The 105742-nt window shown below is 38.9% G+C and overlaps 4 protein-coding genes across 5 annotated transcripts; 2 read left to right on the forward strand and 2 right to left on the reverse strand.

Moving 5' to 3' along the window:
* The first annotated feature begins 2136 nt into the window (after window positions 1-2136).
* On the forward strand, window positions 2137-29798 carry APPL1 (adaptor protein, phosphotyrosine interacting with PH domain and leucine zipper 1). Of its 2 annotated transcripts, XR_011697335.1 has the most exons (23): window positions 2137-2281; window positions 6692-6790; window positions 7304-7363; window positions 8043-8114; window positions 8895-8982; window positions 10483-10524; window positions 11311-11369; window positions 11829-11975; window positions 13032-13114; window positions 13213-13371; window positions 14650-14838; window positions 15325-15367; window positions 15914-15970; window positions 17353-17444; window positions 17977-18159; window positions 20342-20391; window positions 20738-20912; window positions 21016-21052; window positions 22442-22588; window positions 22828-22878; window positions 23224-23313; window positions 24037-29452; window positions 29498-29798. XR_011697335.1 is itself a non-coding variant. In XM_071550796.1 (22 exons), the coding sequence occupies exons 1-22, from the start codon at window positions 2228-2230 to the stop codon at window positions 24184-24186; spliced, it is 2127 nt and encodes a 708-aa protein (XP_071406897.1). In that variant the 5' UTR covers window positions 2137-2227; the 3' UTR covers window positions 24187-29798. The 2 variants fall into 2 exon arrangements, 1 of the variants encoding a protein (XP_071406897.1); XM_071550796.1 differs by having other exon boundaries at window positions 24037-29798.
* A 704-nt stretch (window positions 29799-30502) lies between these two features.
* ASB14 (ankyrin repeat and SOCS box containing 14) lies at window positions 30503-37948 on the reverse strand. Its single transcript, XM_071549736.1, has 9 exons — window positions 37821-37948; window positions 37248-37300; window positions 36756-36890; window positions 36501-36659; window positions 34607-34852; window positions 33228-33399; window positions 31765-32308; window positions 30786-30939; window positions 30503-30696 (listed from the first exon to the last, which is right to left on the reverse strand). Exons 1-9 carry the CDS (start codon window positions 37946-37948, stop codon window positions 30503-30505), a joined length of 1785 nt encoding a protein of 594 aa, XP_071405837.1.
* A 2494-nt stretch (window positions 37949-40442) lies between these two features.
* Window positions 40443-96806, reverse strand: DNAH12 (dynein axonemal heavy chain 12). The gene is made up of 73 exons (XM_071550030.1): window positions 96643-96806; window positions 96324-96414; window positions 96014-96040; window positions 94873-95062; window positions 94120-94192; window positions 93138-93296; window positions 92243-92438; window positions 91685-91873; window positions 90849-90999; window positions 90658-90749; window positions 90213-90391; window positions 88799-88934; window positions 87899-88024; window positions 86957-87091; window positions 85902-86095; window positions 84651-84885; window positions 83901-84086; window positions 83307-83507; window positions 82545-82739; window positions 82200-82321; window positions 81787-82069; window positions 81089-81208; window positions 80555-80711; window positions 80158-80330; window positions 78711-78863; window positions 78064-78303; window positions 76837-77082; window positions 76453-76572; window positions 75869-75978; window positions 74913-75096; window positions 74060-74200; window positions 73092-73175; window positions 72820-73008; window positions 72062-72181; window positions 71110-71298; window positions 70620-70771; window positions 69776-69914; window positions 69524-69690; window positions 68147-68402; window positions 67001-67300; window positions 66230-66408; window positions 64502-64694; window positions 64249-64410; window positions 63284-63478; window positions 62351-62484; window positions 61949-62111; window positions 61445-61525; window positions 61030-61206; window positions 60136-60267; window positions 59618-59707; window positions 58097-58237; window positions 57736-57977; window positions 57251-57398; window positions 56638-56783; window positions 55429-55643; window positions 54547-54739; window positions 53548-53740; window positions 52425-52597; window positions 51767-51907; window positions 50545-50703; window positions 49426-49570; window positions 49044-49194; window positions 48517-48770; window positions 47829-47969; window positions 46785-46922; window positions 45712-45945; window positions 45127-45312; window positions 44515-44618; window positions 43184-43388; window positions 42848-42985; window positions 42182-42273; window positions 41893-41960; window positions 40443-40812 (listed from the first exon to the last, which is right to left on the reverse strand). The coding sequence occupies exons 1-73, from the start codon at window positions 96804-96806 to the stop codon at window positions 40622-40624; spliced, it is 11868 nt and encodes a 3955-aa protein (XP_071406131.1). The 3' UTR covers window positions 40443-40621.
* A 1456-nt stretch (window positions 96807-98262) lies between these two features.
* Window positions 98263-103653, forward strand: PDE12 (phosphodiesterase 12). Its single transcript, XM_071550797.1, has 3 exons — window positions 98263-99545; window positions 100531-100609; window positions 101290-103653. The coding sequence occupies exons 1-3, from the start codon at window positions 98295-98297 to the stop codon at window positions 101730-101732; spliced, it is 1773 nt and encodes a 590-aa protein (XP_071406898.1). The 5' UTR covers window positions 98263-98294; the 3' UTR covers window positions 101733-103653.
* The last annotated feature ends 2089 nt before the right edge of the window (window positions 103654-105742 follow it).

Below are 105742 nucleotides of genomic sequence, written 5' to 3' on the forward strand. Positions count from 1 at the left end.
TTTAAAGATATTACCTTCCTTTATTCTACTAGGGAAATGCATCTTACAAGACAAAACAGAGTAATTTCTTACAGGAGACTGCTGTAAAACTTAGGCACAAATTAACTGGTATCAACTGCAGAAAGAAGGTTATGAATCAGTGCTAGTGTTCTGTTACATAATTACAGATACAAGACTTAGTCTTTACAATACCTTGTGAGATAATTCTCAATTATTACAAGCAAAGAGAGAAGTGCTGTGACTTGCTCTAGTCAGGTGAGTCACCAGCTGAGCTGGTAAATGGATTGACTGAACAGAACAGTAACTTGGAAGTTTCTTCACCCCTCCCTACAGGAAAAAACAAAACAAAACAAAATAGTACCCACCAAAAAACCCCAAACCAACACAAAAACAAAAACCTTACCTCAAAAATCTTTAGTTGTTTGTAATTTAACACCAGATTTTTCCTTCATCTGCTTTCAATCATAAACCATAATGTGCTACAACATAAAGAAAGGTCTCCATAGCAAGGCTGCACAATTGTTAATCATTTGCTCTGCTGGACCTTCATGCACTTTCTAATCCAGTCTTACACTAAGTTCACCTGATCCCAAAGAGGCAAAACCATCAAGGGACCAGTCCCTTTCCCCCCCCCCCTGCCCCCCCAGCTGTAATAATAAATACAAAATATATATAAAAAGCATCATCAAGTCTATCAAGTCTTGCTCTCTACTACTGTTATGGGTTATGGGCTTATCTCAAACCAAGACAGTTACCTGAAAGGAAGGTTGTAGCCAAGTGTGAGTTGGGCTCCTCTCCCAAGCAGCAAAACAAGAGGCCAAAAGGAAATGGCCTCAAATTGTGCAGGGGAGGTATAGATTGTATATTGGGGAAAATTTCTTCTTGAAAAGGGTGGTCAGGCATTGGCACAGGCTTGCCAGGGAAGTGGTGCCATCCCCACCCCTGGAAGTGTTCAAAAGGTGTGTGGGTGTGGCAGCTGGGCCCTGGTTTGGTGGTGACAGCAGTGCTGGGGCAGCAGCTGGGCTTGGTCTTACAGGTGTTTTCAAGCCTTAGGAATCTATGATTCTAAGTAATTTCAGAGTTTAACCAGTTTGTAAGTCCAGCCAATGATCTGCTTCAATTCTAGTGAGTCCTCAATATAGTTTTTAAGCATTTAAAATTGGCCACCAACCTCCAGCACCAAACTTATCCACTCTAAGACATCAGGGAGCCCACTGGAACTGAACTCTTGTTTCTAAAGGGGAAAATCTGTGGTCAGCAATGGTTTGGGGTTTCTTTTAAGACACAATCAGGAACTCCAGGTCCTCAGCAGAAGCCACCACTTTGTAACAAAAAGTACGATGCTCACAGGAATAGAAATACTTCTCAATGAAAGTGCAGAGAGACAGAATAATCAAATCAAGGTCAGAGGAGCACCTTAAGAACTTTAAGGTCACCCAATCCAACAGCCAGCCCAGCACCAACAAAGTGAATTTTTTTTTCTAATATCCAATCTGAATCTCCCCTGCCTGTGCTTAAGGCCCTTTCCTCTGGTCCTCTCACGGTAGAGATCGGCCCCGCCTGGGACCCACCCACAGAGCAGGGCAAGAGACTTCCCAAAAGGGCTGCTCCAGGTAACATGGGAAGGGTACCAAGGATGCTCCATCCCGGCAGGGGCACAACCGAAGGCGGTGGTCGGTGAGGGCAGGACTGTCGGAGGAGACCCAACTGCAGCCCCCGGAGCACAGGCAGGCCGGGGAGGGCATTTCGCCTGACAGACACCCTGACCCGCAGCGCGGGGCAGCCACTTCAGCGGGGACACGGCCCCGGCAGCCTCCGCTCCACTCCCTGCAGCGGGACCGCTCCCGGGACACCGCGGTCCCTGTCACTCCCGACGGGATCGAGCAGATAACTGGGCAGGGGATCGGACAGGAAATTGGGCAGGCGATGGGGCAGGGAATTGGGCAGGGGGATCTGGCACGGTACATCCCGACATGGCCCGGCCCCGCCCCGCCGTCCCGAGGTGTCGCTCCCGCCCTCAGCGCCGCGCGCGTGCGGGCGGACAGACGGACGCGCCCGTCAATCAGGAGCCGGGCGGGCCGGCGGAGAGACCAATGGGAAGGCGCGACGGGCGGAGGGCGGGACGTCCGGCGCGGGGGCGAAGGTGCCGGTGCCGTGGCGGGTCCGGCAGCGCCGCGGGGGAAGCGGAGCCGCCTCTGCGGGAGCAGAGTCCGGCCCGGCCGCCGCCATGCCCGGCATCGACAAACTGCCCATCGAGGAGACGCTGGAGGACAGCCCGCAGGTGAGACGGGCGCGGCGGGGCAAGGAGCGGGCCCAGCCCCTGCTCGCCGGGCCCAGCGCTGCTTCCACCGCCGCTCGCGGCCCCTGCAGAGCCCCGGGACGGCCGGATGGGCGGACGCGGTGGACGCTCCCGGCGGCGCGGCAGGAGCGCTGCCTGCACAGCCGCTGCTGCCCGTGCCCTCGCCCCGCGCAGGGGTCGCGGTCTCGGCTCGTCCTGCCCGGCCCGGCCGTGCCCCGGGGCGAGCGGCGGGCCAGGGCCGGGCCGGGCCCCGCATGTGCCTCACAGCCCGGCCGGACAGCGCCCGCCCCCGCCGCCTTCGCGCACGACGCTGGTGTTGGATTCCTCCTGAGGACAGAACCTGTCTTCGCGTCCTAAAACGATTTTTCTTGTCTTTGTTACTAAAACCGCGTTAAGGTTTCGTGGGTGCATGGGAGAGCAGGTGCAGGGTGAGGTCGCGGCCGTGGGTGGTGCGGGCGGGTAGCACGGGGAGCCCCAAGGCCTTTCCTTGCCCGGCCCCGAGTGCCGCCCGTGCCGGGGCTGCCCCGCACTCGGTGCCGTGGCTCTGAACAATAGCGGCTTGGTTCCATTGCGCTGGTTTGTCTCGCTGGCAGCAACACCAGCAAGGACTTGTGCTGCTCTTCTTGGAGATGGGGAAAAAATTTTACAATGTATTATAGTTTACTGCAGCCTTTTGAGTTAAGATCCTTGTTCTGATGCACAGTTTACATAGTGGGCAAGAGGTCCTGTATTGTAATAGCATCTGTATTGGTAGTTCCTTGATCCTAAGAAGAACTGTGTTGGTAGTTTTAATTCCTTGGTTATAGGAAGAAAGACTTTCACTTGCTTAATAGGGAATTTTAAACCCTTAAAATGATGGTCACTTTAACAATTTTACATCAAGGGGAGGGATGACTTAGAATAGGCATTAGAAGGCCATGCAGAAAGGGAATTGTTGCTTTCCCAAGCACAGTGCCCCAAATAGCTCAAATACTCCCTGTGAGATGTGAGCTGGTCTGTAGTGTGTCCTCTGGCCCAGGGGCTAAACCTGGTGTTATCTTAAGAAGAGGAAAAATTTTTGAAAGGGTTATAAGAATAATGATTTAAAAAAATTATCTCCTGTAGCTCTGTTCTCAGTAAGGAAGTCAGGACTATTCGTATTTATAGGAAATGTCAAATGTAAGATAAACTTAGGATCATCTGAGGACAATCGTTTTGCACATGCAAAAAGGTTACTTACTGGAACGTAATTGTAAATTCTAGAATCCTTTGAGGTTATTTGTGATACAGACTAGAAAGCCTAATTCAGCCCAATGAGTTCGATGTGCTTAAACAATTAGTTTTGCCAATATAGTCTTCTATTTTAGGTAGAAAATTTTACATCTTTCAGTCAACCTAACATTTTGGCAACCACCTCTCAGGGGAACATAGCAAGGATTCTGTAGCTTTCTGTTACATTAGTCCATTTCTGTTACATTACTTGATTTCTATTACTTTGAAATCAGTGCAGTGGAAATGGCACCAAATGTTGCTTGAAGAAAGCAGAACCCTCCTCTTGAGGAGTTGCCATGACTGGTGCATTCATGCTGTAATACTGAAAAAGCTCATCAGCCTGGGCCAGTGTTTGCTGATGAACTATGGCCCAGAGTGCAGACGTGTTCCAGACACAAACTGCAAGTATGTAAACATCATATCAAACTTACTCTGTGTCTGAGGGAAGGAAAGGCTTTTCTAAAATTTCAAACCCCATTCATTTCCTGTTGTCACAGGATAAAAATCTAACCACTGTGTTGTCAGGCCTAAACCAAATGCCAAGTTTACAGAGTCTTTTGCTATGCAAAGCAGAGCAATTTAAGTATTAACTTAAGACATATATTACACACATACTCAGTGTATGTTTAGAGAGGGTTTCTGCTCAGACTGATTTGCATTCCCAAAGCATTGCACAACAAAAAACCCAAGACTGTAGCACAGGCTCTTGCAGCATTACTTGTCAGTATATATGATGGTATAGAAGCCTTAACAGTACACTGACTTCTGACAAAGTGGTTTCTTTGTGCAGCCTCTCACTGCTATTTTCCTGTTGACCTGCTCATATACATGGGTTGAAAGAATCCTAAAGAACATGCAAAATATGCAAAGTTTTACTAGAAACAGGAGTGAACAGTTCCTCTAATTTTCTGCTAAGCAATAGTCCGCCATAAGGGGTTTATAGTTTCAGTATCCTACAGTGTCACTTTAAGGCTGAACATCAATAACTGACTTTTTAACATAAAAAACATAGAAATGCTTTTTTTCTTCAGTGTTTGGTTTTAAAGAGTAAGTATAATCCAGAAACCTTACATGATACTTCTTTAAAATACAAGTTTAGGTTTATTTACGTTCAGGTTTAAAGGTTGTGAGTATATAATTCAGTGGTTATAGTACCATGTAATTGTTTCTGTTGCATTTTCCTGTCTGTCTCCTTTAATGGGAGGGTCACAGCTATTAGGGTGACACATGTTGCCACACCTGGCAGAGATTTGAGTTCTCCACCTTTTTGCTCATCTATCCCCCTTTCCACTTGTTTTCTAAGCTAGAACCAGCATTAAAGTTATCTATTGTGTTATGTTGTTTGATTATACTTTTAATATTTAAATATCCTGTAGGTATTATATAGCATGATGACATTTGTGAGACAGCCAGGCATCTAATTCAAGTTAAATAAAAGAACTTCCTGTCAAAATAATGGTCAGATAATATTCTTTGTACTCCTTGATTATCATTAAAAGCAGAAAGTCAGAGAAGTAGCTGAAAAAGCCCTTCATCCTTCAAGGGGAGATGGATTAAAGGCTTCAGTAATTTCAAGACAAGTCTTTGACATAGCCAGAATTCCCAATAACAACCTCTTCCCCCAACTCCTATGCAGTATGATCCATGCTTTTTGCTAATCTCACCAGAGAGGTTGTCCTGGTGTCAAGACTTCCTATGTCAGTCTTTTCCTCTTCCCAGGCCCCATTAGTTCCTTCCCTTCCTCTTTGAGGAAACTACAGTTATTCAGCCTGGGGCACATTAAGAGTATTTCCAATTTCAAGTGTTTAACAATCATAATTTGGGAAAACAAGAACCCAATTATGTACTTACAATTCTTTCCATTCCCTGTCTAGACATCAGTTTGGTGTAAACCTAAAACCAAAGCACAGTCCTTTTGCTAAAACATTACTGAAGTGTTTCTGCTGTGGCTCTTGCAGGAGATACCCCTGTTTCTCCATCCAAGCATCCCAACCAATGTTTTAGGTTAGGAAAAGCCAGCGGAGCCTGTGCAGAGTTAGAGGTACATCCTCTGCTCTTCCCCACTGGAGTTTCTGTCTTGGTGGAAGGAAACCATTCGATATCCTCCTGCTGAGGAGTGACCTTGCTTCCAAGTGCGAAAAGGATGAACACAGAGAGAACAGAGTCAGCATCTCATTTAAGCTTAGGGGCAAATTATACCTTAGCAACCTGATTGCCTTTTCATCCTGAGCCACTCATTTCAGCACAGGGAGAGCAGGGAATCATCACCTTGGCTTACACAAGAATTCAGACATGGTCTGTAGTAACATTCTTCTGGCCAAAAGGGAGACGTTCAGACTGACCTGAGTGGAAAAACTGGCTGAGTAGGTGGGGTTACAGATAGAGATCAGTGTTTGGAAGTCTAGTAGGTGGACAATGAGGTTTGATGTCTGAGGTGGATGCTGTTGAACACCTTCCTCAGTGATGTGGGCAGTGCAATAAGGGACAGTGATCAGGCACAAACTGGGGGTGACAGCAGCTAAAGACAGACTGACAAGCCAGGGTAAGGACAAAAGGACAGATCTTTTCACTTCCTTTCTCTGGTGAAAACATGTGTCTTGAGGGCAAACAGATGTAGGATGTGTTGTTTGCTTTGGTGTTAAGTTCCTCAACCTTTTGATACAGAATTGGTGGTTATTGCACAGGTGAATTACAGGCCCAAGCACACCCAACAACTCTGTTCATGCAGGTTGGGCAGTGTGGGAAAGCCACAGCCGTTACTTGGATCTCAGTGCAGAACCAACGTGTATTCCTGGTATGCTATTTAATATCAGTCATCTGTACCCTTTTCCTTAGGGATGTACCATAGTGGGTCCGGTGGTTTCCCACAGTTTCAACTTTTGTCCATGTCCCTTAGTCCTTTCCATTCTGAAAATGTATTACCCTGGAGAGAGACTGACAGTAGGAGTGAGGCTGAGCTTGGGTATCTCTAAGATTCTTTGGCATGCAACAGGTATCGTCCCTGTGAGCAGTGTTGGAGCATTTATAAACTTTCCATTAATGAGACCTGAAACAATCATATTTAACTCTGAAATTCCATTACATTTAAATGCTGCTTTTCTAACTCTCTGTGTTGGTGTTTTGGCTGTTTGATTGTTACAGACCCGCTCTTTGCTGGGAGTCTTTGAAGAAGATGCTGCTGCAATATCCAACTACATCAATCAGTTATTTCAAGCCATGCACAGAATATATGATGCACAGGTAGTGCCCATTTAATTCTTGAATGCATTAGAAAGCTTTTGAGCCACATTTCATGTCTCTTGCTTTTTTTTGAAATTATTATAAGAAATATTTTTTTTTCAGTTTCCACACTCTTTAGAAGTGAAAGAAAATAAGAATTAATGATTTTTTTTCTGTAAGGGAGTGGTAAAGACAATTCTTGTGATTTCTTTTTGCAACAGAATTTCCTATGACAAGTAAAAAGGTTTTCTGAGCAAGTAGTTCTATTGTGTTTCCCAAGTATTTCTAAAATATTATACACATTAAATGATCTTTGTGTATATAGTAGTATGTACCAAGTGGGAGATTGTTTTTTACCCACATTATATTCATGTTTCAATCATCATCTATAAATAATTACCCTTTTATACCAAAACCAATCTATTTTGTGTGTTTTTCTGAACAGTTGACTTTATGGCTATGTTTTTAATTTGTATATACTTGAACTGCTTGACTTTTTTACTGATTTTACTTTTTTGTCTTTTTTTTCATCAGAATGAATTAAGTGCAGCAACTCATCTGACTTCAAAGCTTCTGAAGGAATATGAGAAACAGGTACTGTGTAAATCATTGTTGTCTTTGTGTGGTCAGCACTGTGTATGTTTGTAGTCTTTTGTCTCCCAGAGCACAGCATAGGTTGTATTTAGGTTTGGTCCATGTAAAATGAACTACTGCGGTTGGTGGTTCAAACCTTTACCAAAAGAATCTACCATGTTTATATTAGTTCTTCCATGTAAACCAGAATGAATTCCTCTTACCATGAAGAGTATTAATGAGTTCTGAAACACTTTACTTTTGGAGCAGTGTTTTGGGACTTGCTTAGAGTGGTTCTCTTTTGTTTTTATTTTATAAACCTGTTCACCTTTAAGTGCTCTAATTTTACTAGTCACAGAATAGATTGCATAGCAATCTGCAACTAACAAACATAATCTGCTCTGGGAGAATAATTCCATCTCTGGAAGCAAAGACTCCTCAGGAGCCTGTACTATGAAGGGTTCCTTATTTGTAGCTTTGCTGCTGGACCCCCTTTTCTGAGATGCACATTAAAAACAAACATTTGCAGCTTTTAGGAGGCTGCTGCTCCCTCTCCTCTTTCTCTACCTAATGTCATTGTGTCTTAGCTGTAGTATGTTTTAAAATAATGGAATACCTAATATATTCATAGGCATGATTAATATGGTTTTGTGAATGGCAGAAAACACTGCAAACAACTTAACTCTGTATCTTCTCTCAGCGTTTTCCACTTGGGGGAGATGATGAAGTCATGACTTCCACTCTGCAGCAGTTCGCAAAAGTGATTGATGAGGCAAGTGCTTCTATTTGCTTTGCTTATGTTGTCATTTATAGACTCTAATTTGCTTCATTGTTGCAGCCTTTTTTAAGACAGGAGGTAAAGAAATGGCCTTCATTTGGTCGACAAGGTAACACTGAATTGTGTATGGCAGCATCTATTTAAAGTTAGGTAACCTGAAGATAAAGAATGAGGATGCATTGTTGGGAAAGAGTGTAGTTCAACTTACTGCAGATACAGCCTGGAACATTCCACAGTGGCAGCAGGTGACTGTTTCCATGAGGGTGTTTGTATCGCCTGATTTTTGAGGTACCTGACTGACAAAGGAGCCTCCTGCTGTCTGTGTCTCACTCTTAGGAGACAACTGAGCAGCATTAAGAGCTGAATCAGGATTTTTGCTGTGATCCCATTCCTCACTTTTAGTGCTACTTAAATAGTCTTTTGGGAGGAGGAACACATTTTGTCCTTAAACTGTGAAAAATCGACTGTGAGGTAGCTGGAGGGAGACTGGAGAAATAAACTGACTGCTCATCAGAATGTATGAGGCCACCTTTGGACATGACCCAGTAACTTGTAATAAAGCTCAAAAAGTCTGGGCAAAAACTGAACTCTAAAGGTCTGTAAATAGTTAGTGGTGAGATCTGGAACCTGGAAAAAATAGCTGCAAAAAAAGGAATGTGCAAAATTTAAGTTGTACACCTCATCTTTGAGTGAAATTATTGCCAACCTATCATGATTGAATTTGGTCTGAGCAGTGTTTTCCTAAGATTTCCTTCTTTTTCTTGTCTTTTTCAGCTCAGCTCTTGCCATGCTGTACTTTCAACTCAGCTTGCAGATGCAATGATGTTTCCTATTACCCAGTTTAAAGAAAGGGATCTAAAAGGTAGAGGACTTGACCAAACATTGCTTTTTATCAACAGTAGCAATAATAAAAATGCAGCATTTAATCTCCATAGCTCTTGTTTCACTAAATAAAATATGCCACTTGTGTTTTAGCTCTCAAAGCATGCATCTCCCCATTAAAAAAAGTAAGTTATTTCTATTCATGAGAGTATTACAGTTGAAGAACTTAATGTTATTTTTGTTTCAACAAAGATATTACTTACATTATGGAAGCACTTCTGTTAAAGATGAACACTTTGCAGCTACTGAAAAACATTAGGAAAGAATAATTTTCAGGCAATTTGCATTTTCAGGGAATACTTGTATATATTATAATACCATGACATCAGTGTGATTGCTGGACTAAACTCAAAGTGCCAATGTTGTGGTACTTACTATATTAAGAGTTGGTGACATGATTCTTCAACCCTGCAGGTAGTACAGGTCATTTCTTATGTGCAGGCATAAGGTGCTTCCAGCTTCTTATTTTTATAACAGTTGTCTTGTTCTGGCTGGTTTAAAATCATAAAGATGCTGGAGTTAATGGACTGGTGTGGCAAATAGATTTTAAATACAAATGGTAAGAGTTAAAAGCAAAATAACTTCAATATCTCTATTGTGAACATTATAGAGTGGGTATACCTAACACATGAATGTTTTAAGTCTAAATTGAAATAAAATTGTGAGTCTTCTGTAAGTCTTCTAACTCTATGATTTCTTGGAAAGTACTTCTTTGGCAATAGTTTGCTGCAAAAATATGGATTACATAGATTATGCTTTTTGAGCAAGGGATTGTGAATAGCCAAAATCTAATTTTACTTCTCAGAACCTGAAAAAATCTCCTGTTAGTACTTACTGAAGCAGCATCCCTGAGGCAATAATCATAAAATAAGTTTTCCCACTGGACGTTTTTCGCCGCCAGCTGGTGGAGTATGGAATGACACTGTACTTCTTTCTGGACTTCATTGGCATTTCCTGTACAGCTTTTCCATTTGTTGTATGTGCTCTGCCATAAAGCTGTTGTAATATGACACAAACCACCGTTGGGATCAGAACAGGTGTAAGGTGTTGTGCTGCTTTGGTTCCTGTCACAGTGAGACTAAATAACCATCTAGAACATGATTCATGTCAGGGAGGGGGAATCACAGTGGGGGTTTGGGGTTTGATACTTCCTGTCTCCTGTGCTTCCACTTCCCCAGCTCAGACCAGAACTTGGGCTGGTGACACATTTGTATTGATGACATCTTTCACAGACTTTTGAAAAGAAGTTCCTCCTTACATTCTCACAGTGCTGTATTTTTTTGGAACCAGCCACAGAAATGGTATCCAGGCCCCAGCTCAGAGCAGACTTGCCTGGCCCTGTAGTACCTGTGCTGGTAACTCAGTATGGTACAAGGTGTTAACTACAACTGCTCAGAAGTTCAGCATTACATGAGAAGCCTTAATACATGACTGTTATGTTAATAACAACTTATTTAAATTGTGATTTGTTGTTTTGTAGAGATACTGACTCTAAAAGAAGTTTTCCAAATTGCAAGCAATGGTGAGTGTAAAATACTTCATCTTACAGATATTACAAGACAATGGTATTATTGTAGATTGTTTATTCAGAAACCTAGTGGAGTTAAGCCTGTAGGCCTTAAGGTGACTGATTAAGGTGTGATTTTTTTCAGTGATATTTAGGCACTCAGCTTTCCTTGGTTCACTTGTAAATCCCTGCTTTGTGAACTGAACTGTCAAGGCACATTGACAGTTTGTTTTACAATACTTAAAAGGTATATATGATTATTAAATAATGTGGGATTATGCTACCAAAAATACTAAGAATAGTAAGGTGCTAGCTCACTTACTGAAGTCAGGACTGGATGAATAATCAAATTTTACCTCCCTGAAATGAGTCTGATATTTCTGTTCCCTAATGTCAGAAGTTATTTTTTTAGCTCTACTACATCCTTGTAGAGAACTTACTATTTATAAGATTCTACTTGTTTGAGTGTAAATTGCTTCATTACTTTAGCAGCAAAAAAGATTAGATACAGGTTTTTATAATGTATTGTCTCTACTTACAGAACGTTTTTGAAGAATAATACTTGTTTAGGGGAATTTATAACAATTTGGCAACATTTGCCTCTGGTTGGAATCTTTCTTCAGCCCAAGTATTTGTAGCAGTGAAATGATTATAAATAGACAAGAACAATTCCTGAAGGTGTTAATATGACAGAACTTTGCGTTTGTTTATCTGTGCAACATAGTGATATAAAAGGTTTTCTTCTCTGTTTCATAAGTCATTAATTTATGAAAATGATCGTAAGTTCTCTCTTGATTGCAGACCATGATGCTGCCATTACCAGATACAGTCGGTTGTCAAAGAGGAGGGAAAATGAAAAGGTTTGTAAAACAAAATACTTCATGTAAAGATTTTTAAAGGAGATAAGAAACAATTTTCATCTTATATGTATGATGCAAGATCTTGTGGCAGATTCTATGTGACATTTGATAGTTTGTTTTAGCAGCCTAGACAGAAAAGCAGGTTCCCCAATACTTGCCTATCTTGTAACACTGATAATGCTTTAGGATTAATATTATGATGCCATCTTCAATTTGGTTTTGTAAAGAAATAACCATGCTTTCCATGGAGAAAAGAATGCTGTGTTCGTTTTTCATGTATCTCACGTATAAATCAGAGAAGCAGAATTGCAGAGTAAAATCTGCAGTTGCTGGTGATAGAGGGCAGAACGTGACTGTGTTGTTTTTTCCATGCTGTCTATAAAGCTGTCCAGAAGGCATGTGACCAATGCCAAGTCTCAGACATTCATTTTTTCCCCTCTCCTGTCTGTGTCTGTTCAGATCAAGGCTGAAGTTACAGAAGATGTATATACCTCCAGGAAAAAGCAGCATCAGACTATGATGCATTATTTCTGTGCATTAAATACTCTCCAGTACAAAAAGAAAATTTCTCTGCTGGAACCCTTGCTAGGATACATGCAAGCTCAGGTAATTTCAGATTCTGAAAGCTGTAGGTGTAAAAGTAGATGTAAAAGCACTTCATGAAGGTTGATGTACTGAAATTCATTGCAAGATCTTCTGCAGTCCAAGGAAGGAAAAAGAAAAGATGACGTACCTGAGACATTCCCTGTAGCTGCCACAGCTGCTGCCATGAAGAGCACTGGTCATTGCACACTCACTGCATGAATCTCATCATCATGATATGCCCTCACTCCCATCAGAGAGTCTTTCAGGAAGGTCTGGTGACAAATATAAAGGTTAATCCTAGCCCAAAACCAAGATGGCTCAATCTGATACACTGCCTAAATTTTCATTGCTGTGTACTTGATTCTCCTGATGGGAAGAGCTGATTGGAGCTTTCATGCAGGCAAGTCCCCATGGAAATGCACCTTCTCAGTTACCCTCATTCCTATGGCAGCTCTTCTGAAATGATTAATCACTAAAAATCACACCACTACTGCTTTCAATCAAGAGCGTGGAAAGACTGGAATGCTGAAAAACATTCTGGCTTGTTTTTGCTTAATATAAATAAGGCCATGATTGGTTTGAGGACAGGTAAAACAGAAAACACAACTATGATCAAGTTCTTTCAGAGGATTAATAGGTGTTTTCAGAAGTACATCATCAAGTATGGAGGGTTTTCTTAACAAGTCAGACTTTACAGCATCTGGCACTGCCACAGTGACCCAAGTAAAAATTCACTTCTGCACAGTCTGAAAGCTTTCCAAAGACAAGAACTCTTGCTGCTTTTTGAAACTTTGCAGCTTGTATTTGAGAACCAAAGTCTGCATGTTTTGTGGCACAAAGTAGATGGTGCAGCCTGTTGTTCAGGTGCAGCTTTTTGCTGGATCTGAGAATATAAGGGCAGGGCCGTCCCCTGTGACTTTCTGTTCTGAGATTTCTGATGGCTAAACTCGATTTAGCTTTGTTGGGAATGAGAGATGAACCAGATTTCTCTGAGAAACTTAAACTTCCTATGACTTCAATTGTTAATGTAGTTTTATTAATGATTAAATTCTCCATTCTCTTTTTCTTTTTTTAAAGATAAGCTTTTTTAAAATGGGTTCAGAAAATCTAACTGAGCAACTGGAAGAATTTTTGACCAATATTGGCACAAGTGTACAAAAGTAAGTGGTTTTTGTTGAATTTTGAACTTAAGACTGTTATTTTCTGTGTTCTACTTATTCATAAATGACCTGTGTTAATAACACATTATTTATCTAAGTGTTCGCAGGGAAATGGATTGTGAAGTAGAAAACATGCAACAAACCATAGAGGACCTGGAAGTAGCAAGTGATCCACTGTATTTACCTGATCCTGATCCTACAAAGTTTCCTGTGCACAGAAATCTGACACGGAAAGCTGGCTATCTCAATGCAAGGAAGTAAGACTAACTTGGCACTTAGAAGTTCCAGAATATTTAATTTTGGGAAAGGAAAGTTGAAAAAAGCTGAAATACTTTTTATTGACAACTACCTATGCTGATTTTACATTCTTGGCTGAATAAGTCACATAGGAGCTATTCTATTTCTGTCTTTGGACTTCACCTAATTAGTATTAAATTCATTGTTACACTAACAAGGTGTCATTTGGATGCAAAGCATAGTTATCCTCATTTTTGTCTAATCTTGCCTGAATTTTCACATCAAAAAATAAAAGTTCATGAGAGTGTAATTTCCCTGCATAATAACAGGAAAGTAACAAGATTCCACTTAATCAGGATTGTTCTGTAAATATCTGTTAAAACTTTGGGATTCAAGTTATTAATACAAGATCATAAGGTTGATATAAACAACGTAAAACATTCTCTGCTCACTGAGTACCCTTTGAGCTTCTGAATTTCATGCAGCAGCAACAGCAGCCTGTTGTCCATAGGAGGGAGCTGTTTTTCAGTTACTAAAAATAAATTGTAACACTCAGCGTGTTTTTCTGCAATTTATATAATTAAGGAATTTTAAATAAGGAATTAAAAAAATGGAGATTACCTTTCCAACAACAGTTAAAGGAAAATACCACTGAATGAGGCATGAGTTTCTGTGGTAGAACCAATTGCAGCAGTTAATATTACAGACTATCTGAGCAAAAAGGGAGATTAAACTGCAAGTGTTGTTGGGTTTTGGTTTCAGATTCCTTCTCTTCTGTTATTAGAGAGAGTGTGAGAAAAGCTAACCAAAAAATCACCCCCAAAAACCTTCAAACAAACAACAAAATACCCCAACGTGCTCTAAGCAAAATTTTGGAAGTCTTGTTGTATGGTACAAAATACTTGGAAACCAAAGGTATCTTAGATGACTAAGCTAGTTTTTAACACAAAGTTCCCCAAAACTGAGTCTTAACAATGTAAATGCAGAGTTCAGAGGTCTTACCAATCATGTTGGTAATGCACAGAATTTGAATATGCATATTGTGTCAAGCTGTACTGTGAGAGCTGATCATCAAAGCTGAAGTACTTATGCCTTTTTATTCTAAATTGTTTCACATAATTTAATAAAGCAATTATCACTATTTTATGCATTCTTTGCCAATCAATAGATTTAGCATGAAAAAACCAACAGCTGTAATGCTGACCTAAAACATTAACTGGGGAATGGTTTGTTCCAAGTGACTTTCAGCTAAGCTGAACTCCTAATCCTCTGACTGACGACCTCTTTTTATCTTTCAGTAAGACAGGTCTGGTGTCTTCCAGTTGGGAGAGGCAGTTTTACTTCACCCAGGGTGGGAATCTGATGAGCCAGGCCAGAGGGGATGTGGCTGGGGGCCTTGTGATGGACATAGACAATTGCTCAGTGATGGCTGTGGACTGTGAGGACAGAAGGTACTGCTTCCAGATAACATCTTTCGATGGCAAAAAGTAAGTAGTCTTGCATTGCTGTTACCTGTAAGTAATGCTGGACTCCCTAATTAAGAAAAGAAAAATGGTCTGCCTTCAGCCAGATTATAGCTTGATGTAATTTGTGGATGTTTAGAAGCAAAATCTGGATGTCCTTTTAACTTTGTAATGTCTGGATTTTTGTTTTTAAGCTCTATAATGTAGCTGAGTCGTATTTCAGAATAAGATTATGATAATCAGTTCCCAATCATGTACTACTGCATTTTGTAAGTACTTAAGTATTACATGGCCACAATTAGAACTTTGTTCTTTTCCTGCTTTCAGTTGGAATGAAGCCATAGGTTCCTCCCTTCCCCAGTTAAATGTTTATTCAGCACATACACAGAATCTTCAGCCTTTTGCAACTTACTGTTCAGGGTACAAAGATGAAATTGGAGTTTTCTTGCTGAATGTATTTGTGAGACATTTTAAATAGACTAAGTTGTTTTTTCCATTCTCCTCTTTCAGGTCTTCAATCTTACAGGCAGAAAGTAAAAAGGATTATGAAGAGGTAAGCCCTTAGGAGGTTCACAGTGAGTTTCTGTTGCAACAGGAATGTGTTCGTACCCACAGCTGGATGCTGCATATATTCCAGTTAGTTTTCTCTTTCAGAGAAGAGCTGAAAAGTGAGGAACAGGAGCAGGGGGTTTTCCAGAGCAGAGGGAATAAACAGACTCTGTGGATATTTAAGATGCAAGAAATGGGCAAACTCCACAAAAGTCAGATTGAGTCTTTTATAATGTCTTGAGGAAACAGTGTCATCTGCAGAACAGAATAATGGCATACAGAGAAGCCTTATTTTTTAAAATTTCTTAGAGTTATGAGTTAAGCTTTCTTTTGTTTTGATCATTAGTGTGACTAAAATAATTTTTTCAGGTAAGGTCTGACATTGTGAATTGCAGCATGCAGATGGTAGTGAATTTAATGACAATCTGAGTGTGCAGAATCTTTGGCTCTCTGAAATTACAAAGCAAGTAGAAAGTGCTGAAACTACCAAACTCAGAAATTTAATCATGTTTGTTAAAAAAACATGACAATCTTCTTCTTTCTTTTTCAGTGGATATGCACCATAAACAACATATCTAAACAGATATATCTGAGTGAAAACCCTGAGGTAACTTTAAAATGTGTCTTTGTCAGTAATATGTTAAGAAGTAATTAAGTAAAATTAAGAAGAGATCATCTGGATATAATTGACTAACACAGAATTAAGCCAAGTACTTCCTATGTGTCTAATATTAAGCTTTACATGGTATGAATGCATAGAGTCCACTCTCTCCTTAATCTAAATGCTTTTATAGAAAGCATTAGAAATACATGACCTTTATATTTGGTGTAGCCTTTTGACATCTTCAAGATCCTGTATTTGTATACAATGCTCTTTTAAAAAACAATATGTAAATATTCAGATGGATACATTCATTTCTCAGAGGGAGCTGCCAGTCTTATGAATCTTATGAACATAGCAATTTTGTAAAAAAACCCCATTTTTCCTTCATGCCTTTTGGCATGTAAGAGAAACTTAGGTAGTAGATAATTTTTTTCACTTGGACAATTTGGTAGGTAAATTAATGCTATTTATATGGTTTACATTTATATTTATATTGTAAATTCATATTGATACAAACGTACATAGTGACTTTTACTTGCTAAAATAGGGGAACTGGCCCCACAAAATCTGTTGTTTTACAACAGAACATTTCTATATGAAGTGTGTTGAAAGTGGAATTGTGTTCCTGGATGTCCCTGCCATGGTCTGAAATCGCCATTGCTCATACTCTGCAGGTGAGAGCTGTGGGCACAGCAGGCAGCTTGTTGGATGATAGGGGCATCCATCACTCAGCTCCGTGACTGACACCAGGCTCTTGCCAAATGATCTGGAAGATCATTTGGTGAAATGGAATGTCATGACAGGTTTTGGTTTAGGAACTAAATAGAACCTTGTAGGTAATATGAGTACTTGGCTGTCTAAGGTAACTGTACAGATGAGAAACAAACCAGTTGGAGTGCAGAGCTCAGTTTCCCACAGCACGTGTTCTGATGAAGGCAGAGCTGAGGTTCTGTTTACTCCTGGCATAAATGGGTGCAGCCCCTTCAAATCAGTGAAGGTGTGGTGTGTTCACACCTCTTAAGTTAGAACTTTCTCCTCACTTCCCAATGCCTTTGTAGCCATTCACATTTTCTATGTCACACACTCCACAAAATGTTGCTTCATTGCTGTCTCCTCCTACATTTACTTATTTTGCCAGACATATCATTGGGCCTTTTCTCTGTTGCTGTTTTTTATTAATGGTGACAGTAAATTAACATCAGGGTTTGTGTTCCAAGAAAAAAATAGAAGAAATACTGCAGCTGTGTAGTGAAAATTTAAGAATGCAAGATTCTCACAAAAGGTTGAGTTTATAACTTCTGTCAATTGCATATAAATAAAATTAAAATCTGAAAGCTTATTTTGAGGAGAACGTTTTCAGTTATTTCCCCCTCTCTGCACTGCAGGAAATCGCTGCCCGTGTCAATCAGTCGGCTCTGGAGGCTGTCACTCCATCTCCCTCCTTTCAGCAGAGGCACGAGAGCATGAGGCCAGCTGTGTGAGTTCATGGCTAGAGCACATCTCCGAAGAGAGTCCTGGATAGAGTTTGGGTGGGGGAGGAAGATCCAGACAAACCTGCAAATTTAGTTCAGCACTAAACCTTCAATAGGCTCAAGGAACATTCCCTGCACTCACCTTCCCAGTGCTGTTCAGCATCCATTGTTCCAAGTAATCCCAGAGCAGGGGGCTGACAGCTTTGGTGGTTGTATCCTGTGTCTGGTTTGTTGTGTGATTTCATGAGATTTTTCTTAATGTATCCAACTCCTGGAAGAAGACTTCAGATTGCATTGATTGTAATATTGATGTTAAAATAATCTGATGCAATTATTAACACAAGTAGTAACTTTAACTTACTTAAATTAGATTGCAATGTAGACTCTGTTTTTGTTTACTATACCCTGATCTTGACGGTTTTTGTTTTGTTTTACATCTAAGTTTTAGAATATTGCATTGGTCTCCTCTGTGGTTTAACTTATTATCAACTACGCTGAACTCAGACCCCCTCATTCTGATTTTTGGTTTTGTTGTAGACAATCTCGTCCTCCTGCAGCTCGAACCAGCAGCACCGGCTCCCTGGGATCTGACTCAGCAGCTTTATCAGCACTTTCCTTGGATTCACTCGTTGCCCCTGACACTCCCATACAATTTGATATAATATCTCCAGTTAGTGAAGATCTGCCTGGCCAAGCAAAATCTTCAGGGCAATCGGGCAGGTAGGAAATACAGAGAGAAATAAAAAAATCCTGAAGTTGATGTTACTTACTCAAAACCGGAAAACCATGTTTAAGCTGCAGCTCTGAAACACACATTGCCTTCTCCCTGACTCACGTCACAAAAGGCACAGTGGCCAGTGAAGGAAAACAGTTTGTTTAGTTGTTACATGGAATTGTTAGAAAAGGTTTAATTAGATGCACTGGAGTCAAGGTGTAGGTTGTTTTGCAGCAGCTTTTCTTGCTTTAACAGCCAGTGCTTTTATTTATTGATTTATTTTAATCTTTGGTTTCACAAAGTATTTTCCTTTCCTATTGCTTGCTCACCCAGCAGCTTGGGTTATTTCCTCTTGGAAACTCAAGAGAAATTTGGTAGCCCTGCCTCCAGGTGATGATGGCATACGATGACACTCTTCCTAACCCAAAAGGTGAGTGAAAATGATCTAGGCTTCTAGAGTGTTCCAGATACATCCCAAAATGTTTTCTCCTACTTGTTATTATTTTTGAGTGGGAGATTTACTACAAACCTAAGACCTGTAAATCTACACTGCATTTCTGGAACTACATCTACAAAATTCAGATGTTAAGAAAAAGTATTTGCAGATCAAGATGCTCTTAACAACAACAACAACAACAAAAAAAAAAAAAGCCAGAGAGCTTAAATGTGTGCCTCTAGTCACAGTAATGTGTTAAATCCTCTAGAAAAATATTTTAATTTTCAGTTTTTTCTTTTTATTGTTGGTTGGTTTAGCAGGAGGTGTCTCACTAGATCCTTAAGAATATATTGATCTAAAATAGACTTGAAGTGTATTCCAGGAAGTGGAAAGTTTAATACTTTACCTAAGTTCATGTCATCAGTTACAATTCTGTTCTAGAAAATCCTGTTTTTTATAGCAGAAATGATAGAGTTGTGCTCAGCATTTTCAATTAACCATCACTTTGAATAAATCCCTGCAGTGTTTGTACAGATAGGCTTTAGAAATATTATTAAAAGAATACTTTCCTTGGTTTCTGAACTGATGACATGTATTTAAATTTTATTTTTGCCTTTTGAGAGATCCTGTGAGATTTTGCATTTATTGTTCCAGTTTAATCTTAAATGACAAGAAAATTCGGAGTAACAGAAAATGCTGATAAAAAGAATTTACTTGTAGTGTATTTAACCAGGTCAGCATTTAAGGGGGTGGTTCTTGATAGAATCCATTTTATCTAAACATTGTAGCGACATCAGCTTGACTCCAGAGGTCTGTTTAGAACAGTGCTATTGCTTTAAACCAGACTTCTCTTGAACAATTTTTGATCAGGTGACTGATAAAGTAAAGCTGGTAGTCAATCTGACATGGAACGGGACCATTTTTTTTCTCTTAGTTCTGGAACTTACTGTTGGAACACTATTGATAGGTCACACCTTCATTATTCCTATATAAAACCTAATTTGAAGTTTATTGTACCCTTGCCAGTAGCTTTTCAGCTACCAGTTAGCCAAAGAGAAAGGGTGATTTCTTCTTTACAAGTTTTAAATAAAATGTCCCCATTTCCTGTGTTCTTTTCAGCATTCCTTCACTGCTTTTGAAAAATGTAGACTTGGAAGCCTAGAGTATTTTCACTTCTCTTTGTAACCAATAGCAATTCTGTCTTTGAGAGCCAGAAATAGCCACATTTCTCTTGAACCCTCTAGGAGTAAAACCCCAGTGATATTTTCAGAAAGCTGCATTTGAAACAAACTCAGTGACTTCTCTTCAGCGAGTAACTCAGCACCTTGAGACAGTGCTGAGAAGGGGGTGCTCCTGAAAGGACCAGCTTTTGGTTGTGCTTCCTGAAGCTGTTCCATGAAATTTCATCCCCTGAAACCACACCTTTCCAAATATTAACAAGGTTTTGATTTGGGCTTAATTCAAATATTAAAAAAAATACCTTGTGAGCAAAGCTTTCTGTGGCAGCAATAGGACAATAATATCTGGTGTTTGTCCCATAATGGGGGCCCTCAAATGCAGCAATTTATGTCTCACTCCTGATTCAATTGCCTGTCCTTGTGATTCCTGGTACTCCAGATCCATGTTCCTCCAGATGACAAGTCTGTGAACTCATTACATGTTGATATTTGACACAGCATGAGAGCACTACATTATCCATGAGTGGTTCCTGTAATTCTGACTCCTGGTTTAATGTTTTCGTTTTTTAATAGACGCACAAATCCTTTTGGTGAATCTGGAGGCTCAAAATCTGAAACAGAAGGTAAAACAACAATTTTATTTCAATGCAAAATCTGTATCTTCTCTTCTAATTTAACACCAGTTTTAGAATGCTTGATTGCATTGCAATGCATTTGACCAGTCAAGCTAAACCATACTACTGTCTGAAAGTCTGTTGTAAAAATAATTGATTGCATTTTTTGTATTCACTAAACCAAAGGAAGAGATGTGTGATGTGATGTAAGGTTTAGTAACTGTACCTCTAATTGAGTATGAGCAATTTTTCCAAGTTAGGAGAAGTTTGGAATTTTCCTGACTGCAGTCCAGTTTTGATTTTGAATGGGAAGCCTACAATGGAGGTTTTGTTCAATACTTTTCTTTTTTCTTAGATTCAATTCTTCATCAGCTATTTATTGTAAGATTTCTTGGCTCTATGGAAGTGAAGTCTGATGAAAGCCCAGATGTTGTTTATGAAACGATGCGTCAGATCCTGGCAGCTCGTGCCATCCACAACGTTTTCAGGATGACAGAGTCACACTTGTTAGTCACCTGTGACTGCTTAAAGTAAGTTTGCTTCTTGACTTCTACTGATAATTATTTACAAAATGATATCCTTTCACTTTGGTAAAATTTACTTTCTGGTTTGTCTTTAAAACCAAATTTTTAGGTTAATTGATCCACAGACACAAGTTACAAGACTACGAGTAAGTAACTTTACATTTTAAGATAAATACCCAGCAATGTAATTCTTCTGCTTTAAAACTAATATTAAAATCACTGATAGCATGAGATTTTCAGTCAAATTTCCACAGAAACTAGGAGACTAATGCAGACATGTAAAAATAGAGAGAAAACCACCTGCTAATCAGGTTCAAGGGGTGTGATTTCAATAAGTCAGTTTGGCTTTTGAGACCCCCTTTCCCCCATGTTCTCAGAGGGTAAAATAGTAAAGAAAGAGCATAAAGGTTGGAGTCACATTAGTTCTGAAGTTCAAAAGGGTGTGTTTGGTTCTTCAGGTTTTTTTTGAGTTTTGTTTTTAATGCATAATTACATTGAAGGTGTTGAATGGTTTCTGGTTTGGTTTCTTTGTTTTCTCTTTCTTTATAAAAAATTCACTTGAAAGGAATAAGTTGAATTCTTTTTAGGATAAGAAATAAGGCCAGCTTAATTCTTCAGTAATAGCAGTCTTTGATTTTATATTTCTAAAACCATTCCCCCTCCCCCTCTTTATGCACAATTTATGGTCTGTCGTTTAATTTCTTTGTATTTTTTTGAGGCTCTGAATTATTTTTAATTTCCATAAAAGGAAATCTTAAGCATGTGAAAAATGTCATGATATTTCAGGGAGCACTTTTTTCTTTCTTTACCTTTGTGACATCAAAAGTGCCCCAAAGCTGCAACCTTTTACAAGTGAGACACATCAACTTAGGGCACGTCTCCTGTGCTAAATGCAAACATTTAAGTTCAGGAAAAACTTATCCCATGAGTTTATCAGCTGTAGTAGGGGCTTTCAGAATTGTAAAATTTATCCTTTGGAAGTCTTAAAAAGATGCATTTGAAGTCTACCCTCTTTGGGAATAGGAATGCAAAGTAGTTTTCACATAACAAACTCTGAGGGTATGTGGTTTGTTTGGGTTGGGTTGTGTTTTTTTTTCTTTTTTCCTCCCTCCTTTTTTTTCCTTATGTAATTCAGGAGAGCTGAGCTATTGGGAGCTTTTGAGGAAACAGAGCCTTTACCTGGCACTGAATATTGGAAGTTTAATCCCACATGGAACTAGTATGAATGATTAAAAGAAAATACGAAAGGAGCATATCCACATTTAGGAAGATGACTGACTTGCATTGCAAATGTGGTCCCCATTTCTTACCTGGAGTGTGTTTTTAGAAGTTTGCCTGTCTTTTGAGTAATTTAATCCTTGCTGACTAATCTACTGTTTGTATTTCATAATTACATGTTTGGTCAGGTTGTAACTTCTTGTGCTGTGCTTGTGCCTTCATGATGTTGATGGTAATTAATGTGCAGTATATTGAAACCTCATAGAGAAAATGTTTGGACCCCGCTTTAATCTCTCCACATTTGATCCTCTTGGCAGTTCCCTTTGCCCAGTGTAGTTCTCTATGCTACACACCAGGAGAATAAGCGCCTCTTTGGATTTGTGCTTAGGACCTCAGGAGGGAGAGCTGAGAGCCGCCAGACTTCCATCTGCTATATATTTGAATCAAATAATGAAGGGGAAAAGGTATTGCTGATGGTTATGACTTGTATCAGTTTTGAATCTGGCATGGATTCCAGGATGTTAGATCCACTCAAGCTGTCTAAGGGATTTTTTGTTTATGTACTGAAAAACACCTAAGTCTGTCAGTTTAAGTACCTCTAAGTGCTTTAGTTTGCTGTTATATCTAATTTGGGATGCTGGCTTAATTTTAAAGGCACTTTGATTAGCCATTTTTTATTATTTCCTGTTTGTTTTGTGTTTAGATTTGTGACTCTGTTGGACTGGCCAAACAGATAGCTTTTCATGCAGAACTGGTAAGAATCTGTTCTTACATTTACTTGTGAATGGAATCAAGAGGGTATATTTAATATGTGTAATAGAACGTATTTGCAAGATACTTACAAATGCAGTAATACTGTTGTGTATTTTAAGGGATTTGTTTCCTGGAATTTAAACTCAGATAAAAACACTGACTTAGGTCTACTGTGGAGCACCATTCAGTGGAAGATTTAGCTTTCCACCTTTAACAATCCTACCAGTCCTTTAAAAGAAGAATAATTAAAACAGTAACGTTGCAGCCTTGAGCAAGCTTGTATTAATCAGTAGTGTATCAAATGTCTCAGGTTGTTACTTACTTTATTTACATTTTTGCCTTTTAGGACCGAAAAGCATCAGAAAAGCAGAAAGAAATAGAGAGAGTCAAAGAGAAACAACAAAAGGAACTGAATAAACAAAAGCAAATTGAAAAGGTATGTGTCATCATTATTTCTCAGTATTAATTCTATTCAATTTCCCTTACTGTGCTCCACTATCATACTCGAGTATGAGCCATTAAGTTTGGAAAAGATCTTGGAGATCACCAAGTGCAACCATTAATCCATCACCGCCAAGCCACTGCTAACCCACGTCCCTCAGTGCCACAGCTACACGTCTTTTAAACACCCCCCGGGATGGTGATTCCACCACTGCTCTGGGCAGCCCCTTCCAGTGCTTGACGTGCTTTTGGTGAAGAAATTTCCCCACAAATCCAATCTAAACCTCCCCTGGAGCAACAGGCTGTTTCCTTTTACTGTATTGCTTGTTACTTGGGAGAAGAGCCAGATCCCCACTTGGCTACAACTTCCTTTCAGGCAGTTACAGAGAGTGATAAGGTCCCCCCTGAGCCTTCTTTTCTCCAGGCTGAACACCCCTAATTCCCTCAGCTGCTTCACACCAGGTGTCTCATTGTAGATGAGGATGCTGTTCTGGCCTGCTGTGCTGTGTGGGCTGGAGGTGCAGCTGTGTGATGTGGCAGCAGTTCTAATAATGCAGCTGCTGAAAGGTGAATGATTTGGTTTCCTTTTCATGCTTTTAATTCTCTCTCTACAAAGCTGTCCACTGATAGTTTGGTAGTTTAGAAATCTTAATAGTGGTATCCTGTGTCAATTCCAGATGGCTTTAAGGGTAATATTCTCCCCCTCTCCTCCAATCAGGACCTGGAGGAGCAGAGCCGGTTGATCGCTGCTTCCAGCAGATCCAACCAGAGCAGTGGAGAAGGACAGTTCATAGTCCTGAGCAGTAGCCAGTCAGAAGACAGTGATTTAGGAGAAGATGGAAAGAAGAAGAGAGAATCTGAAGCCTAAGGCTGCCTACTTCATTAAAATTGGAATCACTGCTATATCTAGTGAAACAGCACAAGTTCTACAAGAAGTGAAATGCAGGTGGTGGGTCTGTTGTATTATAGAAAAGACTTTTCAATATATAGACCCTATCATGCCTTGATTTTTTCTTTCTCAGTTAAGTGATTTCCATTTTCCTATCAGTATGATTTCTCTTCTGTATGCCAGATGAACCATGTTTATTACAAATTTATGTTTTCTCAAGGCTTCTCTGCAGTATGGAAAAAAATGTGGGTTTTTCCCCCACTTACCTCTCTGTGCAATTGACTGCTTTTGAAGCAAAACTTAAAACTCCCATTGGGCTTCAGCAGTACATGAAACTCTTTCTTTCACTGCACTATGGAGAACACCTTGCTAGAAACAACAGTGGATTTCCAAAAAGACAGTGCTAAGCTTTGCCCAATTTGTTGCACATTACTGTTCTTAGATTTAGAAAGAAAATCGTTATTAACATCAGTGAGATGTGCAATAGTTCCAGACAGAAGGATCTTTTTTGTTTCGTTTTGCACTGTATGATACTGTATGGGGGGGTTTTGGTGAATATAATGCTGAAAGACTCAATAGGAGAAAAAGATACTGTCAGACCTAGATAAGAGCTGATGAGATGCAGTGGAACTTTGCTGCATGAGGAAAAGCATTCCTCATCAAATTATAGGAGTAATGTATATAGCCTTGTAGCACAAGTGCCATGTTCTTGGTTTTTCCCCAGTACTTGGAATAAAAAGCTGTAAGCCTTCGAGTTCACTTGTATAAACCATGCCTAGAGTTGCAAGAACATCTTGAATTCCATAATTTGAAAAATCTTCAGCATATGTAAATGCCTTGATGCCAGTACACTACACTTGCTGACAAGAATTGAGGCTCTGTAAGTCTTTTTATAGAAAGTGATTTTGCAAACAGAATTTGCCATTTCTGAAGTAAGAGATGATGCTCATCACACATTCCAGAGTTAATCCTGGAAAGCATTTTTCAAGCAATGTCTGTTTACAGCTTCTAATCTGCACTCCATATTCCATACCCTGTGTAATATTTATTTTGTATAGTATTAGATGTGCATTCACCTTTTGATCCAAAAGAGAAAACTTGTTTGAAGAGAAATATTTATTTTTGCACTAATTACTATAAATATTAAAATCCAGTGGAACAGAAGATAGCTTTCTAATAGTGGCATGAAAATAACAGGATATGTAGAGAGAGAAGAATATACTTATACTCCAAGTTATAATATAACAGTTATGAGTGGTTTACAGTTCATTGCAGGGCATTTCTGGTGTTCAGGAATGGAAGCAATTTTCAGAGTATCTCCCAGCAGCTGGTGACAGCTCAGCTCTGTCATAGCTGGAGGTGCTCAGTGCTGATAAAGTCACTGAGGAATCTCAGGTCATGTCTGTAGGTGCCCAGAGGGGTCTCCTCACACAATTGGAGTGCCCTGCACTGGCTGAGGTGCTGGAGATGGGCCTGTGTGTGCTGGAGCTCACAGAGAGAAGGGCAGCAGTGCCTGTCCTTGCAGCACTGGGGCAGGATGAGCAGAGATGGAGCAACAGGAGCTGGAGCAGCTCCCGGCACATGTCGGTGGCACCACAGCCCAGGGAGGGGCTGGAGCAGCCTCCAAAGGGGTCACAGTATTTGTCGCAGTACAGGGGTCACAGCACCCCTGCTGTGACCAAGGAGGGGGAAGCTGAGGAGCAGGGAGGGTCCAGGTTCTGCTCCTGAGTTAGGAGCCAGCCCCTGTTCAGGGCATTTTTCAGTCCAGAACAGCCAGTCAATCACTTGCAGAAATACCTGCTGTTGCTGGTGCCCAGTGAGGCCAGAGGGTATTGCCCTGTGGCCAGATTTGGCTACCACACAGTCACATGGACCACACCAACCTGTGGCTTCTTTTAAGAGAGTGGCATTTTTATTTCATATCTAGTCTCTTCAGCTCCCATCTTTAAGAGATTATATCTGTTCTTGCCCATAAAAATGTACAGAGAAGCTGCAAATCCAGATTTTTCCCTTTTTGGGCCTAAATCAAGGCTTACAGGTATTGGTAATGCAGCTAGTTTGTCTCTGCAAATTGTTCCAGTTCATGTTTCTTTGGTTTTATTTACTCATATTTCTGTTTTCTATCAAATAATATCACAGCATAGCTCAAGGTTACTGTGTATGACTTGTGTCTTTCTAAAGTACTTACTGAAGATGAAGTAGTTCTGAAAAAGCAGGGAGAGCCTGTGAAATCAGTGATGTCCAGTGTCCAGAATCCAGTCCCCAGCTTGTCAGGGAAGGGCCTGATTGTGTTAAACACCTGAGCTGCAGCAGCCCAGGCTCCAGAGGAAGATGGGTAATAGATGAGCACTCTCCCAACAAAGCATTTCTGATGTGTAGCCTGTTTTGCATTAGCCTTACTGAAGAAATGTCAGAAAATGGAATTACTGTATTTTTTGTTGAACCCTACCATTACTGTTTTAGATCTAAGTCTGCAAAGATGAGGAAGAAAGGAGAATGAAGTTGGCAGGTGAATTTACCATCATACAGGATTTTTCAGATTTAGTAACACATGACTGGAATTATGCCACGAAATGTAGTTTCCTAAAACAGACAGCATAGGAGTGAAGTGTGTTTCAGTTGTGTTGGCTGATTCTCATCTTAACCACTAAAAGGAGAAAAGACTGAAGAGAGTGGTTAAAAAAACCTGATTGTTTTGCATGAACAAAATGAGGGAATTGGGTTTTTGCTTATTCAGGGGAGTTTCACTGGTGTAAAATGAGAGAGAAGGTACAAAAGCATCTGGGATAATGATGAAAGCTGCAGGAGCCACTGGCAGGTCAGCAGAAATGAGGAAGTCAGACAGGAATGGTGTGTTGAGTTGGCAGCCTGGTGAGAGTTACTGAGCTTTGCCTAAGGGGAGGATCACACAGCTCTGTAATTAGAACCATCTCAAGGCAAAAATAGCTGCTCAGGCATTATCCATGGCCTCCTTCCCAAAATAAATAAATATTTGGTACCTTTTCCCTAGGAGTTTTGGAACTACTTCCTTAGAAAACAGTTTTGTTAACTAAAAAAAAAGAGATCCAAATGCTTCATATATTCCTTGAGCATGACTTTTAGTGGGAGCACCTCATGTTCTGCTGGGAACTGCTGTGGTAGGATTTCACCACCTGAGCATTATTGTAACTAAGTTACTGCTTGGTTTCCTCTCCTGTAATTTATTTCTCCTGTTAATTATTTCCTATTCCCTTTTACTCAAAGGCTGATCTTACAAGTACTTCCAGCTGAAGCTGTAGTTTGCCTCATGTGCATCTACTATTATTTCAGTCGCTCTTGAAACTATTCTTTGAAGGCTGTGATTTGAAGTGACTTTGTGCAGGTGCAGAATGGGCAGTGGTGTTCAGGACTAACCTGTTATGTTGCTAATTGCAGCCTCAGAGCTCCTGCCACACTTGGATCCCTTGGGTAAAGGGTGTTCAGCTTGTCACACTGTAGATTTACACACTGCAGAACAAGCAAGTCTTGCAGTCAGTTGTTTCAAGCTACATACATTCCTTATGTATGTAATGGCATGTATATACAAACATATCAAGTGTGCTTAGGGGTATGCATTTTATTGCATTATAGATAATACCTGGCACTCCTCTGTGGACAGTGGCAGATTTGGCCAAGTCTAAAGAGAGGACAAGGCCAAAGCCATGCATGTAACTGGTTACAAGCAGGTAGTGTAAAGTCATTTGAATGTCATAGTCTTACTTCCTTATTCTGTTTAGGTTGGAAATTGTATGAAGACAATTTACTATCTAACAGTAAAGTAATATTTCAGGGTTAAGGAACATTATCCCCCTATAAAGTTGTCAGATTTTGTCAGATTTCCTCTTTATATGGATGTGTGTGTGTGGCTCAGCTTCGCGAACGAAGATTTGGGAAGGGCTGTCCCCACGTGGGTGTGCCCTTCCAGCCTGCGCAGTGGATTTTAGATGAGGCTCAGTGTGCGCAGAACTGGCCCCACCGTTTAAGTCCTGAGGTTCATCTGCCACGGCCGAGCAAGCTTGGACAGTGACAGTGAAGTCCTCAGGACTAGAACCTACAGCACCCGGCATTTCCCAGGAGGTCTCCCATCCAAGTACTAATCCGGGGCTGACCCTGCTGAGCTTCCGAGATCTGACGGGATCGGATGTCAGGGAGGCATTTAACTGCCTCTTTAAATGGATGTAAACCTGAAACAGCTGAAGCCATTTATGAAGCTATAATTTATGTACATTGATATAAAGAAGTAAATTTGACTGTGTTTGTTTTAAATTCTGGTTACTTAGTTGCACAGAATTTGGGGCAAGCCAATGGAGAAAACTATGTTATGATACAGTCTCTTGTTATTTCAGAAATAATTCACATAGAGGAAAAAAAGCCTAACACTGCTTAGTGAATTTAGTAGAGATACTGTTGAGTCTACAGTAAGAGCTGATATTTTATATTCTTTCTCTATATTACAGAAATTCTTGCCAGCTAATTAGTCTCCAAGGCTTTTCTTTTTAATCAAGCACTAAGTTGACTTTTTTTTCCCTTGCCACAGTGGTATCTAAGTTGTCATGACAAGAATAAGTCAGTGTGTCTTTGTGAATGCACTTGTATTCCTAATGAAGTTTATATTTCAAGCAAAGAACTTTGTACAATCTTTCTGGTCATTTTTATAATAGAGTGGAGTGGTCAAATTCTTACAATGATGTTCTGGAAAATGGTCCTGTTCTGGTGAAGTGGTTTTTGCAATGTTTGAGACTGACTTGCACATTTTCCCTGAATAGCTGTATTAAAAAACACCAATGGCATATTTATGTCAACTCTGATTGTTGTGTCTTAATCTTGGAAACATGGATAATAACCATATTGTACCAGGGCTCCAGTCAGCATTTTGTAGATTAAATAAAAGCTTAACTATAGTAACTTTATGGGTGGGACTTGTACTGATGCAAAAGCCTCCTGCATTTTTCTTAATACCTGACTTTCAGGCAGTATTATTATTGGTGACAGGATGTGTTCCCCTCCATTAAGCAAAGCTCTAACATGCAGTGATCTGCTTCTGTTGTCAAGTGTAGCTCAGTTCTCTCCTTTTTCATAGTATTAGCCAGGTGACCTCAGAGGAAGTTGTTATACTTGGGAATGCTGATAACTCATTTTTGCAACAATCCCAGCCTGCAGCCAAGGGGGAGCTGTGGCAGGGGCTGTACAGGACCCAGGGTGGTGCTGCCACAGAGGGCAGGGACAGGCCCTGCAGGGCCCAGGGTGGTGCTGCCACAGAGGGCAGGGACAGGCCCTGCAGAGCCACTGCTGTAGGAACAAGAGTCCCCCGGGGCAGAGGCTGTGCCAGCACGACACCAACGTGGCTACTGCACATAACAGCACAGGCTTCATTAGGCTACTATATGATAAACACCATGTAAAAAGCCATGGGTCATAACTACATTATGGTTAAATTTGTATTTTATAAGGTTTGTAGATTTTTCTGGGGAAAAGCAGACTTTTGAATTCTGTAACTTCTGTCATAAAGATGCATGTATAACTAGAAAAAAAAATCTATGCTTACTTGATTATGAAGGAATAAATACTACTAATGCCAATTGTGTTGATGAACTTTTTTTTCTAAAGTATTGACTGATATCTGCCATCTTTTTAGAAAGAACAGGCATGCTACAGGTATTCCTAATACTTCTGTAAGACTTCCTAAAATGATAGTGCTCCAGAAGCTTAAGCTGCTGGGATAAGCAGAGGTTTCTGTGGCTTAATTCCATTCCATTGCCTAGAATGTGGATTGCTTAATTGGGTGACAAAAAAAAAATCTACTTAAGCTGCTCTTCAGAACTTCACCCTAGAACTTCACAAATAAAAACTGTTTCTTGTCAAAAGAAGCCGAAGTACAAGAAAAAAAAAGTACATCCCTTTCTGGTTTTAGTTAAATCCCTGACCTTTAACTAAACCCTGGGTCTAACCCTGCAGTGGGGGTAGAGTCATGTGATACAGGCTTAAACTCAGCAATAACACAAGGTTTACAGCCCTGCTTTTTGCATTTCCTTAACCTGCCAGAGTAGGCATTTAAAACATGGTTGCCACAACTTTCAGGTAGGTCATATTCCAGGAGATTCATAGAATGGCATCATCACCAATACTTACATTTTGGGGTTCTCCCCATTTTCTTCAGGGAGCAAGGGGGGAACCTTGACATTCCTTAATACACATAGGAGATAAAATCCCCAAAGAAAAAAGCAGCTGCACAACAGTTATCCATCCTAACATTCCCTTCAAAACATAGAGCTAATACTTATGTACAGTTGAGGTTGTAGATTCCTGTGAAGTTTTCCTGTCCATAAAGGTCATACTCCTTGTACAGTATGTAGTCTTTCAGGCAGTTTGGCAGTGGAAGGAAGGTCATGAAGACAGGACAACGGAGACGCAACCGGCCCATGCATTCCCGTATCTTCAGACGACAGAGGTGCTTCAGAGAGCGAGGGTTTGCTAGAAGCGAGAATGAAAACTGAAATACTACCAACAAAAAAGGCCCCAACCCCACACAGCTTGTTTTCAGTTCAAATGTAAACAAATACTTAAAATGAAATTGATGTCTGGCCAGAGTTCCTGCTCTTTGAGAACTGCTTCGAGCTTCCAGCAGATCTTCACGTGATCCACGTAATCCAGCATGACTCGCACTACTTTCCCAGACACGTGCTTCAACCAGGACAAGGTTATCACTTCACAGAACTGAGAGAAACAAAATGTTTAATGGGATAATATTAAATGCTGCTGCAAATGACTTCTGTCTATACAGGACAAGAACAAGTGAATAACTTGAGCAGAATCCAAGGAAGAATGAGTGTTCTGTCACTCCAAGGCTGTAGAGGTTGTCACAGCTTGCATTAAGCCTCACCAGTATAATCTGAAAATCTGAATTATTTTTTTACTAGATCCAAAAATAAGCAGCTGCACATTTGGTAACGAAGCACTTAAAAAGAAGTGCTACTACTCCCTAAGTGGAATTTAGACTTGAGTCCCAGCATGCTGAACAGGGGGATCCACCAGCCCAGTGCATGCCTCACCCTCTTATCTTTAGTTTGAAGAAAGGTTTATTAATTTCAAATGGACTTTACAAACTGCAAAACAATGGCACTAATGGATATCTCTTTAGATTGGTTCAGGTTTGTTCATTGCTGCTCAGTGCTGATCCTGCCAGCTCCAGGGTCCTCAGAACAACAGCCTTGGTGTTACAGTACAGGACAAGGCAGGGAGCCAGCCTGCAAGTCCCTGCTTTCACAGCATGGACAAAACTGCTCTGGAGAACCAATTTCCTACTGATCATTAGCATATCATTAGCTATATTTTCACAATCCAGAAATACAGTTTGCAGTCATTTGCTGTCATGAAACGCCTCATGGCAACTTCTATTGATTTAAAGCCTTGTCTATTCCTATCTTTATGTATAAACTGTCTTAACAGTTTCAAAATTTTTCTGACACTGCATTAAGAGCCTTCAGTTTGAGGAAGGATAGTGGTGGCAGAACAGCACCTGGAGCCGTGTGCTGCACTCACCATTGTGTCTTTGATGACAGTGGAAGTCCAGCCATCAGTCACATACTGGGAGTGGGAGTGGTTTCCCCCGGGGCAGTCGAAGCAGCGATGGACATCGTAGCCATAGTTCAGGAGCATCCTCAGCGCGACCTCGTCCTTCAGGGCGTACTGCAGCGCCGAGGGGAAGTGCGTGGTGTTCACTCGGCAGAAGTAATTGACATTGGCCCCGTGGCGGAGCAGCAGGTTCATTAACTCGTAGTTGCCCATTCTCAGGGCTATCTGGAGGCAGTTGATGGGGTCCTGGTTGGTCAGGGCTCCCGCGTTGAGCAGCAGCCGCGTGGAACAGAGATCCCCGTTGGAAACGGCGAAGTACAGCGCCGATTTCCTGTGGTCATCGTAGCCTTTGCGGACTCGCTGATCCAGCATAAAATTGGCATCAAACCCCGACTTGAGGAGAAACTCCAGGCACTGAGGGTGTGCTCCTGCTGCTGCCGAGTGAACTGGACTTATCCCGCTCTCTTTAATGGCAGCAAAATCAGTAACTGGAACTAAATACTTCAGGGCTCTGAAAAATTAAAACGAAGAATAATCTCAGACTCAAACATATTGGTTCACTTAACTCATCTTGGAATTTCTCTGCATTACTGGGCTTCAGAATTCAGCATGACTATAAAAATCATCCTAATCTGCCAAATCAGAGCCCTGGCATGCACTGACTTGAATTGCTAACACTCAAATTGTCAGCCAGCAATGGACGCTGACTTTACACCTACTATACACAAAATATTACTCTATGTTCTATTTTATATATATATATCTCCATAAACAACCCCATTCCTTGCTAGAGTATTCCTTCTCAATAGAAACTTCTCTTTAATGTCAAGAGCATAGTGTTATTGCTTAATCTGTAGGAAGTAGGGAATTTATAGAATAGAGTATATTTTAACATGAATACATATAACCTGAACTGTAATATATAACTTAAATTTACATGTAACTTAATTAATATATTTAAAATATTAACAAAGAAGTTAAGAATTCTTAGATTCTTATTTTCACTTATTGGTTGTGATTGTAGCTAAAATATCTTCCAGTAACCTTACTGTCTTCAAAACAGGGATAACCCTTATTCCCTAAATCTATTTGCCTATTTAGTATCTTTACCTTCCTGTGACGGGGTGAAAATGAGACATTGTCCCAAAGTGAATGAGGACATCCCAAGAACCTCAAAATCAGACTGGACAGTGTTATTATATGTGACAAGTGGGGAAATACTTTAGAGATTAGAATGTTCATTCTAAAATGATGAAGATTTTATCTTGACTGGTCTCTTACATTCAGACACAGAACACTCACATTTACACAGTTAAAAACAATTTCTTATACAAAACTATAGATTTACTGCCTGCTTTGAATAAGGTAGAATTAGCAAAATTGGTACTTCTGGTGTCACTATTACTTGATTTTTAAGTATATTAACTCACAGAAAGTGTCCTCTATAGGCAGCTCTGTGGATTGGCAAATGACCCGAGTGCTTTGGTACATTGGCATCAGCCCCATATTCTAGTAAAAGACTCACAGAATCTGGATTTCCTCCTCCTGCTGCTTCAAATAACACAGAGGCACAATCCATTGCCTGTGAAAGAACATCTGCACCTGGAAAGAAGCAGGAGGATTTTCACAGGTGTCACTGTAAATATCGAGCCATAATTGTCTCCAACACTCCAGTGACAGGGTATTGTGAATTCTATTCTTCACCAAATAAAACCAATGTGGGCATAAACCTTCATGTTGGATTCTTGATCTTATATGTGTTCACGTAATCCTGGGCACAAGAAGGTCCAAATTGCTTTGAACACAATTACACAGTAAGAATTGCTGCTAGATCTGAGCCAGCAAGGGGTTTGGTTCTTATTCATCCAAACAATTGCTTTTGGCTTACATGCAATGCTCTTCAACTCTTTTACTTTACAAAACCAGACAGGTAACTGCAAATATGAGAGAACCAAGTACCCAAACAGTTCATGCAATCCAGTTCCAGTGTTGCTGAACCACCATGTAAAATTCCTCACAACAAATGTCTTGCCAGGCCTTGCAAAATAGAATATGAATATATTATTTTAACATGATAAAATATGATTTTTATTAGGCCTTTACTTAACTACATCACAATAACCCTTTTGGTGCAGATAGCATTTAATTTTCATTAGGAAGGCAAGTTACTTCTGCTGCCATTTCTGAAAGCATATCTTACAATAATCAGTTTTAATCCAATCACAGAACTTGCAGAACACTAATAAAAATGTAAGTAAATAGACTAAATACTTTAGCCTAGAGGGAGAATATAAATGTGTATATGGGTACTGAGATAAAAACAATTTCTTGCCTCTGCATTCAGGAAAAATTTTCTCTGTTAGGACAAGGATTCACGTCCCATTTGGGCTTTAAATATTTCAGTACTGCACATGTGACTCCCAATTTCTATTCACTAGACAAGCACCAGTGAAGCTGCATGTTATTAAAAACAGAAGCACAGAGGAGTTGAGGTTGGAAAGGACCTGTGCAGAAATCCAGTCCAGCCCTGTGCTCAAGCACAGTCAGCTACAGAAGGTTGCCCAGGGCAGCATCCAGTCAGAGTTTTAGTATCTCCAAGGAAGGAGATTCCACCTGTCCCGAAGTTCAGCCACCCTCACAAGACAGAATTTGCCAGATTTCAACTGCCTCTTGTCCTGTTATTGGGCACCACTGAGAAGAATCTGGTTCTGCATTCTTTACACCATCCCATCAGACATTTACAACACTGGTGACAGACCCTTACCCTGAGCCTTCTCCCCCTGTAGGATCCTACATAGTAAAGTCTTACCTTTTTGCAGTAAGAGCTCCATAATTTCTGTATGTCCCATCTGTGCAGCCAGTGCTAGAGGTGTGAGCCCGTATCCACTGCGAGGGTCAGGATCTGCTCCAGAATGAAGGAGAAGCTTCACCAGCTCCTTCCTGCCCAGTTTGGCTGCCTCATGTAGAGCAGTTCTCTTGTGGACACACTGCAAATTCACTTTGGCACCAGATCTTATCAGCAAGGAGGCAATCTCGTAGGAATTCTGTTTAATTGCTGTTAACACAATACACAAAGCATCAGACAGAACGTTATTCAATGCCATTCTGTGCACTGTGGCTTCTGCTGTGTGGGAGCCTATGAACGCTGTTCCTGCTGTGCTCTTTATACACCGAGAAATGTCATCCTGCACTGAAAGGTTTAACTTATTGACAAGTCTGTTCTTTGTATAGTTAGTGCTGTCCTGGAAGCAAATGAACCATGCTATGGTAGTCTCTCTCTGTAATCCTCTGTTGTGTTTGGTGATGGAACAGAAAGCAGCTTTCCTTACCACTAGATGGAGGCCACATCCATGCACAGGGCCTTGGTGCAGTCAGGAGCTGCCAGCAGAGCTCTATTTAATCTTTGTAAGCACTTACCACAACATGAAACAAAGTTTAAATGACTGTGTCTTCTCCGCTTAATAAACGGTGAAGTCAGTAAGGATTTTAAAAGAGAAATTGGCACCCGTGGATAGGATGAATAAGCAACACCTTTCCCTCCTTCTCTCTTTGATCTTCCAGGCTCTGCAGAGTAGCAAGTGTCCTTCATCAAGTCAGATTAAGCTGAGAAGCTTCATGTGCCACAGCTGCTTGAGGTACCCCTGACAGCATCCTGTCATATAAGCTGTGATGTGCCATTATCTAGAACCTACACAGGTGTTTTAGATAATTCCCATACATCCCTTTCTTGAGGATTTCTTGGGGGATGGTGCATTTTAATGCCCTACACTTCAAAAGTACCAAGGATTTTTCTACATCCTTTGTAAGCAGGTGGCCCTCACTAGAAGATTCAGCAATTTCACAAGGATGGACTGGGGCCCTACAGATCATTGGTAGGCTCTTTTCCTTTAACAATAGCTTGGAAAAAAACACCCTTCCAATATTGAAAATGTACAGGGTAATCTAAGAATTTTATACTGCTCCTTTAGAACTCAGATAATGAGAACACACTTTCCCTTTTTTTTGGCTAGGAGTTGGTAAGAATGATGCCATCATAGCCCAGACTGAGGGGTGCAAAGGAAATGAGCACAGAACATTTTTGGAAAACATTTTGCAAAATACAGTTCTTTACAAATCAAGAACTATGGTTCTTGTGCATAGTCAAATGAAAGTGGCATTCACACAAAGAGTGCTCCTGGTTGTGGGGCCTTACTCCTCAATTACAAAATATTAAAGAGAAGTGAACAGAGAATTTTGGCTTCTTCACTTGTCATCCTTGGACTTGTGCCAGCAAGGTCTAAAAGGGAAAAACACTGGTTTGTGCTCTCCACACTGCAGATAAATCAGGCTGGTTTGCTTTAATTTTTGAAAATCAAAACCAACTACCATGGGTCTTGGAGAAAGAGGCTGAAGCAATGGCAGAGACACCGTGTGAGCAGAGAATATGAATGTTTCATGCTTGCAGATATGAAGGGCAGTAATAGCAAGAAGGACCTGGTTGCCTGGCACCACTGCACACAGGATGCCAAGGAAAGCAGAGGATGACACTCTGCACCTCATGGAGAATGATAATTGATTCTTGGAGGGAAAAAGGCACATTCAACCTAAACTTCAAACTCTTTGCAACAGAGGAATGAAAGATGATAGGCAAACTGAAACCTAAAATGTGTAAGTATAATCTCACCTAATTCCCTCACCTGTCCACTCCTAAGAAAGGTATTCACCTGTAATTAAAGCAGAATCTCCCTCTTCATTCTTAACGTTGGGATTGCAGCCATTGATCAGGAGAAAGCAGACATTGTCCACAATGCAGTTTCTCACTGCCACCAGGAGAGGCGTTTCCCCTTTCAGAGTGGTCTGTTCCCACGTACTGGCACAGGAGGCTGAAATACAGAAAATCAGAACACATTTGAAGCTGGATGATTCAGCAAACTCCATTTGGTAAAACATTTTGGTGGAAAACCAGGAAGCTTCTGTACCTTTCAATGTTATTTCCAGTATGCTCTTATTCAGCTGTGCTGCAGCTTCATGCACAGGGAGCCACCCTTGCTGATCTGCCTCTCCAAAGGCAGAGCGGTGCTTCACCAGCTTCTGCAGGGCCTCTTCTTGGCCTGGAATATTTCAAGACAGATACATATCCCCTTACCAACCACAAGAAAAAATCCAGGCATTTAACCCACCAGTCTATCTAGAGTAAACAACTTGCTTTATTAGAGCAATTTTTTCTCCGAGGGAAGTTCATATGAATGGAACAATCAATGACCAACATTTAAAAGGGTGACACTGGAGCCCATCCCATTACCACAATCCTATCTGATAAGCTAAATTTGGATGGGTTTAGTTGCCTTCCTCTTCCCAAGACTATATAAAGAAAAACTGCTCTTAAATCAGGTGATCAAACACCTAAAATGTAGGCTTTGCTCAGCCATGCCCAGGGTGCAGACTTGGTGTGGTGTATTTGTACTTAACTGTCCGAATTGCTGCAATTATCTTCCCATGTTCTTTGCTTGCAGTAGGCTGGAAACTGCACAAACAGAGCATGAAAAAAGTGGGAAGTAAAAATTAATGTGAGGTTCAGGATATAATTATACATTAATTTACATACTCAAGTCTAGACTATGTGTTAGATTTCTCTAAGTTACATCAATTTTGTCAGAGTTTACCACATTAGGGCAGGGGTTTGTGCTGGTCTTCCCCTGACACCACAAATACTGAATTTTTCACCCCCCAAAAATCAAATACTAAAATGAGGGGAAGCTACCATACCAATCTAATTTTACATCACTGATTTGTCTTCTTCATAAAGCTTAGTACTTATTCAGATATTGATGTAACACATCATCTGAAAGTTTCATACATTCCATCTTCTCAAGGAAATAGGTACACTTGTTCAAGGAGAACTCAGACCAAGTGAGGTACCTGTGCTTTCCAGTATTCATGAGGTAAGGGCAGAGCAATACAACATATTGAGTCACAAAGGAAAGTGAGGTCACTACGTGCTTACAATAATGCCAACACCCAAACCAGAAGTATTAACCTCTTACCTTTCCCCCTCTGTTGCACTGCCACTTGTGTCAGTTTTATGCCTCTCTTGTAAACTTTCCTGAATAGCCCTTTGGGTAGGGATTTCCTCATCAGAATCATCATCAAACACATACACAGAATTAAACATGGCAAATCAGCACAGCCTGGATCACTTTTTGTAGGGAAACACTGCTTTTTATTGGGAAGCAGATGTTAAATCTTCAGGTTAAATCTGGAGTAATAGAAATAGCAATCACTGTTAGAGTATTAAGAGAAGTGAAACATAGTTTAAAATAAATGAATGGGAACTTCCCAACTCAAACTACAAAGCCTTTTCCCAAGGGTTTAGGTTTGCACTGCAAAGAGTCTTTCTGTTTAGGACATAGTAAAGGTTTTCTACTCCTGCAGCATGTCCATGCTTTTCTCTCTGTTCCACAGACTGAGTGTACAGAACAGCTACTTGTTCTGGCATTGCTTCCTGGAAAGCAACAAAAATAGGCAAAACTTAGTGTTTAGATAAACAGTCATTCCCTCTTAAGTCATTTAGACACTCAAATATCATCACAATTGAGCTCTGATGTTTCCTTAGGAGGAAAACAGATGTGCCATAAGGCACAGGATGTTTTTCCTATTTGTTCACAGAGGGCCTGGAAGGGAAGGACAAGTGAAGGACATGAATTTTTTTAATAATAGCTCTTGTTCAAACTGTTTCAACAAAGACATTGTTAGGGCAACATCTGCAGTCAGGGAAGTATTGTGTACACCAGCCATCCAACTGAAACAACATCAAACTCTGTGCTTGAACAAAACCCAACTTCATCACCTTCTGTACACAATCTGCTGCCACTTAGAGCAGATAAATTTACAATTCTGCCTCCATCAATGCAGGCCTGTTTGCTTCTGACACTTGTATGGGATATATCCAAAATACTGCAACAGTATCTATCCAAATACAGGCAAAAATAAAGCACACTGGTGTAACCACAACAACACAAAAAAGTTTAAGAATAGCTTTAATTAAAAAAAAAAAGCAATGAAAAAAAGAAACACATAAAACTTCTCTGTATTGAAAGGGTTTTATTAGATTAAGTCAAAATTTTAAAATTTAAGAAGAAATAATAAAAACTTATTAATAATCAAACTAATCACTAAATAGAATAATGGGTGTAGATGTACACTGTTAAGCAGTCACACTGTCCTTCTGTATATTCAACTATGCTCTATTACAGGTTAAAATCACAGATGTTTTGTTAGGCTCAAACCTTTCACCTGTTTTACCTTCTCAAAACATCCACTTCTGTGTTTGAAGAGAGTTGGCCTGAAAAAACCTTCAAAACAACAGGGCAAAATAAAAAAAGTAAAACTGGAAACAAATAAATAAATTGGCAAAATGAATTAGCACAGCAAAATTAAGGAAGCTGTCAACACGCCATTTGCAAAGTTTGGAATAATTTTAGCAACATCTTACAGCTGGGCAGGAGTAATTCACAGCAAACCTGAAGCATTTAATGTGTTACCTGCTCCACCTAATGTGTGATTGCAAGGCCTTGCTCTGTAATTGCACATGTAGCAAAAAAAAATATATTAGCAACATAAACAGACTGTTAGTAATGAACAATACTATGCCACACTGAGTACAGAAACATTTTAAATCTAGACTATTTCATTTTTCTAAAAAGACTACTTATTTTCTTATGAACTGAGAAAATACACTGTTTTTCCTCACCTTCTGGAAGAGGGAAGACCTCACACTTTGAAGAAGTAATTATTAAGTTGAAAGTGATATTTTCAGGATTGCAAATGATCTCTGCAGAGCCCATGTCCATTAATAGCTTCCTATAAATACCTGATCATGAGACAGGCTGGGACTTTGTCCATGTTTTTCTCACACAGGCCAGTTATATTTAATAATCTGGCCCAACAAATCATGTCAATAAAAGAAGGAAATAAAACTCCAGTTTCCTTGTAAAAATGCTCCTGGTTTTGGAATGAGAATTTCAGAACTACAGCAGTAACTATTACAATATGAAAAGAAAATTCTTCAGTGTTGTCCTAAGAGAGAAAACTGAAGAGAGTGTCAGGAGCTTACTTAAAAGAGTAAGGTAGAATAAAAAGAAAAACTAAAACCAGTAGAAGTAAACATAAACAAAAAAATAAAATCAAGTCAAAGTGCTATTAAAATTATTATGTTTCTGATTGTGTAGTCACAATTCACAGTAACGAAAATAGAAAAGCAAATGAGAAATAAACACAGAGCTTTTAAAGGAAAAAAGCAGTTTCAGAAAGACAGACTTACACTGGTGTAACACCAGTAAGCAGGGAAACGAGGGACTCAGATGTCCAGCTGTAATAGTGATGGTAGGACGGAGTTATTCCTACTCTATTTACAGAAGGATCCATACAAAGAAATGATGGTGTGTCAGAATATGAGATGGAGAGAGTTCTTTGCTAGAGGAGATATAGAAAGAATGCTTGAGTAATTTTTTGTCATTTTTAAAGAAAGCAAATGTGTAGAATTAAGTTTATTGCCTATAATGTTCCACTCAGAAAGCACAGACTACTTTCATTTTGTGATATTTAACTAATGCACAAAACTGATATTAACACAATAATAATATTAACAAGGGCTAAAATCCTAGTTGTTTGTTTATGGATTGTAAAGACACTAATAACAACAACACATACTTAATTAAGACAAAATATTGAGGATCAAAAAGTATTTGTATGCCCTCTTAATATAAAAACTCCAGATGTGTCTTTTCCACCCAGTCTTCCACTTCCTGTGTAAGCCAACAGAAAGAACAGGCCCCTGGGCTGCCAGTCAGTCATCCAGCTGGCAGAGCAGAGCAACCCCTCTCTTGATCCAGTGCTGCACAGGCTGGTCCGTGTTGAGCCTCAGAGCGATGACGAAGTTGGTGGAGTGGCCAGTGGTGGACAGGACTCCCTTGCGCTCACTTGTCTTGTAGAGTGGGCAAACATAGGCATTGGATTCCTTTATGTCTGATTTTGGAGCTGCAAAAACACACCAAAATAATCCATTACATTCAGCAGATCTATTGACAGAAACAGTCTACATGCAAATATTAAGTATTTACAGTAACATCTTCAAAGCTAAATAAAAACGCAAAATTGTTTTGTGAGCAACAGAGTAAAATTATCTGGTGCTTTTTTGTTGTTTTTTTTTGTGTGGTTTGTTTTGTTTTTAAACCTAACTAATTTATCCACAATTTGTTTTCAGGACTCAGCACCTTCCTGTGATTCTACCAGCTCAAAAAGACACATTAAAATCTGCATAGTCACCTGGTTAAAGCATAGTTTATACATGAGCTTTCAACAGCTCAAGAACTCTGGTCCAGCTGCCACAGAACCCAACTGCAATTCAAGTCACCTGAGACCCAAGGACAGGACTCTGCAGGAACTCTTTGTGTGCCCAGACTGCTTACATGGAACTTGTGCAAAGCCTAAAATCATGCAGGTCTGAACAGATTCATCCAACCTCAAGAGAAGGCACAGGCAGGAAAAGTGGACATTTTTAAGACTGCCTATTTGCTGACAACATCTAATTGTAACAGCTGGAGGAGAAAGTCCTGACTAGGTGAATGAGTAAAAACAGGGATTTACTCCTACTGACTAAAGAAAACAAGAGCTGTGAAAAAGTTCTTTCTTGTATGACAGACAGCTGGCAGAGCAGCTAAAAATAACCTAAGCAAACCTTGCTAAATCACATGAGGTAAAATACTGAGTCTCTGTAAATCAGTTAGAAGTTCCCCTCACCTTGAGCACAGGAATTCAAGTGCCATGTGCTTTCCTACCCAAGCTAACTTCTTGTTGAAAAATAGATTGGGAAGCAAATAAACGTATTTACAAAAAAATCCTTTTTCATCTAATTCATAATTGTAAGTATCTGTGGGAATTGAGACAGGCCCATGGCTCAGACAAGGTGGGACAGACTCCAGAGAGCAGTCCCAGGTCAGATGGATGTGAATTCTGTGCACATTTGGATACCTGGGTGAGGACACTGATCTGCAGTAAAAAGGAAAGCACTGTTGCAACTTCTTGTTGAATAGCTCCCATCAGAGATATTATACTCACTTGGCTTTATCCAAATGATTGGCATGGGATCAAAGAGCACTTTGAGATACTGCTCAGTTAACATTCCCCTGGTGAGAGAAAGCAATAAAGAAATTATTTATGGCTTGAGGGTTTTGGTGGGGGGTTTTCGGTTGTTACCTGTTTGTTTGTTTTTAATTCTCCATTTTCCACGCATAAAGGAGTATTTAATTTAGTGTGTTATTTCAGTAATATTAAAAGTATCACTCAAAATATTCAAGCCAATCTTGTTGGAACATCTAGAACCACAGTAAAACACTTGGCTACTGACTTGGTCCTGTCCCAGCGAGCTCCGTCTAAAAATAATCCATGGATATAAACACCATCTTCTGGGGCAGTATCAGCAGTATCCTGAGGAATAACCTACAAGAAATAAGTTTTTCCATGTTTTTAAACTCCTATAGCTCTTTGCTTTTTGAGATATTACACTGTTAGTCAATTTTCAGATCTATCCAAAACGAGAATAAAACAGTAACACCTTCCTTGCAGTTCTACCTTCATACAAAACCACAGAGAGCAAATTTCTGTGGGGTTTTTAATTACCTTTATTGTAGGAGGCTTTAATCACAGACTAATATGTACCATATGGGCTGTTTTCTGGACTGGAGGCCCAGGTCCAGTGATAGAATTACTTTCCATTACTTTAAATATACATCTTCTACAGTTGTTACATTACATATATTATGTATATACATTATATATATATATACACACACACACACACACACACACACACATATATATACATATACATATATATATAGATATAATATTATGTATAGATGGTATGCCAGCCATACTGAAGAATTGCATGAATGTGTTTAGACTGCAGTGAGTCAGTTGCAAAATTAACCTTCCAGTCAGGATTTACTTACTCAATCTCACCACAGCATCAGGACTCAGATTAATAAAATACTAATTTATAATTTATCCATACCTGAAATTCATATCCCAGAAGGTCAATAGGGATCCTGTGCTTCCTAGCATAGTTTTGCATAGCTCCAGTTAGGAAAGCCTGAGTAAAATAGAATCCTGACAGCCAAAAAACAGCAGGCTTCCCTAAGTCATACCAATCCTGGGAAGAGGAAAGTGACACATTCAATAATCAGAAAGAGAAAAATCCCACACTCATTTTTGACCATTTTCTATACAACTATACTTGGAAAATCTAAACAAAGCCTATCACTCCTTTCCTAATAATATTTTAATGTAAAGGACAAATTACATGAAGAAGCAGATTAAATAATTGGCAGGCCTGTCTCTTGTACTTTACCTGTAAAAACTTTAGCCTTGCTAGCAAATCTATGATGTAGCTCCCTAATGGCTTTAGACTTGGGTATGAATGTTGTGCCCACTTCTCAGGAACTTTTCCAACAAGGAGACTGCCAGACACAGCCTCCAGCTCAGCATCCATTACAACCAGTCCTTTAATGGCTTTCTTCAGGTTAATCAGGGTGATACGAATAGTTCGGATTAAACTGGAATTAGAAAGTAAAACATTTTTCACATATTTTGCATGATTTGTAAAACATGACAGTGTCACTGGAAAGAAATAAAAAAAGTAGATTATAGAATCGTCTATAGAACTTGTATATCTGAGATATAGATATATATACATATATGTATATATACACACACATACCCAGGTAGCCACATCTGTCAAGTCATGGATTTGTGCATTTGTGAAGATTTATTTAAGACTAGAAGCAGAAATAAATACCTTTGTTATCCCTGACAGACTCTGTATTGTTTGGTAAGAGGATAAATTTGGAATTCCAAATGTATCCACTGTGTACCAGATGAAGGAAAAAGGTTTAGACTCCAAAAGAAGAGGTGGGCAGGGTCTGCAACAAGGGTAACTTGGAAACTGAAGGCCAGAGAGCATTTGGGAGAAAATGGAGCAGGAGATGTGAAAAGACAAACAGAAAAGGAGGACAAAAAACACAGAAAGAAGGAATGGAGAGGCAGGCAACAAAAGAAAAATAGGAAACAAAATTTTTAAAAAAGAGACTAGGGAACCAAAGAGAAAAATAGAAGTGATTATAGGTTTGTAATCCTAGGAGAGTAACTGTGAAAATAAGGTATAAGGGAAAAAGGCGTCAGAAAAAGGCGGGAAAACCGGGAAAAATTTCAAACAGAAGCATTTGAGACAATAAAGAAATAAACAGAAATATTTCCATCTATCCAGGAAAATGTTTCATAAGCTGTAACTGTACATGTACTACAGTTTCTAAGCCCTTTACCCTCCAAGTCAGAAATACCAGGAAAATAAAATAAAATTGAAGATAAAAATGGTGAAAGAGAAAAGGGAGTTACAAAAAAAATATTGTTGGCATTCTCTTTTCCCAGAGCTTCCACATATTCCCTTCTTTTAACACATGTTTTTCTCTCTCAGTTCATTTTGCCCCAAGATCATTTTTCCTGACAGCTTCCCTACACTCTGGCTTTCCATAAGGAGCAATGGTGCTTGGATTGCAGATACCACTTCAGACTAATAGAAGGGAACAAAAGAAATGAAATATTTCACACAACAGTGTATGACTCCCAGAAATTTTTTTCTGCAAATAGATTTCAGGTACATTTAATAAAATAGAACATTCTTACTTGTTAAATCGTTCCATTTCTTGAACCAGCACAGTGTTCATACTTTCTTCATATCTCACAGGATATTTAAGTAGGCAACTTTCAATGTCAAAATCATTTGGAAGCTGTAAGTGACAACATATTTGAAAATCATTCCATATATCATTATGTATTGGTTTTACATTCAACGTATGCAAATATGAAAATTTGCACAGTAGCAATACCACTAAACTTTCTGATTAGTGTCTTATCAATACAGTATTCAGTAGTTCAATCCCAAAAAAATTAAGGGATTTTTAATGTTCATCTTTTAAAAATCACCTAGAACTTTTACTAGGAAAATTATGAAAGCAGCTCAATTTGTTAATTTTAAACCTGTTCACATGAACTGTTCTTTAAAGTTCTCTTTGCTTTGTTTTCTCTCACTTTCTCCTGTATTCTACCTATTTAATAATACTTCTTTCAATTGAAACATAGTTGAGCCCTGTTACAGCCACACATGTTCTTACTTTCACTTTTCACTAAATTCCTCCCAGAAAGCTTTTCTTCCCATCTATTTGACACTGAAGATTCTAATTAAGGAATTTCTGCTTTGTAAAAAGATAAATGGAAGTCATTTGTATGACACAGTACCTTGCTGAGAATATCATCTGCAATTGCATAGAGAGTGCTGTCACCGCCCCCAGAGGTTCCCTGAGTGCCTCCTCCTTGTGTTAAAAGCAGAGATTCAAAGAGGGTCTTAGTTTCCTGAAGATCTTTTGCAATATCCACATTTTCATGCAAGCCAAACACCTCTGGGTGCTGACTAAAGGGAAGATTCTAGGACAAAATAACAGACAACTGCATGAGATAAAGCAGCATAGTAGGATTCAGATCCAAGTCAAGTGAAAAACTACCATTGACTTAACTGCAGGTGGATAAGGACCTTAGTGACAGGTATTTGCAGACAGTTCCTGCTGACAGAGCCATCACCTGCCACATAGAAAGACATTTCCAAGGAATTCTCGATTATTTGTGCTATAGGTCCAGCTACTTACTGATTCCCTCTCAGAGACATTCTAGATCATGGCAAAGATCACACAGGGATGTTAGGCAAGAAGCTGAGCACACAATTTAATGTCCTGCAGATCCAACTTTCCAAGGCAGAGAAGCCTTTAGCTATTGCTCTCTTAGTGCTTCATCATTGTAACACTTCAAACCCCTGTTGCTAGTTTTTACCTTAATAAACTCGACGTATTCCTCATACGTGCCTTTAGGTGGCGCATAGTAGTTGCCACTGGGAGAGAAAGTGTAGCGAGGGTGCTCGATGATGCGTGGGTTGTAGAAGTCATCGAGCATGGTCAGCAGCAGCCGCCTGTCCCAGTCATCCGTCACCCGGCCCCCGTAGTTGCACTCCCCGGTCAGGTAAGACACAGCTTCAAAAGGCACGTGGCTGTATTCATTGATGAACAGCTGAAACACAAGGTATGGGGGATTCATGACAACAGTGTGACCCAACAGACTGAAAGACTGGCAGGTATAGCATGTGCAAAACTGCAGCCCATGGAGTTCTCTCCCTAAGTGTCGGAAATTCAAATTCTGAAATATTTTTAATGTAAAAATTACCAAATTAAATACAGAGGAATTAATAGTAAAAACCTCTTATGAGTGTCAAAATTACTCAGTCACCCAAGTAATTCTTGTTGAATTATTTACAAGTGGATGGTTTTGCCATCTCTTCTAGACAGACACTTTTCTGTGCCATAAACAAATGTGCATTTCACTTAATTTTTCTTCCAGTCTTCAGTACCCTCTGATCTCTTTCATTAACTTCTTGGTAACTTTTCCAACGGTTCAGCCTTAACTTCTGTAATTCAGTTTTACCTCTCCTGACTTTTCTATGCAGTGCCTACAGAAGATTCAAGGTCAAGCAGTGTTTACCATTTCATCTGAGGGAAGGAGAATAGTCTGAGGTTCTGTTAACTAAAAATTTCCTCCTACTAAGAACCGTAACAAATGACATGGTGCTACTGAAAGCACAGGGAGCTCTTATGTATGACATTTTAACTTTGATAATACTCATAGACTCATTATGTTCCATGCACCTGTAGGAATCTAAATCTCACAAAGAACAAATCTGTTATTTCATCTGTAATTTTGAAAACATTTATAATATGATTGACATTCCTTGCCTTTATAGCTGAAGAGATGAGCATCTATGAACATTTGACATAACCTCAGTGTATTGCTCCTTTGCATTACCAGCTGGGCTTCCCAAGGCCAGAGTTACAGGCAGAAATCCCTGATTTTACCTGCAGCTGTCTGATACTGATCCGCAGGTCTGATTCATTAAATCCATAGGGTATATTCCAGCCAAGAGGCCCAAATTTTCTTCTCTCCTGAACAAGAGCATGGAAAAAACAAACTCCAAAGAGCAGTTTCTCCCATACCTTTGAGAAAAGCAAGAGAAAAAAAGCATTATTAACTGGTTATTATTAACTAGTCTATAAGCTCCTGCTTACAGAGAACACTGTGTGAGTCCCACTCCCCATCTTAGTACAAACACAGCCCCCCTGAGTACTCCGTGGTTATTTGCCTTGGGAACAGGGACACAGAGGTGCCACACATGGAAGCACATTTAGCCAGTTCCTCAAGTGCCTTTACATTCTTCCATGTAAAGGGCAACCTCATAATAATTCAGATAGCACCACATATTTATTTTTAAGGCTCACTAGATAAACATAAAACACAGATATGTTTTTTAATGCAAGTCCTTAGAGGCAGTTACACCTCTGTATATTGATAACTCTTATCTCTTACTGCTTTTCACTTCCTTCAAGGTAATGATTAGCTAAATGGTTCATTAGGCATCACTAAGACATATGGGCACTGTAGTACTTGGCCCCTGGTAGCAAGAAAAGACCTTCTCAGTGCTTCCCATCTCAGTAATAGATTAAGAATCACAGGTTATTCTGAGTTGGAAGGGACTCACAAGGATCATCGAGTCCAACACTTAAGTCAATGTCCCACACAGGGGATTGAACACATGACCTTGGACATTATTACAACCAAATTAATGATAGATATGCCTTTCTTATCACTGTTCAGACCTTATGTATGTTGTGCACTATGTTTGTGTAACATGTCTAATAAAGTCTAAGAAACCATTTTAAATAATGCCATGTGAAATTACGTGGCAGAGGTAATTCTTAACTAATCATCTTTGTCATTGTAAAACCTAAAGTCACACTCATAGTAAAAAAATCAGCATATAATATTCACTGGACAGAAACCAAAACATCTGTGGATAAAAAAAACCCAAACAACCAAAACAAAAACTTTGACAGACACATTACCAGCTCCTTTCCAGGGCATCCAGAGAAGAACTCAGGATCAGAAATAGGATCAGAAAGAAATGACTGAAGTAGGTTTAACCGAAGACCAGTAGGAGGTTCATTTGTCATCTTCACTCCATTCTGCAGAATGGTCACTGGAAACTAGAAATAAAAGCCAGTAAAACTGCATTCAGAAAGTGTGGAATAGATGCTTTTTTAACAGTATAGCATTATTACTCTGTTTGTTACCTGAATAATTATCTATGAGGTATTACATTTTAAACATCAACAGCTTGCAAGAAAGTCTCCAAAGCATGAAAAAAGTAAGATCTTGCTGTAAATAACAAACCTGTATTTTAAACTGTATTCTTGGTATTCAGCACATCATTCAAAAAATGCAAGATTAAATTTTTGAATTTATGTGGAACAAAAACACCTTCTCAATCACACATGCTGACAGATTGCAGTTCCATTCAGCAGTACACAAAATATCACACATCACAATATCAAAATATTACAAAGGAAGCTTGATATTATTATGCTTATAATTATTTTTAAATGTCTTTTCTTGATTAAATTATCTCTTCAAAGCCTCATTGTATTTCAGAGAAGTTCTACATTATCAGCTCATTCAGGTATATAAAAATTCCCTCAAAATGCCATCAGCTTTTCCTTTCCCCAAGTACAGGATGTTGGACAATGCACACACCTTTGGTGAAGGGTAACTTGTAAGCCAAAGTCTGAAGTCTGGATGACATTTTTCACTGTTAAGCTCCTCACATATTTTCTCCAGTGTTGGCATCCAGGAGACAGCTAAATGGCAATTTTGTAAACAAACCCAGGTGCCTTCTTCCATTCCTGTTTCAATCATTTTTGTAGCTATAGGTCCTTGTCCTTGTCCTAATGAGATGGACTGAAATTTTTCTCCCACCATCTCCCTGTCACTTGCCAGTTTCAGGAGGCCTTGAACAGAAAGCATAAGATTTTAACATTTCTTCCTGAACAAGCAGCAATGTCAGAAAAAATATATTAAAAAACTCCTATTACTGTTTTGTTTACATGTACATACAAATTCCGATTTTCAGACAGCACGGAATTTTACCAGTGTGACATGATATATTCAAAACTACCAGCAGAAAGTGCAAAACAATCCTCCTTGTGTGTGAAGGGGAATTTCAGGTCCCTAAACTGAAAAGCTGTGTTACACTTCTGTTTTCTTTTAAATTGCATACTTACTAGACATGGGATCTGCTCCTGGAGACAGCACAAATATTAAAGGGATTGTAGAATTTGAGTCTAAGTAACTTTTTGATAGATCAAAAGGTGGTGGCTCTACAAATTTCTTCCCCAGTTTATCTGTAACAAATGTTGTTATAGCTGGACTAATCTGGTGAAAAGAGCAAATACAAATCATTAATATGAAAATAAAAATAGACAAATATGTCAGACAAAAGCTCTCAGTTGATGCTTGTGCTGTTTGTATTACTCACTTGAAAAATAAGAATTGCATTTATTTTCTTAATAAAATATGATGAAGAACAATTATTTTAACAGCCAGTGCAAACTATGTTAGAAGGCGAGGAACAATCTGCAAATCTTCAGTAACAGATCATTTTACCTTGTCTGGTCTTAAGCACCGAAGAACTATAATCTTTTGTAATTCAGTCAATGTATTATTCAATTCTTCTGGTAATGGAAAGCTTTGAGGCTCTTTGCTATCATAAATCTTTTGCCATTCATCTGTATTTTCAGAGACGTGACTCCTGGAGATAAAACTTCACAATTACTATAAACACCTGGATTCTTCTTTTTTAATGTTTATCAAAGGCCAATGATATTGTATTGTGATATCAGCCACTTCACATCTACAACAAAAAATAATCCCTCAGTTGAGTTGTGAACAATGAAAAATCTCTTGGCACCAATCCCACCAAGCTGCTGCAGACAGACCCCACCTGAGAGGGTTCCAGCTGACAGTGAGTTCTGTCTCTTCTTCCAGCACTGCTTGGACCTTCCTAGGTCTGGGTGAATTTTCTGCCTTCAGTATTTCAGGAGAACACCAGGCAGTTCAACTAGGGAAAAATATTTCCTTCACACAACACACAGAGCACATCCCCTGCAATGGACAACTCTCAGACTGTTTAAAGGCTGGATCATCATCCACATGGTTACTAAAACTCCAAAGGGGATGAAACACCAAACAGCCTCAAACAATTTCTTCTAACAGAGCAGTGTTTCTGCATTCAGATCCAAAAGCTCCAAATATTCAGACTCAGCTATTTATATGCAAGACTTGTACAGCCATGCTGGCTCCAGAATTTAGTGTTAAAGCCTATTTAAACCCAGGATGAAATTCTACTGATTTCAGGAGATTAGATTTCACCAGAAAAACTCCTTCCACAGAACTGTACTGGAATTCTGCTACATACTGTTCCTTCACCTTTCACTGATCCCTTAAAACACTGTTTCTCTCCCATGGAGACATTTCAAAAGAAACGTTTCTTTAGGCAATGCCTCAAATAATTAAAAAACCCATTTTTATTAAATAATATTATAATTAATGATTTGACTGACTCAAATAAGTAAAGAAAAGATAATGGTGAAACAAAGGGCTGGTTTTACCCTGGTGTGTTCTGGCACTGATTTGAAAAATACATAGCAAACATTTCTTTCAACATGTTACACATGTGCTGGTCAGAGCCAATTAAGGCCATTTCACATCATTATTTTACTATACCTCAGTCTTTCCAAAGCTGGCATTTCACTGGCACGACATAATTCATCCCAGCTCTTGTCTGACAGCCAAGAAGGTGCTGGATTCTGGTACTCATTCTTGAGACCCACGCCCCCAGTTAGTAAGAACATAAACTCTTGACGTTCTATTTCTTCATTAGCCCTATATAAAAAAAAGAGAAAAAGAGAGAAAATATTTAGTAACTGAGATACAATTTGACATAATATAAACAGTTGTTTAAAATTAATTACACTTCACTGCCACTTAGTAATGCTTCTACTACAGTAACAGCTGAGATCAGATCTCAGTGTTCTGTCTAGTTACAAAACTGTATGGTAAGACTGACCAAGACTATGGTAAGGGTTTCAAGAGGTAAACCTTAGAATCAAAGAACTGTTTAGGTTAGAAAAGACATTTAAGATCAAGTCCAACAGCTATTATATCTATGGCCTTTAAATCCCTCTAGGAATGGTGATTCCATCACTGCCCTGGGCAGCCCCTTCCAGGGCTTGACAACCCTTTTGGTGAAGCATTTCTCCTAATATCTACTTATTTGTTTATTAAAAGTGCAATTACTTATTTGTTTTTTAAAAGTGCAATTACTCAGGAAGAACAGTCCTGTATAGACAAGGACACAATGCAACTAAGTATGTACATTGTGGTTGTGCAATTTTGAACTTATCATTCCTTTCATGATGTATTCACACAAAATTACAAAAGCTCAGGAAGACAAAATTAAAAAGCTGGTGGAATAGAGAAGACTGCACTTGAGACCTCATGTGTGTGCAAAGGGATAAAAGAGAGAGAGGATAAAAAAAGAAAAACAGAGACAAAAGACTAGAATTTGTCAACATTGCACATTGCTGCCTAAGATTTCTTCCTAAAATGTGTTCTTAAATAACAGCAATTGTTTTTGACATAAGGATACCATGAAACACTACCCAAGGTCCTTTAAAGACAGTCAAAGTTTGATTATTACAAAACTTTTGATTTAAATGAGCACAAGCACATTCTTTTCATGATGTGCCCTGTTATAGCAATACCTGCACTCAAATACTCTTTCATTTGTAAACATTATGTGTTAAAAACCCGAAAATATTCATGCCCTTAATCCAAAGGCATTATTATCAGTATGCACAAGAACATGCCATCTCATCAGTACCACTCCCATGGAAAGAAGATCATTAGTTTCTGTTAATGAGGGACTTCTCCAAAGTGAGCTTACAGGAGCAGGTTGCAGCAGAGCAGAAACGAGAAGAGCAGCTTGTCTGTCTCAAACAGGGAGCGACACACTTGGCAGTACAGGTTGTATGTGAAATGGTCATTCAGATACTGAAGTCGCTTCTTCAGTATTTTGGATTTATTACTAAAAAGAAAAGAAGTGAGAAACTGAGACTTCAAATTTAAAACCAGGCAATGGGTTAAGAAATCCCAGTCTATTCAGGGCTGTGCAGGATTTATTTTAGACTCCATAAGGGACTTTGATTCCAATTTCCCCAAAATTTCAATTACACTTCATGCCTCACAGCACTTTTAAAAGTCCCAAGCAAAATAATGAGCTGAAATCAATTTGCCATAGTTAAGTGATGGCACTCAGTGTTCATAATGGAGCTTAGTTCAGAACCAGACTCCACCTATTCTATAAGTCACATGCTTAAAAACAGGTAAATACAGCATAAACATGCTTACAGTTTGTGATTCACTTAAATAGTAACTAAAAAGAGTAATTACTTCATTAACAAATCACCTTTTGCTTCAAAAGCCTGCATTTAAGGAGGTAAATTGTTCCAAAATGGAGAGATCTCACAAGAAGAGATCTCACAAGAAGATCTCACAAGAGGTGTTTTCCAGAAGGTATTTTCCACCAGAGAGACTCTCTTTACCTGTCATGGATGGAGTGGACGAAGAGGTTGACAAACCAGCTGAGGGAGTACTGGTACATGGGGTCGATGTTGGCCAGGTCAGCGATGCTGAAGAAGAGCACGGCCGAGTGCTGTGCCACGGGCCGATACGCCTCGCGCGACTCCGCAATCTTCGCCTCCGTCTTCTCTGCGACCTGCACACAGTGCCAAAGAACAGCCCCTGAGAGTCTTTGTGCAAAAGTATCACTGCTTAATAACAGCACTACAACAGATCTGTGCAGCACTTTGTAACACCAGAGTAAGGCAACACTCACATTGCAGCAGGTGGTGACCACACTGGGTGGTAACATGACTTGGCCCCAGTTACCTGGGGTCCAGTTACCTGTGCTATGGGGGCAATAATGAAAACACAGGAGGCACCACAGATTCCATGCACCAAAAGTATCAATGCATTTGATATATTAAAAATATGACTGACTGTATTTAAACTCTGCAGTTAAACACACTTACTATGTATTTAAATTATAGTTATTCTACCATAAATCGGCTTTGTACAAAAGTACTTTGAATATATAATGATATTTCAAAATTTGACTATCAGACAAATCCTGAGATTACATTTGATAACAAATATCAATAAAACAAACATCAGCTTAAAGAAAACACTAGTATTTGATATCTTTTAAGTCTATAGTAATTAAAAAATGTAAAGAAAAAAATTAATTTTTTCTCTGACCAGTATTATTTAGCGCTCACTGACTTCAGCTGGTATTTTATGCATTAAGTAAAACAAAAGAATCTTGCATATCTTTATTAGTCACTTTGATTACTAATATCTCCTTGAATACCTTTTTTTCTTTTTAAAAGTAGCTCCTTCCTTTATCTTAACATGTTACCTTAACTTCAGAATTTAATACTTTTCACTCAGTTCTTACAGACAGATACACATACTTTAAAACATTTTAAATTCAAGGCTGAGTAAAATACCAGTGAAGATTCTAGAACTAATACAATTTTCTTTCTCTTCACATTTCACAAGTACAGAATTGCTCCTTGTTCTGTGCTCAGAGCCTTTCTGCTAGTGGCAAATTTAAGATTTAGTTTCTAAGTATAATTGAGGGAAGCACACACGCACTCTCCTTACCTGCTGCTTTTTTGTGATCTCATTAGCCATTACTTTAGCAGAATCCAAGACCTGGATGGCAGTCTCATCTTCTAGAATGTCCCCCTCAGATGAATGTAGAGTTTCTAAAATTTTCTTCTCAATTTCTTGTAGACTCTTTTTATTGGCTGCAGACTGAATGATGAGAGCATTTCTTTCCTCTTCTAAATCTGGCCTAATGAAGAGAAACAGACAACAAAATCAGGCAAGGCTCATCTTCCACTGCCTGCAAACGCAGCCCAGGGAAACGACTCCCTCTTTCTACAGTGTTTATGAACATTCTCATCAGCTGGTGCTGTTCAACATCTTTTATAGTTGTGAGTACAGATTTACTGCCATTCAGTCTTTGCAAACAATCTTTAACATCTCAGCACTTCACAAACAACAGGGCATCCTGCTTTTCCTTTATCATAACTCTGCTGTCTGAAAAGACTCCATAGGATATGCAGAACCAGTTTACTGCTGGAAACACATTTTTTAGCAAACTGAGTCTGGTCCAATTGCACAGACATGTCTGTACAACCCTGATGCTACTTCTATGTGTCTCTCTGAGGGTTCTGATACAACCCATAATTACTTTCAGAGGTGCTTTGCATTTATCTTATACCAATTGAAAATGAAATTCTTATAATTCTGCAACCTTGTCTGGCAGCTCAGTCCCATTGTAAAAATAATAATAATGATTTATACTTCAAATAATGTTTACGTAGTTTTCTAATATTCAAGGAGTATTTCAGGTGAAAATTGTCATGAACAACCAATGATTTCACATCTCTTACATAATTATCTTGTGTACACTGACTCCACAGTAAACATAACAATCTGTTTCCACAACAAACTTTTGAATTTTTCTTTAAAGCTGTTTCTGGGCAACATTCACACCATGTAACATTCATTTTGCTATGCAATAAATTAATCTCTCATTTCCTTGGAATTCTGACATAAAAAACTTAATGGCAGTTTGCATAGAGGAAGACTCACCTCTCCTCTGCTACAACAATACCCAGCAATTGGTCTTCAAGTCCCTCTGGTGTTATCATAAAATTGAGTAATAAAACTTTTGTAGAAATTTCAGGCATATAATGTGGATTCCTTAGTTTTGTGGTAATAAAAAACTTGAAATCACTGGAATACTCAATAACAGATTCACCAAGTCTGATACACTCCATTCCTCCTAAAATTAAGAGCAAACATGTTAAGCAAACTTATCTACTCCAATTACTTACAGGTAAAAACCCCAATTTTTTCATCAAGTAAAAGCAAACTTCTTGTCAATGACAAATTTCCTGAAAAGTAAAAATAAAAAAATAGATCTGATAATCTGAAAAATTCTCAGAGAATTCAGTGGGGCCACATTCTACTCTTAGCAGGTGAAATCAAGTCAATCCAGTGACTACCGTACTTTCAACTTGCATATACAAAACAAAACTAGAGATGAGAACAGACAGCTGTGGAATTATTCTCAAATATTATATTCTTACAGACTACTCTTTCCTTGAGTTTTCTGCAAGAGGAAACAACAACAACAAAAAAAGAAACAAACAAAAGAGAAAAAAGGTGTTTATTTTCTCTTTTAAAAATTATGAACATGAAAACAAAACCAGTAAAGATAAACCATGTAAGAAGGAAGGGAAACATATTTGTCTTTATCTGCATTTTTCTGTCATTTTATAGGAGGAAATTAAAAGTTGAAAACCAAATTCATAGCTATTAGCAAGTGTCAGAGAGAGGAAAATTGTGCCTTAAGCAAAAGGCCTCAACATCTTTCCTTGATTTGTGCAGCATTTCAAACCATCACACAGCACCAGAGACTGTAAGCTGGACGTGAATTCATGTTGCTGTTCAGAATTAATGTTGCTGTACCTTGTTTAAAGGTCTGTTTGAGCAGCAGAGGCTCAAGAGATGGATCCAGCTCTTCTCCAACATTTTCCATCAGCAGCGGAGTCCCAAACTGGATGCAGTTCTCCACAGTTCTCATGTAATCCATGTCACTGAGCTTGATAACATTCAGACGGTTTTCCTTCTCAAAATTCTTGATCCATTTACTTGCTTGCCCTTGAGGATCAATCATTAAAGGCCTGGAACATATCAGAAAGTTTCTCAGTGTTTGCAGGAGTTTTTCAAATTTTTAAACTATTTTACATGTTTATGTGTCAGGCTGTCGAGGAAGAAGTGATACAATTTTGATTATGTTGTTTTTAAGAGATCAGTGAAAAATGGATGTAGAGCTGTTTTACCAGAATTCGAAAAGTAATAGAAAAATAGTTTCAAAATTTGCTAAAAAGGTTTATAACATTTTTAGTAAAATATACTAGAATGCAGAATTCTTGTAAAATCTTGTTCTGCCTCTCCCCTGGAATTCTCAATATTTAGAATTTATTAAATTTTACAAATTTTGACTTCCTTCTTGTGTCCTTTCTCACTTAAAAAAAAAACCAAACCAACAATTGCTTTGAATTTAATCTGAGATGTTGGTATTTCAGCCAGTATAAGACAGGAAATGTAAGCAGGGCAGGGAAAGGTGATAATGTTTTAATTTCATTCAACAGCTTTGTCTCCCTTTGCATGTGCTGATTTCATGTATACATACGTGTTTCAATTAGTCAGGCATGAGAGAGTTTCCCACACAAAAAATACCTATAAAATATAAAATTCTCATCTGATAACCTTCTAACTGGAAGAACCTGATTTGACTGTGGGATCTGGAACCCTACAAAGTACATAACCTGAATCCTGTCATTAACCATGTAAAGAATGAGGATTTCTGTGCAGTTTTAAAACAGATTATGCTGGGAACAAAGCAAAATATTAAAAACAATTAAAAAGGGAAAAAAACCCCAACAGCTTCATCCAAGAGCACTGCATCTCCTGAAAGGAAAGCTTTCAATGATGTACACAAACCTCTGAAATGTTATCCCTCTTAAATTGCACAGGAGAGCAATATAAAGACTCCACTCCTGTTCTCAACTATATTGTTCTGTGGAAGTCAGATTGTCTTTAGATATTTAATTTTCTCTTTTAAAAGAGGAGGAACTTCTTTGGATTTGAAAATTAAACTTTTTTGTCACCTACCAACGTCTTGAATTGTCAACAATGACCCCATTGTCTACAGAAAATGTGTCAGTTGGCAAACCAGCAATATTCCAGGCTCTGATTTTTATTGGGTCTCCAAGGTTCTGACTCAAAGAGAAATTCTCAGAACAAGGGATATTTTTCTCCTGGAAAAGGTAAAAAAAAAAAAAAAGAAGAAGAAAACTCCATTTGTCTTTATTCTGTGTTTCTTTACACCTTTTATTATATGCCACTTCAATACAAAGTGCAATCTCCTTATATGAGTCTGAAGTAAGTCATGTATAAGTAAAAACCTGGGAAAAATAAAACCATGGTTCCAATAACTGCATTTTAAATGTAATTCTTCCATTCAAAAGCAAAATACAGAAAATGCTGAGATTTTACTTAAGCAATAATCAAGCCCTACAAAGTCAATGACATGCTACTGTCAGTGTAAATTCACTGATTTAATTAAATTCAAATCAACAGAATATTGGAACAGCAGAATTGATCCCATTTGTCTTAATGAGGTTTACTAGGCTAATGTTAAATAAATGACAAGGAATTTTTGAAGCCTTTTGCAGCAGTGTGAAAAAGACTAAATACTTTTTTAAATCTAAGATAAGCTACTAACCTGGCAGACTTTGCTCCAGTCTTTGGTACATTCTTGTCGAAATGCAGCAGTAAAAGCTCCCAGGTATGCTATGACACCAGCTGATATCAGAATATCTCCTGTCAGATTATCATATTCCTCCTGAAGATCTTTTGCAGCTTGATCCCACCTGTGACAAGGAGAACATACAGAAAAAATGGTGCTAAAACCTCCATATTAATGATATCGACCTTAAAAGTCAACTTTTTGTTGTGACTGTTCAGCTTCAGGTGGACAATATGAAAACCTCATTTATGTATTTTATTCTCATTTGGAAGAATTTCTCTGCAATTCTCCCAGTGTTGTTGCCCATATTTTTACATTACAATCAGGAACATTTCAAGGGCACAGACATTCTTAAGCAGTACAGTCCTCCAACAGAAATACACTATTAAAGGTTCAGAGAATAGAAATCCAAATTCCATTCTACAGTGCCTGTTATATCTGACATTTTGCTTTATCCTGACCTTGTTTTCTCTCCACCAAGGCCTCCAATCAACTTCTCTGCTCGTTCCAGTTTTTTAGCACACAGATCAACCTGGAATTCTAAATTAGCCTTTTCTTCAGTCTTCTCAGTGAAGATTTGTTCCAAAGCAGCCAAACGACCTTCAACAGCTGCAAGTTCTTCCCTCTTCTGATTCAGGAGTGTCATTGTCTCTGCCAAGGACTCCTCAGCCACTCTTAAACGCTCCTTCTTGGGTTCAACCTCCTACTCAATTACAATCAACACACAAATGCTTAGATTAGTATGAAACACAAGGCTAAGGGTGAATATACAGAGCAAAGGGAAGATTCCACAGCTCTGAGGGACTGGGATAAAACCCACACCTTTGACACCCTGTGATACACTTCTATTCCTTTAATCCATTTGCACAGACCCTCTGCTGCTGAGGAAGCTTTAGCCACCACTTGTGGGTCAAACTCTGGATTAGTCAGGTATTCAGTCCGAATCTTCTGCATGATGGCATCCTGGGAAACAAAGGCATTGGAGCTCAGCAAAGGTTCACCTGGAAATCAAACTGATTGATGGCCAGTTCTCTACATAGTGAAATAGAGAAGAACCTTTCAGTGTTAACTGTTGGAGAAACCACATTTGTTTATTTTGATTTTCCTATCACTATTTGTGGGTTTTTTCCTGTTTCCAACCTAATCCTGTTCTTATCCTTTATAATCCTGCATTTGCTACATCTTCCATGTGGCAGCTCCCAGGTGTTAAGAGCATTGCAGTCACACAGAAGCCTTAATTTACACTGTCCATTGTGGAAAACACATTAATTTCATAATTTGCCATCTTTTTTTCAAGACATAACCTTGAGGGATCACTATAAAAATGTATTTCTACTAATTTAAAACAAAATCTAAATTTGGATACCAGATTTTATAAAGGTCAAAGCATATTCAATTTCCAGTGAATTCAGTAAGCAGTGAGAATCACACTCTCAGATAGCAAGACCTTTGGGAGAAATGGTTATATTTGAAATACAGTTATAAGTATACATATTTCTGCTTTTATTGTATATCTTCCAGTATAATTAACAAAATACTACACATTTTATCATCATTCATTCAATCAAAACAGTACAATTAGAAACAAACATTAAAAAAGACACCCACGGCAGGTAATTATAAAAAAGTTTATAATGCTGAATTCAGAAAAACTAGGAAAAAAAAAGGTATACAAAGGTTTGGACCAAATGTTCACTGGTTCCAAAAAAACCCTCAATCATCCTGCAAAGCAGAATATGTGAAATGAGGTACAAAGGATGCAGGTTCAGAAGAAACAGAGGCAGCTCCTCATGCCACTTCAGACACAATTCTGGAATGCTTTGTGCAAAGATCCTGTAGATCCAGAAAGTAGAGAAATGACAGAAGAGAGAACCACTGAAAGTTGCTAAACACACAGAAAGCACATTAGTTTTGGAAGTCCTTCATTTAAAGTGCCAGAGGCTGGAAAAATACTTTGAAAATTATCATATACACTGTTCCCACTCACAGGATCATGGAATATGGGAAGGGACCCACATGGACCAGTGATTCCAACTCTTGGCTCTGCACAGAACAAGACCAGAAATCCCACCATGGGCCTGAGAACATAGTCCCAATGTCTCATGAACTCTGGCAGCCTTGGTGCTGTGACCACCACCCTGGGGAACCTTCTGAGATGTCACACACAAGGCTCACCCTGAAGAAGTTTGATTCTCTTGGCCTAATCTTGTTGTAAAGATCCCTGGTGATCATGGAAGCTGACTAGATTGGACAAATGAGGTCTCTAATACATTAGTTTCTAATTCTACTTTTTCTCCCTGCCAGAAAGTGTCTACATGGTAAAAATCACTGAAAAGGCCTTACTGGAAGAGGGCTCTCGGAAACGCTTTTCAGCTCCCTTAAGAAACTGATGTTGCCAAGCATTTTCTGGCTTGTAGTCCAATAATCCAAAATCTACAAAACACAGTAGGAAATATCTTTTCAGACTTTAAAACAAACAAGCAAACAAAAATTTACAAGCCTCTTTTAATTCAAACACAGGCATATTTAATACCCATGACCTTGCATCCCCTTGAAATGCCAACAAAGCAGAAAGTCCACCAGATCAAACATTTCCTTCAAATCATACTTAAAACCAAAGAGTAAACAGTGTCTCTGGGAAGTTAGGAATTATCTATTTATCAATGTATGAGTCAAGCAAACTAAATGTGTTCTCTTTGCACATTACAAAATTTGGAAAATAAAGAACTCTGAGTTTTCAGTACAGTGATGGACAGAGGCCATAAGTAGTTGCCTTCTTTACTGGACCTTGGGTAATCTTGTTTATTGTACAAGTGCTGGAGGAACACATATTACATTTTTATTTCAAACTGCCATCTTACCTTGCCTCCAGACCCTGAAGGATCTGCAATTTTCTCAGGTTTTTTCCCTCTTATGACACAGACAGCAGCCATGACAAGTTTGACACCAGCTGGAGGATTTTTCATTGCTTTGACAACTGCTATGTCAGAAGGCTACAATAAAAAAACACATGTAAAAAATTATGACAAATATTATTTCTCACCATTTGATAAATGAACGGAGAGAAAAAAAAAAGGAATTATAACACCATTACCAATGAATGTAACAGGCAACAGAGGACTTTTAGAAAGCATGATACAGTGTTAGCATAACAATTAACAATATCCATCAATGTATCCTATGCAAGGGAAATAAATAAATGCTAGCAAACTGTAAACTAATGATTAAATAAAATTATGTTTTAAACAGTCCAGGTAGAATACTTTTATACACTACTGTGTCATCAAAGACATCTTGTATTCTTCTAAACTCCTACTATACTAAACTCCTGCAGTACTTTCTCAATAATACAGCTTCCAAATCCTATGTAAGTCATGACAAGGACAAAACCTTGAAAACAAAGATCCAGGGAATTCTTAGTCACAAACAAATGCTATGTAACACACTGCTGGTCAGCACTAACTCAGCTGAAAGACGAAATTCAGCTGATCCCACTGATGATCATCTCAGGTTTTGGTTACTTTTCCCACAAGTGGGTTTTTTTGCAAATAAACAGTTTTTTAAATGCACTCCCCCTTGCCCAGTATTCTGAGTACATAAGAGGAAATGCTGAACAACGATTGTACAGGGCCTCTCCTTTGCCAAAACTGGAGAAACATAACACACTTTAATTCTTTTCATTTTAGTTCAATCTTCCCCAAATAACTGAGAGAGTTAAATAACACTTTCAAATGCTGAAGTTTAGATTATCTTGCCTTCAAAGTGTCAAGAGCACCAACTGCAGCCTCCAGGACAGGTATTGCCTCTGCCAGGTCAGTCTCACATTCATTTTTCAATGTCTGGGCTTCTTCAGCTTTTTCTGTGGCTATTTCTTCATCTACCTTTACAACTTTTCTTTTTTCTTCTACTTCTGCAGATTCTATTTCTATTATCTAAGGAAAAAACACGAGTGGGCTTTATATTGTATCTTACAGTAAGAATGTAATTTTCTTTCAGTTCTAAGGATACAACCATAAGGAATGGCAAGTTTCACAATACTGCAAACCTCTGTAAACAAGAAGTGAGCTCCAAATCCTCAACTCAACTCTTACTCTGAAAGTCATGTGTCAGTGACATCAGTATACACACACTTAGAATAAAAGCCACAAAGTTGCATTTGTATAACTCTACCTTCATCATGTTTGCATTTTCCACTTTAGCCTCTTCCAGTTTGGGCTGCAGCTGAACTAGTTCTATTCTCATCTGAGCAACCTGTGCATTGCAAAAGAATCAAGTAGGATTCAAAAGGGTGAAGCACAATTTCCAGCAATTTCTGTAAGACCTAGATTTTACCTAATGACTAATTTATTGATAGAAGGATATAAGAGTTTCAAATCAAAACATTTCTAAGACTCCTTTTATCTCATATGTACCATGTCTAATTTTAAGATCTATGTTAACCATCTAGGAAAGTGAGTGTTCACATACTGCTTAGCAATATATGCTTAGAGATGTGTGGTCTCCAGCACAAGTGTTCTAACATGAGGGGAAGAAAAAGCAAACTGCATTTCTTAGAGTTTTACTGCTGAAGATCAAGCTAAACAAAATCTGAAGTTGTGCTTTTGACTGACTTCTCCAGGAAAGGACCCTCATTTGACATTTTCTGTTTTCAGTTCCATGTTTGTCCTACCTCACCTGTGCCTCAGCAAAAGCTAGTTTTTCTAGCCCATTCACATATTTTCTCTTGGCTTTCATTACACTGTCTCGTTTCTCGGTAAGAAGTCTCTGAAATGCAGCAATAAGCTCAAGATAAGAAGTAGGAGTAACATAATTATGGCGTCCCAGGCTTTGTAAGAACCTATTAAAAAAAAAGGGTAAGAATAAGGTTCCATATATTTTTTCAGTTCATTTTTTCAGTTAGCCAAGTTATGTAACTCTTTGATGAATAATAGGAGTAAACAATTTCAACTATTTTCTAAGATATTTTTATGCAGGCAGATAGTTATATTAACTTTTAACATAAATATGAGTGGTAATTCAACTCAATCACCTACTATTTTATTAATTAATGGTTGTTTTCAAAAGAACTAGACTGACCTTTCAGAGAGTGATAAAACTGAGGTATGAAAGTATTTACAGATGGGCACAACTCCCTGGCGCTCTGTGTCTGTGAGCTCAAGTGTCTCTAAAAACTTACTGGCCACACGTTCAAGGGCATCTTCAGGCCATGGCTGAGGCAGAAGTAAAGAGAAAAGAATTTGTAAAATTGAACTGTAGGCAGTCTTCATACCTTAAAATGAGTTTTTACCATTCAAAACACCAGAATGAGCCACACTAGTCCCAGATTTGCCTCAAGAACAAGGAAGTCATAGAAGGGTTAGCTCACACAGCAATCTTTTCTGGGAACTCCTGACGGATATTCTAGTTCAAAGCTGCACAATTTCTTTCTATCCAACCATTTCTGTATCTGATGTTATCCTTTGGCAGAAAAATTAATTGACATCAGCACTGGGCCAAGCTCTAGAGCTCACTGTGCTTCAGTGAGAACAATACTGCTCACAGCGAGGATGGTTAACTACAGGAATTCTCCAAGTTTTATTTTGCTCTAAAAGATCTACTGATACACAACAGGATTTGTGTTTTCTAATTGTTTCTATGATGCATGATCTGCTTAACAGGCAGCACGAATTTAGATCATTTTACAGTCACACTGAAATGGTTTCTCTATCCCTTTAAAACATACACATTATGTAATACAATGACTGATTACCACCATCAAACTAAGACTACTCACTACTTCAGAAATTTGGAGCAATAAAATGTAAGTTTATTTAGTTATAGAAACACTGAAATTGCAAATCAAAGAGCTCCCAAAACACTACAGAAAATGACTACATGGTTTTAAAATTCAAAAAAACAGGGAGTGCTTCTACAAGGAAGACAAAAGAGAATCTAGAGGGACAAAAAAATGTAGAGCCTTAGGAAACTGAAGTAGCTTCTTGAGGAAACAATACAAATATTTTCCCATACCTGGAACCAATCAATAGTGCAGCAATTGATGAGTGATGGGAACTGTCTCAGCCGATTGCGGAAAGCATCTCCAATTGGGCTGAATGCCACCACAATGTGCAGGTTTTCTTTGCAGAAGTTCACAAAATATGCAAACAAGGCCAAGGGACTGAGTTCTTCACCTTTACTGTCAGTCTGAACTACTGCACGAACACCCTTAGGAATAACACAGGGCATAAAAAAAGTTCTATCATTTCTCATTAAGTACACCAGAAGTCCTGTGGCAATCCTGCCAATGACAGCATCACCATGAAATGGAATCTTTTATTGTGAATGAAGGAGGTGAAATAAAATAGAAGACAGCAAGGATACAGTTCCAAATATTGCTTGCTAGCATTAAATTTTCAAGTTGGTGTATACAAAGATTGATGCCCCTTCCTCCCAATTTTTGACTGCTTTTTGTGAAAATTCAAGTCTGATTTCAGTTACAATTTTTAAAAAAAACTTGCCTAAGTACATTGCAAGTTTACTTGAGCCTAAAGTTCTGGAGCACCTTTGCCCAACTTCTCTCTGGGTAGAAGTGTCAAGACTTTGAGATTCTAACAGTGCCCTACTGCCCTAGAGAGCCTTGACAAAGTCAGGCCATGTTTTCTTATAAAAATATCTTTGTCCTTAACTGACCAGTAGAAACATTATGATGTTTTCTTCTCCTACACAATACACTACAAAACTCACTATGGCCACAGGGTACTTGTGAACATTCCAACTTACAACTTAATGGGTTTGTGAACAGAATGCCAGGGCAGAATTAAAGTTAGTGGTTGGCATAAGCTACTCTGTGAGTTTATTAATAACTGCTTGATTTATCCAAGGCCTCAAAAAAGAAGTCACACAATTAAGTGCAAATGTACAAAAGCCATACTGCACACTGAACTGACAAAATAGCTGAAAAGGGAGGTGAAATTAAATATGGTTTCTAAAGATACCTCTGAAATTTCTTGTTTTTCATCTGCTGCAAAAAGGTTGGGTACCTCCCCAGTGTTGAGGACACTGTCAATATCTTCTAAAAAGCTTTCTTCTTTAATTTGTGCATCTGTGATTAGAAATACAGTTTTCAAGCCTTTTACACCTGCACTCTTCAGAAGTCTCTGAAAATGCAAGACAGTTAAAAATATTGTACATTCCAAAACGTCCTTCCTCAAAAATAAGGCGAAACATAGGCAGGTTATTAATACTCACTTTCAGATCTTCTTTCCACTCGTTTGTACCATAGGTCTTAGAGATCTCTGGCTGAAAAACCCACATTCTTGCCATGAATGCTGCCAGACGGGTCAGAGACTGCCGGCCACTCCCTCCCATTCCAATCAACAAGGCATTGCCCCCTGGCTGCTTCAGGATCCGGCTCAGCCGAGACAGGTGTTCCAACATGTACCTGCATTTGGAGTGTGGTGATCACCAGAAGGGCACAACTACACACACATTTATGCACCTCTAAATCTGTGAAACAAATAAAGAAGTAGCATCTCCAAAACTAATTTCTCATTGTCAGGTGGGGTGGAGCGGAGAGGAAGAAGGAGTGTGGGTGTGCCTCACAAAATAAAATAAAACTAACAGTTCTTTTATTATACAATCTGTAGCTTAATTACTACAAATTACTAGAAGGAATAGGCAGCAGTAACAACAGGAGTACTGTAAGAATAAATGCATCAAAGGAAACAAAAATCATTAATCCTCTACTTCAAAATCATAGCAATATTACCAGTTTTAACTTTCTTGAAATACAGCAATTTAAATATCTTTTTCAAGTAACCACTGGGGGAAAATGGGTTGTATCAACAAACACCTCCCTTTCTTCTCCCTCTGACAATGTTTTATAACTTGTATGTGAAACAGACATCAGAACAACATCTTCAGGAAGCAGGACCTGCACATCACTGAGAGTCCTTGTGAAAACACAAGCACAGGTTATCAGGGAATATGCAAGCAAGGTCTACAGGAGATCACCTGCTGAAGCACAGGGCATGAGGGAATTAAAGAACATGAGCAGCAGCCAAAAGTGGCTTCAAAAAAACTTGCAAGCTTTTCAAGAAAGATAAATTCTTGTTTATTTTTACTGATTTAAAAAATAAAGGAATCAAATCCAGATGTTATGCATGAGATTGAACTCTAAGGCTGCAGCCAAACATCCTGGCTGCTGTCACTGGGATGTTGTTTCTACAACTCAGGAACTGGCCTCTGGTCAGAGGCTTCCAGCTCTTCAAACTCCAGCCTAGTTGGATATACAGGTACTCACAAATCCAGCTTGACAAAATGACCTAGACTAAAATAAGCTGCTGTTAGCAGAGTTTAAATTAACCCTAATCACATCCACAAATGTGTCATATTCCAATGGCAATCAGGAAGGGGCAGTAATCTCCAGAAATAGAGACAAGGATTTGTGACCTTCTAATCTGTCTCAGTTGCAGCTCTGCCTGATCACAAGTTAAGATTACAAAGGGCTCCTGCAGAGCCTGGAATTCCACAGGATCAGCTGCAACAGCAGCTGGGTACATGGCCAGCTTGGGGCAGGGCTGTGCTGAGTGGCACCAGAGCAGAGAGATGGCCATGACTGTGCCACATCCCACTCTTGGAGTCCTTGGCAAAGGCAAAGGCAAAGTTGGCATCCACCTGCACTGGGAACAAAGCCCTAGCAGAAGCACAGCACCCACCTGAGTCAGTGCTTCTATTTAGTGTTTCTGTAACAACTAAAGAAAATATTCAAAGCTACTCCTTAGGAGAAAAACTTTCATGATTTACTTTCAGGTAGAAAAAGCAGAGGAATAAGAGAAAAATCACTTTACTCCCACACCACAAACACCTTTGTGGACGCATAAAGGGGAGGAGACACACCAAAAACTACAGTCCACAAAAGTAAATATACTGAATTATCAGCTACTTAAAGCTCCTAATAATACAGATCACACACACCTGAAAACAACAAGGTTCATTCTTGTTTTCTGGGTTTGATTATATTCATCCAGACACTGCTCCACAACATCACCAAACTCCCGAATGCTTGGAATTTCAATATAAAGTCTTTCATCTCCCTCAAGGTCTGGAACCATGTAGTCACCAAAACACAAACTTCTCATGTTCTCTTCTGTTACCTACAGAAAATATTCAGCAAATTATGAAGCCAAGTTTAATATTTTATGAACATATTCTTCACTGGAATCTTAGAAAACAAAGCAGAATTTAGACAAATACCCCAGAAACAAGAACAAGCACTCCAAAGTATTTTGACTCACAAACATCCACCTCAAAATTCTGTTTCTTGCATTCAACTATACACTTACTCTTAATTTGTTCTTGGTAAACAATTGGCTCAAATAGCAACTAACAATCTCCTAATCATGGCCTTCTGATTGCACCAAATTTATACAGATGTACATGATGAAATGGATAACTAAGACCATAAAGTCATTTCATCTATACACAAATTTCTTTTACAGAAAAGTAGTAAGTTTACTCACATTTTGAATGTAGTATTTTTTGAAAAGAATATTTACATATAACACTTAAATCCTTCCAAACAATTTTAATCTTTACTTTTTCCCCCCCAATGATGTCATTTTGCAAAATTCAACTCAAAATTTGGAGCACATTTGATCCAAATTTTCACCTGTGATTAAGTAACTTTCTAATCCTAAATTTGTGAGAAAAGCAATTATTTTGCCACAGGTTAAATGTGACACTCACAGGTGCCTTTCCTTGCTTCAGGTGTGCAAAAAGTGAATCAAAGGCTTCTTTGAAATGGTTTTTCACAATGTCTTTCACCAGATTGAACAACCAGGCTCTGTCATCATCCTCCACCAGACGGTCATAGAAGACACGAAACACCTCATGGACAAACAGCCGAATCATGACATGCTTGTTTTCCACTGCACTTTTCTTGATGAGCAAACAGCCATTGATGACCCGGGAGAAGTCCCGCAGGTTGAATGTATAATGAGATTTGGCAGGTGTGGGCAAAAGGTTTTGGATGGCTTTCTTATACACCTTCAGAAAATAACAACAAAGAACAATTAAATCAACCAAACAGTAACACCACCTATATTATTATATAATCCTTCAGTGTCTTATAAAATTTTATTTCTCCAAGAAAATAATTTCATACTTAAATCCTAATGAAACCTGAAGATCTCCAAGTCCTCTCTGATCTTATCAGATGTACTTCATGCAGTTAAATACTTCTTTGCAAAAATGTCCCCAGTTGCCATTCTTGTTTTATGCACATGGTACATTGCAATGAGATGCTCCCTAAAATCTGTACAATTGAACTTCACAAATCATGTAGAAATCCCATACAGCTGGGCCTAATGGCTTTCCATTTCACAACATTTCCGTGATATTTTCGCATACTGGGGTCACTCTAGAAAGCTCTGTGTTCCTGATGGGTTTCTCAGCCTGCTGTGATGTGCCCAGCAGTAATGTAAAAACTGGGAGAGGAAGGAGCAAAGTGTAGAGAGTGCTTTCTTCATTCTTAGTCTGTCTGAGAAGGAATTTTTAAAGGGTTGCAACTGATAGTTTCCTTTTATCTTTGCATATGACAGCTTCCTGTTGGGTCGCAAAGAGATTCCAGTCTCACCCACATGACATTATGTGGTAGAAGTACCACAGAGTCCCCTTTAACACAAATTCAAAGACCATTTTCCTAGAATCAGAAGGTTACTGCAGTAGCAAATACCAAAACAATTTTGTCAGGGCAGATGAGGCTGTTATGTTAAAAAGAATAACGAACAAAACACTTAAAATCCCTCCTTCACCAAGAAAATTACTGTAGAGCCAAAGGAACTGCAATGAACAAACTGAACAGAAATTTTCATTAAGATATTTGTCTCTTACCTCTAGAGTGGCAGTGACAATTTGATTCCCAATTGTGGCAAAATCAGGAGGAAAATCATTAGCCCGTAGGTAAAGAGCTACCACAGTGGAGAAGATGCGAATCATTGTTTCATCACTGAAAGAATTGATGGTGCAGATGTTGAAGTGCCGCAAAAAACGCGGCGTGACGGGATTCCTGCCCCCACCTGGGGGCCCCATGGCAGCCAGTAACTGTATGTCCACAAGGGTGATTTTAGAGGTGTCCTTCAAATCATACCTTCAAAATAAAATGTAGTGTGACATTTAGGTACGGATATAACACCTTTGGTACAGCTCAGATGCATTGATATTACTGAGCACTCTGCTGCATAACACAGGTAATTAAAAATATTTTAAAAATAGAGTATGTATGATTTACTATTACATATATTTGTATAGATTTCATATTTTTAAAACAAACACACCCCTCAGAAAACAAAAAACAATTAGTCCTTTAACTGTATGCCAGCTAATCCCAACACATCAAATGCTGGCCTGAAAGTTTATTTGTTTGAACTGGGTTACATAAAACCTGATAGGAAATTGTGACATGAGTATTGAAACTGTAATGTGACAAGACATAATATCTCCATTCAAGACTAACAGATACCTGTGCAGTGCCTGGAATCACAAGACTAACTGAGAAGTGCCTGGAATCATAGAATAATCCAGACTGGAAGGAACCTTAGGAGACTATGGACTCCAAATCTTCCCATTTAAGCAAAGCCAAAAACCCCCAAAGCAGGGAAAACCTTCAGCTTATTTTATTTCATGACTATCACCAGATCTGCTTTAATTCTTAATTTAAAAAAAATATTTTAGAGATCTTGTGAAAAAAAAAATTGACGACTAACAGAATTGTGGATGACAGGAAAAACCAATGTAAAGATTCAAATAGAAAGTTTTATATAACTGCATATATATATATATATATATATATATATATATATATAAATAAATATGTATAGAAAACTGCCAACTCCCTCTCAGGAGCATGAGAAAGAAATAACAAGAAACTGCACTAGAAAAATAGAAACAATTAAAAACACAGACATAAAAAGTAAAATCGAGGTGTAAATGAATAATTTATTTAATATAGTCTAATGCTGTGGAAGGTCAGCAATAAAACATTCTGAAAAACTCAAAATGAGTATTATGATCAATTTCATAAACTGAGAAGTCCATACAGTACAATATATCAATTGCTTCAACTTTAAAAAATGTATTTTTTATATAAACTAAATCTACTTTAACATTTACAAACCAATTCAAAAAACTTTTGAAAACAAAATTCAAGGGAATGAATAATTATAACAGCAAATGCAGCAAAAAATTTTCAGTTGTATTTCAAATCATTACCAAAATCCATGGTCACGGAACTGTCTTAAAAGCTCTATAGGGGGCTGTGCCCCATACTTCTCCAGAGCAGGCATGTTCATGTCATCTACAAAAATAATGCACTTTTTTCCCATTGGAGGGCCAAAGACTCCTTTGCGCCTCTTGTCCAGCCTGGCCATAATAATGTTCTAGAATGCAAAAGAGAATAACAAAAACATAGATTAGATATTCACAACTTCATCTTCTTGACCTTCAGTTATCTGCTCTGCTAACCTGGGTCTGGTTGGCACTGGTTCGGGCAGAAAAGTTAATGAAGAAGGGAAAGTAGAGATCCCTCTCCAAGTTGTTCATTAACTTGTCCTTGACATACACAGACTTCCCGGTGCCTGTTGGTCCCACGAGGAGCAGTGGCCTGCACAAAGAGGGAAAGCAAGCACAGAAACTGCAGCAACCTCATATTGTAAACTAAATGTAATTAGCAGTCAAAGGTTTTACTAGCTTGCCCTTCTTGTTCTATCTCTAAAAGCATTACATGCCTAAAGAAGAAGCTGAAGTGTTTTAATATATCCATTAAACCATCTCACAGTTTTAGTTTGCTTCCACCAGCAAAAAAATGGGAAGAGAAATAAACATTTCTCATTCCCTCATTCTCCTGGTGTTGGGGTATATGAACACACATGGGAATTAGATTTCCCCAATAGGTCTTGCATCAGTTCAAACTTCATAAAGCTTTAAGCTTTGGAATTAAACCTGAGGCTGGTTTTTATTTCATTCTCTTACATGATCTGAACATGGCTAATGTAACTGATTTTGATTAACCAAGGGGAAAAAAAGATAAAATACGCATTTAATTACTAAAGGAGAAAGAGGGTACAAAAACTCTCTGGGCTGTCCTAACAGCATCATCAGAATGAGACTAATATTAAATTACAATAAGGTTTCATAAAAAAACACAAACCAAAATTTTAGACAGTTTGCATAATTTGTAGCAAATGCCTATTTTTAAAAGGCCAAATAAACTTTGAGGGTTTAATAAAAACAATGAACTCAAGTGAAAGAAAAAGAGATATTTCTATGTATGACCAAAACTTCAGAAATTTGTGTTGAAGCAACTTACTTTCCATGGGTAATGAAGAGTTCTAACAAGTAGGTATATCGAACTGTGTCCATAGTTGGGACAATAATATCTTGAATCTTCACATTTTTATCACTGCAACTTATTTGTTCAATAAATTCATTCCAATGAACCCAACCTCCTTTGCCTTTCAGCTAGGAAGAATCACAGGTGTAAAATAGATTGGTGTGATACATATGAAGGGTTTTCTCTACTACTTCACTTTTGAAAAATTAAAATAATGAATTTTAATAAAGTAATGAATATTCAATGTTTCAGAAGTTCATACATTTAGTTTGTTTTACTTCAGTAATAAAAGTTAAATTACATACCTAGAATCCTTTGTTTTCCTCAAAGTTTTGTTCAGCAAAAGCAAACAATCCCACACAGAAAAGCCTAACAAAGTAAAGTTAAAATCCCCACTTAAGCTGTATTTTCCTTCCATTCCTACTGTAGGAATCAATTTAGTGAATGCCAAAGCAGCCAATCCTACCTCATATGTGTAGTCATAGACCAAGCCTTTCTCCTCAAAGGGACACTCCCATTTTCCCACACTCATTGGTACAGGATCTGTTGTAGATTTCCCAGACAAAATATCTCTCAAGAAATTATCAAAAATTATCCTGCTGTCAGCATCACAAATCCCACCAATGGACCAGATCGTGGCAAAAGCAAAGCAACCCTACAAGGGCAAAGATTACCAATTGTCAAAAAAAATGACATATTGCATGAACCTTCTACAGGCTGATTAACAAACATAATTCTGAAAAATACTGCTAAGCAGAGAGGTGTTACAAACTGCCCTTGAACAGCCTTGGTCTAAAGAGATTCAGAAACCTGACTAAAGGCAGAGCACACAGAACTCTTACTCAAGGATATGTATATGACAAAAAATAAAAACCACTGACTAAAGCATTATGTCACATGACAAAGCCTGAGAAAAGTTCTAATCACAAATCAGGATCTAGGAATTTTCTAATTCTATTTTAAAGAACTATTTTTACATTCTATTTTCTTCAGTTTTTCCTAAGAACAATCATACAGACAGAGGATCCAACTATTATAATTGTCATAAAACACTCATCCCAAGGAAATTTTGCTCCAACAGCCAAGTCAATCAGTGTTACAGGAACATTTATTTCCTTTAAGGGAAAGAAGACACTTTGCTTCAGCTAATTTCTTGGCTAGTTAAAAAGCACATTTAATGAAAACACTATCCCAGTTAATTGGAAAAATAGTAAAATTTTTGATAATATTTGTTACTTGCAAGACTTCAGTCTCATATGGGCACCTGCAGAGTGTGGGGAGAGAGAACAAGGAGGCAGTGAATTTGTTTTACATGCTTCTTATTCCCAAATTAAAGTCATTTTGGTTAGTACACTTGTTTTGAAAACTGGCACATGCAGAAACAAATACACATTTTTCTATAGGTTAAAAAAACCAACCATAATCCAGGCCCGGATGCTTTTGTTGGTGGGATCATCTTGCACAGTTGGACAAATCAGCATTTCAAAAAGCCGTGTGAGAGCTACAACAACATTGGTGTTGCTTGTAGGTACCAGTTCCTAAGAGATACAAAAGGCTGGGTGTTACACTTGGTGTGTGTTCACTTAATGTATCTTTTGGAACTAAAATACTAGAAGAATTAGATTATTAGCTAATTCTGAACAAACATTAAAAGGCAAGGTATATGCTGACTTTTACTCAAAAGATCATTTACCCTCCTCTATGTTTGAAATGCGCCAAGATCTTTACTTTGCTAACCATGTCCATGCCTACCATGTGACCATTACAGTCATATAAATGAAAATAAAACCCACAGAAGAAAACATAGCAACACATGAGCAAAATCCTAAGCACTGTCATGCTGAGTTTGCAGGGAAGTACACATACATTTCCCCTAGCACTTAAAACAGTACTTCCCTATTCAACATGATACTTCTAAAGAATTAAAAATGTACAAAATTCTCTTGGGAAAGCTTTTTATTCAGTGTTTTAACTACTTACTTTACTTTCAAAAATAAAGTGGAATCTATGATAAATTTCAAGCTTTAGGTAACATTCTCATTTTAACTTTCCAAACTGGTCCCAAGAGCTGCATATTCTTTCTAACTGTATTTTTCATGAGGGAGCAGTCCCCGTCCTCCAGGGTAACAGAATGGAAATGGCCAGTAGCCACTGCAGGAGGCAGTGCCAAAAATACCTTGCACTGTTTCTGACGGACTTTTAATGCTGGTGATATCAACCAATCAAAAAGTCCCTCCAGAAGATCCTGATGTTCCTTTTTGTTCAGAGGTTCAGGCAGTTTACTTAACCAAGAGGTAACAAGTGGCCTCCAGCCCAGTTGGGAAGGTTCCAAATAAATCATGCCACAACGACTGACTGTAGCAGGCTAAAGAAAAAGGGTAAACTTGTTTTATTGTACATTTAATACACTGAACTTTGTTTTATAGTTTCAGTAAATACAAAACTTACTGATGCTTGGGAAAGATCCATTGTTTCAAAAATAAGACTCATCTGAGGGGACATTTGGATGACTTCCCCACTCATCAAACAAAGCTCGAAAGGAAAAAAAATCATTTGTAAGATTAGAAAAAAAATTAGTTGTAAATGATACTTCCTATCACAGGAGAGTTCTATATGAAGATCAGAGAAAACAAGTATAGCCAAAGGTAAGATCAACTACATAAAATTTTACATCACCTGTAGCAATAGATTTTTATTGAGTTTTAGCTAAATTCTTCACTTAAATCATAGTACTCTACAGTAACCTACTAGTAGGTCCATTACAATCCAGGATAGAGACAAGGCAGCAAGCAGGGAGGAGAAAGGGTATCTGTTGCTATTGCATTCCAGCTGGAGACTCACCACACCTACTTACTAAAATAAATGTTCAGTTTGAGTGTTTTGACACATTATCATCTAGTTAAAATTAAAATGTCTCTAATTTGTATATTCACATTGAGATTCCCAGGGCATGTTTATAAAAGTGTTGTAAGGTTTCAGCTTTGACTTCAGAAGGTATTATTTTGAAATTACAACCCTTTGTGTCTGGGGATTGTCTTGAAATGTGTCTAAGTTTGTTCAGGTTTAAAAAGCATGTAATTGACATTGAATATAAGTTATTGCAATTTTTAAAATTTCAATTATTTATGTTACCAAATTACAATGACATTAAGGAAATACTATATATTTAATGACTTTCAGCAATGAGTTGATCCTGTGATAATGATTCCCAATGAAGTAAAACAAAACAAACAAGAAAACCCCAAACAAAAGCCACAAAAAAAAAGAAGCTTACAACTTGTCACCAGTGCCACCTGGCCCTTGCTCTTTTCAAATGCCAGGCACACTGCAGTTTGCATTTGGGGTTTTATATGTAGAAGAGTATTTCCAAAATGTCACATTATTTTATTTAGGCCTTGATTTCCACTGGCTGGTACCTTCTTGTTGTCATCCAGCACCGTGTTCATGCTTTCTATCCACAGAGTGTCGATGGGGCCATCAAAGATCACCCACTTGCGCTCAGGGGTCTCAGACAAGGCGAACTCCCTGAAGGTTGTGGCGACCACACCGTCCGTCCACTGGAGGGGCAGGCAAGGGAATGGGGAGGGAGACAAAGAGAGAGCTCAGCCTGAGCTTCCAGCCACAGAAACCTTTCCCTTTGCTTCCATTATCCCTCCCTTTTCATTATTCTCTTTTGTTCTGCAGAGAGCAGTGAACAACTTCACGGTTTCACTGAGGGTCTTGCAACATCAGCAAACTTTAAAATAGAGGGGGTTTCACTTGAAAAAAATAATGTAACAAAAAATGTGCTTCTGCTCTGTCTGGCATCTGTTTCTCTCTAGTCACTTTAAGTTTTACTATTTCACATTCACTTCTCCATATTGTTACTTCTCCAGACCAAAGTTTCACACATGAGTTCATAAATTTTTATGCATAGTTTTTGCATTACTTTAATTAGACTGGTAAAGAATAGACAGATAAATGAATACAGTTAAGTTTGAGATGATTTCCTAGTGTGGATGAAATGAGATTAGGATGATGACCTTCAAAATGGTTTTGCTTTTTCTTTTTTTTTTTTTGTTTGCATATTTAAACCTATATAACTGGGTACAGTGTTTTTCTACACTAACTAAAAACAAAGCCATAAAAATATTAAGTTAAAATAAAAATTACAATTATGTTCTCAACTGTGTTGAAAATCATGAAATTATGAATTCAACAGTTTACCATCCAGAACAATAGAAATCTGACAACACATGCAGGAAGCACTATTTTTAAAACATACATTACCTCATGGGATATCAGATCAAACTGCCCAAAAAGCTGACCCATAGTGATGGCTTTTGGATTCATAGTTCTAAAAATTACTTTTTCTTCTTCACCATAGCCACGTTCTTTCATAAGGGACAGTGTGTCTGCCAACACATGTAGAACTTTGGTCTTCCCAGAAAAAGATTCCCCTACCAGCATGAAGCTGTTAGATGGAAAAAAACACTGCTATTAATACATTTGATTGCAATTTAGGCTTTTACAGATCACTTGAAGGCCAACAGTATCAACCATGTGCTTAAAGCTAATTTTCACATCATTTCCAAAGAGCAGAGCAAGTAAATTTGCTTTGTATACACAAAACATAATGTCAGCAAAGCTAGTTAATTTGCACATGCACTGTATGCATGTTGTCCTCTGAAACTTAGATTTTGTGACCACACTAGTTCATTTACTTGCTAAATGAGATCATACAGTTTATAACACTGGAAGAGCAGAAACAGAAAACTTTTGTAGTCACCCAGCAGAGGGATGTGACTATAACAATGTCTGACAGAGAAGATAAATTAATGAGCTGAACATTAACCATCATATGGCAAGTGTCATATTGTATATATTCTCTCCAGGGAATTACTATTCTGTAATAAAAGCTATAAATAAAATGGCACAGATCTGATAACTACTATTTTAATACAGACAAACTTTTACAGTTCTAAGTCTTCACCATACTGTTATCAGCACCTAAAATCATTATATATGTGAGGCTATGTCTGATATCAAGGACAGAACAATTCCCCAGACATACAGGCATAAGAATTTTGGGACATTAAAAGCAGTGTCAGTTATCAACTGTTCCGATACAAGTAGCAACATTTTGCCACCCTTAAGACCCTTTATAACTGGGTATAAAAAACTACTACAGTCTTAAGTCAAAATTACAAAAGATACTGCTTGCAAAACAGTGATGAAAACCTTACCCGTGTCTAACAATCATCATTTCATATGTCTGTATAATTTTCTCTATAAAAGTTGTTACAGGTTGGACATTATGCCGAATGCAACATTCATTGGCACATTCCAGAAAATCCTAAAATCAAAATAGATCATAATCTCATCATTGCTACAATTTAAATTACTGTCTTGGACTACAGTATAACAGCTTATGCTCATCAGTAAGAGTTTCAAATTAATTAGTAACTGAAATACTACTAGTTATGCTTTAAGTGTTGCTGTAAATAAAATAAAACCAGAAAGCTTAATTTCACTTCATTATGTCCAAAAATTAGGAAAGAAATCAGTGAGAGAGCCTAAAATTTGGCAGATCTGCAGGTCAGTTTCCAACCTGTGGGACACAATCCTTCTGAATGTAAAGGAACTCAGATGTGGATTATATTCAGAACAGATAAAAGAATTTTCTTTGATACTAAGTGTCATTGTAAATATTCAGCAATTTTACTGATCTTGCAATAACTCACTGTATTAATTGCACTTGGTTAAAAAGCAAATCACCCAAACCAACCAACAATGATTATGATTAAGGTAAAATTACAAGAGTGCTTACACTGTAGTCTGCCTCAGGAAGCTCAACGCCAGGAAATAAGTCACTGGTTATACCCATGAACAGAGGAATATCATGGGACAAAAATTTGGGCTCATTCACATCTTTAATCGATCTGAGAAGCTAGAAGAAACAAACATACATTTTACTGTTCCCATTAAAAGACAGAATAAACTGTTCAGTAATTAGAATAATCTAATATGTAACAAAGATCAGGTCATTAAGTGGTGTCTTTGATAAGCTGTTAAGCCCAACTGTGCAATTTGTGCATGTATTTTATTATCTTCATTTCACTGGATCAGTGGTGTGACAAGATATGGTGGAACTGCCTTCAGAACTGCAGGCATCTATAAAATTCCTTAAAGAATTATTCCCTCAGGAACTCACCAATATATCTTCAACTTCTGTGGGAAATTTCAGCTTCAGATTACCAGCAGCCACTAACACAGCCTTGACTGCTCTCATGCCATAGTCATAGTGGTACTGGGAGGAAAGCTGCTCCGAACAGAGCCTGTAGGTCATGACTATCTTCACTGACAGGGACTTGGCATTCAAAAATCCATAGGAATAGAGTGAAATTTCTGCTATCAGAGCATAGTTAGGAACCATCATGGCTACTGTTCGGAAAAGAACCTGCAATACATAGCCAAAGAAATGTCTTTTAAGTAATTAATTGGGGGATGGAAAGTAATTCAGAACTTTCTCAGGGTATGGATTAGTGCTAATCCCATCATGGTGTTTCATGGAAACAGTAAGGGCATGTTCAGTGAAGTACTGTAGATCATTTGAAACAGTTACACTGGAAAGCAGTGGCCTGCAGAACATTTGGGAGCCAATGAAATAGAATTATCAATGTTTGCAGCTTATGACTCCCTAGGAAGTTAACCTAAGTAAGCTGCCTGCAACATCCATCTCAAGGTGCAATCCAGTGCAGAAAAGACACTGTCCCTCTCAGTTCTTGTCCCTCATCATTGTCTCAAGAATGCAGTTTGCCCCTTGCACAGATACACACCCAGCACAGCAGTGAGAAAGGAAAACATGGTCCATGGAAGGTGAGAGAATGCACTTCCTTTCTTTAAGAAATCTGCATGTGCTGCATTATCTCTACTTTCAGTTAGCCAAGCCTCCTCAGTGAAACAGCTCAGGTAGTCAAAACAATCATCTCAAAGAGCTTATTTCATCAGGTAATCCAAGAAAATTCAATCCCTCTATTAAGTGTTATTCACTAACAGCCCTTTTAAATAAGACTACAACAAAGGCAATGCAAAACTATATTCATACAGCATTTTTTCCAAAATCCCTGTCTGTCTTACAAAGTTAGCATCCAACACTTATACTCTACCCACAGCCTGACACTTGCCTTTGGCCTGGAAAAATAATCATGAAAAACACCAATAAACACAAGAAAATAAAATATATTTCAAATTCCTTCAAAAAGAACAAAGTACTCAGGAGGAAAGAAAAAAAAAAGGCTTAGTATGTGTAAATATATGCAGGTATGTATGTTTATATTCCAGGTGGTACAGTCTGGATTAATACCAGCAATACATGGGTCCCTCAATTTTTTTAAAAAAAGCTCATTCTAAAGCAGAAGCATCTATTTTATTATTTTACCTTCAGATTATCTGGAAGTTCAGAACGTCCTGCATAACCTGGATTCATAGTAATAGCTATAAAACAGTTGGGGTTAAGCTTCAGCTCAGTTCCTTCAAAAAGAAATGTTTCCTGCTTTGTCTGGATGGCTCTCTGGATGCACAGGATCTGCTGGGCCACCACAGACAGCACCTCCAGCTCGATGCGATTGAACTCATCAAAACATGCCCAGGCACCTGTTGAAGCCAAACCCTTGAAAAACTGCAAATGAAGAAAGAAAGCAACAATTCCTTACGGAGCCTTAGAAGATCCAAAAGAAACTAAAAGTAGCATGATGGAAGTTTAATTACATATACACACAAATACAATTATGATAATAATATCTAAGCCTGCTGAGGTCATACATGTGTGATGTACTGAAGAACAAAGTTTTTTCTTGGTTCTAAAGGAAGCTAAACCAGAAGATCCCAATCATGTTGTTTGTTTCATGTTTTAATTAGCAACCTAAAAGGATTTCATAAAGCAGAGAACATGACACATCTGAAGACCAGTACACAGCATCCCAGGGTGGCACACCACAAGTGCCACATTTATTTAAGTGTCTCTGCAAAGTAGAGACACTTTTCATCCTAAAAAAGAAATACAAAATATAATTACTTTCTATTTACCTTTCCCATTGCCAGGTAATCAAGGCCATCAGAGCAGTTGAAGACAACACACTGAACAGCAAGAGCTTTAGCCAAATCTTTGGTGGTCTCCGTTTTACCTGTCCCTGCTGGACCCTCTGGGGCACCACCGAGGTTTAAATAAAAGGCTCCAATCTAAACCACAGAAATAGTTTAAGGAAATTATTTGTACTTCATTCATATGAAATTATTCTGAATGAAAAAAGTAAAATTAAGTTGCACTAGATAATTTAATACAGTCATTTTATCTATAGTGCAAAGTATGGCTTATTAATTAAAAAATAATCTGAAAGGTACTTACAGCTTGGAAATGCATACAAGAGAATAAAATTTTAACCCTAACAGAGAATTTAGTTTTATTATCATCATGACCATGATGACTTAGTCAAACTTCATTGGATCTAAAATTTCCCTTCTTGTTTAGATACATCTTTCACGTTAAATTTGATGCAGTTACTTGGTTGCTATTCTTTTCTCTCTCTGTTTCTCCTTTAATATACTCTTTTTCTCTTTTTTTTTCCACACCATTCCCTTTGTTGCATGTGCATCCACTGACCATTCCATATTCTCTGCTGTATTCCACTAAGGTAGGAGCAAAACCTGACAGAAAACAATCATGTTGCAGATTCTAAACAAACACTCCAATCCACAGTTATGGGGCCACATCTATACTGATTGACAGGCTCTGGGAATACTTCATTAAGACCTTGGTGAGCAAAGGTTTTCATTTGCCAGAATGCCAGGCCTCCAACTGCTTTGCTGGGATTGAAGGTTTGTGAGCCTAAGAAAAACCTACCAGTGGCATCAGCCTCTCACGCCAACGTACCTTGATGCTTTGACAAACAGATACAAAGCATCAGCTACAGCCACACCACGGGTGCCCAGAAAAACCTGAAACCATTCTCCAGCAAAGGAACGGCAGTAAATGGCAGTGACCAAAGCCATAGCTGAGATGACTTTGGTAACTTTCAGTTGTCAGGTTAGTTGAGGATAAACTGCTAGAAAAACAAACACCTCATCAAAGAGCAGGGATAGGAAATTTTGTCAAACATGTAGTAGCCTTAGGAACAGTATAATCACAAGTGGATCCTTCTCAACTCATTTTGACAACCACAAATATCAGAAAAACCATTCTGTGCTCTCGTAATCTACACAGCAATAAAATATTGGGTGTTTCTACCATTTGTGTTTAGAAAACCCCACATCCACAACAGCACAATTCACAAATATTTCATTCAGGTTGGTGGGCTGTCCAGATGTGCTGTTATGAGTGATTTTCACAGAAATTATAATCTTTGAAAACCTCATTTTAGCAGAAATAGCAGAGTGTGACAGCAGCTGTGAGCTCTGGAAGTATGGCTGTACCAAACAGAGCAAGAAATACCCCAGCACACAAATGCAGCCCAAGAAGCACTGGCGGGGGCCGTACCAGGGTGCGGTAACACCTGTCGGTGAGGGGGGTGATGACCAGGCGTGGGCAGTTCCCCAGGTACTCGTAGGCGTATTTGACATTGCAGTTGATGATGCAGACACGGACGTTCTCGGACTGCCAATAGTACCGGAGCTGTGCAAGCCACTGAAAGTCTGTTTCATGCTGCACACCTGATAAGCAGAGTTGAAAGCAATCATAATGGCATGTCAGACAACTGGATTTTCTATTACATTTAAATTTAAAACAGCTTTGAAATTATTAATGTTGATGCTCATATCCAAAAACAAACCCATATTAATGCTGTACTGTTTTAGGCAGCAAAATATGATTAACTATTTTTCATTAACTATGTGTAAGGATACATGTGAAGGAAAATGTTTTAAAAGATAATTACCATTTTCAATCATTTCCTTGATGACATCTCTAGCATGAACATCAATAGTAACCAAGGCACCCAGTGTAATCCTTGTTTGTTTTGACAGTTTTCCTCTTACCAGCTCTACAATATCATTAAGTTGAAGCTGAAGTGTATCATAATAACCCTTTAAACCCTAGGAGAGAAAAGGTAATTTTGAAACTGATTATATCACATTTCAAGTGTTCCAGACTTTATGTTGACTAAATATCTTGAGATTGCTTATTAAACTACTCTTTTACACTGTAATGTTTTTGCATGAACTTCTCTCTCATCCACAGTTATGCATTAATGTTGCAAAGCTACATTTCGATCTATGCTTGCTCTAAACAAAAATATTCAAGTACCTGCATGAAAGGCATAAATCACTGTACATAAACTCAGTATGTCAAACTCACTGCTCGTATTTTTTCCAATTTTATTTTGATTGTAGAAAAATACTTGATTAAGCAAAATACATCAGCTGAAAAGAAACATGGAAGATTTAAAAAAAAATTATGCATTACACAGTACCTCAGATCCACTGCGAAGAACTTTGTGTACCTCACTTGTCCAGTACATTTGGGACACACACAGCACTACTTGTCCAGGCCACTCCAGAACCCAACGTTTTCTCTCAGTCTCTAAATATGCCTGAAAGGGTTACATACAGTACCCAAACATACATATGTGAATATATATCATAATGTAATATAGAAGCATATGATGTGATCCTATTAATATTCTTTGCTAAAAAGAAATATTTATTTGCATTGTCCAAATGCACTTTTAAATTCTCTTTTCCCCTTAGATTTGCAATTTGTTATCTAACAATTTTAAACATTTTTGTAATTACCTTCCATATTACATAAATATTCTTAACTTGTTAACTTCATTCAAAGAAACATCTGCCTAATTATTTTCTTTTACAAGGGAGCAAGCCCTTACAAGTGTTGTATTTCTAATTTGTAACTAAAGGAACCTAAATTATTTACATAAGTTGATATATCCCATAAACAGTGTTCCTGCCAAACTTTTTAAAGAATTCATATCCAGTTGATTCTTATTCATACTAAACTCTTACTTATGTCATCAGCCTATAAATACAAATCACATTAACTTGGCTCTGTAACCTCATCAACGCCTGTGCTGAGGAGGAATTTTAGAAAGCAAGAGACAGACATAAAATAAAGATGGGTGCTACAGTTATTAAATTATCACAACTCCCATACCATTCTTGATCTGGCAATGACATCACGTATAGTCTTCAGCATAATGTCTTCTACTTGAATTAACCACTTCTCCACTGCACCTCGAGCTTCAGAAGTAGAAATGTTGGAAATCAGTGGTATTCGCTCGCCTTCGGAACTACACATTCCTTTAATATCCAAATTGCGGAGGAAATCCAGCTTAGCAATGCCTTCGAAGCACTTCTTCAAGTGAGGCTGAACTCTGAGGGGATCCTTAGTCTCTGAAAGGATCTCCAACATTTCATCATTAGACAAGAAAAAGAAGCTAAAATAATTAGAAAACAAAAAGAGGAAAAAGACAACTACATTATAAAGCTGCGTTTTAAGACTGACCTAATTCACAACAAAAGAAACATTCAAAATCTGATGTTGGAAACAGCCCAAACTCATCCTACCGGGGAAAGAAGAGACGTTTTTTCTCAAGGTAAGCATTAAGCCCTTTCATGATTTTGTCCAGAAGCTCATTAGAGGTCTGAAGCTTCTCTGTTAACCCTGGCATAGAAGTAGCAACAAGAACCTGTAACAACAAACATGGGCAAGGGCAGTTAACTAAAATACTTCAAACAGTGGAAGTTAATCAAATAAAGAACAACCTGACTTGGTTCCTAGACAGCCTCTGCAACTGATGCTGTAGTTCATTGCATGTATTCTGAAAAATAAGCATTGCACCACCCCCTGCCAAAAAGCCCAAACTGCAAGAGAAGCTGCTGTCTTCTGTTAGTAATGTGTATCCGCCTTACCTTTGGGTCTTCAGCACAAAACTGCATGATCTCTCTCCAGCAACGATCCACAGTCTGGAAATGACGCCCCTCTGTTGGCATCTGTTGCATGATATCCTCAGAACTAAAAATGGGTTCCAAATAAAGCCACTGTGCTTGCATCTTCAGCCAGTCATCAATATTCTCCTGAATTTGAATTAAGCGACTTTCCCATTCCTTAATAAATATTTAAAGAATGTTACCTTATTATTTCCAAACAAATAATGTTAGAGACGATAAATTCAAGAAAGGTTGACATTGTGATATTCTAGGTACCAAAGAGGAAAAATATGGCTACCAATAAACAAAATGAAAGAAAAATATTTATGAGTACTTAGGTTCTTCCACATATACAGAAACCAAGGTAGCTCAGAAATTTTACATACTTAGAAATTAATTTTCAAAATGCAGTTATCACTTTGGTGCTGTGAACTTTTAGCCACTTAATGGTTAAGCAATACCCAGGAGCCAAGGTTAAATACACCAATGGAAATGGTGATATCACAAAAGATATGAAAAAATAATCATGTTCTCTTTTTTGCACTTGAATCTGAGTGGAAGAGAGAATTCCAAAAGAGAAACAAGGTAAGTATGACTCATATAAACTCAAAAGATTCTTGCTAAAAAAATCAATGAAAGCATTTCCTTAACAATTCAACCAATAAAGCTGTAATACAGTTGGTATATTCTTGCACAACAGTTATCCTACAAATAAAAATGGTTAGGAAAAAGTACTGATTGTACCTTGATTTCTTTGTCAAATGGTTTAATGAAAGGTGATCCTCTCATTGTCTGAGTTTTCATAATCTGATCATCGAGAAGAGCCTGAATATCATCCACTGCAGAGAGAATGTGAATACCAGACTCACGATACATTTTTGTATTAAAGGAAACTGAATCCCAGACCTCCATCATGGCATACATTGCTTTCTCCAAAGAAAATTCCTGTTTAAAAAGAAAATAGTTTTGTGTAGTCACTAATTTGTTGTTTCCCAGCTCATTAATTCAATATAAAACTTTATCTAGCTGAATAAGCTACTTTCCTCCACAGGACAAAATAATTCCTTGTTTTTACTTTTCCTCAGTATATCACTTTCCAGCACACAGGAAGCAGGACACCTGGGAAATGCTAACAATGCAACATGAGATATAAATGTTTCCATTCACGTTGTTATCATGTAATCATCTTGTCATCTAATCATCATAATCATCTCATCATCTAATGGATCATCATTCAAGTCTCACCAAATTTTCTGCATAAGGGCAGACAGAAAAGTCATGTACTGTTCACTAACAGGCCTGATGTCATATTTGTCACTATTACATCTCTGTGCTTACCTTGCTTGCACCCACACTTATAGTTGTAAACTGTTCCAAATAAGGGCCCAGATTCTGCTTCAAAACTTTTCTCAGGGTAGTTCCAGCATCTGGTGTTAAATCATATCCTACTATATTTGACATCTGCTCCCAGTGACGATCTCTCAAGCCGGGGTTGCAAAACACAGTCACGGTAGGAATATTCTCCTATTGCAGCAAAGACATTTATAAGGTAAAAAATTGTCACATGCATTAATTAACTTTTTAATAATCTTTGATGTGCATTTAAAACTCCTTTGCAGTAGCTGAAGACAAGAAAATTTTGTGAAAAGTGCAGATGACTCCATTCAGTTATTGATTCCATTTTTAAATAATTATATTGATTACTGAAGGAGAAACATAAAACTATTAAGCACAGTCTTGAAAGAAAAGAGAAAATGAACAATTCTTCAGCTAAATTATGGGAAATTTTATTTCCATTAACATAACACAGAGTCCCATTTCAAAACTTCCAATCACATCCTTAAATGCTTCTTTGCATCCAAAAATTAATTCTCTCCTGTATGTGTTCACTTGTTAACAATTACAAAAAAAATTCCAAAACTCCAATTTTATTAAAATGAATGGGACAGTACAAGGTGAAAATGGTGATTCAGAATGAACTCTCTCTCCCTCTGTAATAACAGTCTATGACACTGCATCTGTACTGAGCACTGAATTTAGCACTTGTCCCTCAGCATCAGATATTAACATCACTCACTTTTTTCTTACCTTAAAGTCTTGAATCTGCTCCAGAACTGAAGAACACATTGTAAGAGTTGAATGAGCCTTTACTTGTTTTACTGTCTTCACTTCTTCTTTGGGTCGTGGTGCCTTTTTCCTGTCCTGTGGCATTTTCTTCTTTTGTTGGAACAACTTTTTCACTTTATAAAGCTCTCTATGAAACTCATCAAGCTCAGCTTCCATGACTTCCCCATTTAGTTCCAAAAAGGTACCATCCATCCATCTGAGAAAAAACACAAGGTTAATAAACAGAATAAAAAATGCATATCACAAATACTTGACACGGTTCAGCAACTCAAACAAGACATACATTAATAGTTATTTAAATTAAACAAAGCTCTTCTTTCCAATTACTGTCATTCTATGCAAAATTCTGATGGACAGCTAAAGGTGGCTCCATCACATTCCTCTGTGCATTTATGTGATTCTCTCAAGTCAGTCACATACTGAAACTGAGTAACTGCATGAATTGAGAAATATTTAAGCAGACCTCTGGATAGAGATCAACATATCACATTTAACAACATCCCAGGTCTTGTATTTGCAAAACCACCCATACTTTCCACACATAGCATGTTATAACTTCTGAAGACTGCAAAAAATGATAAACAATCTCAATTTAGGCACAGTCCTTGTGGTAGGATGGAGCCATCAGACTGCAGTGCCCTTTTGAGCCCCCTGCACAGCATTTTGGGCAGCTTTCAGCTTAAACACAGTTTTCATTGCACACAGTTTATAAGCTTTCTAATCAAACTTCTTTCCTTTCAAAAGGAAGTGTTTCCTTACACAAAATGGCTCATCACTTAACAAAATTTTTCTTCCTAACCAATTTCTTCCTCAGAGCTTGTCCTGTTAAAGGCTTCACCAGCATGGCCCATACAGTTAGAACCCAGTCTGAGATGTGCTCCTTTGCTCTCAGGCACATGGTGTGACCTTGGGGTTGTGCTGTGCAGGGCCAGGAGCTGGACTCAATGACTCTTGAGGGTCCCTTCCAAATCAGGGCTTCCTATGATTCTATAATTCCATGATTACATTTGAAAAATAAAAAAAAACCTTGACATTTTTTCTAGGTGAATTAAAAATAACAAGCCTGGTGTGTATGGTATATGTGTATGGTTGTACTTGGCTTGCTAAATGAAATGAAATGAAAATGAATCCATGTTCTACATCTGACATGAACAAGACCAGGATGAGCATTTTTCTCACTCTCCCTCATTAAAGCTTTAAGAGCTGAATTACCTTTTTTCTGTTCGCTGCCATTTCAGTATAAGATTAAAGAGTTTCTGATATGGCTCTATCTCAGCTTTTATGATATTGAGGACTGGGAAGTCACTTGGTTTCCATCCAAGTAGAGTCTCTTCTTTATTAATAAGAGCTATTGTTTCATCAGTGTCCTGTATGGTTTTCTGCAATGTCCTCACGTCGTTCACATACTGAAATCAAATAATTCTATGATGTGAGAGATTATTAAACAGCTAATAAAATTAGATATCAAAATACAAGACTTCATATTAAAATTTTAGAAAATGTGAGTTAAAAACTTTTCTACTTATCCTTGAATAAATAAACCATGAAGAACCCACATGAACACTACAAAAAGTAAAGTTGGGTTTCTCATCACTGATCTTTAGAGTATTTTCAAAATATTTGAGCTTCAAAACTCACTGTTCCAGGAGGCAGGCACACACTTTTTAAAGGATATACATCAAAAGGTCTGGGATTTATTATCTTAGGATTGCTGTTTTGTGCTTTGAAGTGTTTTATTTTTTGAAAAAAAAAATTGCTTACTAAGAGCAAATGTGATATAATCTATTTAAAATGGAAGACATGCTCTGGCAATTACAAAATACTGCTAGAAATTCACAAAGTTTTGCAGCCAGTGGTCTGCTCTTCATTAGCAGAACAAAGAAGTTTTGAGGTTCATAGGAAAAAGGTATCAAATTGCTACAAAACACTCTCTCTGAACTGTTTTTTCCTTCAGTTCCTCAATATATCAAAAATAGAAAAGGAAATTCTAATCCCACTCAGGTTATTTGCAAATAATATCACTGGGGCCAGAATTCCACTCTTTCTACAAAAGCAAAATAAATACATGAGTAAAATAAATAACTCACTTTGCCATCTGTAATACCTCAATCCTTGCTAGGATTACCCATCAGCTAACTTAAGCACAATTTTATAAATGTTTTAGTTCACATTTGTTAAAATATCTGATTGCTTTTAAGTTTTTTTCCATAACTCCTGTGTATTAAACATACAAAACACTTCTCCCCATTTTATACTGCTCATCAAACCTGTTGCATGCACTCCAGTTCTGAATAGTCTTCTAATTCCATCACAGAATCTGCCAGTTTGTCCAATTCCTCCTGCAGGTTATCACATTTCTGTAGGAGTTCTTGCTCTCCTTTAGTTTTAGACTGTTCCATCAGCTACAAAACAATTGATTTTTTTTTAATGACAAAAAAGTAATGTAAAGGTGGGTTTATATCATTTCAGTGATTAACATACATATTACCATCTAAACACTTAGTACAGAGGCCTCCTTCAGCAATCAAGCAAAAGAGAGGAAAGTATTACAGTATTTTACTGTCCAAAAGGACACCTACAGCTGTTGAAAGCCAGTGCTATCCCACCTGTACCTACTGCTGCAAAAGGCAGAAATTCTATAACACCAGACCAGTCTAAAGCACTGGCTCTGCACAGAAGGGCTATTTCAAGGTGCCAAACAAGAAATCAATCGAGGCAAAGATTATTTCCTCAGACAAGGTCACCCACCCACTGCCAGGCACAATTGTGAAGCAGACAGACAGAACTTTTCCAAAGGAGCCAGTCTTTTCCTTTTGCATTAGAATAAGAACTGAGTCGTAACTGAGAGTATAAAAGGCAAATGTACAGACTCATGAAAACTTGGTGTGAAGCTGTTCTGTCCTCAAGCTCCAGCACATGGCACTCAACAGCCAGTTACAGGGCAGCAACACACTGCTGAGGGACTCTCAGTAACTCAGATTCACTCTGTACCAGCACTTTCATTAAAGAGTTAGAACAAGCATCATGGACTCCTTGTGTAGAAGTAGAAAATTAATTTTACTGATTTCAGTGGATTAATAAAAGGATAAGATAAAAACAAAGTATTTTACAGACATAGCAGTCTCCCAAGCTGTAATATAATAAATAAATAGCTCAAGTGAGAAATCTAACAAGCCAAAATATACCACCAACTAAGAAGATGCTCTTACATCATCATGCTCTTTAAAAATGCGATTCATCTTCTTTGGCCATAATATTGCTGTGGAATTGAATTCAATGTCTTCAGGAGTAAAGAAAAAAACATCTAAGAGGTAACTCATTTGTCGACAGCACTCCTATTAAAAGATGTCACAAAACTTTAGATATCATAGGTCTGTTTAAAATATAGGGTAGGAAAATGCCATCTACAAAGATAAAATAGAAGCCTACGTTTCATGAACTTGTCAGAATTCAGAGCTACTTCAGCCAATCTAACATTCAAAATACATGTAGGAAACTATTCAAATCCCTGCCTTGTTCATGAGCTTGTTTCTCTAAATATGACTCCTGTGGTTTGTAAATCTCTATGCAAAAATCCTAATATTATTAAAAATACACAAAATATAATTTTTGCAAATATAAACATAACATGTTACATTTATAGACCCATTACCATAACAGCAAATCTGACACATAGTCACACATACTGCTAATGTAAAATCACCTATATTCTGCTCAAAGAGTAAACTGACTTTTGTGTGTTCAGAATCGTGACTGGTTTTACTCATAAAATGCTCTTTACACTTTTCTGTTACATTTTCACAAATAGATTTTTAAGCAGCCCTGAAGTCTCCAGGTATAAACAGTAAACTGTATGTCCTACAATCTGCTATGATTTATTAAAAGCTACATTTCCTCACTGACTTGCAGAACAGATGGGAATAGGAATAAGAAGAAAAAAACATATGGAAAAGAATGAGCTGGACTTCCCACTCTGTCTGAAGTAAAACTGAGACCATTGACATATGCAGCATGATCAGACAAAAGTCTCTGCACTCCAGAATGAATTCTCTATTTGTATAGTCCAGCATGTCTGATGAAAGATTAAAAATTCAAGGATAGCCCCTTACCTTGCTCCTTAGCACCAGGTCTGGAATATCTTTGGTTTTGGCCCTCTTTGTGCAATCTATTGCTTCCATAATTTCTTCTGTTGTCTCAGGAACTTTTAATGCACGTTCCTTAATGGTTTCAAATTCGCTGCATATTCTGTAGATTTGTTTTACATAAAATACCAACATTTTAAGATTTAATTTGACTGGCTTCAAGCTCAGCTTTAATGAAATTAAAAGTTCAAATTACTTCTTTAAGTATTATCCACACACAAACTCCACTATTTATGAAACTAAACCCAAACCAAGTCAGTCTAGAAAAATACTATTTACTGAATTGCAATAATTGCATTGTTTGGATTTTGGGGTATTCTTCTGCAATAAATGCTTTGGTTACCTGCTAGGAGCAAATGAACTTTGGAAAAGTATCATTAGTGTGCACACAAACACTTTCCTAGTAAATATTTTGTCATTTTGGTAATTTAGAATCACTATAAAACTTGACCATAATTGTTCATTTTACCCGAAAAATTTAGTAAGAGTTTCCTCATGACTCAATCCACATCTGCAAATTAACCTCCTGTTTAATTAAATTGACACCCTATGATAAGTTCAGCCACGTAGAGAATGAAGGGAAGGTGGCAGATATCATTTTCCTTGATTTTGTAAGGCTTTTGATAGTGCCCCTCACAGAATCCTTCTGGACAGGTTGTCCAGCTGTGGGGTGAGCAGGTTCATGGTGTGCTGGGTGAAGCACTGACTAAAGTGCAGAGCTCAGAGGGTTGCAGTAAATGGGGCTACACGTGGCTGGCAGCTGTTCCCAGCTGTGCTGCCCAGGGTGCACTCCTGGGGCCCGTGCTGTGCCATTTTTTTGTCAATGATTTGGATTCAGGAGTTGAATGCACCACCAGCAAGTTTGCTGATCACAGGTGCTGCTGACTCTCTTCTCTTGAAATATGAGAGTCATTACAGAGGGGAAACAGAAAGGTTGATGCATTTGACTATGATTAATGGGGAGAAATTTAACGAGTTGAAATAGCAGATTCTGCACTGAGGACAGAGTAATGTCATAATAAATGGGGAAGAGTGGCTTCAGAGCAGCCCTGCAGAGGGATCTATCATGTCATAACACACCCTGGCTCGTCTTTCCTTTGACTTACAGTAGTACTGCAAATCACACTAAAAAATCCACAACAGTAGTGAAGTCCTTTGATCTTTTAGCTTCTCCATGATCCAAGTCTATTACTATGTTCTCCTACTCATTTTTGAGACTAAAACATTAGAAAAATACACCAGCTGGTGCAACCTGCGTGAGGTTGTTATTTAGCCCAGAGTCTTCCTAAAACAGAAATATGGTATATTTGCACTTCTTTTACATATTTCTACTATGCATTAAAACACATACAGCATTCACAAGCACAAAAATTCTACTTACTTTTCATTTTCCTCTCTGTAATTTGCAACTATTTTGTCCATTAGCATTTTTGCACAGGAGTTCGCACAATTAGCCAAACCTTGCTTTAAATCCTCACAATTCAAACAGATCATGGGGAAATAAAACATCTCTGGTAAACTCAAGATTTCCTTCCTGAGCGTGAAGAATTCATCTATGAACTTCAGAAAAACATGAGACTTTATACTTCAGAGCTGTTGTTTCAATAATTGGCTACATGAGTAAGTATTAGACATTGAAGAAAATAAATAATATTTTCTTCTATTTACCACAGATTGTTTAGGGGAAAAATCACTTATGGTGTAGGTTTGTAGGTAATCCACATCATTTTTAGATAAAGGCTAAGCACTTGTTATCCTCTGATACTTTTTTATTATTGCTGTATGTATAGCAAAAATTATATATAAAATGTGGAATTAAAACTTACAGCAGTGTATTCATCGAAACTGTGTTGCTCTGCTTCAAATTCTTTTATCTGTGCCTCTGCAGTTCCATCTACAAGCCAGCCATACCTTTCAACTACAATTTAATTACAATGCATTAACACCATTAAAATATCAGCAAGTTACTTATTACAAAGAAGGGACAGAGTTATTTACATACTCTGCTATCACTCACCATAGCTTTCAAAATGTTCCTTTGGGCCTTCTAAGTTGTGCCTGATGGATTTTTTCAGGGTGGATGTGGCCCATTCTCTGACATGAGGGGGAAGCTCAGCGTCCAGAGTGGCGGTGCCTCCCGCCAGCCACGAGTGGATCGCTGGGACGTTCTAATCAAGGGCAGGTTTTGGTTATTTACATTTTAAAAAGTAATGCAAGGATACATATATTTACATATACTTTAAAAGCAAGTTGCAGAAGACACTATCAGAAAAGTATGACCCTAATCATGATGAAGGTCAGGTGCTTCTTGCACAGATAGAATGAGTATTCCTGATGCAAAAAGTTAAACAGGGAATATGCTGAAGGGAAACAAACTATCCATCCTTGCATAAAATTAAATTATATCATATGTGCAAATATACAAAAGCAAACCCAAAACACTTCTGTGAAAGTACCATCATGTGTGACTGAAGACCAACACTCAGCTCACAGGGATGCATCCAAAGCCTCCAGAAAGGCTCTGTTCCCTGGATCAGAGCTTTCCATGGCATCAATCTATAATTAATGTTGATATTATTATTATTATCATTGCGGATCCAAACAGCAGACTAAAACAATCAGTGGCACAGACACCAATTTTTTATGAAAAAGGAATTACAAAATGAGATTCAGAGCCTGGAGTGCTGCTGGACAGCAAAATTCATGATGTGACCTGTAGAATACTCATGGAGAAAAAATACTACCAGTTGCATTTTGCTCCCATTGCCATGGCAGTCAGACTCCTAAATCACTAATATTTTCACATATTCAGAAACTTAACAATGATATATTTAAATAAAGATAAAAGCACACCTGGAGAGTCTCTCCTACACTATCTACTACAAACAAAACTGATTCTTCTAAGTCTTGAAAGCTTGGATAAAACTCAATATTATTTTCTTCAAGAGTCAAGTCCATCTGAAATAAAGGCAGATGACTTCTGTCTTCAGGATCAAAAAGTTTCACAAAAGTTTCAGTGGTTCTTCCCAGTGATTCTTTCAGCTAGGAATTAACATAGAACACCTATTAGTTGACAGAACAAAGGCCCATTCCACTTTCCATTCATGCAGTAAGACAGGATTTCCATTCATTGCAGTCCTTCTGGCCTGATTCATGGATAACAAGCAGTGTGACATTTTCTAACTCCAGTGGGTATTAGTCCCAGCTCTTACAGGATGTAAACTAAAGAACAAGCAAACATTTCAGTCAAGTCCATGTTTTAAGTAGAAATGAAATTTTTGCAAAGCATTTTCCTCTGACTATTTTAATGACAATTTGATTAGACTGCTGTTCCATTATTTTTCTTTAGAAAAGGATTTTTAGCAGAGGTTTGATCCCATTAAGTTTATAATGCAGAGGAAAGATACTTACCTGATTAGACATAAGTATGGACACACAGTTATAGAAAGAGTCAACCTGATCCAGCTTTACACCATCCAAGGCCGACTCCTGAGTAAAGAGACTGATAACATTTTGATACCATGTACTCATTATCATCTCTTCTGCTTTAGAACAGCCTAGAGTCACATCAGCTTTAAAAGATCTACAGTCAGTTGGTCCTTTCAATCTAGAAAAGAAAGTTACAGGCAAGTTTATAAACAAAATTTTAAAAACAAACATGGAGCAAAGTAACAATAATAAATACCATATCACAAACCCATTCTTTTTTTTTGGCACTAAGCACAGTGGGAACCTAAGCATCACTTCAGTAGACTATGGAAAGAAAAAAAAGTACCCCAAACTCCAGGAAATACAGAGGAGCTACCAGAAAAAATAGTGAGGAAAAATATATTGAAAATGATTGTTCTGAAAACTGTGAAAATTTGAAGTTCCCGGATTAAACATAAACTTCAACTGATGAAAACTAGCAACAAATCTGAACTCCAGGGCTAGCATAGAATTCCCTACAGATGATAATACTACTATGAAAAGTCAATTTTTCAAATGCTACTTTAAACAGACTTCTCTGGGGATCACAGAATAAAAAATAAGTAAATAATGAGAAGACTTTTACAGAATTAAGGACAAAATAAAAAATCTAAAGGCCTGATACTGCCAGCAATTTAAGCATCAATAAAATACAAACAAAAAAAAGAAAAGTCACATGTGTTTGAACACAAAGTAACTTAATCAAAGTACATTAAATGACACATCAAAAAAACCTGTTATATAAACTCCCCTATGACAAATAATAGAATTGAACAAACTTGTCCTTGCCAGCTTCAAAAACCTATATGGGTCAATAATTGAGCAGAACAGACTTTACCTGGAACTAGAGAAATCCACTATAAGAAAGGAAGAGAATGCTGCATAACCAAAATCCAGTAGAGTTTTCATTGTGGGGTGGAGAATGTGCAAGGTGGAAAGGATTTGTTTTTTTGCTTTGATGAAACTGTTATGCCATGAACTAGAAAAATCCAGGCCTCTGAAAAAAACCCACCAAAATCCAACAAAAACAAATAAACAAAAATTAAGAGCTCAAGCAATACTTGAATAAAACATTCTGGCATATAAAAAGTAGTATTACAAAGCTTATTCCCTAACATGAATAGTTACTTAAATGCCACACACTTATGATGCAGTGGAAATCATAAAGACACTGATCAAACATGTTTTATCCTCACGCTATTTTCAGATCACTTGCTCTTCCAGAAGTTCTTTAAATGTAAACTCCTAATTTCGCCAAGAGCTATCAGGAAGTGTTTATCACCAATATTTTGATGGCACACATTCTGATGCTTCAGCAAATTGTGCAATTCAGGTATTTATGTTCTGTCTACCTGAAATCCTATTCTGTTTTAGGAGAGCATAACAGGTTTGCCTTCAGTCTCAAAGTTTCATCTTATAACACCAAAGTCACGTGAAACCTTGGCATTATATGCAGTTATAGCATGTCAAAGCACTGTATGATGCTGCTGCCTGCCAGAGAATTGCCCTGCACACACACACCTCATTCCAGAGGCAGCTGCAATCTGACTGTAGTTCTGGGCACTCAGGGGCAGAAATTTCATTTGCAGTAATTAACTGTAATAACAGTAATAAAACACTGTCAGTGCTAAAACTTTCTAGAGCATTCAGAAAACAGATGGTGAAATGCAAGATCCTCTACAGATAGAAAAAAAAGTCACATTAAAAGACTCCAGAATTAATATTGTGCCGTAACTCTGTTCATGTAGCTCAACAAGGATTTCACTCATGCAACTCAGTGTGTTTTGCCAGTGGGTTATTTGATAAATTAGTCCACTCACAGAGGTAACACAGGCAAAGGTGCCTCCTCTTCTTCAAGTCCTTCTACGTCTGGTTTAATAAGAACTCTTCGCACTAGGAAACATAAAATACATGAACATTAGAAGAAAATGCTGCCAATATTCACAAGGCCCTGTAATACATTACCCCAATGGAAAACTTTCAAAACTCCAATTTATGACTCTTTATAAAAGGTTTTAAAACTGAAGTCAGTTTTATGAACAATACCTTAAAACAGTAATTACCTTTGTAGATGTTTATTGTGAGCTTCCTCATGCACCAAAAGCACCACCAGAAAACTTACAGATGTCTTGGTGGAGCAACAGCTTAAAAAAAGCTTCTGTTCCCAAAGAGGGAGAAAGAATCACTAGTACATAAAAAGTTTCTACTTTCTTTAGAGCAAACAGTAACACATTCTTGGAGAAAATTAACTGAATAGGTTAAAGACTTAATGAAATAATGTCATCAGCAATCAAACCTTTTTGACATGAAGTCTACAGCTGCCTTTGTCTTTGCTTGAACTATAGCTTTGGCTGGTTAACTTTTTACTGGTCTAAATAAAGTAAGCAAGTTCTGCCTTAAATATTATAGCTAACACACATTTGATGAGGCAGAGAAAGATAAATCAGTAGTTAACTACAACAATCATGCCTGGCTGAAAGAACAAACTAGAAAAATTATTTTCAGTGAGAGAATATGGAACAGTTTATATACACTAACATTAATATAAGTCACGAGCAATCTGTGGTACTTACACATACATCTTCTCATGCTCTTTTCATAATCCCTTACTATCTCCCCTAAAAGCTCTTCAGTGAGCAGCTCTCTGTCTTTGCCTGCCATAAGGGACTGTGGCACCAAGGTGAGCATGGACTTGAGCCACTGCTGCTGGATGGGAACCACAGGGTTGCTCTGCACACACTGTTTCATGAAGAGGTACTCTCTCTGAAAGGACAACATTGTCAGAGGTCTAATAATTCAATATGGAAATATTATTGTGTTAGGCTTGAAAAAAGGCTCTTTATTTACAATTCCTTAACCTAAAAGGTGGGCAACTTAATCTAATCTCTTCACTATTCCCTCACTAATACACTAAAAGCTACTGTGTTGCTGATAAAATGGGCTGTCTGAGTCAATGTTTAAATACAAAATATTGTACTTGTTAGTCTGGCACTTGCCTTGGTTCTCTGATGAAGTTTATGGCTGACAATAAAACAGTTCAAGTTGAAGGTTATTGTTCTTTGGACAAACATTTATCTGGCAAAAAGTGTGGACAAACACCCCTCACAAGAGGAGTGGGTCTTGGTCAAAGAAATAGGTATTTATGCTTTTGATTGACAGCTTTGTTATATAAAAAAAAAGGATCTGAATCTCTGTAGTCTGCTGAATGAGTTTATCTAACATCAGCTAGGAAAAAATTGTATTATCTTTTACTACTTAATAAAAATATTTCAATGCTAATTTGGGTTTCAAGGGGCTCTCAGAGATGAAGTCTTACTTTAAAAGTTATACACAAATTTCAGGATTAGTGCATGTTCTTCAAATCAGAGGAATGATGTCAAAGACTGCTTTTGTACAGACTCAAGTACAATCTATGACCTCAACTGAAAAAATCCTGAATCTGATAGATATTTTTAGATAGCTTTAGTTAAAAACCGTAACTTAGGAAAAATAACTTAATTACTGATAACAGCATTAACTACTGTAACAGAAAAATACTTTTCTTCTACAGGACTACAAGACAAGATTCCTGTTTTACTCCTTCTCCACTTTTCCCCTCCAGGACTACCCTTTTCCTGTTTAATCACCATTGATTCCACATAACATACTCGGCCCTCTGAATAGAGATCAATCATTCTTCTACTCCAAAAAAGTAGACAAAAGAATTTCACTCACTTTTTTTTTGTCTTCCTCATCATCCTTCTATATAAAAAGAAACAGAAAATTGTCATATATTAAGAACATGAAAACAAAGAAAAATATCAGAAATATAAAATTTAACAGATATTATTCCTAAACAGAGACTTTATTCTGTAGGTATATGGGTATCCATTTCAATGGGACTACCTGAGTACATAAATACATTTATGAACTACTAAGGATTGAGATCTGTATCTTTATGCAAATTCTAATGAGTAAAATAACTGCCCCAATAACAAAGAACTAACTAGATGACACTTAAAATATTAAGGAAATACTTTCTCACAATGGAAGGCAGTTCTGGGATAGGAGGTGCAGGATCTCTGTGACATGTTTCTTCTGTGGTTTTTTCATAGACTTTAAGAGCTCGATCAATTCTAAAGTAAAATATAGAATCAGAAGTGCAGAAAAACTACAAATAATACATTAAAAATAATGTTAACATTTTAATCAATGCAACCTGCTTTTTCATGATTACCAGCTCTTTGATCACTAAATCTCACTATAATTATATTAAACAAACACCATCATTATTTGTCCGATGTCAAACATGCAATGTCTCTTTCATTTAAATTTCAGTATCTCCTGAAAGACACAAAACTCACAGTATCTGATCAATCATCCCTTGCTGCTTGTGGCTTCTTCGGTAAGTCAATAGTTTTTTCTGTAATGGTGACAGATCAGATGTGACTGACGAAGGTAAAACAGTGGGACGAAACCAAGTTCTCAAAGTCCGTTTATTGGGAGGTTCTTCATCCGAGTGCTCCATCTAAAACCATAACAAAACAAAGATTCTGTCCAGACAGCAGTTTAACAGACACATATATTAAGTTGAATGTACATAAAATACAAAATGAGGTCACCTCAGGGATTCCCACAGTCTAAGTGTGCCCGTTCAGCTTTCAGAAACCAGAAAAATACTTTGAAATGGCAAAGTTTAGCTGTGTGTACACACAAAGCCTGTGAGAATAAAAATCAGTGTTACAGTTTTATTAACTCAAGATTAGGACATTTGGACTTGCCTAAAAGTAAAAAGTTCTAGTACAAATCTCTGACAATACTAATCTCTCAGCTGCACACCCCACAGGAGGCACCAGGAAAGGAGCCCTGATGGAGGCAGGGGAAGCTGAACGTGGCTGTGCCCACAGACCGACGCTCGGGTTCCCCTGGAAACACGATGCACAAACTCACAGCCGCAATTCAACAGGTCCCCGCAGGGGAGCAGAAAGCCGAAGCCATCTCCTAAATCTGTGGTGTGTGCTGGAAACGCATTGAAATGGGTTCAGGTACAGCCAGAGGGGACGGTCTCTCCCGTGTCCCAGCGCGGCTGCTGTGCCCGGCCGAGGGGAGCGATCCCTCTCGTGATTAAAACAAAAACCAAACAAAAAACCAGAAGCAGAGACTTGGAAAAGCCTTACCTTGGCTGTGCCGGTCTGCAGGACACAGCCGAGCGAGTCCCTGCCTCGGCCGAGCAGGTAAAATCCTCCGTGTCCCAGGTCACAGGATGCCTGGGAAAGCGTAACTATAACTGCAACACCCCCGGCACCAGGCGGCTGTTGCTGAGCTTCTGCTTTCTGTACTACTACAAATGGAAATGTGAAGGAATTCTAGAGGTTTGCTACCCACTTGCCCATATTTGAGAAATTAAACCCCCCAATTTCGTGTCTGTGCGGGTCGAGCTCCGCGCGGGGATTGCTGGAGCAGCGGGAGGGAATGAGGGAGTGTTTTCCAGAGTCCCAAGAACTTCCCACGGCGCTTTGACAGCCCGGGACTGTTCAGGGCTCGGTGCAGACACGACTCGGTCCCTCACGAACAGCAAATAAGCCCAACCCCTCGATGTTAACGGAGCAGCAATAACTTTCCATCGGGGGCTTACGAGGCAGAGCCTCCCCAGACACTGCGGGCCGGGACGCTGGCCAGGGGCTGAGGGGACCTGCCGGTTCTGCGGGGCCTCAGCGACACCGCGCGGGGGGTTAACGGCGGGAGCGGGGCGGGGGACAGCTGGGCGGGCACGGCGCTTGGGGGAGCGGAGCGAGCGGGAGAGGGGCGGGCATGGCGCTCGGGCCAGAGGAGGGAACGGTCGAGGAGCGTGCACGTCGCTCAGGGTTGCGAGACGTATCTGTGCCCGGCCCGGCCTCCGTTCCGCCCCCGCCTCCGCTCCCGGCCCCGCCTCCGCTCCCGGCCCCGCCTGCCGCGCGCTATTCCGGCTCGGCCCCGGCCCCTGTTCCGGCCGCGCCCCGCGGAAGCCGCAGGGTCCATGTGGCGCCGGCTCCGCTCCGCCCTCTGGAGCCTCCGCGGCTCCCCCGCCGAGCCCCCGCCCGGCGGCGGCGCAGCCCGAGCCGCGGCCATGGCCATGGAGCGCGCCGTGGTGCGCTGTGTGCCGTCCGAGCCCAAGCTGAGCCTGCGGCTCGTGCTGCCCGACGGCAGCGCCCGGCACATGCAGCGCGACCAGGCGGAGCCGCTGGGGCGGGCGCTGGCGCGGATCGCCACCAACGCCGCCAAGGGCCAGGGCAAGACGGGCAAGAAGAGCAAGAAGGCGCGGGCGGAGGCGGAGGCGGCGGCGGGCGCGGAGGCGGAGGCCCCGGCCGTGCGGTTGTTCTCCCGCGACGGCGCGGCGGTGGCGGAGGAGGTGCCGAACGCGGCCGCCTGGCAGGACGGCGCCGTGCTGCACATCGGGGCCGCGCGGTACCGCGTGGAGCGCAACCCGCCCGCGCTCACCGAGCTGCGCCTGCCGCGCTCGCTGCTCGCCGGGTTCCCCGTGTGCCCCAAGGTGAGCACGGAGTTCGCGGCCCCGCAGCACTGCCTGTTCCGCTGGTTCCGCGAACAGCGCCCCGCGGATGGCGGGGACGCGGCGGGCGAGGCCTGGGTGGAAGCGGCGGCGGACGGGCGCGTGTTCACGCCGTCGAACGCGCTGGTGGGGCTGCGGCTGAAGCTGCACTGCACGCCCGGGGACGCGGAGCGGCGATACGGGCCGGCCCGCGAGGTGGAGAGCAGCGGCCCCGTGGAGGCCGGGCCCGGAGCCTGCACTTTCGACGCCAGGCACCTGTACACCAAGAAGGTGTGCGGGCACGGCTCCGTCCGCGCCGTCACCTACAACGTCCTGGCCGACACCTACGCCCAGACGGAGTTCTCCCGCACCGTGCTCTACCCCTACTGCGCTCCCTACGCCCTGGAGATCGACTACCGCCAGAACCTGCTCAAGAAGGAGCTGGCGGGCTACAGCGCCGACCTCATCTGCCTGCAAGAGGTGGATAAGTCTGTCTTCGTGGACAGCTTGGCCCCGGCGCTAGATGCTTTTGGACTCGAAGGGCTGTTCAAGATTAAGGAGAAGCAGCATGAAGGCCTGGCCACTTTCTATCGCAGGGACAAGTTCAGCCTCCTTAGCCAGCACGACATCGCGTTCAGCGAAGTCCTGGTGGCGGAGCCGCTGCACAAGGAGCTCCGTGAACAGTTGGCCAAGTACCCCCTGGTGCAGGAAAAGGTGCTGCAGAGATCGTCTGTGCTGCAGGTACCGGCTTTGACAGCCCTTCTTCCTCTCTCCCCTCTCGCCTCTTGTCTCCAGGCGGGTACAGTCAGGCCAGGCTAAATACATTCTCTGGGGTAATGGATAGAGCAGAAGAACAACTTAGCAAAGAAAACGATACATGGAGGCTTAGCTGGATATGTGGAATTACCAAAAAAAAAAAAAGGCAATATTCTTTTCTTTGTTTTAAAATGAAGGCAGCTGTTGAGATTCTGGTCCAGGTGGTGACTCCCAAATGGTGGTATTGGCTGCCGAGTTTTTCACTACTTCCTCTCATGCATCAAAATACATATTTTTAAATACTTTAATCTTATAAATCAATTTTACATAAGTTGATTGAGTTTGCTATAATAATGCCACTTTAGGAAGTCACAGTAGGGAGAGAAATAAGGTTGGATGTGTTTGTGACCTTCCTGATGCCAGCGGGTCTTCCAGCAGAGCTGCTGTGCAAGTTCAAATGTGTCAGGTCTCTGCCTGTGTCAGGAATTTCAGAAACACACACTGGTTAAAATTTTATGCTCGTGGACTGAGTAGGACTAACAGGATTTCCTTGATAACTGAAATAACCTCTAAATTTACTTTCAGTTTAACAACTGTGGAGTGCTACAGTTTGCTTGCTAAAACTGGAGATTTAGGTCCAGTTCTGCTGCAGAGAGAATTGGTGAATAGAAATAAGAGTAATTAAGAATGATACAGCATTAACAACATCTTATAGAAAAGTATGGCCAAACCAGACACAGTCAAAGGAGCGTTCATCAAATACCTGGATGTAGTGGTGATATTTTGGCTGATACCCAGACCTTATATGGCAGATTAATGAGAAGTGCAGCTCCTAGGTTGAGTTTATTTGTTATAAGCTCAGATTCTTTGAACTGGATTGCCATAAAGGCATAAGCTGACTAATGCATTTTTAAAAATATATCCTCTCTCTTTAAGACTTACCAAAGACTGTTTTTTTTTTCTTTTAAAGGTTTCGGTTCTTCAGTCCACAACTGATCCTTCCAGGAAGCTTTGTGTAGCAAATACCCACCTATACTGGCACCCCAAAGGTAATGTTGGCATGTTCCTGCATGTGGAATAACTGGCTTTGTTAAGGTTTTTTCCCTTCCTCAGGAGAATAGATTTCCCACTATTCTTTTGCAGCTTTTTTCTTGAACTGAGGGTTTCCTGCATTACTTTTTATCTAGATGAATCAAGCCAGGCTCCTAGGTCTGTTTATATATTTATTTTGCCAGTCTGCTTGTGAGTCAATAGAATACAGCGGAAAGCAAGGCATGTAACACACAATTCACCCAAAGAGCAGACCACAAAACAGAGTAGTTTTGTGTGTGCTCATGGCTTCCCAGTCCTGTTGTACCTGCAGGAGCTCTATTAGGGTCCTGCCAGGAGGGCAGCCAGACTGGGCTACAGCAGCTTTTAGAAGTCATTCTCCTCCCTTAAGTTTTCTTTTGGGAACATTATTAGAATGGTTGCTGCAAAATGGAAGGTGCTGTAATATGGGTGTTTAATGTTCACAGTTCTTCCACACAAGAGTTTAAATTAAAACATTGTCTGCTTCTCAAAAACTTTCATAGTCACAAACTACAAAGGCTTTTTACTTAGAAAATTATTCTAAAACATAAGATTGCTGTTTCAGAGCTATAACTGATACATGCTTCAATGAGCAACTTGGAAAATTGCTCCAACGCTGTTGTGCAGCATTTGAAATAATACTTTTTTCTATTCTTAGGTGGGAATATCCGGCTCATCCAAATTGCTGTTGCCTTGTCTCACATCAAGCACATCGCATGTGACCTGTATCCCAATATCCCAGTCGTGTTCTGTGGAGATTTCAATAGCACACCATCATCAGGAACTTACAGCTTTATCAGCAGCGGTGCCATTGCGGAGGATCACGAGGACTGGGTCTCCAATGGGGAAGAAGAAAGGTGCAATATGGCCCTAAGCCACCCTTTCAAACTGTTGAGTGCTTGTGGAGAACCTGCTTATACAAACTATGTGGGGGGGTTTCATGGGTGTCTGGACTACATTTTCATTGACAAAAATGCTCTAGAGGTTGAACAAGTCATTCCATTGCCAAGTCATGAAGAAGTGACAACCCACCAGGCTTTGCCAAGTGTTTCACATCCTTCTGATCATATAGCACTAATATGTGACTTAAAGTGGAAATAGAGCAGCTCTGGCATGGTGCTTTTGGGGGCTTCCAAACCAGAAATTCAGTGTACTGCTAGGCTGAGGTGACACCCTGACTTGTATGCTACTAAAAGGAAAGCCAAAACTATTACTGAAAAGTTCATGTGTTTAATGGTTCTACTGAACCTTGTCACACTGTTCAGAATGTTTGCATTACAATTTTCCCCATTTTTATATGCTAATGGGAAAAATATATTTAACACAGGGCTTTGAAAATTGGATTATCACATACATTTTTATTGGTGTTTTTAAAGGATTAATAATTACTTTGTTAAAATAGGAATTTAATGTGATTTGTAATACAGTGCATAAATTGAACCTTGCTTAATTCAGACCCAAACACAGAACCCAAACCCAAATGGATTTAGTTGATTCAACCTCACTGTAATTACTGACATGACAATTTATAAAAACTAAGTTCAGAAATAGTCTTGTTCACTTACCATTACTATTCACTTAGCATTATTATTCCAACTTTTTAAGTAAGTGGCATAAACAAATGTACCTAGTACCTTCTGAAAAAATGTGTTTATTGATCAGTGAATAGACTTTCTGATAACAATCAACCATGTGAAATTCAAGGTTACAATTGATCTGGAAGCATTTCACTTGCCCACTAATGGGTACTCACAGCACCTGGAGAAACTGGACTACAAGGAGAGGTGGCATCTGCTTTGAGCATGGGTTCCTTCTGCTGTTTTGAGTCATTGGCTGTTAAAGGAATAGTAGAGTTTAGGACAGCCAGCTTTGGACTGGAGGGAGCTTTTTGTCAATATCATGTTTCCAGGTGAGGGCAGACACGGAGTTAGTGTGGTGCATTAGCTGTCTGTGCCTAAATCTTTAAAAAGAAACACAAGTGACTCGCAAACCCTCACCACAATGGTTCTATTTTGTTCCTCTTGCATACAAATATGGCCTGAATTTTTAAGTGTTATTACCTGCATTTTTTCCTTCTAGAAATAGCCTAGTTTTCCTTATTTTGTAGGCGATAATTTGGATGTGGGAAAATGTATTTATCCATACCTTCATTGAATGTGTTGGAGGGGGTTGAAGCATTTAACAAGCTTTTTGCCCTGCATCATTACTCCATAGGAAACAAAGAACATTTGGGAACCCTTTCACTAGGTCTTCCCCTTTCACCTAATAAAGCTCCCTGTGTCAATTGTCAGTCAATGTTGTAATTTTTCCTTCTACTTATGGTGTTTTCATGGCAAAAGTCTGCCTGGGTGGGTAAAAGCTGTGTGCTGTATACTTGCACAACTGCTCACCTTCCCTGCATTCAGGTGGATTGTAGGTTGTAGCTGGGATTCCCTCAAGAGTTTATACATGACTAAAACCAAGCAGTCCCCAGGCACATTACTGGGGTTGGTGGTGCTGCCTCTTGCCATGGTACTGGCTATGCTGTGAAGGGTGGTGCTTTGCAGAAGCTTGTGCACATCTGCTCTTCAGTCTTTTCTGTGTCATTTCCACTAAAATGACTACTGTTTTTTGCTACTGTAGTAGCTGGGCATCAAAGACCTTGATGCTGATCAACAACTCCACTAGTAACACCACAAGGCTGAAAAGATGCAGGCCCAAACATGTCTCAAACAGCATGAACAGACAAATCTCATGATGACCTCAGTATTTTGTTACCAACTCTGCACACAGGTAAAGGCAAACTGGCAAATTCCACCTCTCTGCAAGTATAGAAGCCCAAGTTACTGAAGAGCTTATGTACATGTCCTGTGCAAGTAGCTTTTTCCAGCAACATAAGCAGTTAACCTTCCCTCTTCCTCTCATCCCAAACTCTGACGTGATGCTGCTTTACCACCTGTGAATTCTGGCTTCTTGCTCATGACACACCAAACTGAAATAAAAGTTTGTAAAATCAGATCCTCAGTACTTTTTATGGATCCTTGATCAGTTTCTGTTGTTCCTTAAAACGTGTAATTCAGTCTTGCATATGAGTTGAAGGCAATGTCTGTATTCTTCTAAACCACAAAGTTGATAATAAAAGTATTGGTGATTCATAATTAAACCTCAAGAGACAGAAATGAGGAGAAAAACTTGCAAACAGAATGGAGGCTGTAAACCTGGGAAAAGAATTTTTACTGATTTAGTAAATAAGGGAAATCTTACACCTGAAGATGTAACATTTGCAAGCATATGGCATCTTAAAGGGCAGAAAAATTAACTGGAAGGCCTCTTCAAGAAAAAAATTCAGTATCAACACCAGGGAAAACATCCACTACAGCTGAGTCAGAGGCCTTTTACCAATTGCCAGCTCAGATTAAAAATTAGGGGAAAAAAATAACAAACTCCACAGAGTAATGCAGACTTGTGGGCTGGCAAGAGAAATGTCTCAGTCACTTAGAATAGTAAGATTGCAATTGCGAAATTTGTAAATGAAATTATATTACTTCCACAGGCTGAGCTCCCCTTATAACCTGAAAGAATATTATTTCCCTACTTTTAAAGTACCTATGCCTTACAACTGGGTTGGCTTTTCCAACACAAAACATTAAAAATCTGTAACATGTCCCTGGAACCAGAAGATGGAGCTGCTCATAGAAGAGACCTGCCTGTTTCTCCAACCCCTCTCCGATAAAGGCAGGTCCCTCCTGCTCCCTGTGCTGCTGCTGCCTCTGTCTCCCTGCAGACCACAGAGAGGGAATGCACAGGGAAGCTGGAATCTGCAGGACACAAGTGGTGAGGGACAAACACAGCACTGGAACGGGCCCTTACATGGCAGGTAATCCTTGGCTGTCTTCATGAGGAAACTCACCCCCTGAGCTGGTCCTGAAGGCTCTCCAGTCCCTGTATCCCGTTTTATTAGTACAATACAGTAGCAGAGTCTGACTGCCAATAGCAGCATGTCAGGAACCAGTCAGACCGTTCTGGAATGAAAATGCAGCACAAGGGTCTAGGAAAGTCCCAATTCCAAAGAACTGTAAGCATTTTGGGGTGAAAGGCAACCCTCATGTACACTGTGGGCCCAGAGCCCCCACGCTCCCATGCTGTATTTACATCTGGGTAAGATAACATATGGTGCTTCCTACTGCACATACGGTGATTTTAACTCCTATCTTTGCTCCCCCTACACACCTGGACCTTGCCCAGCAATTAATTCTTCCTCTCTAAATCACATCCAGAACCCAGACTTGCAGAAACCCCATTCAGCTTCTCTGTTTTATGCCATAAACTCACCTCTATTTGTTCCTCATTCAGTAATTGGAATGCTCCACATCCTTCACATCAAAAAACTGGGTAGGATTCTCTTCACATCTTTGTAAATGTGTGTGGGATTTTTTTGTTTCTGTTTTTTTGTTGTTGTTTTTTGTTACTCTACTCTCCCAGACCAGCCTTAAGGAAAAAGGAAAATCTTTGCCTTCTACTCGACTTGCCTGTGTCTGATGCAATAAGCTGAAGGCGCTGCCCCTGCCTGGCTGCTCTCTAAGGAGGGAGGAGTTCCCTCTTTCCCACTGGCTCCTGCTGTGGACAAACTCATCAGTCACATGAACATAACAAAGGGCATTGAAAGACTGACCTTCTGGAGGTAACAGAGACTGGGTTAGTTCTTAGGCTCTGGTTATTGTGATATATTTACCTGTGTATTTGATACCTACAAAATCAACCAAGTTCTGCTGGATCCTTCAGACTGGTCTGGCAACTTGGAACTCGTATTATTTTTTTCCTTGACCATATCCATTCCAGACAAAAGGTCACTTAGGCACCTGTAACAGTTGGTACTTGAATTCTTACATACCAGTATCTCTTGTATCACTATTATTTTTGAAGGATAGAACTCAAGCCTTCAGTAAAATGCCTTTATGTATCATGAAAAGTAAACATGATGCCAAGTATGGTTGAAAGAAGGAAGAAAAAGGAGGAGAAAAATGGTACAAAACAAAGGGGAAAAATACCCAATGTGCTAAGGCATCAGATCTTTCAATACCTCAAATTAGTTGTGTAGTTGCCTTGTTTCTCATATTCTTGGCGTAAAAAAA

This window comes from Pithys albifrons, chromosome 3, assembly GCF_047495875.1.
Source record: "Pithys albifrons albifrons isolate INPA30051 chromosome 3, PitAlb_v1, whole genome shotgun sequence".
NCBI lineage: Eukaryota > Metazoa > Chordata > Aves > Passeriformes > Thamnophilidae > Pithys > Pithys albifrons.

Bases quoted from the DNA above. Each gene is read 5' to 3' on its own strand.
- APPL1 (XM_071550796.1), top strand. From the start codon at position 2,228: ATGCCCGGCATCGACAAACTGCCCATCGAGGAGACGCTGGAGGACAGC. The intron at 2,282-6,691 runs GTGAGACGGGCG...TGATTGTTACAG, and splicing joins CGCTGGAGGACAGCCCGCAG to ACCCGCTCTTTGCTGGGAGT. The intron at 6,791-7,303 runs GTAGTGCCCATT...TTTTTTCATCAG, and splicing joins ACAGAATATATGATGCACAG to AATGAATTAAGTGCAGCAAC.
- ASB14 (XM_071549736.1), bottom strand. From the start codon at position 37,948: ATGTTTAATTCTGTGTATGTGTTTGATGATGATTCTGATGAGGAAATC. The intron at 36,660-36,755 runs GTACAGAAGCTT...TCTGTATTTCAG, and splicing joins ACTGGAAATAACATTGAAAG to CCTCCTGTGCCAGTACGTGG. The intron at 32,309-33,227 runs GTGAGTTAATAT...TTAATTTTTCAG, and splicing joins GCCTATAGAGGACACTTTCT to AGCCCTGAAGTATTTAGTTC.
- DNAH12 (XM_071550030.1), bottom strand. From the start codon at position 96,806: ATGGAGCACTCGGATGAAGAACCTCCCAATAAACGGACTTTGAGAACT. The intron at 62,485-63,283 runs GTATGGGAAAAT...CTTCTGCCTCAG, and splicing joins GCACTATTGATTGGTTCCAG to CCATGGCCTGAAGATGCCCT. The intron at 53,741-54,546 runs GTGAGTCTTCCT...TCTCTTCATTAG, and splicing joins ATTGTTGTAGCAGAGGAGAG to GCCAGATTTAGAAGAGGAAA.
- PDE12 (XM_071550797.1), top strand. From the start codon at position 98,295: ATGTGGCGCCGGCTCCGCTCCGCCCTCTGGAGCCTCCGCGGCTCCCCC. The intron at 99,546-100,530 runs GTACCGGCTTTG...TTTCTTTTAAAG, and splicing joins AGAGATCGTCTGTGCTGCAG to GTTTCGGTTCTTCAGTCCAC. The intron at 100,610-101,289 runs GTAATGTTGGCA...TTCTATTCTTAG, and splicing joins CCTATACTGGCACCCCAAAG to GTGGGAATATCCGGCTCATC.